The 143481-nt window shown below is 48.8% G+C and overlaps 2 protein-coding genes across 4 annotated transcripts; one reads left to right on the top strand and one right to left on the bottom strand.

Annotated features, from left to right (window-relative positions):
- The first annotated feature begins 37262 nt into the window (after positions 1-37262).
- LFNG (LFNG O-fucosylpeptide 3-beta-N-acetylglucosaminyltransferase) lies at positions 37263-48924 on the top strand. Its single transcript, XM_055709917.1, is given in 9 exon segments — positions 37263-37420; positions 37422-37691; positions 44854-44902; positions 45821-45920; positions 46064-46217; positions 46321-46406; positions 46694-46859; positions 47082-47167; positions 47255-48924. Coding segments are annotated over 9 exon segments (1110 nt in total). The 5' UTR covers positions 37263-37288; the 3' UTR covers positions 47322-48924.
- Positions 48925-60402: 11478 nt separating this feature from the next.
- Positions 60403-135097, bottom strand: TTYH3 (tweety family member 3). 3 transcript variants are annotated; one of them, XM_055709911.1, is made up of 15 exons: positions 134845-135096; positions 94807-94976; positions 86642-86753; positions 85794-86014; positions 84939-85034; positions 82338-82410; positions 81915-81990; positions 74287-74342; positions 72939-73031; positions 72731-72823; positions 71868-72004; positions 69699-69875; positions 68693-68768; positions 66469-66570; positions 60403-61109 (listed from the first exon to the last, which is right to left on the bottom strand). In XM_055709911.1, exons 1-14 carry the CDS (start codon positions 134965-134967, stop codon positions 66490-66492), a joined length of 1584 nt encoding a protein of 527 aa, XP_055565886.1. In that variant the 5' UTR covers positions 134968-135096; the 3' UTR covers positions 60403-61109; positions 66469-66489. The 3 variants fall into 3 exon arrangements, with proteins under 3 accessions (XP_055565886.1, XP_055565887.1, XP_055565888.1); XM_055709912.1 differs by lacking the exon at positions 66469-66570 and having other exon boundaries at positions 134845-135094; XM_055709913.1 differs by lacking the exons at positions 66469-66570; positions 68693-68768; positions 69699-69875 and having other exon boundaries at positions 134845-135097.
- Positions 135098-143481: the final 8384 nt, after the last annotated feature.

The following is a 143481-nucleotide window of genomic DNA, read 5'->3' as shown; positions in this document are numbered from 1 at the left end:
GTGTCCCTTGACCATCCTGGCCCAGAGCCGGCCGAGCCGCTGGGACCTGCTCTGCTTGTGATTGCGCTCACCCTGTCTCTTATCGCTCTGCTGGGAAAAGAGCTGGCGGAAAAGTGAGCCAAACCCGCGTGCGCTGTCACTCCCTTTGGCATGCTTGAGCCAAAGGCTGGTTTCTTTCTTCCTTTCTTTTTCCTTTCTTTCTTCTTTCTTTCCCAGGCATGGTTTTCAGGCTGATAGCATGATGGAGAGGGCGATAACGTGGTGGGGCTTTGGCCAGGAGTCGTGGTGCTTGGCAGCACAGGCTCTGCCGTTGGACCAGCCGGGTGCCAGGCAGGAAAGGGCGTCCCCAGCCCTGCGTGGAGTGGGACGGGGAGGAAAGGAAAGGGATGGGGGCAGGAAGGGCAGAGTGGCGCCTGGGGGGGGGGTCACGCCAGGTGGGGAGGGCGTCTGGCTCCCCCTGGGCAGGTTGTGCCCTTCAGCCTCTCCACGGGCCAGGGCTCAGGGCAGGGGTGAGGACACAATATGTTGTTGAATCTGACCCAGAATAAACAGCTTTCTGCCACTGGAGAAAACAGCTGGCCTGTGTTCCAGGCGGACGGGGAAGCGGTGGAGCCTTTTTCCTTTGGCCCTGTTCCAGAGGGGAGACACAGCAGCATTAACCCGCTCAGCCAGGGTGGGAGCAGGGAGCTTGTCCCAGGGCTGTTGCTGGCTCACCTGGGAATGCGGCTTCTGCCATTTGGCTTGTGCCTGGCAGAGCAGAAAGGTTTGGCGTTGCCACTGGGTTTCTTGCTCTTTTGCTCTATTGACCGTGGGTCTCTTTGGATGCTATGGATTAGAGACCCACAGCCTTGAGTCCTGCTGCTCTCCTGATGGTGGTGGTGACCTGCCCAGAGGATGGAGGCAGTTGGAGCTGAGTCAGGCTGGATGTTTTCACCCAGCTTCTTGCACACCAGGGACAAGGTGGCATTGCAAAATGTGGGGGGAAGGACAGCAAAGAGCAACCCACAATTTCTGAAATACTTGATCTTTAAGGAAGACACCCAAAGAACCATGAAGCCAGTCACCTAATAGTATTATTAGTGCCAAAAAACCAGAGACTTCCCCTCCCTACGGGACATGGCAGCCCCATGAAGTCCTCCTGTGTTTGCATTCTGGAGTAGAGCTGAGCTGAGCACAGGCACATGAGCGAGTTGGCTGCAGACCCCCGGGAGCCAGCAATAGGATGCCTCCCCACGGGAGGAGCAGCTTAGCATAAATATTTAATAGCTCCAGTAAATATTTAACTTCTCCACCATGAGTGAGGATGGAAAAAATAGACCCTGGCGGGCAACCTCACAAAGCCCCTGGGTGAGACACTTCTGAGTGCTCTTCCCAACCCTCAGCCCATTGTATGGGCTTCTGGGCAGGACCTGGTTTTCATTAGATGTATGTGCAGAGCCTAACATAAGGAGGCTGTGATCTGAAATCAGCTCATTATAAAAATAGCATGCCCTTTGCATGAGTCAAAAAAACACCCGCTCCCAATTAAACAGGAACATCATCCATCTGAAATTTAGATCGGCACTTCAGCTGGCTCATGCTCGGCATTAAAATCCTCTCTTTGGGCATTTCTAACCTGAAAGAGTGCACCTCAGAGGGTAAGTTTCTTAGAAGATCAGCACAAACTGCAACAGAGGAAATTCTGCTGCTCTTTGCTCTTGAGGCTACTTAATGCCGATATTACTGTTAACAGAGGGGTTTTGCTCCCCCCCTCCCCCCAGCTAAGGACAGCACGTGGCAGATTGTGGTCAACACAAAACACCTCTTCTCTGCTGAGGGATCAGGTATGACGGGAGCAAGGGGACACTTGCACATCTATGCTGCGAATGCACGCGAGCCAGCCCTCTCATCTGACACACCGAACCTCAACATTTGATTGTCAGCACCATTTCCTCTCTTTTTAGATGAAACACCGCTTGCTGAGGGATGTCCCACACGTGCAAGATGCTAGAAAGCTGTTGTCCCATGTGTCCCGCTGCCTTGATGCAATGGTCTGGGATCTCAGAGAGCGGCGGGTGATCCTGGAGCTCTGTCCCAGCCTGTTTTATTCTGAAGAGCCAGTTTTGCACAGCAAGACCTAGAAACGTTGCCATCTGGTTGGATGTTCCTGCGCTAATAATAGTGTGGCTAAATATTTGCATGTGGGCCTCTTAGCACTGGGGCTCCCAGAGGAATATGGGCCACTTCTCTGGGGTTTTTAATAGAAAGCGAGTGAGGCCATGAAGCCAGAGGAAGAAAAGGTGTCAGAAAACACCGGGTCAATGGGACGGGGCAGTGGGGTGACTCCAGCATGAAGAAGAGTCCTCCAAAGGCTCTGTGTGACTAGCTCCGTGTGGTGGTTTGGGACTGTTGTGGTGCCACGTGGGTCCGGGCTTGGGTGAAGCTCTGCCTCGTGCGAGGGAGGAAGCCTGACAGGTCAGCAAGCTCAAACCACTCAGGCTCACCCTTTCCGAGACACATCGCCCGATACTGGTTCTCTGAACTGTGGTTTCCTGATGCAGCTGTTTGATAAATATTTATCTCTGCTCTATTGCAAAGCAATTAGGACAGACTCAGAAGTGGGCTTAGTCAAGAGGCACCACAAAAATAAGACAATTTGGATAATGAATGTATCTATTTATTTTCCACTCATAAGGACTCTCCTGAAAGCTCCTGCGGAAGCAGGCATTTCCCAAAGCTTCATCTAGATGTCCGGTGCCGCACGAAGGTTAAAATTCACATCGCTGTTCTCACTCACCTCATACTGGTTTTACCCAGTGTCCACCCACTGAAGCTGCCAGCTTGCATCACTGTAAGGGAGAACTGGATGGACTTTAATCAGGTCACTGGCTGCACTTTGGGCGGCTTATCCTTCAGTGTCCACATATGCTCCCATCTTCACCCTGAGAAGGGAGGACCAGCTCCCAGTGCAGGCTGTTGGGTGTCACTGTAAGTAAACACCCAGTAACAGCAATTAGGCTGTGAGGGCTTGATTTTCATTGCAGAATAGAGATGTGGTGTTGTCCCAGGGTAAGGGCTGGGGGTCTCATTAGAGTTGTTTGGTCATGGTGAAGACAGTGGAGAGATTCAGTCTTCTATTCAAGCAGTGAGCTCATGAGAGAGACAGTTTTTAGCTTTCGACTTTTAGATTTGCCCAGGATAGATAAGGTTCTGGGGACGTTCCCAGGCTGCAAACCCATCTGGTACGGGGTGAATGCAGGCAGGTTATGGTAACTGCTGCAGGGTTAGCTCAGGGGTCAAGCCCCAATTTCCTGCTCATGCCTATGAGGGGCCTGATCTCATTCCAGCTCCAGGTCACCACCGCTGGGTTGTACCACCATGTTCGTCACGTCCTGGTGTCAAATGAGGCTGTATTGCACCTGTTCCTGAGGATCAGCCTCAGTGTCCCCGTCCTGGAGGAGGTGTGGAGGGCCCAAGGGGTTTGCACACCCTCCATGGAGGACTCAAGGATGCTGCCTGTAGGAAAAAAGAGCTCTTTTAATGGACTTGTAGCACAAACCAAGAGAATCCTTCACGTGTCATGGCCGGAAGATTAACTGGGATCCATCCCTGCGTGGGTGACAAGGGGAAAGAAGAAGCTTCTTTGCTGGACTTGGGAAGAGGCAGCCCCTGCACTCTCCTTTATGGCACCGCTGCTTCTTGCATTGCTTTCTTCCCCTCTCCCTTCAACCAGTTGCTCCACACAAGCCTCCCTGGCATTCGGGTCCATCCCACCCCCTCCCCAGCACCCATCACCATCTGCTCGCCACAACCCCACACAGCCCAGCCCCGATCCCTTGTCCACCGTGGCTTTGCAACCCTTTGTACCATTTTATCCCCTCGGTCATAACTCCGTTGCTTGCCCCTCGCTCCCTCCTCCTCACCCGGAAAGGCGAGAGGTGGGGAAGGGAAAGGTTTCCCCAGCTCTGTGCAGAAATGTTCAAGTGTGTCAAAAGACAAAGCCTGTCCCCTTTGCAACCCACCAGCTGCTGCTGTCACAAAAGCGGGGAGAGGAGGGGGGCCAGGAGCGTGGGGGGCACTTTGTGACCCGAAAGGAAAAACCTTGAGAAAAGAACAGAATAAATATCCCCTCCTTCCGCCCCTTCTTAACAAGAGGGGACAGAATTAAACACTTTTGTTAAGTGAGGGGCTGTCCCCCACACCAGTTAACACGGCTCCTGCACCCTGTCCTGGTGTCGGACTTTAACTCACTCTGTGTCGTGTCTTTCTCTTCACGGGCAGAAAATTCAATTAGTCTCGAGCAAATGCCTTCCTAAAGGACACAGAAAATGAAAATAAAGAGGAGAAATCTGCTTTCATCCTGTACAGAAAAAGGCTTGGGGGGGGGGGGAGGGAAATACAGATTAGGGAGATAAAGAGGCAGGTTTAAGGCTTTCAAAAGGGGTTTTCTTTCTCTTTTCTTTTCTTTTCTTTCTCTCTCTTCTCTTTTCTTTTCTTTTCTTTTTCTCCTTTCTTTTCTTTTTTCTTCTCTTCTCTTCTCTTCTTTTTCCTTTCTTTTCCTTTCTTTTCCTTTCTTTTCCTTTCTTTTCCTTTCTTTTCCTTTCTTTTCCTTTCTTTTCCTTTCTTTTCCTTTCTTCTCTTCTCTTCTCTTCTCTTCTCTTCTCTTCTCTTCTCTTCTCTTCTCTTCTCTTCTCTTCTTTTCTCTTCTCTTCTCTTCTCTTCTCTTCTCTTCTCTTCTCTTCTCTTCTCCTTTCTCTTATCTTCCTCTTTTATTTTGGTTTGCTTTCATTCTCTTTCTTTTTTCTTCTCCCCCTCCTCTCTTTCACTCTCCCTCTCTTGCTCTTTCCCTTTTTCTCACGCAGCCATTTGATGACTGAAGCCTGTTCCCACACACCCCACTGCTAAATCAGTCCAAACCCCTGCATGAGCCAAACAGTGTTTGCCTTGCTGTGAGTGGGACTCCAAACCAGCCCTGAGTTTTGCCTGTCTGTCCAGCTCCTCCGTGCAGGTACGACAATACCCCACTGCCAGGGAAGGGAAAGCCCTGATGCTGAGAACCCCTCCTGCCAGCCAAGAGGCTTGGGGATTTCTGTAGGAGCCCTGGCAATTACAAGCCACTAGGAACCAGGGGAAACGTTGCTGGCAGCTCAGCGGCGAAGACCTGCGTGCTCAGGGCTCGGGCACTGCCCACCGGGAGCTCTGCCAGGGGGGCACGGAAGGGCTGGGTGCCAGCTCCATGGGGCACTCGGCAGCTTATCATGCATGGTAAGAGAGGCGAGTATTTCCCGGCGATCGGGCTTCCTGCCTCTTGATTGCAGATGCTGGTGTCTAATCACCGCTTCCTCCCCTGCCTCTCACCCTGCACCGAGGCTCGGGGCTCCCTTGCAGCCCAGGGCAGGTTGGCATCATCCCATCCTCCAGCTTCACCACCCACAACTGTTTTTCCCCATGTCTTTTACCTCCTCCTCTTCCAACAAGTTCATTGTCGTGTGCTGGGCTGGTCTTTGGCTGCCAAGGCTCTGTAGTGAGGGCTGGTGCCTGATATTGCTGCCTGCCAGAGATAAGAGCTAATCTCTGTTTTATGGTCACAAATACAACTTGCAGATCAGAGTCTCTGTGCGGAAATCAGGACCATACAAACACTCGTGGGCGAAGGGAGGGAGGTTGGCAGCACATCCCATTTATTGAAGCTGTTTGTTGTTTTCTTGTGGGCCTGCCCTTACAAAGTATTGGGCTTTATTAGCAAGGAGGTGCAGCTCCAGCAAGCACTGGGTGAGAGGGACCAAATATGTTGGTGGGACAGAAACTTCATTTTTCGACTCATCAAAGGCTGGGCGTAGGGAGATCACCCTCACCCATGAGCTTCCCCTCAGCACAGCCTTCTCGAAGGCACGAGGGGAAGAAGGGGACAGAGGCACTGTACCAAACAATAACCTGATTGAATGCCAAAATAGCTCGCAACAGTCCTGCACGGAGATTTTGAGGCATTTGTAGTCTCTCTGAAGGTCAAGCCTTGGAAAGGTAAGAGACTCCACAAACAGTGTAGAAATTGCCTGGAAGGGAGAAAAGCTGGCTGCCCCTCCTTCCAATATCAGCCACTGCCATCTCTTTAGGTGCAGAGCTGGGTTTTTAGCTTGCATCCTTCTCCCCCAGTGCCTCTCCTTCAAAAGCTCCCTGCCACACAAGCAATGGATACACTTGGCTCTCTCTGCTGGCACCGACTCCATTGCCTGGACCACAGAGGATGACGGACTGGACCATTTTCAGGTTGCTTTTGGAGACAAATGCGTAGCTGTGGCCTCCCAACATTTGCCAGTCGGCAGGAGGATGAGCCAAGTCTCTGAAGTGCCAAAGGACAAGACCACGTGGGATGGAGTGCGGAGATGGCGGAGTCCCAAGGCAAAAGGGTGGAAGAAGAGGAAAAAGCGGAAGAAACAGACTGCAGAATCAGAGAGAGAAAATCAGCTTGGAGACAGGGCTTTGTGTCTTGGCTTTTCCCTGCATGCAGGTCCGCCAGTCCCATCTCAGTCTGACCAAAAGCTGGAGAGGGACCCGTGAAAGAGCTGCGCAGGAGCAGGCTTTCGCAGCGGCTGCAGAGCCCAGCGGCTGCAGTGCTGGTTAATCAGCTACTCGCTCATAGCCCTGAGCTCCTGTGAACTGCTTTCATCTCCGAGCCAAAGGAAAGGATGGATCATTCTTCAGCAGCTTCCTCTGCAACATCTGAGCTCTGCAAGAGCTGGCTCTGCCTCTCTGGAAGCAGCGTGGTGGCCACAGCCCCCCTGGGCATGGGATGCTCCTGCTGTCCAGTGCCATGGATGCATCCAAGGGGCTGCTTGTCCCGGGAATAGTCTTGGTGCCACCAACAGCTGTTGTTCTGGCCCTGATTCAAGCTGGGAGTCTCTCCAGCATGGACAACCAACCCAGTGCACGCCAGTCCCCTGCCACCCCCTGCTGAGGTCTCAGGCCATGCACTACCCATGGCTTAAATAGTCTAAAGAGAGTGGATGGCAGGCACTACCTCATACCAAATCTCTTGTGGCCATCCATGAGGTCATCGTGGCCTCCTTGACCATTGTCCTGGACTCTTGTTCTCTTGAGGTCCTTGTCTTCCCTCTCTTCAAACAGCACTTACTTTTCCTGCTCTCCCTCCCTTAAGTAGGGCTACCAGGCTCCACACTCCCAGGAAAAAATTCCCACTCCTGTTCCCCTCACGGTCTGATGAGACAAAGTAGAAAAAATGGTCAGAGGGGAGAAGAAAGGAGCTAGTTTTGAAATGAATAGAAGCTGCTGGTCAGGCTGCCACCGAACAGACAAAGGCTTTGTAGCGTGTAACTGCTTGTCTATGCAGGGAAATTAATTGGAACAGCTTTTCCAAATTAGCTGCATCTGATGATGATAAAAATAATAAAAACAAATAGTGGATTAAGTTAAATTAGGAAAAAGCAGCTTTATTCTGGAATAGGCGTGTCCACATTCCAGCATATTTTATGCCACAATAGCAGCTTTGCTATGCTCCTCTGTGCTGACAAGCCCTGACACCAGCCCCGTGCACGCTCCTGCTCCTCCTCTGCAGGGCAATCCTGCCTGCCTGCTCTCCCCTCCTGCTGCCACAGGCTTCTCCAGACTTCTTCCTTCAGGCTGCCATTTTCCAGCACTTCTCCCTGCCTGAAAGTCCTCCAGGACCTGGCCCAGACTGTCTTGCAGACTTTGGGGTTTCTCACCCCAGCAAAAGCTGTCCCTTAGCCCTTTCCAAGCCTGTGTATGACCCTGCTCTCCTGCTGCCGCTGCTCCCTGCAACAGCCTCCCGGCCAAATTCGGCATTATTCCCACTTTGAAGATCCATTTGGGTACTTTGCTTAGCACCCAGTCCTTTCTGCTTTGCCTGCACCCCTGAAAGCTGGCTCCACTATTGCACAGGCAGCTTGTCTGCCTTCAGTTTTCCTCCTAAATGACACTTGCACACACATACAAAAATCCTGGATTTTGGATGGGGGAAGATGAGAATTTGGCACATACAACCGAACAGCAACCTCTCTGACCATGCTGCATTTGCCTGGTTACTGGATCCCATTTCATTGCTGCCAAATCCGTGGGCTCGTTCTCCAGTGGGGTGAGTGGGACTGACTCCACTGACCATACAGAGCTACAACAGCTCGCATCAGATGAGGATCTTGCCCTTTTCGTTAGAAGAAAGACATAATTTTAATTATCTTGACATGTTTATCACTGTGAGCCTGGGCCTGTTATCTCCACGAGTTCGTTCTCAAATGTGCAGAGCTGTAAGAACATGATTGTCTTTTATTAAAATCCCACTTGAGGTATTCCTGCAGCTGCACTTTGTGTCAAAGGATAAAAAATGTGCAGAGTGACTTTCCTCGCATTGTTAACAGGGAGTAGCTGTTGTGTGCTTCCAGCCATTGCCTACACAATGGGGCTTCAGCTAGTACAGCTAATTTATGGGTCTGCATGTGTTTGCCCTGTCTTGCAGGGAGGGTTTAAAGCCATTACAAAAATGGTTTGTGTTAGTTTCCCTAAAATTTGCTTTGCTGCAAGGACTGAAATCTAAGAGCTACTGGTTTGCTGTGCATCATGTTGACTCTAAAACCTTCCTGACCCTGCGCAGCAAAGCTGGGACATGTCCTGGGGGGTTGGCTGTGCCCTGCGAGAAGGATAGCATCACTGTTGCTCTCTGTCCGTTCATGGGAACATGCATGGTTTAATGAGTTGCCATCATCACTTAAACTCGGCTACCCCATCTCCCTCTCCAGTGTGGCCATAGCAAGACATTATTGCCTCCTCTTCTTATTCTTTGACCCTCATTTCTTTTCCACTAAGGTGGGGTTTTATTGTATTGACATTGTACATGCATATTTGGAAAAGACTTTAAACATCTGCCTTCTTTTCTGATGAGTTACCTGCCGGATTCTGTACCCACCTCACTCTTAGACTAACCAAAGCCATCCCTGCAGATTTCCTTCTCCCCATCTGAGCAATGGGATAGTTTGTATCAGACATAGTAAATTCTTGGTGAATCAGTATTTGTATTTATTATTTGCCACACCAAAGGGCTCAGGCATCCTAGGCATGGGGTCATTGACCAACACACAGAAATGATTCTTTCTCTCCCACCAAGTTTTATGATCGAAGAACAAAACACAAGATAACTGAGGCTCATGGAAGAGCCCCAGATCCCAGTGTCAGCCAGCCTCTAAATAATCCCAGCAGCAGCAGCAGGGCTAAAAATAAGTCTAGTGAGGCTTATTTTCATTATCATTCTGCCAGAATATGCCTTCTCCCGCTCATAGCCGCAAGCCAACCCTGCTCCCAAAGCTGCCGGGGCAGCCTTCCCTCCTCTTCCTCCTTGTCCTGCCACCCCCATCGCCTTGGGGACCCCCCCATGCAGCCTCCTGCCAGCCCTGGGGACCTGCAGGTTACAGTTGCAGATGGCAGCGGCGGTGGACAGGTGACCTGTTAAACTGCCACCGGTCACTGCCTGTGAGCCCCTGCCAGCCTGGGGCTTGGTGTGTGTCTACCATGACCAAAAGGGCTGGTGCCCACCAGCCCACTCACCTGGCATCCTTCGTCCTGGTGATGCTTGTGCTTTCCCACCTGGATTACACTGTTGATCCACAGGGCCAGGAGCATGTTTTCCCCAGATAGCAGCTTTCTCCACATTTTTCTGCTGCCAAGGAAGAGCCCAGTCAAACCCAGCTCCAGCAACATGGGAAGGAATAAAGCAACAGTAACCCATCCAGGATGATAGCTCTGCTCCTCAGCAAGCCCAGGAGAACATCACATGGAAGTGGCTCTGTCCTCTCCATACCTATGCTTGGTTATTTAGGGCAATGTGAACATCCATCACTGCCCTGTGTTGGTCCATGGGGACCCATCTTGGCCTCCCAGCCCAGTGCTGAGGGATGAGGGACCCTCGCTCAGGCAGGTGGGCTAAGTGCTACCAGCAAGTGGCAGAGTGAAAGGGAGGGGGCAATGAGAAAGAGCCCAGGGTCACAGGGTATGTACAGGACTGTAAAAACATGCTGCGCTGTGTAATTACCAGGAGGAGGTTGGGGAATCAAATACAGCAAGTGGGTTATGAGAAGGTGAAAAGGAACAATGTGGCCAACAATTTTTAATTATTCCAACAACAATAAGGGGAAACTAATCTCCAGGCTCAGGGTACAAATTTAATTTTCCCCTTCACTCCCCTTCCCATCATCCAGCTGAGCACAACGGCACAGATGCAGCCTGGGATGTTTCTCCTTTCCCTGAGGGATGCCTGCCTGCTCCTCTGTGGCAGAGCCTGTATCCTGGGACAAATGTCCTAATCCCAGGGCTAGAAGAGGAGATTTCCTTGGTGGGCTCCTGTCTCATGTGACTTTGAATTCACTGTTCAAAGTTTGAGGGGGAGTGTTGCAAGTCTCACTAGCACACTATGGTGCAAGGTGCTGTACAGAGCTGTTCTGCCAAAAAACTTTTAATAGTTTATATGCAGTAGGCAAAAGGCAGAGAGAAAACCAAGGCATGAAGCGGGGACATGGGCTTGGTATCAGCTATAACTCACTCTTTGCTGTGGTGACAAACTCTACGGCAGTGCTGAAGCTGAGGTTGGCTCTGCTCACGTCATCAGGGATGATCATCAGAGGCAGTCTGGGGGATGTCATGGGGGGCACAGAGCAATACTGCCAGCCTCAGGGCTCATCCCATGGCCAATGCAAAGCATGATGCCGTGCAAGGGGAAACCTTCAAGAAGCAAAACCCTTTTCCCATTGGAGCAGAATTGCTTTCATAGCTGCACCGCAGCACATCCCAGCCTCTCTGTCCTTTGCTTAATTAACTCCAGAGCTTGTATGGTTTTCTTTTCTTTTCTTTCTTTTTTTTTTTTTTTTTTGGGGGGGGGGGGAGAAGAATGAAAAGCAGAGAAGAATGCAATTTTTGAGAACACTCCCCACCTCCACGGGTAGCATGGTCTGCAGCCCCGTGGCTGGCTTCCTTCACCGCCCGCCCCCGCAGGACACCGGCGCTGGCCCAGCTCCCCCGCACACAGATGTGGGCTTCCCCCGGGCCCCCAGCGCTGCGCTGGGAAAGGCCAGATCTGCCACGGGCTTTTCGCAGCTCTGCCGAGAACGTCACCCCCACCGCCGGGGCATCCCTCACACCCAGCGCTGCTCCTGGCATGGCAGCTCCACCAGGGTGGGAAGTGCTTCGTTCCCTGCTCTATCTTTCCTGGGTAGGAAGGATCCCAGGTAAATAAACAGCAGCTGCTGGTGAACTGGATCCGACAGCTTTTTCCCATTCTCCATCCGGCTCTGTGATTGCGTCCAGGTGCAGGCAGCCGAGGCCGGAGGCTGAGACGCTGAGATGCTGGGACAGATTTGGCATCGTTCTGCTTGAGCAGCATTGGCTATGGTGGGATGACTCCAGGCTGACCCTCGATACACATGTTGAAAGACAAGACCCCGTGGGGTGACAGTGACCGTGCCCTGAGCCCACGGGCTGTCTGTAGTAGGGAGGCAGTTTTGGGGAGCTCACGAGGCTGGTCCCCATCCTCAGTGTCCTCTCCTCTCACTGACCCAACTTTCACGCCCCACTCCACAGAGGCGGTCCCCATCACATCAGGCTGTGCCAAAGCCAGTGGTGGCCCTCAAGCTTGGTGGAAAGTTCCTTTGTTTGAGACACAGGAAACGAAGCTCAGTTTCACTTTGGGTTGTTATTATTTTTTAAATGCTGAGCTAGACCTACAGATCTGAGAGCAACCCAAGTTCAAGGGTCTTTGCCACCTGGTCTCCATCCCTGCCCGAGGAGCCCGAGGGGGAGTCTCGGTGTTGCCCCTCAGTGTGGGTGGCAGCCCCTGGGCCCCCAGAGCTGTGGGGATGCTGATTAAAATGAGGAACAAAAAGGCTCATTATAACTCGCCCTGAGCGTAGTATCTTTGGGCTGTCCCGTGGGCACCCAACAGCACCCATGGGTGAAAGTGAAGTTTCATTTTCACTCACCAGGACAGGAGCTCAGTCAAAGGTGAAAGGAGTCTGGGTGGCACAGGAGACAGATGTCCCATGGCTGTGCTCAATGATACCTCCTCTCCCAACACCCACAAACTGCCTGCCTTGCTCATGCTGACTCCTCCAGCAGGGACTTTCCCATGCTGGGGTACAAAACAAAGCTGTTTTCCTTCAGCAATGCCAGCATCCTCGCCAGACCCTGACAAAACCCAACGTGTCCCCATGCCCACTGTCCTCCAGCCATCCAGGGGACACTTTGTTGCCTGCACTCTGCATCCTCCAATTCCTGGCAATGGCCCGGCGCCGCTTGGCTGGGCAATGAATCACCGTCTGGCGCAGACAGCATCCCTCTCCATACCACACCTGCCACGCTTTGGTTTGCCCTTCCCCGGACAAGTTTTTCCCCCTCCCTTTGAGAGTGGCTCTTTTCAGCTTCCCATGGAAGGAGCCTGTTCGCCCTGTGATGGATTGCACCTGATTTCAATATCAATGAAGGCATCGGCTCTGCCTGCACAGCCCAAGCAGCCTGTTTAGCCGAGGTTTGTTAACAGGGTCGCCCTCCTCCTCACTTCCCTCCCTGCCGCCTCCTCTGCACCGAGGAGCCAAGGCAGTGCTGATCCTGTCCTTGGGAACGGATTCTCCTGCCAGCCAGGGAGGCAGTGCTGGCGATGGGTACCTGATGCATGGGGCAGCAGAGGCAGGGATGGGCTCACAGCAGGGTTTGCTGAGGGCTGTGCGATCTGAAAAGGGTGGTTAGCATGGGGCCTCCACCACGAGCATCCCACCCGAGAAGCTTGGTGTTGCCATGGCGCCTCCTCTCCCTCTGCTAATTTAAAAAAAAAAAATGAAAGAGGAGAAAAAAGATGATCCTTTCTTTTCTCCCAGCCTTTTATCTACCCCTCTAAGGCTGTTGTTTTGAGTCCTATGTCGAAAGCATCCATTGCTAAAGGAGCCAGAGGGTGCCATAAATTCAGGCAGCCCTGAGCGATGCCTCTTGCCCCCCACCCCATCCAACAAGGCGGCTTTGTTCTTCCCGCTGGCTGTGATTTATGGCCCTCAAGACAGGGCTGTTCCCAAGAGTACTGTTCCCCTTGTCCCCAGGCTGGCGGATGAGCCACCAAAGAGGCACTGAGTGTATTTTGATAGTGCAATACCTGCCCCGAAAACAGCAGCCTTGCTATGCACCAAACCCAGCCTGGAAGGATGCCCGCTGCTCTGCATGTTGCATGTCCCATGGGGGTCAGTCATGATGACTATCCCTGCTAACCAGATTTTTAAAGCTATCCTGTGTTTTGGAGATCCTTGGCTCAATTCCCATCACACTGACTAAAGGGGTGTCAGCTTCCCATTGCGGCGCAGCGTAGCAGGCAGCCTGGTGAGGTTGTGACGGGCTTCCTAGCCACCAAGCTGCAGTTCACTGAGAGCATCTTATGGGTTTCTTCAGCAAGAAAAATCCCCTGCTATACTAATATCTTACCTGAGAGAGCAGAAAGGGCAGAAACTCTACTGGTAGCAACCTCCTGCACTGAGAAAGTGCAAGTGAAACCATCCTGGAGAAACACATCCTTCCAAGCCATCCTGGCTGCGTGCACAATCAGATCAGAGCCCAGATGAAGAGACTGGAAAGTCCCTTGGAAAAGGTGAAGAAGGGTGATGTGAATTACTCAGCCAGCTCTGGCTGGCTCTAAGGACAATCCCCCGGCTCTCCCTCTGCCTGCACCCTGCAGGGCACTTAAAACCACGCATGTATCGCTGGCGGTCTTACAGAAATGCTGAGCCAGAGTTAGCATCTTGTTCCCCCATCTCCTTTCCCTTCCCCAGAGTTTAGTTAAGCTTCATGTCATGGAGAAGAGGAAAAGCAAAACAGAAGAGCGAGGGGAAGCAACGCAAACTGTCAAAACAGTGAAGGACTCCTCCAGCACTCCAGGGAGCTCGGAAATGGGAATGAGGGTCTAAATTTTCCAACAGGAAAAATAAACCCTTCCAATGAGCCGGAGAGGTGAGTCCCTCTTGATGAGGGCAAGATGATCTGAAAGTCTGGAGCAACCAGATGGTCCGTCCTCCTCTGCAGTCCCCCAGCTTTGTTCCTCCGGGGCCTGGGCTTGTGTCTCCCATGTCTTTGGCTGAATTTTGGGTTTCTGCAGTTCTCTCTGTGCTAACACTGCTTCCAGGGATGTGGGCGAGACCCTGTGGTAATGCCAGTGTAAACCATGTGGATTCTACTGCTGGGATAACAGCAGAGCTATCCTGCAACAGATCTCACCAGAACCTGGCTGGTTAAATTTGACCCTGTAAGCACCCTGCCTGTTGCCCTTCTTTTATTTATTAACTGGCATATGTTGCCACACAGAACACAACATGCAGCACAGCTGATGGCATTGCCACCAAGCCCTGCAGTTACACCCCATGACAGCACCCTAAGGGGCAAGGGCAGAGCTTGACCTCCCACCATGGTGCACCTTCACTGGGGTCTCTGTGACAGCAGCTAGGGTGGCCTTCCAGGCTTGGATCTCACCCTGCTGACAGAAGCTGAGAATTTTCCTATTCTCCCTGGCTCGCATGGTGACAGCAGCTGTGAGGCTGTGGGGACAGGTCTTTCATATCGCTCATCGCTCTTCCTCTCAACTGACCGAGTCAAGCCTTTACCCCGGGACTTCTCTCCCCGGAGCAGGAGAAGGCTTTTGCCAACTTTTGTTGAGATTCACCTTCAAGACCGGGGCTGAGCAAACAGCTGGGGGGGTGCCAAAGCTCCTACTTTGGAGACTCTCCGGCGGAGCCGTGGGGGCTGTTGGCAGCGAGGTGAGCAGCTGCGCAGCAAGACGTTGCATCACGAAGGTGGATATAGGTGTGGCCCCTATGGCGGGCTGTTCGTGCCTTGGGGCTACTCTTTACTGCGGTGTCTGACAGATGCTGGCAGGTAAGGGCTGGCCGGCAGGATCAGCGCTGTCTGAAACACAAATGCACACCAGAAATAGGTGCCGGGAGGCAGGGATGGGTAAGCACGCTGGAGTCTTCTTGACAGCTGGGTTTCCTGTGCCTGTGCCAGCTCCCTGCCGCAGGTCTCTCCCCAGTCCCCACGCAGATCCTGGGGCTGCTGCTCCCCTGGAGATGAGCATCTGGAGAAATCTGGGGTGCAGAGAGGGGTCTGCAAAGCTCCTGCCACACAGGCGGCTTTCCCAATGGATTCATACCCGTGCTGCCTGATGGGGAGGGACTGCAGGGGAATAGGGGCTTGGGGCAGAGCAGAGCAGCTTCAGCCCTCAACTAGAGATTGGGTGTGATGGAAACAACACTCCAGCAGGTCTCCGGTAGGAAGGTAAAACCCCTTCCAAGCCCAGCCTCTTGCAAAGGTTTCCCGAGAGCCCAGCTGGAGGCTGTCTCGGGAGCTAACCCTGCACGGTGAGATGTGCAGCTGCCTTCTGCACCCGCTCCACCGCCTCCCGACAAGCCGCAGTCCACAAGACAAAAGTAACTGGGATCACACTAGCTGTATATCCATGGATTTTCCAAGTGAAGTCCTGGGAAGACTAAACAGGGTTGATCTCTCCCCTTTCTTCTCCGGAAATTCCCTACATGTATGGGTTTTTCCAACGAGCCTGCGCGTCATAGCAAGGAATCCAGGTGCCCTCTCGGTCCAGCCCTTGTGGAAACTGTGAGCATGGCTTGTACAATGATGACGCCAGGTTGCACCACGCGCCCATCGAGTACTCTTGGCAAGCTCTGGAAGTGAGTAAAACTGAGAAATGAACATAGGACTGACACATATAGAGCCATCTGTAATATTTTCCCGAGCAGCTCTGTGGCATGCAGGGCATCAGCTTTGTGGCATGCAGGGCATCAGCATTGTGGTCAATTAAACTGTGGTCTCCACAGCAACCGGGCAGGAATAGGAGGAATTATATATTTACTTTCATTTATAGTGGCAGCCTTCATCCTGAGATTAAATGGGAACTAGCCCCTCTCCCCACACACAGAGCAGCTCTGGGGCAGCTTCTGCAGCGGCAGAGGGAAGAAAAGGCTGCTTGTTTCTCAAGATGCCCTTTACTATTCAAGCTCCTTCTACATGGTTTTATTCAGCTGCATCTTACACCAGGCATCAAACAAGCCCCAGACTATTATGTGCTGAAAGCTTTCCCCGTGGAGAAAGCTGCTTGGATCTGCCTTGTGTTTTCCAGTCCATCTCCCCAGTGAGCCGTACAGACAAGTTAAAGCAGGCAGATTTCGACAGGGCCCAGAAAGAGGACGGTGGAGGATCTGCCAGGCATGGAAGGGCTGCCTCCCCTCACTCCCCGCCCTTCCCAGTGGAAATCGGGAAGGTCGCTGCTTTCCCAGCTTCTGGTGTGGGGGTTTTTCTTCCCCACTGGCACCCACTAGCCCTGATGCGAAGGAGCTGGTCCCCAGCAAGGAGGAGGAAACTCGTCACGCTGGTGACACGGTGGGGATGTGATGGGGGCTGCACGACAGGGCTCCAAGTGAGGGTGGGGACTTTGCTGCTAATGTGAGCTGAAGGGTGATTAGGCGATGCAGCCCTGGCATCCCTGTGTGTGCCAGTGCGCCTGCTCGATGCTGCCTCACACCCAGCCCCGAGGCATCCCCAGGGCTCAGGAGGAGGGGGGGGGGGCAAGGCTAGGGCACCTCTTCACAGTGGCAAATTTTCCTTTATCAAGGGCTGGAGAGTTTCTCCAGTAGCCAAGAGCAGTCCCTAAAAGGAGATTACCCCATCCCGGAGTTGGGCTTTACGGTTTTCTGGGCTCTCCAGGGCTCCAAGAATTTGCATCCAAGCCTGGCAGCAGCAATTATTTACCCCCAGAAAAGGGAGGCTGTGGAAGAAAGAGGTTTAGGTGAGAGGTTGGTCTGAGCATGGAGGCAAAAAGAGAAGAGGCAGTGCAGGAAAAAGGGGAAGAGGAAAGGGGAACTTTGTGAAGAGGTGCTTTTTAAGGTCCTTTGGAAAAAAGGATCTTCACCTTTATCCAGACCAACCACTTAGTCCATCATTTTGAAAATTTCTGCTTACACAAGCTTGGCCCCAGAGCTCTGCTGCTTCTTGGTGAACGGGATTGAGTTCACTGAAAAATGTGCCCTTTTGTGGGGAACCAACAATGTGCAAATCCAGGTCAAATGCAAATGCAGGGCTTCAGCCAAAACAAGTGAGGGAGATCATTTGGAAGATGTCGAAACATCTTGTTTCAACATTTTTTCCAAACAAAACGGGTTTTCTGGCTTCTTTATTTCAAAACAGCTTTTCCTATTTGAACAGTGCTACAAGCCAAAAGGAGAAGAAGGGTTAAAAAGGTACAAAAAAGACCCCAAAAGGGAAGAAAACCTTGCAGATTTGGTTGGAGGGATGTCTCAGGTTGAGCTGAACTGACTTTTTTTTGACGTCTTGCCAACATTTTTTTCCTTGGTATTTTTTTGTTGCAGAGAGTGAGCAGAGAAACCCCATCCCACGCAGCACCCCTGCAAACCAGGGGTGGAGTCTGCCATGCAGTCACCCCCAAAAAAACCTCTGCTGCTTAGAAAATCCCATTTTTCCCTTCTGTCTGCCAAATTTTCAGAGCTGCAAATGCAGCATCACGCAGTCCTGCCTGTCTGGTGGGGACACGCATCTGGCAAAGAGCAAAACCTCCCCAGGGACAGAAATCCCCCCGCGTCCCCGAGGGGAGCCAGCTGCTCCATCTCAACGGTCTCCCCTCTTCCCTCACCCCCAGCACCGCTCTGTTTTTCCACTCGAGCATGCCGGAGCTGGGCGAGGAAGAATACGGCCCTTTGTGTGAGCTGAACGCGGGCCATGTGTTGCACTAATGCTGCCGGTGAGCCCACCCTGAGCTGCGCATTCAGCCCTAGATTAGCGCAGCTATCAGGACACATTTAGATATGGACGATTTCCTCCGCCGTCGCCGGCGAGGGGGGACAGAGTGTGGGAAAGCTCTTCTCCGGGCGCGGGGCCCTTCTCTCGCCCATCGTTGCCCAATCCCAGAGCCAGGGGTCGGTTGTTAATCGGATTCCCACCGCGCCGGGCGAGATACAGCAGCGGCGTGTGACCTTCCCGGAGGTGCGGGGCGGCTGAGGAGCCCTGTGGGAACCAGGGCAAGGAAGGTTCTGGTAGAAAGGAGGAGATTTTTCAGGGTTCAATAGTCAAGGTCTTTTCCAGCAGGCCACCGTGCCTTGCAAGCTCGCATCCCACCTGTGATGTCCCCAATTCCCACCACTCCAGCCCCCCCCCCCGCCCCCCCCCCCCCGCAAGACAGCCCACCGGAGCAGGGCAGCATTAACCCTTGATGGCCTGGGTGACTGGAAGTGAATTTAGAGGGGCAGAAAACATGTGGGGAAGAGAGGGGAGAGGCAGATGCAGCATTGCAGTAGAAGCTGCATCACCCTATATCTGTTAATAGGTTGAAAGCCTCCCTGTCCAGGGAGGAGGGTTGGATCCAGCCCAGATCAGTAGTTGCTCACCTGCTATGCCATGGGCTTTGTAGCACTGAGCAGTATGCAGGTGGCATGTCCTCACAGCCCAGATGTTTATCAGCCCTGCCCAAAACTGGGCTGCTGTGTGGGAGCACCCTGCCAGGTGGGACCGATACCTGCTTTCTGTCACTGGGAGGAATAGGGGCAGTATAGAGGTTATGTGGCTTCTTCCCAGTTAGCAGCATGACAGGGACTACCAGGCAGGACTTCTGGGTCCCTCTGCCCCCTCAAACCATCCTGTTTGGTGCAAATGTATGTCATGTGCTATTGCAAATGTGTGCTATTGCTAGCAACACTGTGCAGACAGGACATCAGCTGTGACCGGCCAGGCAGACCCAGCCCTGGACCGCAGCACCCAGCTCCTCACGCCAGGCTGTGTGTCTCCCCCTCCCAGCAGCTGACTGGTGCAGGGACGGGCTGCACTGCAGACCACATCCACAGAGACCCGTGGGTAGCCACGGTCCCTCCTGTCTTTTCCACCACAGCCAGAGCACCTGGAGCAGGTACTGTGTGCCTTCATTGCTGCCCTAAGGATGGGGACCATCAGGAGGGTTCATGGAAACCTTGGGACAGGCTCTGGGGGATGGGGCTCAGTCGGCTCGTGGGAATCGGCTGCAATGGAGAGCAAACCCCCGCAGTGACACTTCCAAAGCAAGTGCCAATCCTGCCACCTCCACCTCCCACCCCTGTGGTGCCTCCGCACCCACTCCCGTGCTGCCTGCAGCCTCCCACCGGCAAGCGGCTCTGGGGAGGAAGGATGGCAAACTTCACACCCCCGTGTCAGGCAAGCTCCCAGCGCACCTCCGCAGCATCCTGCCCCTCCACCCCCGTGCCTTCTCACCCACCACCTTCTCCTCTCTCAGATGTTGCCATAAAGACATCAGTGGCAGTAAAGAGGTTAATGCGTGTGGGAGGAGGAGGCGGGGGAGAGCAAAGCAGTTCCCATGAACCGGGTCCAAGGCGTTTACAGCCTCCTTAGCAAAGCAGAGCATCTGGCCATGGGGTTCATTTGCTTTGGAGCAGATGGTCCTGTCCTCCATCCATGCGGCCAGGCAGGCGGGCGATGGGTTGTGGCTGATGCTGAGACCCAAAGAGCCTTTTGTCACTTGGAGATTTCACAGGAGAGAGGGCTGAGCTGCACAGGGGGAGGGAGAGGGGCAGGAAAGAGGGGCCTGGGAGAGCTCTGAAACTGCTCAGTCTGAGCAGGCTCCTGTAGCTGTTTTTTTAATATAAAACCCCTCCAGACCTCAGTGCTGGGCTCTTAACTCAGAGCCCCAGTCTTTAGTGGTGCCTCGCACCAGCTCACTTCTCTCCCAGGGGACCGGCACTGGGACCTCCTGGCTCTCATGCCGTTGAGTGCGTGGGCTTTGGTGTGGGGAGCACAGACTGCTCGGGCTTTGGCCAGCCTGCCTGGGCACGTCATCTCACTGGAAGGAGGGTTGGCACGTTCAGAGCCACACGTCCGGTGCTGTCTGCCTCGTCACTGCTGCCTGGGGAGGCTCAGCTGGGAAGGGCTGGGGGGTCCTGCTAGGAGAGTCCTTGGGGAGGCTAGAAAAGTCACATCTTCTGTCACCTCCCTGGGGCCACAATGCTGGGCTCCCAACACTGAAACGTGCCCTGAAGGCTGCTTCGGGACTGCCCTTCCCATAGCAGAGATACACCCCCAAAACCAGCAGCCACATTTGCCATGCTGCTGAGCAAGGCACTTGGTGGGGAACACCCTTGCCAAGGATGCCGCAGAGAAGATTTATGGTGTGATGGTTTAAGGCTGTAACCAGAGCTGAACTTAGCAGGTTCCTGGTTTCCTAAGAGGAGTCTTCTTCCAGTACACAGGAGGTTTCCCTGCCTGGGGCTGCTGGGCAAGGCTGAAGCACAGTTCTGGAGGGGGACCTCAGCACCACATCCAATATACCATGAATCATGCCTCTGGTTTGTTTTCTTTCACATGTGACATCTGTCTGTGGTGCCTGGAGGGAACACAGGGCTTCACGTCCATCTCCACTGGAGAACAACCTCCTTGCTTATCCCCCTCTGAAGAGAGCTGAGCTTCCTGATTTACCCATATCTGGGCTTACAATCTCTAACAAAATAGCTCTGGGCCATCTCCTCAGCAGCTGTGACATAATTATTGTTACCAGAGATTTAAGCAAACCCTCCCTTTGCTCTCCAGGCACTGTAACACTTTCTCACCACTTCTCCCTGCACTGAAGCAGGACCCCTGAAATAGCCCCTTCCAAATTTCTGCTCCAGGGCTGAGGACCTAGGGTCCTTCTCTTGGCTCCTTCCCCTTCCTTGGAGGACTACATACCATGACACCCCTTCTTTTCTCTTTTCACCAGCTTCTTAAACCAATAACCCATTCTCAGTGATGCCGGCTGTTCAGCAATGATTTTTAAAGATACTACATCACTGAGGGTTCCTGAGACCTCCTCTGCTCAGGAGGAGGAGGACCAGCTGTGCTGGCTCCTCTAGGCTTTCTCTTGAGCCTAACCCAGAGACTCCCCTGTGCTGCAGCTCCTCTGGGTCTGTGGAGGTGGAAGAAAAGGCTGAGCTCAACAAGGACCTCCATCATCCCTGTCATCCTGCAGAAACCATGTCTTCCCCAGGCCCCTTGCCAAGAATAAAGAAAATTGATGAAATCCATGACTTTGCCCACATGCTCCTCAGCCCTCCAGGTCTCTAAGCTTCCAGGACAGCTGTAAGTTATTCTAGGAGAGCCTATATCCTCCCATCCCGCTGGATTTTCCTACCTTGGCTCCACTACGTCCCAAAGGGAGGACAACACTAGCACAGATCTTCCTCTGGAAGTCTGTTTACCAGAGGATGGGAGCAATTTTCCAGATGTGCTGGAGGGAAGTGGCTTCATCCAGGGACCTGCCCATCGTGCACTTTGTATCCCTTGCTAAGACATCTTTTCCTTGCACGGAGGATGCGTGTGTTCGGCAGCCAGCCTGGCTCACATAAACCTGGACCTGCTCCCAGACACCCAGGTCAGGGCCACGTCCGATGGGCTGCACGCTCGTGCAGGCTGCAGCAGCTGCGGGCAGCCAGTCCCACGCGGCGTCGGGGAGAGACCAGCCTCGTGCTGGCCTCGCCACCACACTGCCCAGCTGCTGCATGGACATTTCTCCCCATCCAAGAATGTTTCTCCCCATCCAGGGACATGGCAGCAGGTCACGTCCCCTCCCCAGCCAGCTCTTCTGGCTGGCAGCCACACTAGCAGCATCTCCCACCTGCCTGTCCCAGCATCCCCAGAAATCCTAATGATTTCCCACCAAATTCAACATGCTCAATCACACCAAGCTGCTGAGGGCTGCCTCACAGTCTGGTGGAGGATTGCTCTTCCCAGAAGACAGAGCAAGGAGCCAGCTCCATTTAAAGAACTGAGAATAACAAAAGGAAACGCAATGAGCTGAAGTGCAGTAGGAAGCCAGTGGCTGGGTGCTAAAGACAACAGGGGAAAGTCAATGGCAAACAGCTGGAGTGCAGATGCTGAGCAGAACTGAAAGCGTCGGCTCTGAGGGTGGACTGTGACCAACCAGCAGATGCAGTTTGGGATGAGTAAATCAGTTTATCACTAAGGGAGGAGGTCATTTGTCACCTTAGGCAAAACCAGCGTGTCACAAATGGGAAACTGCAAATTCTCCGTGACATTGCACCGTAGCAGAGAGAAACCACAGATGATGCTGAGAAGAGCAGCCAGGACACTAGAGGAGGAAGCACTGGGAAGGAAAGGAAAGGTCTTGATCCAACCACATCCCATGTTTAGGTTTAAGCAAGTAAACAGTCCCATTCATGTTCAAGTGCTTTAATGTTTTATTGGGCCAGGATTTTAAAAGTGATGAAAAGTCTGTACGGATCCAGACCAGAGGCTCAGCTGAGAGAAGGAGGAACCAATCAGTCAGCACGAGAAGGCTGGAGATAAGGGATCAGTCAGTGACTGGTTTATATCAGCGAGGCTTCACCAGGGTTACTCAGCTCCTCAGCAGAGACAAGCCAGAAGTGGCTTTACATGGACTAAATGCAGTTAGTATCTGTACTAAATCAGGCATTTTAATGGGATTGGGAAGGGGTGAGTGCTGATTTCTTTGAGAAGAAGAGACACTGCAGTCTCCTTGGACTTGTCAGTGCTCTAGATGTCATCCCATCCTGGGACAGGCAGGGTCATGCAACAGCCAGGCTCATCTGTGCTGGCTAGGGCTGGACATCCTCAGCTGGGACACCTGGCAGCACCAGCTTGTGCTGCAGCAGAAACTGAGGACTGATACCTCTTCTTTACAGGGAATACAGGGAAGCATTTAGCATCCCTGCAAATCCCAAAGTGCAAAAGATAGTCAGAGACAGTCAGGCAAGTGTCTCCCACTTTTTGCAAGAGATTGTAGGTGCTTTGCACCCAGGACTAGCTCTGCCTGGCCACACCAAGGGGTGTGTGGAGGAAACGGAGACCGCCCTGGCCGTTCCTCTGCATTTTCCCAGTCATCGCTGAGTTTTTGAGGTTGTTGCTGCTCCCCCAGCACAGAGTCAGAGGTGAAAAAATGGTTTCCTTGTGTTGCCTCCTCCTCGCACATCCAAAGCACAGACCCAGATGTGTACGTGGTGTACCAGTCAACGTCCACTCCCCAGTTGTGCGTGTGTGTGCGTGTGACTCAGCCTTTCCATCTCCATGCATGGGCTCAGGGATGTTTGCCAAGGGCACAGGGCTTCCATCCATACCTGCTCTTTTGTGGACATCTGAGTACAGAAGAGAAAGCGCCGGGAAGCAGATGTCGACACAACCTCCTCGTTAGCGATCAGTCCCTCTGGACCGCAGGAAGAGCCGCCCATTGGATAGGTCAGGAGCACCGGTGCCTTTCGGCATTGTCCTACCAGTCCGGTGCCGAGCCGTGCCGCGGGTTCCCACAGCTGCGCCACAATGGAGGCACAACAGGCTCCCCTGGGGACAAAACCCAATCTGAGAGATACCGAGGCTGAGAAAGCTCTTCCTAAAAAAGACGCAGTCAAAAGCTCTTGGATGCCCTGCGTCCACGGATACCCGATACGGCTGCCTGCAGTATGATTACCTCCAGGCAGGCTTTGTCCGCTCCAGCTCCCCTGAATGTCACACTTGTTCCCAAATACCAGCAGAGAACAATGTAGGGGTAACGCAAGGAAAGGCCTCTTCTGTCCCTCCCAGCCTGAAAGTAAATATCAAATGCTGGTGCTGGAGGGGAGGGAGGGGAATGGCGAATGAGGAGATGAAAAGGAAAAAGCCTGGGGTTGAGAAATGCCTCAGTGAAACTGGGTCATGGCTATAGGGTGACAGGCAGAAAAGGGTCCCTGTTCTTGGGGAGGGTGAGCAGACGCCTCTGCCCAGCAGCTCCTTGCTGCTGGTGGCCCCGTAAGCAGACGTGGCTGGAGGGTGCCCAAGGAGAAGGGGAAAGGCGCAGTCATTCCTGCGTGTCTCTCCAGCTGCCCTGTATGGTATTTTGTATGGGCTGAGGTAGTCTGATGCTCCCCATAAAATCCCTTCCAGGCTCTAAGAAGGACAACTGTGGCAAGATTGTGGAAGGCAGTGGGGGATGGTGGGGTTGGCTTCACTCTGCCATGCTCAGATCCTCCTCGTGCCACTGCCACTGTGGCAAGAGACGTCACCTTCCCGGGGATGAAGAGGCTTCACAAGGTCCCCTGGAGGCTCTCCCAAATCCCCCCAGCTTCCGGGCCCTTCACACCACACATGGATCCAATAGCCTCTTCCCCATGGAATGCCCGGACGTGAGCTGGAAACAATCTGATTTTCCATCCTTATCTTCCCTCCCTGCTGCCGATGAAGTCAAGTCCTCTTCAGCCCCCTCCTTCCTGTAGGCCACACATGATTTCTTCCTTTCAACGAGCCCCTTTGTCCCTTGAAGGGGATGTGTGTCCAGCTGAATGTGCCGCTGGGCCAGTGGGCTGGTCACTGGCTCTCCTGTGTCCTCTCCCAGATGGGCAGATGGTCCTCCCGGCATTCCCATGGTCCCTAGAGCTTGGGCAGCGCAGGCAGGAGCCATGCTTTGTCAAAGGCTTGCTGGAAATGCAAATAAACATTGTCACAAATGCGGTCACTATCAGCTGTGCATCCTCTTCAAGCAGCCACAGAATGTCCCCATCCTCTTCCCTGCCTGAGGGTGGAGGAGAAAATGGGCCAAACACACACACGTGTGTGTGTGTGTCAGCATGGCTGCCCTTGCCCCTGGCACCCCAGGGCCACCGGCCCCAGCAGCAGGTCCATGCCTGGGCCAGGGCAATGGGGCAGGGAAACAGGCTTTTCTGTGAGTTCAGGCTCAAGGTCTGACCCAGACTCGTTGATGTTAGAGCCAGTTTGAGTCAGGCTTTGGTGCGATCTTGTAACAAATCACTGGCAACATGGGAGGAGGCAGAGCAGCAGGAGCAGAAGGCAAATGAGCTTGAGAAACCAATTCAACTGAGCACAAGGGACTGTAACGCGTGGCCTCATCCTGAAAGAGACCCCTTGTTCTATAGGTAACGGAAAAAAAAACAGTCATATTTCAAAGAAATGAGAGAAATTACTCAATACTGCATAGGATCCTAATGGGAGATCCTGGGGGCAAGGCTGGAAGCATGCCATATTGTCTCCTGGATTGCTAGGGTGGACCGTAATGGCAAGTCCTCTGCCTTGAGCGGTGTGACCCGCTGAACAAGTCACAGCACGGACAACTGCTGAAACTGCGTTTTGGAGACATATAGAAGTTCATACAGTGCAAGAGTTGATAGAAGACTTCCTGCAAAGAGAAGACAACCCAAGGAGCCGCCACATCTGTTGCCAGAGGGCCACACAGGGAGTGTGACCTTGTCTCACAAGATAACGAGATTTATTCTGCTCCTTTTGATGGGACATCGATTAAGAGTTCCATGCTTGTAAGGGCACTGGGGGTTCAAAGGACTGAGGGAACAGCACGGAGCAATGAAAGACAAGACTCTCTTGGCTTCAGTCAGAGATTTATAGACGCTGTTTGTCTTAGAGCAAGATCGGTATGAACATCCAACTGCTGGTGACCAGACCAGAAAGGCAGAATCCATCAAAACTGCCAAACTGAGATGAAATCAAAATAAGCCTCAAGACCCCTGGCATATCAGGAACCCAAACAAACCGTGCTGCCAGTGCTTGCAGGGCCACAGGTCACTTGGCTGCTCTCCCAGCAGTGTGCCTTGCAGTCTAGGAGAGATGAGCTCACCACGCAATGGAGCTGGAGATCAGACCCAAGCCAGGAGGGCAGTCTGTCTGTCTTGTGCTCGCCTTGACAGCAAGCCGGGGCCAGTTTTATACTCATCCCAGAAAAATGGCTGTTTTGAGTGGATGCAGCCGCTCATTCCTCATGCTTTTTGGGTGATGACCTCAGCTAGGGCAACTCAACAGGACTTTGCTGACGGAGCTCTGTCAGTCTGGAAGCACTCCCTTGGAAACAAAGCTCAGCTGCAGGTGCTGGGATGTGGGATTTAGCAGCTTAGGAGCCTTTGATGGGCTGAAATCACCACCACTGAGTGATTTTAACCCAATATTGGGCTCCTAAGCCCTTGCCACCTGCGCATGTGAGGCAGGAGGAGTCGCGGGGCACGTGCGCCCTGCCAGCTCACTGCCTCCAGGAAGCCTTCCCGCACTATTTTGGCAGTGTTGACCTCATCGCTTATATCAGCCTGCCCTTTCCCAGCTTCCTCTCTCTGATATCTGGCTTTTGCCCCATATTTCCTCACGCGGTGAGCAATCACCTTAAGCCTCTCTCCACATTTCTAAGATTCTTGTTTATCTCCCTGTGCGGTGCGGGGCTCTGACGGAGCCCTGCCTTCCTGTCCTGCCTGGCCAGTTCCTCTGTTTACCTATAACAAAATATATTTGTTTGCTTTTCTTTTTTTTTTTTTTTTTTTTAAATGCAGAGCAACAAGTCGGTACTAGGAGAGATGTTTTCTTCTTTCCTTCCTACTTATTTCTCCATGGTCTCAGCCATTTTCCCTAGTTCTTAGCACCTGCAAAGAGCTTTTCTTCTGCCCTCACCATGGACAATGTCTAAAATTTCTGCTGCAAACAGAAAGTCCCAGCTCAGGGGAGCCTGGATTCCCCCAGAGCCTCTAACTGGTCCCATACTGGCCAGTATTGTTTGCAGAGAGGTAAAAACTTCAATCCTAATGGGACACAGAGGGGAAATGAAAATCTCTTTGCCACCCCCACCTCCCTGCGCTCCCCCACTGACCCCTCTCCCCTCCGTGATCCCACACTCTTCCCTCACAAAGCAAATTCTTCCTGGATTATATTTTAATATCTGCAAAGCCTCAAGTCTGAAAGAAAAACAAATGTGAAACCAGCTCATGAATTTTCTCAATGTGAAAACCAGAGAAATTGGCTCCATCGCTCCCGAGAGCCTCTGCAGGAGCCGGATGAATGGGTGAGGGTGGGCAGCGCTGACAGCCAGGCGCTCCGTTACACCCGGGGATTGAGACATCAGGAGCTTAAACTGTCGTGCAAGGAGAGAGCACGTTGACAACCATCTCGGGAACTTAGTCCCTCTTTCCCCACATGTTTCTGATTCATATGCTTGGTCATTTATGCTACTGGTGAAAAGTGATTAGGTGGCACCACAGGGTCTCCAGGCTGGGGGCAGCCCACCAGCAGGAACATGGTCCTGCCTCCTGGAGCAAACGTGTCAGCAACAGCATCCCACCCTGCAGAGACTGAATCTGACCTGGGAAACAAAGTCTTGCTGTTCCCTGAGCTTTTCTCTTTTGCTTTTGATCCACTTTCGGGAAATGACAGCTTGGCTGTGCACGGCCCTCGATTAGGGAAGCTCCAGCCCTGGCTGCCCTCAGCTCAGCACATGGGCTCCAGCAGCCCCTGCAAAGCCCTGGTGTGTTTTTCTGTTTTGCAAAGGGATGGGGTTGTTACGAAAGGGAAGCAAGGTGAGCGATAACGATAGAATATGGTTTCCTCTTCCCTCTCAGCTGCCAGTTTGAAACCAGCCCAGGTCGGTAGTGGAGGACGTTGTTGCTGCTGGGTGCCTGTCCAGCGGTGTGTGCAAACCCTGTGCCTGGCTGCCGTCCCACTTCCTACGGGGCAGGTGGCTGCATCCCCTCCATGGGCTTGGCACGCTCCCTGCACCCTGTTCCAGAGGAGCAGCCAGCAACCAGCTTATTCCAGAATAAAAGTCACGTTATTCTGACTGTAAAAACCAGGATAATGATTCTTGAAGAATGTCCTTTCTCCACCAGAGTGGACGACCCACACCCAGGATGCTATTCCTAAATGGAGATTGCAGTTAATTCTCTATTTGGGCAACACTTGAAATAAACCCTAAAGAAATGCCCCTTGTCATCCTTGGATGTGGTCTAAGGTCAGGGAATGGGGGACAAAGGAGACCCTCATGGGACAAAGGACAGACTCTGTTCTGCAGCAACAAGAGGAGCAATCACTTTGTCGAGGACGCCTAGTCCCTTCCAAGAGTACAAAACCCGTTGCCTCCACCCTTCCTGACACAAACCTTTCTGAGCCATGGGGAACAGGAATAAGGAGTTTCCTCATTTTTTGCTACCAGGTTTTGATGATCACTGACCTAAGGTTTTCCCAGGTGGTATGGAGAAATACTGCACAGTTCTCCGCTACATCTTGGTTTCCCAGCCTACATTACACCTGCTGACTTCTTGGCTCATCTCCTTACAGCAGGATAACAGGGAACACAGGCCCTTCATGAGTCCCAGGGCACCTCACAGGCTGGGACAGCTGCTCCCAGAGCAGCCGGTGTGGTGACAAGGCTGGGTTATTTTCTCCCCTCACAGATAGGAAAATTAAATTACCAGTGTCTTGACTATGTTTCTTCTTTGTGGTAAATAAATCCAGGTCTGAAAAAAGGTTCTTAGCCTCCCTGGGTGTTGGGAGCATCTTTCCACATCCCTTACCTGGGAACTTCCCTACTGTGTGTGTGTGGGACAGGCATAGGGGGCTGAGGCAGGGACATTGGCTTGCAGTATCCATGGGCTGTGCCTGGCCAGCAGGTCCTGATGTCACCTGGGCTTCCCAGGCACCCTGCTCTGGCAGTAACTGCAAGGGCACTGCTCCAAACATCACATGAGTGACCAGTGTTGAGCATCTTGGTGTGAGGTTCCAGCACATGGAGGGAAATGGAAATACGTGTGGGGTGGGGGGCTAGTCCCAGACTAAGTATCATCTGAGAGTTTGTGACTGACTGATCTGGGAAGAAATGTTCTCAGCTCTCCTAATGCCACATGGATTTGTTCTGACTTGTCTATGTTTGGGGGTTTTAAATATTCTCTTCCCAAAAGGATCATCTGTTCTTGGTTAGCTACCATGAGGCCACCCCATAGTGCTCGTGGATTTCAATGGCTAGAAGGACTTGTCATAAAAGACTCTTAGCTCCCCAAAGGCTTTAAAAAAGCCCATTTTTAATGAAGTTTAAGAAGTGGATCTGAATGCTTCTGAACAACACAATCCTGAAGCAGCTGGGCTGAAACCTATTCATGTTGGAAAACCGTTTCTGTGTGCGCCAATATTGCAAGAGCAAATACTGACTTACAAGTATTACATTTGCATCTATGAAAAATTCTTTCTCTCTTGTTTAAGTATCAGTTCTTTTCACCTGGAGCCTTTTCTTCTGAATAAATTGCTGTTGTAAATTCCAGTGTTTGTTAACATCCTTGTCCTCAGGGTGTGGGTGTGCTCTTATGGGCTTTCATGGAAACACAAAGAGAAGATCACCCTCGGTTATACTGGGACAGAGAACTGCAGATTTTCTGGGCAATGTTTGAAGTTTGGGTTCCCCATTTCCAGTGCTTTCCATAACTGTTCATGGCTGAGCTCTGTGTGGCTAATTCCTCCTTCATCTGCAGTTGGGCAAAATGCTTCCTATTTTCAAGAGACTGAAAGCCAAGAGCCTTGGGTCTGGAACAATGCAGAGTCTGAGCACATCCCTCACCTCCAGAAAATGCCTCCAGCCACAGATGTCACAGCTCCTCTGCTCACAGGGTGTGACAGCCCATCAGCAATGCTCCTGGGGCTGTTCTGCAGCACTAGTGGAGGCTGGCGCCAGGTTCACTTTGAGATTTGCATTTTGAACTGTGCTACAATCTTTTCACACTAATCTGAAACGATTATGCTGAGTGCCCAAACCCACCAGCAGGATTGCTTAGAAGGCCAAGAGCTGTTCTGACACAGAGGCCACTGAGTACACCGAGCTTGCCAAGTGTAAATTGTATTGCCGTGATCCTAAGTGCTGGGAGCACTCGTGGGGACGTGAGGGATGGTACAGACTTGCATGAGACCAGTGAATCAAATAAGCAAGGCTGGTGGCTTCTTGGTGGTTGCTCTCACCAGAAGATGTGTGGATGGGCAGTGGAGGAATCCCCTGCTGTTTACATTGACAGGGAGACAAAATGCCTCCAGGAGTCATAGATAGCTCCATCAGGGTCCACCCCCGAAGATGCTGCACTTCAGTGTCAGACTGTATCTGTTAAGTGGCTTTCCCTGCCTATGAAACAGTGCAGCCTGGATGAAGGCTTCCCAGAGGATGCTGCAGAGCAAGTGGCGCTCAGTAAGACGGATGGGGAGAAAGGGAAGGAAGTGCTGGCATTAAACCCTGTGCACCCAGCCCTGTTTACAACATGGGGAGTGACATCCCCTGCAGCACAACAGCAGGGTGAGAGGCAGCAGAGATGCTGTGCCTCGGAGGAGACGTAAGCAAACCCTTCTCCCCCGGAGGGAACGTGCTGAGGCCCTGCAGTGTTTCTGGGTCACCGCAGTCTCAGAGGAGCTATTCAAGGGGAAAACCACATGCACATTCCTCAGCACAATAGAGCCCAGCACCAGATGATGCTGTGGTCCAGGCGCATCCTCCGAGGATGAAGCTGTTCAGGAATACCTGAAAGAGGAAGACTATAGTTAAACTTCCAGTTCCCCCAGAAGGTGGAAGACAATAAGCAGCCATCAAAAAGCATTTCCTCCCCATCTATTGTTTCCCTGCCTGAGTCCTGCTCAAGCTTTACACATGGTCTGCAAACAGACAGGCCTTCTAATTCTGGCACCTGGTGAAGAAGCCATGCACACCCTTGTTTTGTCCATAGCCTTGAAGCAGTCACCAAGCAGCTGGACGAAGGTGTTTCTTGTAAACATTTGCTGCTGGCTGCATTTCTCCATCTCACAGTTGGTCTCATCAGCCTCAAGAGCAATCCCATTCTCCCACTCCTATCCCTGGTGCCTGCGCAGCTTCAATCCTGCCAGAGGCTGGTGTGGAGCAGGGGCTGTTCCCTGCCCACTCGCCTGCCGGAGCGTACATAGTGTGTCTTCTCTCCAGGTTAAGGCACCCGACCTGTCCTCCATCTCTGCCTGCCTTTATCTCATCCCATTTCCTGGCCCCAGATTTTCTCTCCTAATTAAATGGTAAAAACACGTGGGATCCAGGCCAGGCACGAATGGTTTCAGCGAAGCAATTAGCCGACGTGAGCGAGGAACAATTAGCGCTGCTCTCTGGAATTCGGCCATTGTGCAGCTCATTGTATATTTTTGCCTTAAAAGGGGGCCAGCATGTTGGGAGGGGAGCGCGGGCCCCCATTCGCAGAGCTGGGCTGACATTTGCACTATGTTAGTCATGCTACATGTCAACATTTTTGTGAGCTTTCCAAAAACAGAAATTCTAATGGGATGTTTTAATCCCGTCTTCACCCCCGCATGTCCCCCCCCCCCCCCCGCCTTTCCGCCTTTCAACTCCCACCTCCCTCCTTCTCCCTGCCTCGCACAGCACTAATACCACCCTCTCTCAGCTTTGGCTCCCGGAAACCAGGCGAAGCCAGAGCAGCGAAATTCCTATTTAAACTAACATCACATGAAAAATGAACTGTTGCTTTTAATCCCTTTTGCAGGGGGAGTGGGAAGGGAGTGAGCGATTTCCCAGGGGTGCAGTGGGGAACGGGCTTTTGAAGACCAGTAAGACAAGGCAGGGGAAGCGGTGGGGGAACATTGACTCGCTGATGCACCTTTGATTCATCAGGACACCCCAGGGGCAAGGAAGAAGCCAGCACTTGGCAATAGCCTTGGCAGGAGCGCATCAGGGCTGGGGTGGCACGTGGATCTGAGCTGGGTGGGATGCAAAGGGTGCGTGCAGGTGGTGCGGGAGCTACCGCTGCTGCTGCTCCGGGGCGAGCTGTGGGCACTGAGATGCTCAGGTCCTGGCAGGGAGCTAATACATGCCCTTGATCCTCTCGCTGGCTCCCTTTCCCCAGGAGGTTTTGGAGACCTGGAGCCCTAGGTAGCTGTGGGCAGGAACAGAGTGTTCTTGTCTCTGCTCCCCTCACACAGGACCCACTGCAGTGGCTGCCGAGCGCAGCGCAGGGCTTGCTTGGGATGGGGTCTGGGAGCAGCCTACCTTTATTTGCTGTTCCTTATACTTCGGTTCTGCTGTTGCTGGAGACTGGACGCTGGGTTCACTGGGCCTTCCTCCAGTCCAGTCCAGCCCAGCCCAGTACGAGACTTGATTCCTGCCGCCTCCTTGGGGTAATCTCTAAATGCTTTCCCTGACATCAGCTTCTGGCTCATCTTCAGAAAGGCAGCGGGAAGAGGCTGTCACTCAGAACAGGAATGTGAAAAAACTTGGGGCCAGAAAGAATGAGAGAGGCCAGAAATTAAAGGCCAGGAGCTGCAGGCTCCTCTGACCCCACCTCTGAAAGTGCTTGGGACAGGCTGGCCGTCATCTGCAGCAAACCATGATCTCAGCTTGTGCTCTGGCCCTCCCTGTACAGGCGGACACGTATGGGCTCTGTGGTCAGCCCATAAGGGAATCTCCAAAACAGGCAGCTGCCCAGGGGACAGGGACCATGGGATCTCTGCCGGAGGCATGTCAGCTCTTGGGAAACTGAGGCACAGTGAGCTGGGCACAGTCAGTGGGAGCTTGCTGCCCCAGTCACCTCTGTCTGGCTGTCTGTCTGCCCACCCAACTGAATACTGCTGAAGTCTCTGGCTCTGCAATAGCTCATGCAGTGCCACCAGTCACTTAAACTCTTATTTAATTATTATTTTTACCCCCTGCAAAACCCACACTGCCAGTTAAATCTGAGCAGTGTGCAACAGCAAGGCTTCAGCCCAGGACAGGTCTAAAGCTCCCTAGTTTGCTGTCGGGGTCGATATCAACTGAGACACCTGCAGCAAGAGACAGCCTGCATCCAGCCCAGCATCCCTGGTGGGCAGCAGGGTCCCCTCTGCCATGGCCCTGTGGGTATATCCATGAAAAGGGGGTGCCTCTGCCCACCAGCTCCGGGATTTTGGGGTGAGAGAGCCAGGTCTGCATGGACAGTCCTCAGCTGCCCCAGGAGCTGCTGTTGGGAGAATAGAGATGCACAGGCTGTGGGAAAGCGGGGTCGGATCCAGCTGGTTTCACTAGTTCAGGTTCCCTTTCCTTCCTGTTTTTACCTTGGTTCCACGGTCTTAACATTAAAAATTCACACTCCAGAGGAAGGAGAGGAAAGCTCCCCTCACATAGCTCACACTGCCAAACCTCCCCTGAGATCCACCTTGACAGTGAAGCCCCAAGAGAGGCATTAAATCAGCGGCAGCCGCCCCTCCAGCCTCCCCGCTCCCCGCATCTACCTCCCCTCCCCTGGGCTGAATAGGGAGCATGAGAAACCAGGCTGGGCAGGGATGGCCCTGTGCCCCTCGCTTTCTTTCAGGATCAGAGCGTCTATGGGGCCACTTGTGTTCCCCCAGCCCCTCTCCCCCCGCAACACCGGGGGCTGTAATCTGGGGGCAGCAGGCTTGGAGATGGAGAAGAATGCGGGAGCGGGGAGGGGGGGACGGGGACCATCCCCTCCTGCCACTGCCACTGCCAAAGCTCCAGATTCTTAGACCTGGAGGAGTCACCACCAAATTCCATTCAAGTGACAGAAAAGAAATCAAATCCTTTTAAAGAGAGCCCACTTTCCCCGCAAGAATGCTCCCTCGGCCTTTTGTTGCAGGGCTTTGCTTGCTCCCAGCAGCTCGGAGGAAGCTGCTCCAATACATTAACCAGTTTAACTTGCTCGTGACCCCCTCTGCCCAGTGCACAATGAAGCTCTTCGCCCGCTTTTTTCCCCGGCTCCTTTTCAGGAGCTAAATCCCCCGCTGTTCCCTGCTCGCTGCCTCTCTCACTCAACCTTTCTCAGGCCTCTGCTTCAGCCCCGAGAAAATAATAACGTTTTGCATTTGTATAGCCCCCTGGCCCCGTGGGATCTCAGAGTGCCCCTCACGGATCGCATCATGTCCCCCCCTCCCTGCCGAGGGGACCTGCAGTCCCCCGAGGTGGAGGGGGGAAAACGATGTAGGGTCTGAGGCCACGGAGGGTGGACGGGGTTTGCAGCAGGTCCCGGCGTAGAGCGGTGCCAGAGCTGGAGCATGTCGAGGGACGATGAGGACAATGGGGACAAGGACAGTCCAGCATCAGGAGATGCATCACGAGCACCTGCTGCAGGGGCTTTAGGTGCTGGGCAGAGAGGCACCAGCGTGCTTCACTCTCTGTAGCCACCCCGATGGCACTGCCAGACCCTCTGCTACGAGGGCAGGAAGGTTTTTTGTAACCAGGGTGGTTAAAAAAACCCAGCAGATGAAAAAACTGAGCCCTCGTGCTGGCCCTGAATAGCAGAGCCCATCAGACAATGGGAAGTTAACCAAACCCGGGCTGGGGCGCACAGAAGTCTGCCGCGGGGCGCTGCCGTTTTCCTACCAGTAATTGATGCAAAGTCTCTTTTGTGCTCTCAGAAAATCCCAGAAAGAAAAAGCGGGGGGTGAGAGGGGGACTGCGGGCAGGATCTGGCTCCCGGGCCGCCCTCCTCCAGCCATCCCTCTTGCACATCTCGAAGCAGCAGCTGCCTGGCTGCACGTCGGGCCGAACCCCGTTAAATACTCCCCACAACCCCGTAAAATACCCCCCACAACCCCCTGGCGGGGAAGTCGGCGCCTGACAGAGCTTTTAACCCCTGTCTGACGAAGCGCATAAATTGTTCCAGGCGGACAATGCAGCTTTGCAGCCCCAGCATGGCGTTTCTTTCGGATGACCTGAACACTTTATTACTGGGGATTTATTAACCATTTTTAGCCATCCTGAGAACCTGGGAGCCTCTTAGGGACCACCTGTTGAGTGCCGGGGTCACGCCGCGAGCGGGGGTGATGTGGAGGGTTTAAACCAATTTAAACCGACCTAATACCATGGTAAGGCTGAGAGGGAGATGCCCCACATGCGGCCTCAGCCCTGGATTGGTGTGGGGCTGAATCTGGCCAGGTCCAGTGGAAAACCAGTACGGGGTTTTGATGAGATTAATTTGCAGTGGGAATGAGCTGGTGGGGTTCCTCTGCGAAGAGCATATCCCTGAGATTTGGGGGACTTGGGCAGTGGGTTCTGGCTCAGACCCATCCCTGCAGAGCTGGACGGAGCAGGGAGCACACCACCACGCCACAGCCACAGCCGGGCTCACCCTGAGACATGCCAGTGGGATGAGTTATGGGCCATATCCAAAATGAGATCCTTTCCAGGGGAGGAAGTGAGATGCCCCTCCTGGTCCAGCCACAGCATCTCTCCTGCAGAGCAGCTGTGACACCATCCCTCTCTCCTGGCCCTTGTACTTATGGGGCACCTAAATTTGTTTGGTGCTAGGGCCACCCCGGGTACGGCTAGGTTCTTTGTACCCAGAACAGCGGCTGAATGCCAACAAAACTGGGTACAGGGTGTTCCTGAGAGCATCCTCCCCATGGCAGCCTCCTGCTCCCTGCCCCTTGGGTACCATCCTGTGCCCACTGAGGGGTAAGCAGGGCAACTGCTTACCCCATCACCATTACCCCAAGGGGGGCAGTGCCTCGCTGGGGACATCCACGTGGCAGGCGAGGCCCGAGCCAGGAGGCCAGGCGCCTGGAGAGGAAGCCTGTGGGGATGCAGCCAGCAGCCGGACAATCCCGGGGGAGTCTCACTAGTGGGACAATGTTGCTGAAAGAACCGCTTCCCCTTGCTGCTGCGGCTTGCTGACCCCGGGCGGCCGGGTTGAGCCGAGTGCCAGCCCTGGGATGGGGGTTACAGGCAGCACCGAGGGGACTGGGAGAGCCCTTGTGCCGGCACTGGCGGCAGCTCAGCAGCTCGGCAGACCCCACCGCATCGCTCGGGGGCTGGTGGCACACAGAGCCCGTATTGTCACTTGCCCCGCGGTGCCAGCCCGGACCCCAACATCTGGCCACGGCGCGTGTCCTCAGCCAGCTCCCGGGCTGCGGGAGTGGGAGAGCAGCTGGTCGGGGGAAAAGTGCCTTTCCTTCCCTTTTGGCTCCTGGAGAAAGGCGTTCTTTCTTCATTCAGGGTTTTGCCGATCGTGCTTTTCAGCTGCCTCTTGAGCCGCGGTTGCTGTGCCATCGGGTTGGAGACAAAGGGCGCCTGAAAAAAAGAAGCAAATTGAGACTGGAAGGCTGGGCTCTGGAGCAATAGCGGGAAGCAGGGAGTGTGGGATTCTGTTCCTGTGTTTGTACGCTCTAACTGCCTTCTTTTTTTTCCTTTTATTATGGGAGGCTTCTTTGGCAGCACAGGTCTCTCCCCAGACGTAGGCAGTACCATGCAAAAAACAAAACCCACAGCCTCCCTGAGCATTTCTAACTTGGAGCCATGGTTCAAGGGCTGACCCAGGGGAATGTATGGCCGAAAACCAGGAGAAGGCAAATGCTGGGACTTGCCTGAGGAAGCAGCTTCCCTGCTCTGTCCTGCCTGGTATTACGGTATTGTTTATCCAGTGCCACAGATGAATGGAGCACGTGACAGCAGGAAAAATGCAAGTTGGACTAGGTCCCTGCCCAAAAATGCAGCAGCCCCTGATTATGGCATTACATTGTAGCCCAGGCCCAAACCCCAACCCACCTCCCTGTAGCTGTGCACATGCTGGGAGAGAAAACCCCAAGACCTCTGCGCCTCCAGAGACAGAGCTAAAGGGGGGAAGAGGCCCCAGGGTTTGGCATCAGCAAAACAGCAGGTTGGTGGCACATCCCAGACCAGATTTCAACCCAGTTTTCCCCTGCAGCCGCCTCTTCTTCCACCGCCTGGCTGGAAAAACGGTGTCTCATTTAACAGGACATCGCTATCATGGTTAGCAATCACTTGGAGGGGTTTGCTTGGCATCTGGGTAGCATTTATTTTTAGACACCGCTGTACCTTGGGGCTGCCCATCAGTCCAAAGCACAGCGCTGCACTGGGGTTAGCCAGGTCTGGGAGCGTCTCTGGGTGTCCCAGAGCAGGGATGGGAACAGACCACCCAGCACCCCGCTCCCAGTTTTACCCACCGAACTGGAGCTTGGTGGAGGCGAGAGGAGTGCTGTGGTTTCTCGGGAGTTTGGGTTGGGGTTTTGGAATCACGCTTGGCCTCGACCGATGGGAAAGTGCCTGGAGTTTGGTCAGGCTGGTCAGCTTTCCTGGCAACCTCTGGGACACGGCTGGGAGCAAGCCTCGGTGCAGGGCTCTGGGAAATGACAGCTCGGGGTGAGCGGGAGGGGAACGAGCCCGTTGCTGCGGCTGGAGCAGGGAGCGATGCTCCCGGCGCGGCGGGGGCGGCAGGGAGCCGCGTTACCCCCCCCCGCACGCTGCCCCACGGCCCCCCCCGGGGCCTGGACGGGAGGGAGGGCGGCCGGGCACCGGCGGGGGGGAGCGGGGCCGGGCAGGGGCCGGGGGCGGGCAGGACGCGTGTGGGGGGCTGGCGGGGGGGCCGGGCTCGGGCTGCCCACGCCCCGCGTGGGGGCGGCCCCGGGCTCGTCCCTCCCCGGGCGGGGCGGGGGCCGTTTAAAGGCGGCGGCGCGGCGGGGGCCGGCGGCGGCGCGGCGAGGAGTGAGGATGCTGAAGAGCTGCGGGAGGAAGCTGCTCCTGTCCCTCGTGGGCTCCATGTTCACCTGCCTCCTGGTGCTCATGGTGGAGCCGCCGGGGAGGCCGGGGCTGGCACGGGGGGAGGCCGGCGGGGCGCAGCGGGGCGCTGCAGAGCCTGGGGGCGGCGGCGGGCGGCGAGCGGGCCCCCCCGGAGGCGCAGGGTCCCCCCGGCCTCCGCAGCTTCGCCGACTACTTCGGGCGGCTGAGCCGAGCCCGGCGGGAGGTGCCCGCCGCCCCGCCGAGCCCCCCGCGGCCGCCGGCCGAGGACATCTCCCCCCGCGATGTCTTCATCGCCGTCAAGACCACCAAGAAGTTCCACAAGGCGCGGCTGGAGCTGCTGCTGGACACCTGGATCTCCCGCAATCGCGACATGGTAAGAGGGCCGGGGCCGCCCGCGGGTGCCAGCCGGCCCGTCGCGGGGGGCCCGCGGGGGTGCGTGACCCGGCACGTGCCGCCGCCTCTTACCGCCGCCGCCCCCCTCCCTCCTGTGTCGCCGGTGTTCCGACGGTGGCCGAGCTGTTGTGGCGCTTTCGGGGCAGAGGTGTGTGTGAAATGCAGCGTTGGCAGGGTGAGGGGGGGGGGGCTGGATGATGGGGGGGAGCCTGAGCCGGGCTTCTCGCACGCAGCATCCCCCGGAGCCTTTGGGTCCCACCAGGAGCGCCCCCCGCTGCAGGGCTTGCCCCGAGTTGCTTCCCGCGGGGGAAACTGAGGCACGGTGCAGGGATGCTTCCCGGCCCGCTGGGGCGGCAGCCTTGCGGGTGCTCTCCGGGGCTGCGGGTGAGGTTTAGCAGGGCCCCGCGAGGTGCCCCCCACGGGGTTGCCCGGAGGACATCCAGTTTTAGTAGCCCAGGGCTGGGGAGAGCATTGGGATGTGCTGAGGCTCCTGGTCCCTTTGCCAGGAACTGGGCAGGACTGAAGTGGCTGGGGGCTCTTGCAGGTCTGCTCTGGCTCACCCTTGCCAGGGCAGTTCCAGCCAGTCCCAATTCCTGACCTTCCTGATGTCCTGCCCAGAGCCCTGGCAGTCTATTACTCTGTCCTTCAAGTACTGAGGCAAAATTGAAAAGGAGAAAAAAAAAAAAAAGCTGCTTCCTTAGGAAAATTTGCCTTGCCATCTGCTCCTAAGATGCTTTTTTCTATCCTTAGACAGCTTCCCAAGTAAGTTATGCCTGGTCCTAACCTTTTCATCCTACTGTCTTCACGTGTTTCCTCCTGGTCTGGAATCGTGTTTCTCGCTTGCAAACTTTTTTTTTTAAATCTGGCGTGGCAGAGGAGGGAGGTGAAGGGGGTGGGTGGGTGTCAACCTGCCCCTGCCTCCTTCACCTGCGTCTGCAGGACCCTGTGGGGTCTTGGGTCCTGCAACTTACCCCAGGCATTATCTGGCTATTTTTTTTTTCTGCTGTGAATCTTGTCTTTTTTTTTTTTTTTTTTTTTTCTCAGGTCTGCTGGGCTTGGCAGTGGCTCTGCTGTTTCTCCCTGGTACAGTTGTTTAATGGAAACCTCTTTTATGCTCTGCTGTCACTGCGAGGGGGGTGGCGAGTGGTGGTGGGGAAAACGCTCTTTGAGCACCTACAGATGATCCTGGGAATGGCTGCTCTTTTTTTTTTTCCCTCCCTCTTGTGAGCTCCGGCTTTCTTCTAGGTTTTTTTTTTGTTGTGCTTCGTTTGTCCGTTTGGATTCCCAGAGACCCGAGGCTCGGCTCTCACGCTGTCCCCCTGGGCAAGCTAACAAAGCCCCTTTTCTCCTGGCGCAGAGAAAAGGCTTCGCAGCCTCTTGTGTGGCACTTTCCATGGGAACGGGGGAGCCGGAGCTGGCTGTGTCCAGGTCAGGTTGCCTAGAGATGGGGGCCATGAAGCCAGGGGGGCTGCAGCCCAGCGAGGTGCCCGCCTGACAAGCCAAGGGCGCTGAGTGACGGCTCTTGTACAGCACTTGAGGACAAGGAGCTGCCGAGAGAGCTGGATGCGGCACAGACTCCTGCGGAGCAAAGCGAGGGCTGTGGAGGGACACGTGGAGGCAGAGGGGGATGAAGCCACGCTGCTGGTGGCCATCGGCTTTGGTCTTCCCATGCTGACCTGCCCACTGTCTCTGGGAAGCTTTGGGGCACCCTGGGCTTCCCTGGATTTGGCACCAAGTTGGGTCGCTTGCCTGCGGAGTGCAGGGTTGGTGCTGTGGGGCTCCTTTCCCTTGCTTCCCTGTCCTAGGGGGCTGTGCAGTTCCTGCATCCTCTTCTTGCCTGGCCCCATGGTTTCTGCCCCGGGAGGGTGGTTTGGTGACTGCGGGGTGCTCGCTGCCTCTGCTCAAACGCCTCTCTTGGTCTGAGTCAGGCCTGACTGCTCATCCCTGCCTCTCTTGCTCCTGTTTCACTACCGTGCTCAGGCACGTGTGCTGCCTCGCAGACAAGGGGGAGTTCCTGCCCAAGGGGTGGGAGTCCCCCATGCCATGTCTCTCCTTCCTCTGATCCTCTTCTCACATCAAACCCCAACAACCCTCTTGGCTGTTCCTTAGCCAGGCAGCTCTCTGGGCAAGAGGGATGCAGACCCTGGTGAGAAGGGGTTAAATTCAGCAGGTAACTCCAGGCTGGACCCTGGCTGATAGGGGGGATAGCCATTGTGTCCTTCCTTGGCTGCTCTTTGTTCTGCCCACTATAGTCCCCTGTTTCCTGCCCTCTGTCCCCTCCGAGACACTGCAAAGGGCACCCCCTTCTCCTTCCTGCTTCTCCCTGCACGGGGAGGGCAGATCCTTGCTCCCTTCTAAATCAGCAGCTCCTTGGGTTGCACAATCCAGGCCAGACAAGCTGCTGTTAGAGGAGAGTTGTGAGTTTTCCCCTCCTTGCTTTGGGGAGAGTTTCCAGCTGTCTCGGTATCCTTAGGATGCTGGAGTGCAGTCTGGGGAAACTTTGTACTGGGGGAAAAAAAAAAGGGGGGGGGGGGCGGGCGGAGGAAAATGGCCATTAGGCAGAAATCCCGGACAGGAGCAAGTCCAAACCCACTGCTTTCCTGCTGAGTAGGGTGATTTGCAGTGGCAGAGTTGCATAAGAAACATCCCTGTCCCGGGGCACCCCGGGGGCGGCTGGGCACGGGGGCCTGGGCTGGGATCCTGGGCTGGGATCCGGTGCGGTAATTGCAGGCTTTGAAAAATTCCTTCTCTGGGGGCAGAGGGAATAGGGTTGCCTTCTGGAGAGCGTGCTCTGGTGATGGTGGCTCCCAGATTTCTCTAGCACCTTGGCCAGGGTCCCCAGCCCCGGGGTGGCTGTGATGGAGTGTGGCAGCACAGTGTCCCACCTGGGCTCCCACTGGAGTGGCTGGGACTGGGGGGGCTGCTCATCCCAAACCAGCTCTGCAGTGCGGCCGGCTCCCCCCGGCCCTGGGCTGTGCACCAGGGCCTGCTGAGCACTGCTGAACTCACCTCATGTGTGAAAGGTCCCTCCCTGCTGCCCCCTGGGCAGCCTGTGGGGTTTGGTTTGGGGGTGGGCACCCATTAATTGCCTGCCCCCAATGGTGTCACTGTCCTGGTCCATAAAAGCTGCAGAGCTGGTGAGCGGCGTGCGTGGAGCACCAGGCGGGAGGGTGGGGGGACCCTACCCACACAATAAGCTCATTGTTTGCGAGGAGGTTATTAAAAAATTATAGCATTTAAAATTACAGTGGAAGATTCTTCCTCTTGCCGAAAGGAATGGGGGGAGGAAAGGCCTGCGGCCTTGCAAGCCCCTTCCCCGCCTCTGCGGGTCCCAGCACAGACTCACACACACGCAACCCCCAGCATCACCCCCAGCCTGGGGAGAGCCACAGCTGCGTGGGCGCGGGGATGCTGCCATTGAGGGGATGCTGCTATCACTCTGCTCCCAACCTGTTGAAGCAGGGTGGGGATTTCCCCTCCTACCCCCAAAGGCTGGAGGGAAAACTGCTGCAGGGGACACAAAGCCCTGCTCCAGCAGCACCCTTGCCTCCCCCTGAAGCCCCTTGCACAGATGGAGGTCCAGCCCACCCCACCCCCTCCCAGCACCTCTTTGCTGCCTCCTTCCCCCTGTACCCAACCAAGGTGACTGCTTCCCCCTTGTCCGTGGGGTGGAAGGGGGTACAGCCCCCCCGGGTGCTGGTAGGTGGGTGCTGGGGTGCTCCATCCTCTCCTGACACTGGGAAGTGAGACTTGGCATGGGGGCAGGATTTGTCCTCCTTGGAGCCATGGGGGTGCCTGCCTGGGGTTCCTCTTTTTGGCAGGTGAAGGTGGGGATGACAGCAGGGTCTGCTGAAGGTGTGTCACCCTGGGAAGCTGGCTGGGCCAGGCTGTGGCAGGGTGACCCCGGCGTGGCCCCAGCTGGTGGGATGCCTTGCGCAGCACCCAGCCATGAGCACCCCACGAGCTCTGTCGGTGGAGGGGGAAATGAGTCACCGCAAAAGGAGAAATGAAGGGGAGGGCAGAAAACAAAATAAGAAAAAAAGAAATGGGCCCTGCCCAAGGGTGAGGAGGAGGTGGGGGGCTGCCGGCGGCTGGCTGGCTCCTTGCAGGCAGCTGGGGGGGCTGACCCCATTCCGGCTGTAGGGACCCTGGGTGCCTCTCGGTCCCTGCATGTGGAGGCCGCGCATTGTGCAGGCTGTGTGGAGCGGTGGCAGCTATTGTTCGGGAGGGATTTGGCATCCTGTGTTTCTTGAAGCTGCAGTTTTGAGAACAATGAGGTTTCCTGCAGGGGCTGGGGGGGGCAGTGGGCCCTTCCTCTCCTGCACCCCGCAGGAAAAGTTACTGCAGGGGTGGCCAAGAGGTCCTGGCACCCCTCAGTGCCACAGCTGGCATGGGGGCCAAGTGGGAGAGAGGTGGAGAGGGGAGGGTGTAAGGGATTTGGGTGCTTTCTGCCTGGGAGAAGCTGGGAGGGGTGGTGGGGTGGTGGCTGGCCCTGCTGCTGGTGGGTTTGGAGATGATGGTGGCTTAGTAGGTCACAGCTCAGGGATGTTGGCTGCAGGGCCCCATCCCTCTTGCACCGCTGTAACCTGGGCACTGCCCTGATGGCCGCTGCCCCACACTGGGGATGCTGAAGGCTGATCTATGGTTTTTCCTTGTCAAACGGACACTGTTTTCTTGTCCCCTTCCTTCCTTGGCCTTGTACCTCCTCCCAGGCTTGGCTGGTACCTCTGTTCCTCTCCCCTGCAGCCCTGGGTGAGGGAGCCATGCAGGAAGGGTGCAGCTCCCCTTCTAAGAAATGCAGATGAATTGATTAAAAAATAAAGGCTTTAATTTTTTTGTCCTAATTGAACATCGTAGTGGAGCTGGGAGGGAGGTGGAGAACCTGTGGGCCACTGGTAGCCCCTATCAGGTGACTTGCAAGGCTGTGTGCCCCTGTCTTGGTCACCAAGGTGCCACCTGGTCCACCTGTACCAGGAGAATTACTGGGAAGTATGTGGGGAGAGGCTGAGGGGAAGATGCCTCGTTAGGATGAAGCCTTTTGGTGCAGGCGAGTAATAAACAATTGTCCCTGTGGTCTATTTATAGCAGCTGTGCTGGAGGATTAGTTGCGGGGTTATTTTTGGAGCTGCTGAAGGCAGTTGCTGGACGGCGTTTCTGAGCTAATCAAGCAAACATTTTCTGTCTCGCCCGTGCAGGGGCTGTGTCCCCAGCTCCGGCAGGGCTGGAGCCTGGCAGGGATGTGCTGAGGCATCGTGTGTCTTGGGGTGGATGAGAAAGGACTTGTGATGGGGTTGTCTTGGGCATCCCTGGATGGTCTGCTGCCCTGGTTCAGCTGTACCACAACAGCTACCTGACCCCTGAGCACCTGGGGAAATGGGGACCAGCCCCAAGGTGCTGGCTGGACCCTGTGTTGGTTGGGGGTGACATCCTCCTCCTCCACGCACAGCACTGACCTGCTCCCACCCCAGCAGTGATGTGTCCCTGGGGCCGTGATGATGATCACGGGCATCCTTGGCCCTGCAGCTGATGGCCTTAGTCCCTGTCCCCCAGCTGTCCCCTCCTCATCGGCAGGTCCCCCATCCCCTGAGCCTTTGCTCAAGGCATTCCTGACTCCTCCAGGGGCTGAACTCTGTTGGTCCCCAAAAGCTGGGCTGCACGGCAGGCTGTGCATTTGCGATAACTTGCCTTCCCACCTCCTCCATCCTTATATTTTTTCTTCCCCCCCCCCCCCCCCCGCCCTTTTCTCCTTTTCAAGCCCCAAAGGTCACTTGTAGCCCTGTCCCCAGGAACGTGCCCTCCTCCCCTCCCATTCAGCCTTCCCACAGATCTGGGCTCTCTCCACCAGCCTCCCAGCTCAGGATGGAGCAAACACGGAGCAAACACACGGGCCGGCCGGGTTAACCAGCGCAGCTGTATGCTAATGACCACTGCTGCCCGCTTAACTCTCCTCTGCTGAGTAAAGTCAACCCCCTTATTGTACCCACCTCCACAAACAAACCACAAACCCCCAGCGTGTTCCCGGGGCTGGCGGGCTGTGGGGTGGCACCCAATTTCCAGCTCACTTGTAATTCATCATCCCCAGCACTCAGGCTCCATCGTCCCCCCTCTGCTGCCTCCTGTCTTCCCCCAGCCTTTTTGTCTTTCTTCCTTTGCCCTTTTGTACACGTCTGGTTTTTAATAGGGCTTGGCAGCTGGTTGTGGTTTCTCTCCTCCAGCTTTGTTTGCTGCCCGCTGATTGATGGCAATGCCTTTCCCACCCCCTGCTCTCTCCGGCTTCTCGCCCTTCCCCAAATCCCAGGCCAACAGCAGCCCCCCCCCCCCCCCCCCAGCCCCAAATATTCCTTCCCGGGTGGCATATGCCAGGAATTAGCTGTGTAAATAGAGACGTGCAGCCGGGTGGCAGTGCGGGTGCCCCGGGGAGGAGGCAGGGTGCCCTGCTGGGGTGGGCAGGGAGGGACCGTCCCCTCCTCAGGGCTGGCGAGAGAGAGGCACCCACCGGCACCGGCTCAGCCACGCTGCGGGGGGACAGGGAGCAGAGAGGAGTTGTGGGGGTGTTGTGCAAGTGGCTGGGGATGGCCACGTGCTGTTGACACAGGTGGGGATGTGGTTGGCAGCCAGCACGGCGGGCAAACACACCTGCCTGAGCAGGGAGAGCTGCCAGGCGGCTGCTCTGGCATCCCCGGCCACGCGTGCTGGCCGTGCCAGCTAAAGTCTGAAGTCCCTGCTCAGATCGAGCCAGGCTCTGAACCTGCTCCCTGTCACCTCTCCGTGCACCTGCCTCGTGCTGGGGAATGGCCCTTACATCGCTCAGAATCTCCCTGCCTGCTGCAGCCCCGTGGGAAAGGCGAGAGGGTGGTGCTCAGTGTGGGTGCTGAGAGGGGCTGGTTGCACCCTGGTGAGGCACAGCGTTGCATGCTGTGTCCAGCTGGGATGGCTCAGCACCCATCTTGGTCTGAAGCCGAGTATGTCACAGGGATGCCTGGCTCTCTGGTACCCGCTTTGGGTTTTGGTGAGGGGGAAGAAATCACCACCAGCATCCCAGAGGGACTAGTCCCTAGTGCTGCCCAGGCATGTCGTGTCACATTAAGAGCCACGTGGCCTTGGCTCCTTGGCCCTTAGAGGTGCCTCGTCTTCTCTTTCAGACCTTCATCTTCACAGACGGGGAGGATGAGGAGCTGAAGAAGCAAGCACGTGAGTCTGTGGCCCTTGTCCCTTTGCATGTGTGACCTGGCCAGGTCCCCTGAGGAGCCCCCGCCTGGGGACCGTGGGTGGCTTGGAGCTTGGCCCTGGAACTCTGACAAAATGGCCAAAACGGCACTGGTTAGACACTGATCTCGGGAGCCCTTGCCATAGGGGCTTGGGCTGAGAATGAGGCAGCTTGTTTCACTGTGCCTAAAGCACCCTCTGCGCAGGAGCCCCACCTGGGGAGGGGTTTGCTTTCCCCTGGTCAGCTCAGTCCACCTCCTGCATGATGCTGCTGGGGAGTGCAGGGGTGAGGGCCTTTGTGTCCCTGGGGCGAGCTGAGCTGGGATTGATGGGCAAGGCAGCCAGGGTTTGATGGGAGCATTTCCCTTGCAGCCCTTCCCCGGGGCCAGGGTCAGCGTGGTCTATTCTCCCGATGCAAATGACTCCTTTTCAGGCTGGGACATGATTGCCTTTGAGCTGGAAAGCAAATAACAGGTGGCCGCTGGAGGGAAAAGGCAGCAGGAGTAGGGCAGGATTTTGGCTATCATGTCCTGGAGCAGCAGCCAGCTGACAGACACCCCCTCGCTCCCAGGGTGGCTGGTGCATGGTCCCGGGCTGGGCAAGGTGATGTACGGATGTATTGTGTAGCACATGGGATACGATTCAACCCTGGTGCATCTGCTGCATCTGCATCCCTTGCTCATCGCTTCCCTTATCTCACATGGACCCAAAAACCATTCCCCCAAAAATTCATTCTTTCCCCAAAATGATGTGGCGTGGAGGCCACCGATCATCAGGGACATTTGTGGGGTTTCCACCCCCCTGGCATACCTGGGGTGTGTGTAGTGAAATGCCACCATTCTAGTGCACGGGGAGGCACGGGATGCCCTGATGCCAGGCTTTGACCCCCGTCTCTTCCTGCAGGAAACGTCATCAACACCAACTGCTCAGCTGCCCACAGCCGCCAGGCCCTGTCCTGCAAGATGGCGGTGGAGTACGACAAGTTCATTGAGTCTGGCAGAAAGTAAGCAGTGCCCGGGGCTGCTGTGGGGGGTGGCAGGGCTGCGAGGGGGGGCACTGCAAGCATTTTTGCATTTTTGGGGCTGTATCTTCAGTGTGGGGTCTGGGCAGCTGCCCTGGCTCGGTGTGACATAGCTGCCACCGCAGGTGGTTCTGCCATGTGGATGATGACAACTACGTGAACGTGCGGACGCTGGTGAAGCTGCTCTCCAGCTACCCCCACACGCAGGACATCTATATTGGGAAGCCCAGCTTGGACCGGCCCATCCAGGCTACGGAGAGGATCAGCGAGAACAAGATGGTGAGGTGGGGGCGAGAGGTTGGGGCTGGCTTAACTTGGGCTGGGGTTTGCTCCCCAGTGGGCAGGAGGAGGTCTCACTGCCGCTGCTTCCCCTCTCTCGCAGCACCCTGTGCATTTCTGGTTTGCCACGGGCGGAGCAGGGTTTTGTATCAGCCGGGGGCTGGCACTGAAGATGAGCCCGTGGGCCAGGTAAGAGTGTTGGCGTTGCTCAACCGTGGGGACTCGTCACGGTCCCAGTGGGGCACAGAGCGGCGACACCTTTGGGGATGGACGTTGGACCGTGTCCCACCACTTTGCTCTTTTTGTCTTGCTGGGGGTGTCTGCAGGGGGCTTGGAAACAAGCTGGGAAGGACTTCAGTTCCTCCTAATTGACTTTTAATTAGAGCTGGGCACAGACTGGGCCCAGCCCTGACCCTGCAGGGTATGCACGTCCCCTGGGCTTTGCTCCTCTGCAGCCCCTTTCTGTCTCCCCGCAGCGGGGGCCACTTCATGAGCACCGCGGAGAAGATCCGCCTGCCCGACGACTGCACCATCGGCTACATCATCGAGTCTGTGCTGGGGGTGAAGCTCATCCGGAGCAACCTCTTCCACTCACACCTGGAGAACCTCCACCAGGTGCCCAAGACAGAGATCCACAAACAGGTATCCCATGTTGTCACCTAAATATCTGGCATCGCAGCTAAGATACCGACTGACATGCGGCCAAACGTCAGCGGAGGGGGAAGGTCCCATCAGCCCGTCCCTGCGGGGTGATGCAGAGTGTGACTGGAGCCTTTGGGAAACGGGGTGAATGTTGCAGCCCCCCGGGCTTGCTCCTGGTGGCCACATCGGCTGCTTGACCCCTTCTGTGCTTCCCCCCCTCAGGTGACACTAAGCTACGGCATGTTTGAAAACAAGCGCAACTCCATCCACATGAAGGGAGCCTTCTCTGTCGAGGAGGACCCATCCAGGTGAGATGGGTGCACCCTGTCCCTCCCGTGCCGGGGTGCCACGGGGCGCCGCTGCCCTGTGCTCAGCCTAGCTCCTCTCCTCCGCAGGTTTCGCTCCGTGCACTGCCTGCTGTACCCCGACACGCCGTGGTGCCCCGCCAACATGGTTTACTAGGAGGCGCGTGTCCCCTTAACCTCGTCCCGAATTTCCCCGGTATCCGACGGGCGTGCGGGACCTGTGTGCGGGTGTGTCAGTCCGGCGGATGGACGGACAGACGTCGTTGCTGTGGTATTGCACAGTGTGTGTGTACTGAAGGCTGCTGTGCGGCCCCGTGTCCCTGCCCGGCTGCCCGCGCCCGCTGCCCGCTCCGGCCAGGGCGGTGCAGAGGGTCGGGTCCTGAGCACTTAATCCTTGGGCACCCCGCGGCGCTGGTGAGCCCCACGCCATGCGTGGGGAGCGACCGCAGTGCGGGGCTCTGCCTCCCCTGGGCTTGCTTCTCCGCCTCCCCTGGGCTTGCTTCTCCGTTTTTGTTTTATTGTTCCCTTTCAAATGTTAAGTTTTTTGGTATGTGTGCTCCGCCCCCCCCCCCCCCCCCCCCCCCCCGGCCTCTACCCACCCACCCCGCGGCTCCTGTAAGCCCCATCCTCTCTCCCAGCCCCAAAATCTCAGCAGCAAAGCTCCGGCTCCCGATTCACGTGAAGGGTCATCGATGAGTTTTGCTCCCCGGCTCAGGGGGCAGGCAGGGGAGCCCCCCGGCCATGGTGAGCGCTGCTGCAGGGTGCTGCAAGGCTGCTGGCTGCCCGGCGGCTGCACTGGAAGGAGATGGTGGGGTGGGCTGCGAGCCAGCATTGGCGTTGGCTCTGTTTCCCAGAGCTCCTCCTGCCTGGCTGAACTGTTGCAGGCAGCATTGATCTATGCACTATTTATAGACTTAATGTAAAGCCTTTCTATAAATACGGGGGGCAGGAGGAGGGCTTTCCCGGCACTGTGTACTGGGTCTCCCTTCAGTGCCGCCTCGTGCCTGCTCGCCAGCCGGCAGTGGGTGCGGGCAGGCTGGACACGGGCAGCCCAGCACCTTTGCAAAGCAGCACCTCAAGGTCTGGCCGGGGGCTGTGGGGGTGATGCTCCCCGCTGCCCGCCGTGGGGCCAGAGCATCCTCCAGCCCTGGCCTGGCTGTGGGTGCTGCTGGGGTGGCCAGAGCACCCAAGAAGTGCCTGGCTGTTGCTCTCGCCCTGCTGGGGAGGATTTAGCTGGAGAGGGAGAAGGACCCTGCATCCCCCTGCGGCCGCCCTGTCTGCTGCCACCAGCCCTGTGCCCTGGGGTAAGCGGGCTGAGCTGGAGCTGAACGTTTCCAACCCGAAGCTGAGTGAAAATAGCCCATAATGGGTGCATTGTAAATATGTTATTGAGCCAGTATTTTTTTTACTGTGCCTTTTTTTTAAGAAAAAAAAACACATTGAGAAATATGTAGATTTTAAAATGCTTTTTATACATTTTCTGTGGATCAGAAAAAAAAAATCCCCGGTCTTTGATAATCTGTTTAAGAAAGAAAAAAAAAATTGCGATGTCTTGTAACTATCACTTACCTTAATTTATATGTTCCAGTATCTGGAACGTCACTCTGTGCTTTTTGTAACTAGGATGTGTTTAAGGCAATAGATGTGGGATGGGGAACCAGCATGGACAGTGTGTTCTCAGGGACTTGAACCCGATTGCTGCCACGGGGTTCCCGTGGGAGCCGTCACCAATAAACCAGCTTTTTTGCTGACCACAGTCACCTGGTCCTGGGCTCTGGCGTGTTGTTATGGATGAGCTGTGCTGAACACCCCTTATTCACCCTGCGGATGTTATCACCTCTAATGAAGTTCTCAGGGATGCATCGAGGAGGGGTTGCGCCTGCATCCCTCACTTTTTCCCACGGGTACCGGGATCCCCTGGCCATTTGCATCCCGGGGGTGAGGGTCCTCTCCTCCTTTCCCTCTCCAAAAGGCTGGGGCATGGCTTGGCGCCTCGGGGCTGGTTTTTCCCAGGCTCCGGGTGGGAGCGGAGGTGGCGGGACGAGGTGCCAGCCGGTTGTTAGCAGGGTGTTGTTAACAGCCAGCCGGCAGGCGTGTGCGTGGGAAGGTTGGGGGCTGTGGGGGGCCGAGCCCCTTCCCTCCCAGCCCTCCTTTGGCCCTCTCCGCCACCATTTCGGCTGACACCCAGCACCCACCTGCCAGTAACAAGCTCCAGCTTCCACGGGCTGTGGCAACTGCGTGAGATCTGCTCCCTCACACTCCTAAAACCAGCCCTGTTTGTGCTGCACTGGTACTAGCTTTCACCTGCATCCTCCTCCCCTCGCCTTCCTCCACACCCAGCATCTATGGGTTTTTTTCTTTTTGAGGCACACTTATTTAATTCACAGTTTTGCTTGAACCTCTGGGTTATCAGGGGTTGGCCTTGCTAAAAATACAACCCAGCAGGAAGTCGGCGTGTGCTAAAGCAGCAACCCCCCCTCCCAACACCCGCACACCTTTCAGACAGCCCCCCAAAATCAAAAATCCCCCGAACTCTGCAGCACTTGGGGTGCTGCCAGCAGTGGGTCCTCTGGCTTTGGCCCCAGGAAAATGAATATTGCTCTGACCTGCCCCCCTCCCCCCAAAAAAACAAAAAACAACAATCCATAGGTGGCCAAAAAGCTCCTCAAGGGAGAAAGGGGAGGGCGAGTGGCCATGTTGCCTCCCCCAGCACATGGCTGGGACCAAGGATGGGGTGGTGGGTGGAGGGTTTGGTGCCCCACCGCCCCAGGCGCAGGGTCAGCCAAGGGAAGGGGGTCAGGAAGCTGTGCCACCCACCGCTCGCCCACGCCTTTTCCTATTGCTCACGGGGCTGCGGGTTTGGCAGCGTGGGCACTTCCCGGCAGCGGGGGCCGTCGCTCTGCCTTGCCCCCCCCCCGGTGAAGGATGGGGTGATGCAGCCAGGACAGGGCAGCACCCGTCTCACCCCAGGCAGGGCTGGGTGCAGGGATGCTGTTTGCAGCAGACCAACTCAAATCTTGCGTGAAGTGCCCACCAAGCTAGTGGGGAGCCAGGGACTGTGGTGTGGGGCTGGGATGCTGCTGCAAGGAGCAGGAGCCCCTTGGCACGGGTGAAGGCTGGGAGGGTGCTGGGCACGGTGCAACACCTGGACAGGCTTATAAAATAAAACCAAATAAAATAAAATCCACCCACTGAGCCTTTGGGAGCAGGGGCAGGCAGAACACTAGCTCTCCAGTTTGTCCCCCACCAGGGTCCTAGCCTCTCCCTCCTCCCTCCCTACTCGTGGGCCGAAAAGTAAATAAATACACACATTAATAAACACAAGGAAAACAAAAGCAAAGCCTGCTGCTCTCCCACACTTGGCAGGCTCGTCAGGCCAGCCTGCTTTCATCTGCACCCTGGTGCTCTTGTGGGACGTCCTGTTTACTCCCGCCAGCTCGCGGCAGATGATAAGGCAGCTGTACCTTTTGGAGAGTGCTGGTGTCTGGCAGTGGCGTGGGGACAAGCCTGGCTTGATGGGGACACTGCTGTTATGCAGGGACCGCTGCTGTTGACACCATTGTGCCAAGGGATGCTCCAGCATCGTGCCCAACCAAAGGCGTTCCCAGTCCCTGGGTGGTTGCAGCATCGAGGGCAGAGAGTAACACACTGTTTTAGTCCTTTTTGTGGCTACCCCACTTCCTTCTTCTTCTTTTTTTTTTTTAATTTGCATTTGGGTCATTCGCCATCCTGGACTTTGTGTGAATCTCTGTGTTCCCAGCCCAGCTGCAGCACGGGAGCTTTGTAGCGTGGGGACATCCCACTGGAGAGCTGCTGTCTGCAGTGATGGGATGAACACCCCTCCTGGCACTGACAGCGGCGAGAAATAGTTGAGAGTTGGGGCGGGAGGGGGTGTTGGGAGATGACAAAACTTGTGTGAATCAGCTCCAAGCACCACTTCCAGCCTCTCTGGCCCAGCAAATTGGAATATTTGTGGGAAATGGACATAAAAGCAGCCGAATCACAGGGCCTGAGCAAAGCACACAACATTCCAGCTGCAGCTTTGGTTGTTGCCTGTCCCAGTGCTGGAATGGGAGAGCACTGGGTCCCTGTTGGGGCAGGCACGAGCTACACCCACCACCTCTGTGCAGCTGGAGGCCACTGAATACCCCACTAGCAGCATCTGCCTTGGAGCGAGGGGCTGTGACTTGGTGCTGAGGCGTGCAGGGTAGCCCCTTCAAATGCAGCTCCCAGCCATCACCCACAGCCTCTTTATTTTTTTTCACCTTTCTACTATTTCCCACCCCTGCATCACCCACAGGTGGTTAAAAGAAATACTCCCCAAGTTCTCCAAAGTTTATTTTTCTCTCCTGACTTTTAAGACCAGCCTTGCATTTATCATAAACCAATTCCCTCCCTCCAGCTGCCCCAGAGCTCCCAGCACCCGCTGCTTCTGGTGTGCCTCAGCTGCCCAGCAGGGCCAGCTCTGCTGCAGCCATTTTGCAAGACAAGAGTGGAAGGAGATGAACTGAGCATCTTAAAAGCAGCTGGAAACACTTCCCACGGCACTGCCAGATGAGCGTAGCTGTGGCATCACCCAACAGCCCCATTCCCAACCCCTTCTTCCTCCGTGGTGGATGTGTGCCCTCTCCATCCCCCCCAACCCAGGCTGTCGAGGGCAGGGGACTGAAAGCAGCAGTGACACCGCACAGCAAAGCAGTGGCACTGCGGTGGTGAGCACCGGCTGATGCTCCAGCTATGTTCACATCAGCCTGGTGAGCCCCCCTGTTATTTAGGGGGGCACAGGATTGGCTGTTTAGTTTGAAACCCCTTGGGGAGCCAGGGGCCATGCTGGCTCCCCGCCTGAGCAGCCCATCCAGTGACCCAGAGCAGCCACGTTTGGTGCAGATCATGAGTGACCGAGTGATTTATGGGGTGCAAACGTCAGGTCCCATGGCGTTTTGCTGGTGGGAAGAGGAAGCGGGTGGGAGAAGGGCTCCAGCACCAGCATCTGCAACACCTCACAGTGAGAAAGGAGCTGTACTTCCACCCACTCCCCTCCAAGGACCGGGGAGGGATTTAAAAAATTCCCTGAGCAGGGATTTTTGCTGAGATCATGGTGAGAAACAGTGCCTGCTCCAGGCAAAGTCGTTCTTGCCTGCAGAGCCAAGGCAAACAGCCCTGCGGTCCTGCCTGCAGCAACAGAAGCATCAGCCACAGAAGGAAAAGTCCTTCTGCTCCTGCCACCATCCATACCCTCTCCACCGCGCAATGGCACAAGCGCACAGCAGTGTGACCCGCTATTCCTATACAGGACTTGGGGCTGCAGCTGGACTGGAGCATCTCTCCCCTCGAGCCTCCTGTGGCTGCCTCCATTTGCAAACCCTTCCGACTGCCAAGAGCAGGACTTCAGCATCCCCATGCGGTCAGACAGATCAGAGTCTCCCTGTTCAAGCCTTTTTTCCGAGCTGGTGGGCCAGCGGATGCTCGCCCTGCATGGGATGGCCATGGCCTCCTGAAAGCAGAGGTGGTTTGGCAAAGCGGGAGGGGGAGATGGGGTCATTCCTTGGGGGCAAGGGTGCTTCAGAAGGGGCTAGACAAGATGAGATGCAATTTCAGCTGCCTGCTGCCTTCCCAGACACATGGGGAGTCCGAGTCCCGACAGGACCCTCCCCAAGGACAGCCATGAATCCAGCTCTCAAGTGCACCCGATGGCAGAAGCTGGGCACATCCAGCCTCAGCAGGCACAGCAGATGCTGCATGCACAGTACCACGTTCAGCAGAAAACACTGCCTGCAGCACGGGCCCTTTCCCACCCCAAGGGGCGACAGGAGATGGGGCACGTAGCCAGTAACTGCATCCCAGCGAGCACGCCGCGGCCACCAGCTCTGCCTGCCGGTTTTCCATCTGCCAGCCCCCGACAGCTCCCAGAGGCAACGCTCCTGTTCGCACAGCTCAGCGCACAGCTCAGCACACGCAGGAACAAATACGTTTGAAAGCATCTCCCCAGGGCATCCCTCCCTGCCTTATCTTCTAGGACAGAGATCTAACAGACCACTACTGAAGGCTGATCAGAAGGCAAGGTTTCTTCAAACACATACTTTGCCCTCCCCTCTCTTTCCCCCCAGCTCTGCATTGCTCAGGAGAGCCCTGCCCTGCTGCTGCTGCTGGAAAAGGGAGCGGTGCAGCAGGCTGAGCGAAGCCTGCGGCTGCTGGGCATGGCTGGCCAGAAAGCACTGGGAACGGGCACTGGGCAGGTGGCCTTTGCATGTTCCCATCCTTGGTGGGAACCCATAAACCTGGTAAAATATTTACGTGCTATCTCTGATGGTGGCTTTATTTTCTTTCATGCCATCAGATTCCCTTGACTGCTCCAAGCCCTTTGCACCAGAGAGCAGGTTTAATCATCTCACATCAGGGTTCCTCCTTTAAGTGGACAAAAAAATAGAGGGGAGGCAAATCGGTCAGTTATTAGTGAAGGGAGGAAAACTGGTGTCTGTTGAGATGCACAGCCATGAGGGTGAAAGGCACAGCAAGCAGTCCTCTGTGGTCCGGCACTGCACTGATGGGCAAGACTCAAGAGCATGGGTGTGGGTTCCAGCCATACAAACACCACACAGCACTTAAAAAAAATTTAGAGCATTAACAAAGACAGTTAAATCATTGCTTAGACTACTCCGTCCTTCCAAGGGGACAGGACATACCTGGGCACATATACTCTGATGGGGAGCAGGGCAGGACCAGCGGCACCGAGGAGGTGCCAAGGAGCCCAGCTCAGGTCGCAGGGCTGCAAGATGTGGTCTCCTCTCAGTGGTCTTCAGGCTGGCTCTGCCACTATAGCAGTGACATCCAGGACCGTCAGCCTGGTCCTTACAGCACCGCTGGGTAGTACAGGAGCTTTCTGTTTTAACCTGCAATCGGATCAAGAGCAATCAGCACAGCTGGAGCTATCTGCTGTCACCAAACCCCTTCCCACCCCCCAGTTCTTTCCTCTTCCCCCAGAAGACCCATCCACCTGCACGAGGAGCTGCTCTGCTCCTCCCAGCCCTCGTTCTAGGGGTCAAGTTCACATGCATGGTTATCCAGCAGCAGGAGATGCTGTTTGGCTTTACTGGGGTTTGGTGGTGGTGAGCTTCCCAAAGACCCACAGCTGGCCCAGGATGGAATGAGGTCAGGGCCAAGAACAGCGCAGGAGTGGGGCAGGAGACCAGCCCCTCGGTTTGACTGGCAGGATCGGGCAGAAAAGAGATTGAGAGGATTACAGGGAGGTAACGGCTTTAGTTCACTGCTTGACAGAGATGCGGTAGAGCGGGCCCGTGATCAGAGAACAGCACAATCAAAGAAGTAAAAAGGAAGCCACGACAGCCTGGGGCTGAGCCAAGAAAGATGAGCCCACGCCGAGCTGCACCGGCTCCCCCGGCTCCCCATGCGATGCTACCGAAGGCACGTACATACGTTTCATCACGTACATACGTTCCATCACCTCCCGAAGAGGGACACCCTCGCAGCGGCTCAGCGGGTGTACCCTCCTGCACCGGTCTTCCACACTCGTACTTCTGCTGGTGAAAATGAACCGCTTGCGTGTGCTGCTGCTCCAGTGCAGCATAAGCAGAGGGGGCCTGGGGGGTACCACCGGCATAGTGTGTGGGGTGGCCATCTCCACGGGCTGATGGATGCATCCCTCTGCTGCTCCAGCATCTTCTGCAGCAGTGCCTGTAGCCCCCCGAGGCCGCCGGTACGAGGACAGCCCTGCAGCAGGTACCAGTCTGGCTCTGTGCCCCCATCCAGGCTCGCCCCTGCCAACCCTCCCAGGCCCCCAGCTCCAGACCTTGTTGGGGAGGGGGGAAGGGGGATAAGCCACGTTTCTAAAGCATGATGAGCACAGCTTCCCCTGGCGGAAACATCCACATCAATCCTTTTTCTTCAGAGGTTCTTTTGAAGCTGTCCAATTCAATTACAACAGCCCAGTCTTCAAATGGGATTAGAAATCCCCAAGCCTGATTTTGAGCAGCCACCAGATCAGGCAGAGACCTACACGCCAAGGAAGAAAGCAGCCCTGCCGCTACCTGCGCACACCTCACCGCACATAGCAGCACTGACACCAATAATTTGATTTCTGTAGTACTGGGCACTCACCTTCCTACTCCTTCCACCCTCTACTAGCTGTTAGACTTCACGGCTCCAGCACCCATCCTCACTTCACAGACCTACCACAAGGTATGAAAGGTAACAAAAATTCAGGCAGGTTTATGAGCAAGGAGAGGGCAAGAGAGAAAATAACAATCAATAAATAGGAAGAGTGGTTTTAAATCATTTATTTTTAAAACATGAAACCCAAGCTGAATAGAAACCACAGAAATTACATTTAGGTTTTTTGTTTAGTATTTGCAAACCAAAAAGTTACAGTAAAAAATAGCTACATTACAATCAATAGAACTACAGAATTAAAAGTAAAGATACAAAAATGGGCTCAATCCTCTTTAATCCTCACAATTTAAAAACATTTTGGGTAAGTGCAGGAACACTTGACAGAAACTAGCAGGTCTGAAGTTTTAAAAAAAAATTATATATATTTATATATTATATATGTATATAAAGTGGTATGATATACAACCATTATGGTTAAGAAGAAAAAACAGAAAAGTTACAGAAAGGCCAGGTACATGTTCACCATTAGGTTTCTGTGCACAGTGTCCAAGAAAATAAACTTCCCTCTGAATGATGTGAATAAAAGTCATGGGGCCTCCCGTTAACAAGGGACCTGAGGCACACGACGTAACGGCTGGGCAGCTGGACCTAATGCGGAGGACAATGAAAGAAATGAAGCTTTTCTGGGACTTCAGTGGCCTGTGGGCAGAGGCCACCGGAGAAGTCTTGGTGTGAGATTAGAGGAGGAACTGGAAGGAAGGAGCTGGGAATTGCATAGTGAGGAGCATTGTGGTATCAAATATGCAGAGCACCTAAGAGCTTCATGCTACAGTTATCCTCTTTAGGAAAGAAGTATTTTGAACTTTCTGGTTGTACATCAATTTATGTTCCACTTTGTTCATGCACGCAGCCACAGGGGCTGGGTGAGCACCCGGGAGCTTCAGGCCACCAGTAACGCATCCCTTCTCTCCCCTAGCTGGGCATCACTCACCATCACGGCTGGGCAGGAGATCCCACTCCCCACCCAGAAAGCACAGACCACTTGCTAGCCATCTAGGAACTGCTCTCAAAACACCCCACGCTTCTGCTGGGCCTCCTGGAATGACTAGGGAAGCCATCCATAGCATGCACACAAAGAATTTCTAGAAAAGGGGCTGTGACGAAAGAAGCCACCTGGTTAAAGGTACTGATTAAGTGTTTTCAGGTCTCCTCTCTCAAGGCATTAGATCTACTCCTTAGTATCTCCCTGGAGGGCTTTCCCCCTCCCACCCAGAGGTGGTCCCAGAGTTATGCTAACAGACTTGTCAAGTTGGGGAAGACCCTGGCTTCTCCTTAGTCCCCAGGTAGGAAGTACTTCAAAGACAGCTCCTCGCCCTAGCTAGAGGAAAACCCACGCACCTCACCTACTCCTGAATCAGGTGGGGTGGCTAGAATCAACAAGCCAAGACACTTCTCTCTTCTTCAAAGGGTTCAGCATGGTATCTCAGTTGCTGCTAGAAGGAAGAGAAGGCAGGACCACAAGTGAAGCATGGGTTTATCCACACAGGAACCTTTACCTTGCTCCTATAGGTACCCACCCACTCCTGTCTGCTATCACCCTGCAGCACCCAAGGCTCTCATGAGTGATGGCTAAGCAGCCCCCGAGAAACAGTTTACTCTCAGAAAGGCCAAACTTCCCATGTATTTTCAGGGAACTGCTATGGAAGTCCTAACTTAGGATCACTTCAAACCCCATGCACTGTGTCCCCCTCAAAGCACTCAAATGAACATCCTTGCATCTTGGCTGAGATGACTGTACACTGAAAATTAACACCTATCAAATGGAGAAAACTTAAAAAAGGACAGGAGGGGAAGGGAGCACTCCATCCTTCACATTCGGAAACATGGATGTACGCTAAAAATCTTAGCTTGAACCCTTTTATCAGCACATAAAATGAACTCAGTTTAATAATACATACAGGATACAAACACTACAGTTATATTCCCAAGACAGCACAAGAAATTCACAGCCAAGTCTTGATTCGATTTCCTTTACAATTACAATGCAGTCTTGAACACTGGACACGAGAGTCCAACATGCTATTTACATTTCACATTGTGGAGATGTTTGTGTGCTTGGAAGAGTCCTCAGTTCCAAAAGAAAGTGTCATTCACACATGATGATGCAGTGGAAATAAACCAAGCCAACCAGACAAGCCAATGACCACATTTGTGCTTCTGAAAAAGTAACATGAAGTGTCTTCACCGATGCAGTCACCTTCAACCAGGCAAGCTGCCTTCTGTTTTGCAGTCAATGAGGTTGTCCAGAGGCCAATCTCATCTCCCCTGAATTCTGGACCCTTTTGTTAGCAACCAGTAACACGAGTAACATTCCAATAAGGTCAGCTGGGACACACCAAGTGATATGGCCTTGGCATTTTGTCACGTTAAAAAGAGACACACTGGAAGAGAGAGCAGTCTCTACAGCTTTACCTCCTTCAGCTTGAAGAGTTTGGACTCCTTCAACCATGAATGCCATCTAGAACAGATGAGTCTTCGCCAGATAGCACCTGCTGTTCACCCGAGAGGGAGGCACAGAGTCTGGGAGATTTTGGCTTTTGAAAGTCCGCTCCTCAGACAAAATGTGACCATATGGATGAGACTGATTATGTCTCAGCCATAAGAATAGGCAAAGGCCATCTGTTCTTCAGCAGATCCGTTCAGACCAGCCTGCGGAAATGCCACGCTGTTGCTCAAGGTTCCAGTAAAAAAGAAAAGAAAAGAAAAAAAAAAAAGACTAATAATAATAATAAACCAAAAGAAACCCATTTGTCTGTGTTTCCTATCCAGCGCTCTGCACAGCATGCAGCGGGGCAGCAGAGTTCCAGGATGCTTTACAAAAGTGCAATATCCATGTCAAGTAAAGGAAGTGCTGGCTGGACAAAGGTACACAGCTCACACTGCAGTCACGTTATGCTGGCCTCCAGAGAGCAAAATGTTATCTCCGTAACGTTCTTTCCAGTTATATTTTGAAGTCACAGAGCACATACCTCCACATTTGTGCCTTGCTGCAAGCCCCGAACATTGTCAGAAGTTGTTCTGGGTGTTAGGAGTGGCACTGCCAGACCTGGGAAGGAAGCAGGTCAAGGTGGCTGCTCCATTAGATGCTGCAAACAAAAAGGCAGAGGCTCGCTCCCCCCGTTATCCATGGTGGCACAGACAGTACCACTGTGACAATTCAGAGCCAACCCAAAGCGCAGCCGCACGCAGGCTCAGGATGCGGTCTGTATACAGAGGAGTCGATCTACAGAAGCACTTGTTCTCACAGGGTTCCCCGCACCCTCCAGCCTTCAAAACACTTGCCTTCAATGAGTAGGACCAGGCCACAGATTTTAGGGCAGCTCCCCTAAAACTGATAACGTAAGTAGCAACCCGAGAACATCCTTGCAAGGAGAGATGATGGCAGAACAACTTAGTCTTAATAAGGATAATATGGCTCTTGCTTCTTTCTTCAAAGCCAGGGGAAGGCTCCCCCCCAGACAGCAGTTGCGTGCTTCAGGCCCTGCCACATGCTCGCACACCCGGCTCTCGCGGTAGGATTTAAGACAGGGTGGAAAACCTGGTGCTCATGAGCCACAGTGTCCCTCCATACCACCTGTGACTACATTTCCCTGCCCTTTTTTATTTGATAACACAGAGGTATGTTTCAGTGTGAAGCCCATCAAACATGTCTGAAAGGGCATACTCAAGTCCTGAGCAAGAAAATCCTGCTTCCAGAGATTTATGGTGAAGTGTGACGTTTTCTCCAAAACCTTCTCCTCCTGTCTGCCTGGTGGTGCCTCCTCCCTGTTTCCCTTGCTCCTTTGAACAGCAATAGCTGGCCTCCAGCTTTTGCAGTCTATTAGTGGTTTCTATCTTAAGAGGGGTCTCAACGCTTGCTCTTCCACAGGGCTGGTACCATTTTACAGCAGATACCATCATCCTAGTTAGCTGCCTGCTAGGAGCAATTCCCACCTCACTGAAAGAAGGCAACCAACTTGAGTAAAGGCAGATTGGTAGATTCTGTGCCCCGTACAGCAAACGTGGGGTAAACAGACACAGAGTCTGAACATCACTGAGGTGAAGACTAACTGCCTCTGCCAATGGCTCAACTCCAGTTTGAGAGACGTTTCCCACTTTTATTTCCTCTGCCAGTTATTTAATGTAAAGCTCAGCAGCTACACTAAGACGCCCCTGCTCAGGGGTAAAAAGACAAAAAGGAACATCAAAGTTACCCTACTGAAAGGGCAGTACTCTACAGTACCTCCCAAGAGGCAGTCTCCTCTTCCAGTAGGAAGCCGTCGGTGCCCTTTGCAGCACCGCTCTTCAGTGGAAAGTACAGCACCAATGGAGGATGTTGCCCTTTGCAGGCATCCAGCTGCCCCTTTGCAAGCCTTGTTCTGCCTCATGTCTAGAAAAATACCTTACATGTGCCTTAATGTGGTCAGATAGTGGTTAGCAATGTGCCTTGAAAAACAAAACAAATTAAAAGAGAATACAATAAAAACCTGTTCTGACAGTCACAATGTTCTCCAGATGTCATTTGGCTTTCTGACTCTGGAACACGGAAGGTAGACTGACAATCTCGTGAGTTTGTTAGGACAGGCTTCAAAAACCTCCTCCAATGCCATTTCAGCAACCCTGTGCTGTAAGTTATAATTATTTAAAAAAATAAAATAAAAAGTCCAGCAGAGTTCACAGGTCACTCCTGCAGGGAGAGCTTGCATTTGCTATAAATTCATTGGTGCTTCCAGTCCCTCTTGCTTTTGCAAGCTGACTGTCCCCTAAGATCTAGCATCAGAGAGCTGAAACTCTTTAGTGCAAAAATACACCCCATAAAGTCTTACAAGTTTTTTCCTGGAAAAATTTGGCACGAAGTGGGTGGCTGGCTCCTGTCTGATCTGCGTGTCAGCCTTGTAAAGGCAGCACCCAGACTGCCATCTGCCAGTACCTGAGCTTCCCTGATGGAGCAGAGAGGTCAGGTTCAGAGCAATGGACAGGGCAGGTGACTGGTACTTGGACCTCCTGCTCCTCCTCAAGAATTCACATCCTAGATTGAGTGGCAACTGTCAATTTTTTTTTTTTTTTAAAAAAAAGTTAATCAGGGTAGTAGAATGGTTTGCTCTAGAAAAGCCCCAGGCTCCCAAATTACAGTGGATATGCAGTGACACCATGAGGCAGGAGTTTCCCTACTCCCTCACACAGGGCACTGGACCAGGGGACCCCCACCAAAACGGTGCATCGACTCAGCGTTCCCTTGTTGTACACTAGTCATCAGCACTGAGCCCCTGCTTCTTCAGTGTTTGACAGACTGCTGATCCCACTGGAGAAGTGAAGATCTACTACCATCTTTCACCAAGCCCCTCCGGGGAACAGAAGGGGGGAAAAAGGGAGCAGAAGATATTCACCAACTTTTTCTGATAGGCTACTCCAGTAAGTTGCTCCCCAAACAGGTGGACCCAGTTTCTTGCCTGCACATACTTGCTCTCTCTGGCACATCAGGTACAACAAGGTGAAGGCTTAAATTCAAAAGGGGCTTCCACTCCAGTGGGCAGGTAGTGGGTTTGGAAGGGTGGTCTGGACTGGAGAAACAGGAGGAGCTGCACTGGATTTTGGGCAGAACAGCAGGATTGTTCTACGAGGACAGCACAGGGGCACAGCAGTTGGCACACTGTTTAGTCTGACTGCACATGTGGGTTTTGTGGTTTTTTGCTTTTGCTTTTTCATTTTAATGCACACTGCCAGCATCTGGACGAGGTTGGTTGGTGGCGAGGTATTTGGCTCTCATGCTGGAGGTGTACTGGAGGAAGACAAGACAAACAACAAACAAACAGAACAGAAGATTAAGTCAAAATGACTCACGTAAACGCTATCCGTATTTACAGCAAGCATATCAAGAAGATGCTGGCTCAGTCTGACAAGGAAAGATTCACAAGTCACTGCACAGCCTGCCGAGTAACATACTCGGCCTAATGCGAGGATGCTGGCCAGGTCAGTGCAGATGGGCTAACGATTCATCCAAGTTCTCTACCGAGAAGGAAATCCAATAGCCACAGAGTCAAAATATGCCATACTTCGCTTGGGAGAAGAGAGGGAAATGGAAATGATGCAGATGTAAAAACCCACCTCACACCTTCATCCTCTCTTAGTCATGTTATTGCTTTCAACCATGCCAGAAAAGGAGGTTGAGAAGAAAATGGATGTGCGCTGCATTTTTGCATTGCGTTTTATGGCAATGAGGGCATCAGAAGACTGCATGCATCACAGATGGGCGGTTTGAAAGAAAAAAGTGTGGAAGAATGAATCTCTGAACAATTCAATGCCCAGGGAAGAACAGACCCTGCCAGGCTGGAAACAGGGCACCAATCCAACAAGACGATATTAGCTAACAGTTATCTGATGGGTAATCTACTGTGGCTTGGGATCCAACCTGCGTACTTGCAGTAGTAGACAAGACTCCAGCTTGGGGGTGAGATGAGCAAGTCAGAAAGATGGAAGGTTACTTTGGGTTGGGGGGGGTTTGTTTTTTCTTATTTTCTTTTTTTATTCTAAGCAGCTCCCAAAAGCTACTAAGGTAACATATGCCATTCAGCTGTGCATAACGAGCCGAAAAGCATGTAAATAACACCCAGAAGCAAGAACAAAAGACTTTGCCTCTTTACACCAATGTGTTCAATGCCTTCATTGGGACCATATTACTGCTTCTGGGATTCTGCTGCCATGATAGTAACAACCAAGCAATGACGACAGACATTTTATTCCTCTTTTTATACCCGCTGGAGCTTGAATAATTCTGTAATACCCGCATCTTACTTCCCAAGAGTGCTCTGCAGCATACTGACTTTTTACCACCTTTAAAACCAAACCACATAAAATAGCCGGTTAAGCTAGCAAAGAGACAACTGAACGGCAGTTCCACACCAGGAGGTATGATGTATCCTGCCCACTGGGAAAGAACATTATGAGGCATCTTTAGGCTGTCAAAAGTTCAGCTGTCCAAAGGGGTTTTCAGAGAATTAACAGTATTTTATCAGTTTTCCTCCACAGACTGACCCAGGCTGAACCTCTGCACAACAGAAGAGAGAATTGCTCCTTCAGCAGAGCTGACTCCATAGGCACAAGATTAAGACACCTGTGGCTCATTTGCACACTCATCTTTTAGTGTCTTCCATAATTGGAAAACTTTCTGCAGAACACTGATCTTAATATAAAACTCTGGCCCAGAAATGGCATCTATATTTAGAAGACAAAGGGTACATCTGTTCTTTCTCTTTAAGATCTATTTTTTGTCAGTAAGAAGGGAAAAGGTAGAAAATACCAAGCTGAGCCAGTTTAAGGACTATATTCTATACAGTTTATTAAATGTGATTACTATTTCAGAAATCAAGTTTAGTCTCATGTATTTTAATAATGCCCTAACCCAACAGGCTCAGAGAGGCTTAGAAGTCAGAGAACTTTATGAGAAAGTAGGGCACGTTTCAGGTAGTGCAATGCTGAAATTACCAGACAACCATCATGCTAAGACAAGGGTCTTAGAAGGAAAAATGCATTTGATCGCTCATTTTCCATTTCTGTTCTGTATGGTGACATGTGATAGGAGATGATTATGAATAGAGAAATTCCAGGTGTTAAGGTTTTGTAAGAAGTACTTAGGGAAAATAAAATCTCAGCTCATGGAAGGTTATTGTGCATCTTCCTTGACAAGTCATATAGGTTCAGCACACAACATGCAACACCAACTTTCTTTAGAGCATTAAAATCAAGAAGGGCCACTTGATGAACTGTATTTCAAGGATGTACAAAGTACACCCATCATGGAGGGAGAAGCTGAGAAGACTTCGCTCCTTCCTCCACCAAGAAAACACTCCACAGTTGTTTAAGTGTCACTAAAACAGAGTGGTCAGGAACATGAGATTTGGACAGTCAGAGGGCATTTTACATTCAAACCTACCTGCAATCCACCACAAGGAACCAATTAAGAGTAGTCAGAGTTAGGGCTGATGTTCTCTCCTTAACTCAGGATTTTTGCACCTTTGTACCTTCTCCTGTTACAGTTTGAACCAGATATTCCTTCTGTTGAAGTGTACTTCTAATGACCATGATAAGTACGATTGAAACCTAGAAGTAGAGAGCTAACGCTTCACTGCGCGCCCTTCATAACCCGCACAGCTCTAGCAGCGTGCGCGGGATCTTCAGTCACTGTATTAGACTCCAGGTACGAATGCTTTGCTCCACATGCTGTTGACAGCAGTCCCTCATCCAAGTCCTTCAGTACATCCTCTGCTGGGAAGCAGAGGAAAGATGCTGTGGTATACACAGATCCCAACATCTGGACAGGCCAGCAGATGAAGATGTATCAGCAGACACTTGCCAGTCACATGGATATGAAACCAAACTCTATTACCCATAGTTAAAATAACCAAGTCTTTAGCTCCTTCAAAAAATAATTCCAAGTACTTAAAGCCTGAGCATAATTCAGAGCTAAGGGGGTTTTGGACTCTGTTGTGAGGTAACCTGCATACAGTGCCTGACACGGCTATAAGGTACACAGTTGCATTTAGTTTCCTTTAAAGAGGAGCTTTCATAGAACGTTAAAGAACATGCACAATGCAGTCATTCATCCCATACTCTCGCTGGAAGTACCTATGTGCCTATTCACCCTTTCACAAACAGCACGGAGGACAAGTTTCAACCCATACCTTCCCCACACTGCTAACTACCCTAAAAAGAATACCTAGAATTCTTGTTACCATTTCTCCTGGCGGCTTGTGCTATTCGACACAGCACGCCTCTCAGTCACTTACCAGTCAGCTAGGACAAACACAGCTGATGCACACAAGTTCATTTTTGCATTTCTTCAGAGAAAATAAAAAAAGTCTCTCCTTCACATTCAGCCTTGTTGAAGGTATAAACCCTCATAGGTATGGCTTGCCAGCACATACCAGTTAGGTGCTTAAAACTTATAGCCTGTGTATAAAGGAATCACTGGTTGCAAAAAAAAAAGTTAATGGGAATAATCAGTTAATTTTAGAGACCATAAGTTCTACTGACTCCTGTGAACTGTGCAAACCAGGAGTACTTCACAGCTAATTGAGCTATGCTGGAAGATCACTTACCATATGAAACCATGACTGCGAGTATAAACCATTTACTATTTGTGGTTAAAACCCCCACATATCTCTCTCTTCAGCTACCCTGACTTTGATTCCCTGCCAGAGCTATTCAGTTAATCCAATAAAGACCAAAGCTTCTGGATTCAAGTCCTTAAAGGTTGATCCACCTCTCAAATAGCTAGAGCACAGTAAACACACAGGGTTTGGTACCATTATGCATGGGAGGTACAAGATGCACAGGACCAGGCAATTGCAGCCAGTGGGTTCTGAATTCAAAGGAACTTCAGTTTTCCAAGTCAAGAGAACAGAGCTTCTGTTTGTTTGTTTTTAGTGTCTTGGAAAGAATGCTATGCCTTTTTCTTAGCCTTGCAGACAGCCACATTAAACTGCGGGTGTGAGCTTAGGTAACAGAAGACAGCGCAGACTGAGATCAGGTCTTGTTTCAGCCCAGAGGAGATTCCAAGTCCAGAATGAAGACACTAGAACTCTCCCACGCCTCCCCCAGCAATATTTTATTTCCTGGAATAGACTCACCTAACATCTCTACAATACCACCTGCAGGAACCAAAAAGCAGAAAACCCACCATAAAGCTGACGCCCCAGAGCAGTCTTTGCAAGACTTAAGACTGAAGAAGGTTGTAACCCTTTCGAGGGTGCCAGCACCATGCTTCAAGACAAGTTTTGTTTGCGTTCATGCACCACGGCAGAGGGCATCAAGACACCCAATTCAGACAGCACCCTTCCCAGCATGTCACAAGGCAGGCAGACAAACGGCAAGAGGCAGCAAGAATGCAGACCAAGCAGCAACATGACAGAAAGGAATCCAATGCAAGGCTGACAAAAAGTCCCAACAAGGATGGCAGAAAAAGAAGGAACAGCAGCTTTATGGACATGTGTTTCTGGGAACAGAATGCAAGATACAGGTCATTGACTGCATGAGCTAAAGCAATGGGCCCTCTGTTCCAACTGGAACCAGCACCTTCCAGTTACTGCGTGACTGTCGTTCCCTTGAAGGAGCACTGTCCTTCATACCAGGGGGGTTTGCCTGGGAGCTCTAATTATACCCTGCGCTCAACCAAGCTAGAAAACCCGACGACCTAATGCAGACCACCTACTTTCTGTAGGCACGTGGCTTTGTCATGGACCACTGCAAGGGACAAAACACTGGCTATCTTGTAGATCATCGGCAACTACAGCCCATTAGGAATTCAGACAGTGAAATGGTACTAGGAGAGCCCTGTGGGACATGGATGGGATCATTTGGACACACACAGAACAAACAAAACAGTAAAAAGGTTTTTAGACAGAGTGAAACAGAGCTTAGTGCTTATGTCTGGACCCTTAGGGAAGCTTGGTTTTTTAACTTGCTCCTTTCTGACTTTAAATGCAAAGATAAAAGGAGAAGCTGCACACAGAACTAATAGGCTATGAAGTAACTCTTCAGGACAGGCCACCATTACCAGCTAGGATCTTTCAACAGATTAAAAATCCTACTGAAGAGCTAAAAGCTTGTGGCAGGTAAGTCTCTGAGGTTTTGGGCACATGCTGTTATGACCAGCCAAGATAAACAGAACAGCAGTAGGGCTCAAGGGAAGCCAAAAGCTGCAATAAGACAGCCAGTCCTGACTGATAAGCTGCTAGATTGGTTCTCTTCTAGAAAACGGCTTCTTGCGATGACAGAACTTCTATTCTGCATTTGAAGTGCAATGTTAGTTCCACATTTGAGCAGCACTCAGTACTAAGTGGTCAAGCTGTTTTCAAGTGCGGACTTTGAGCTGAAGCTGCTGCTTTTATGAGGCACGGGCACCTGCAACCCTCACAACGTGCACCAGAAGCCTTTACAAGGTTGATACTGCTTCTTGAGTCTGCACCAGAGCAAAAACTGGTTTCAATTTCAACCCTTGGCAGGAGGGAATGGGGTGGGAGGTGCAGAGGGAAGGCATGTGAAGAAATAAAAGGCACTGGCCTGGGATAAACAGTGCAGGGATGAAGGGAGTGGTTGGGAGTGGAGAAGGGGTTGAGCAAGAAGGACCTTTTTTCCAGTACCTGTTCCATTTGCGGGCGCTGTTACCAGTATGTCCGTGCACTGTCCGAGGGTTTAAGCTGCCAGCTCATATGGCTGCTACTGTCCATGGCAGCCAAATACAACTGTGATGACGCAAGAAAGAGAGAAAAAGAGAGTGCAGCCTCAACGTGCATGAAAAACACAGTGCAAGCAAGTGAAACGCTGTGGTGTGTGTCAGCAACAAGGTGGGCTCTACAACCCTAAGGGAATAGCCCTGTGGCAAGAAGGAGAAAACAGAAGGAATGAGAGAAGGAAAAAAACAAACAAACAAAAAGCCAGGAAAAGTAACGGACAAACAATGCAGCAGGATCATCACATCTTAGTTTTCACCATCTGTTCACAGAAAGCTAAATGGAATACATCAGCTCTGTCCATCCACTGGACATAACCTATCTAGATTGTCATCCCCTTCTCCACCCTCCCAAAAGAGAGACACAGACACGTGCATTGGTATTCCCTTTTCATCTTTCTCTTCCCACAGATGATGTGCTATGAAAAGTTACAGTGTCTTCTGCCTCAGTATGGTCTCAGCCACCTGCTATGGAGAGCTGCGAATACAAAAATCCTACAAAAGCCCCCTTCCCTGCTGCTGCCAATATGAGAGTAGAGAGTATTTTTCTTCTCTTCGCTGCCCATGTACCATGTCCCTCCAGAAAACACATTCCTCCTGTTCCTTGCCCCATCTAGGGGGATGCTCCCCTTGTCTATCGGTACAGCACTGCACTCTCCTCCTGCTCTTCCCTGTAGCTTGTATCGATGTCTGCCAAGTAAAGTCACTGTAGAAAAAAACCCCAACAAACTCATCTTTATCTACTCTCAGAAACCAGCCTAAGGCAGCAGGACTCAGATCCCCTCTCAGGGTAGTAATGAGAACAGCTACCGAAGAACTAGGAAACTTCTTGCATAACTAAAACCCCTGAGGAAAGGAGTGTGCTTTTTTTCTCTGAAGCAGAAGAGCTGTAGGGCAAGGGGAAGCAGGACCTTGGTCTACAGCCATCGAATGAACATATGCCTTGGCAGTACCAGAGGGACAGTGCCCTTCCTACAACGGGAAACGCCAGCAGTAAGGCATTTGTCACACGGTGCTGTGTGCAGCACATCAGCTCTAATCCTGAGGACCATCTCACTGCCAAGAGCGGATGATGCTCCCAGAGCTCACAATCAGAGTACCACCAGGGATCAGGCTAAACTCTTTGTGAAGGCTGAAAGAGGTCTGGCCAAGTACAGAGACAAGAAGCAACTCTCCACTTTTCCACTTTCTCTACAGCAAGATGAACAGGTCCTTTTGAAGTGAAAACATGAATGTGATGTCCTCTTTTCCACCAGAATTCCTACTCCTTCATCCAACCTCCTCTTCCTCCCCTTCCCATGAATTTGAACCATGCACCACAAAGTGTATTTTCTTTACCTATACCTGAAGACTGGTTGATTATTAAGCATGCTATTACTCATCCTCTGTAATCACACCACCAAGTTAGTGAGCACTGCGATGGCATGTTCTCCAAGTTCTGGTGTAAGTAAGGCTTACAGGATCCAGTGCAGGAGGGCAAGATCCATCTAGTTCTTACACAGACATTAAGGCAAGTCCATGTTTTATCCAGCACACAGAAAGGCTGTCAGGACACTCCAAATACCAAAACCTTCCATGAAAGTTTTTTTTTTTTTCCTCCATAGGAAATTAAATACAAAAATAGATTCTAAAGAAAGTAAAACAGTTGTAAAAGAAAGATTTAAAAGAAAAATCTCAACAAAAAAATAATACAGGTTTCATCCCACTATTTCTTTAGGGCAGATTAAGGAGAGAGGTTCAGCGATAACTCTGAATGTACTGTTTTAACAAGTTTCTTTTTAAACTTGAGGAATCAATGCCACAGACAGCAAGTACACTGCATGCAAGTGAGTCATCCTGCTGAAGTCATGCACCAAGATACTCATGCACTTCAGCAGTGCTAGGACTGGGCCCATAGGATTACCAGTGTTAACAGAATGAGTTTTAGTCTTTTTATGTGCAATGTCCAAAGTAGCATAGCAGGGTTTTATTCTCCATGGCAGGTGAGACATGGCTTGTCTATTCAAATTGCTGCCATTTATGGGCCAGATCCTGTGTTTGGCTGCACAATCAGCTCCCTTGAGAGTATACAGGAACGGTAAATGTGTATTCCCCAAAGCTGCTGAAGCAGAGAGGAGCAGTAAAGACAGACTTACTGAGGGAGGTGGGGACTCCCGGCCAATGAGCGGGGTATTCTCGCAACGGGGGTTCTGGAAATTTGCATTCTGGCTCCTAGGAAAGGAAGACACACATGGTAACAGGGGACACGTGCCACACTTCTCTATGGAAGGTCTCTGATGGTGAGATGGGACTGAGCATATGCACCCCCACAACTACCGTATCAAGTCAGTCTCCCTCAAAGCTTTTCTTACAGGCCAGGTGGATCCCCCCTTTTCAGACAAGGGCACAAAACTAGCATTATTTTCCTCACATTGAGCACTATCTTTACACTCTTACTCAGAAGGGCCCACACTGAACCATGTCAAGTGATTTAAAAATAGGTCCATGTGAAAATCTGCCTCCCTGCAGAATCAGAACTGCCAAGCTGCAGGAACAGAGATAAAATGAGGACAAAGTCTAAGGGGAAGAACAAAATGATGTGCCAGCCCAAAAGAGATAGGTCCTGAAGGCAGTCCAAGTGTGATCAGATTTAGGGACTTTTAGAGAAAGCTCTGAAGATCACACCTGGACTAGGTAGCTCCAGACTGCAACAGATATCAGAGCTGACTGCAAATACTGTGGAAGGACAGAGCGTGCAGATTTTGTCTTGGCTCTCAGTCTCTCAGGAAGCTTAAAATCCTCTGGCAAGACAGTTCTGTCTGAGGAATTACATCTTCTGGTGATCAGAATCATTGTGTAATAAAGATCCCAGACAATACGTTCCTACTTCTTTTCCCTAGACAGATTTCTAAATCCTGCAGGAGAAAGCTGTTCACATTTTGGAGCATGCTCTCTAACACAACTCTTTCTACTGCAGCACTTTCAAGCTATTCCCTTCTCCCAGTACATGCCAAAGACACTCCTTTTGACACTTTGGACAAAGTCCTTTGTCACTTTCTGCTGCTTGGTTGAAAGTGCCAGTCTCGCAGCACTTAGCAACAACAGAAGTGAGAGTGAAGCAACCTGGACAAGCCACAACAGCCTTCTTGTCGGGATACTCACATGTACTCTGTGACAGGAGCATTGCTGACTGTGTGTGCTGCTGCTGGAATGCTGGTCTCACTGCCATAACTACTCCCACAGCTATAGAGGCTGGGCATGTGCACTCTGTAAAGATTATCGTGTGTTTGTCTACTCCCTTGAGCAGCTGATTCTTCTTCCCCATCATCATCTGAGCTTCTGCAAGAAGGAGAAAAAGTTCCTCCTAGAACCCTACAATCACCCCACATGTGGGGTTTGCAGGAAACCATGGTAATCCTAGGAACCTCCCAACCATCTTCCACACCTCCACATTTATACCCATTTGGGATGCCTCAGGGCGGCAGTGTCAAACACAGCCTACACCACAGTGACTCAGACCTCCCACTGATACCATCTGGACTTTTACACTGCGTGATCCCCTACAGTCTTCTCTCAGGGCTTGGCAGACAGCGCAGTTCTGCAACTGCCCAGTCACACAACCAAAGGATGGACACATCCTGAAATACACAGCACAAACAACAACAACAAAAAAGGCAGCAGGAATATAGTGCCACGCACTCTACAAAAAGCATCCTTCAAAACTGCAGTCTGTGTCCTTCCACTTCTTGTGGCCGTGTCCAAACAGCTTTTAAGGATAAGTCTCTGTAGACTCCTCTGAACTCCTATTCTGGTTACAGAGGGTCTGCTTCAGCTTCTAGCAAAATCTCCAAAGTCTTTACAGAGACTAAGTTGCAATATTTGTGTCTAAAGGCTTTATTCTCTCAAACATGCCAGGATTTTAAGTCAATTTTAATGCAGAGCAGAGCTCTTTGCCAGCTGGTTCCTTCCCCCCTTCCCATAGTACTCTCTTGTCCCTCCTGTATAACATACACTGCTATTCTCTCTCCCCTCGACTATTCTCTCTAGTAAATTTTTTTTTTTTTTTTCTATTCTCTCTAGTAAAAGGCTCTACGGGAAGCACTTTGCTGCTGGGGGAGACAGCATGGCCATGGCTGGAACATCCCAAACGTCACCTGCAGCTCCGGTACCACAAGGTGGCACTGAAGAATTATTCAGTGAATTGCAGCCTGCAGTGTCTCCTGCGGGCAGGACAGTGTGACAGCCTCCACCTCCCGGCGGGAGGCACGGGACGAAATGGTGCTCCAGGGAATGGAGAGGGAATCCTTCAGCTGACAGCAGCAGCCCCAGCCTGCTGGTGCTGGCAGGGCAGGCAGCAGCCCACCGTGGATGGCAGCACAAGACACACCACCGTGTAAAACTTTCCTTCATACAGGCAGACCACCACCCTCGGTAAGGTCTCTGCAGCTGCATGAGGAAGAGGTAAGGCAGCCAGCCGTTTTCTTAAGTGCTATTCTGACGCATCTGCTGGCAACGCAGGCCTGGCAGGCTCTGGCTTCCTGCTATTGTTCAGGACATTCCATCTTACTCCGAACCTTTAGCATGGGCTTAGGCCACGAAAGTCATGTTTCAGGAGCACAGAAGAGGATTTGCTGCACAGTCTACTGCTCTTCTGCAAAAACAGAAAACTCAAAACTATTTTAATAGCTGCATGTGGTGTAGCAGACAGTCAGTGAAGCGAAGGTTTGCTCAAGACTTATTGATCAGCCTGGTTACCATCATTAATGCTAGTTCCAAAGTACTCTGCTGTTAGGTGACTGCCACCAATTTGCAAGTATCTCATCTGCCCGTGCTATTGCCAACAAGATAGTTCCTGGTTTCTATTAGCTATGCAAGTCGGTCACCCCAGTGCAAACAAAGCCAAAAAGGCAAGTGTGAACTGCTTCTCGTTCCAGTTCTCTTCTCCGTACTACAACAAATGCCTCAAAGCAATGCAAAAGAATAGGTATTTTGCAGAGATGGCACATAATTCAAGCATTACCCCTCTCTACAGCTGTAATCGTCCAACTCTGACTTGACTTGTAGTCCTACAGTGTACTGAATACTTTGCACACATAATGTTCCACTGCAATAATACTCCACTGCAATAAGTTTCAGATGTAAGTATTAACTACAGCCAAAGCAAAAGCCAACAGTTTTTTTTCTGTTGGACCTGTGCTTATAAAGCCTCATCCCTCACACTCCTGGGATCATATGGGAAAGAGCTGCATATGCTCGCAGGCACAAATCCAATAGCCAGTCTTCATTAGGAAAGAGCTCTATAGCGCTACAGGATCTAAACCCTCTCTATACCTCTTCTGCTGCCAAGTGTGTGGGACGCTGCACACAATGGAACTGAACATGAGGGCTGTGACAAAGGAGAAGAGAACCAGGTAGATGAGGCCTTCCACTCCATCATAGCAAAAGCCCGTCAAAGCCTGGACATAATCCTGGAGAGAGAAATGAGCAAAATTTCCTGATCACCATAGAGTTAACATTGAGCTCTAATTCAAAAGCCCTTCCCCTAGACTACATTCTCTGAAACAACTTAAGATAGTAGTCTCTTTTCCAGAGCATAATTCCCTTTTAATTTCAGGGACCTCAAGCGTTTTTCATAACTGGTCTAACCCTTATTTCCCCTCACAAAGCCCAGCTCGGACTTAAACATGGTAGTAGTTTCAACCCCATACAGTAAGACCCGAGAGAAAAGAAAAAATGAAAAAAAACCACCTTACTTCATTAAGCCTCTCAGCTCCCTCCCTATGTCCCACTGCCCAAGAACACAAGCATGGACTATCCGTTTCTCTGCCTTCAGAGATACAGCTAGGGCAACATGGCCCTCATAGGCCATGCTATACCACAGCTATAAGGCATTCCACCCCATGGGAAAGGCAACAAGCTATGTGCTATAGAAAAAAATCAAAATCTGAAGGCCCCTGAAACCTTAGGGCTGCAGCTTGTAACGTATAAAGGCGTGTTATCATTTCTTATATTGATCTTTAAACAGAAAGCTAACTTGATCCAAATTCCCATTTTCCTTTCTGCTGGAATCAATCAGCAAAACCTGTTGTAAACTGTTCTGGCACACTAGAGATTTGAAACTCCAAAATAATCAGTATACTACAGGCTCTACACTCGCTCTGTTCTCAGCTGAAGCCCAGTTACGGAGTACTCACCAAATGCAGACTCCGACAGTCTACTAAAGCTGTCAGTTGCTGCAAGTTGATCTCTGTTGAATTTAAAACCTCCTGGATCCGAGTAAGATACTCCTGTAAGAAACAAACTAGTGATTACTGCAAGGAAATAGCTTAGCAGAAGCTGATCTTAGGTTCTGTACAAAGGTAAACCTGAAAGCACAGGGAGATCAAACTTCAGTAGAGTTACCTTGGAGGTGGGATGCTCTCTGCTTGCTGACCTCATGAGTTCCATAACATCATCCTGCATTTCTACCAGAGCCTTGTGACTTCCCGACAGCTTCTGCTCAACACAAAACATGCAATGTTTTAGCAATTCAGGCTACATGCACCAGCAGAACTCCTGGGAAAAAGACTTCAATCCTAATTCCCCAAATACTGAAGCATCATCTGTACGAATGCACAAGTTAATGTCTCAACTGCCATGGGTACAGCTGCAATAGGGTGAAGTTTTTACTTTTACCAACCTGGAAGAAGTACAGACAGAATGAAAAGGGGAAAGGAGGAACCAGAAGAAAAAACCAAATCAACAAAATGCATACACATAGACAAAAACCATACACACAGCTGGGGCTGGCTCCAGGACAGAGGGGAATGAGAAAGAAAAGACACAAAGCACTCATGTTCTCACCACAGAGCACAGCTGGATTTTCCTACTAAATCAGATGGCTGAGAAAGACTTAATGTTAACACTAGAAGTTCTTTGTATTTGGGTGCAGCCTTCACATCCCACTAAAGTATCCATGGGAATTTCACATGCAATAGCATGTCAGAGTATACTGAGCAACCAGAAATGCAACAGATGGCAACGGTGCATCATACCACAGTTTGAAGTGTTCTTACCCACCCTTTAAAACAGAGGAAGACAAGACTTAAAAAATCCTAAATATAAATAGTGAAGCAGCTGGTGTCTGCCAAATGGTGGGTGGTGTGGGCTCATTCTGGCCTCTGATACACAGGACAAAGTTTGGGATGGGCCCAGGTGCTGTTCTTCAGCCCCCACACAAAAGAATAATGACTCACATTTATACTGCAGGATACAAACCCTTCAACATCCAAGGGATTTAAGAGACATATGTGAGAATCACTCCCTCACTCACAGAAGTGGCTGCATATCTGGAGTGGAGCATTGCCACTGCTTAACCCAAAAGAACCTGCAAGATGAGATTCAAAGCAGGAAGTAGGCAGTCTCCCACCCCGGCATTAATTGCAGGTGCTCCATCTCCATGTCGCTGCTCTTAAGAGTGCGATGTAAACAGAGGTACCACAAAGCCACGGTCCTCACCGCATTGCATGTGGGCCCTTCTAAGAGGGCACCCTGGACCTGAAGCTATGCAGGTAGTGATGAAATTGGAAAAAACTGCTTACTAAATCACAGTGCCACCCCTTGCACAGCTGGAAAGTAGCTACCAAAGCTTTACCAACAGGTGGAGTGCTCCCTAAAGCTAACACCTTGCTGCATGCTGGTATTGAGCATTTAACCTATACTCTGCAGGATGCTGAGAAGGGGTGAAGGAAGCTAGGATGCTTACACTCACCTGCTGGAAGGGGTTGGGGTATCCAGCACTACAGGTAATGTAATAGCGGAGAATATCTACAAAGACAAAAGAAAAGAAAGTCACGTTAGATACACTGTTCCAGCTTTGTAGTATTTTACAACTGCCACAAGGGAGGCGTTAAGTTCTGAAAGCAGTACACAAAATGAAAATGCAATATAAATGGAATCACTTCCCGCTCTCTGTGTAGGATTACAGTGCATGGATGGCACTAGAGAAAGTGATGTAAGTTGCCTCTGGGGAGGAAAGAAAGATCTTAACTTTTTTTTCCCCAACAGTAAAAGGCAATGGGGCTGATCCACTTAAACACTTAGATGAAACATCCAAAAAGTTTCATTCAGAAGTCAGCACCATTCACTGTATAAACATCAGACAAGTACTCAGTCTAGGATAAATTCAATTGGATGTTTAATTTCTGCAACTTCCAAGTGTCAAAATAACACTCTACAGTCACTGAAAGCAACCACAGACTGCTGCCTAGGGCACAGAGACAACTCAACTTCCAGCCAGTTCAGTTCACCAGCTAGGTCACTACACAGCCACAAAGTATTAGCACAGAAGAGTTAGCAGCAGTGTTATAAATACAGGCTGCTATCAAAAATAGCAGTGGAAGCATGCTGTTGGGCCAAAGGAGGTACATACACACATCCTTGCGCTACTGCATGATGCTGAATATACTGCTTCCTAAATACACAAGTTCAAACATTGAAAATAAAAAGGGGAAGAAAAAAAGAAAAAAAACCAAAACAAGACATCTTCACAACTGGAGATTCTTCTGTCATGTTCAAGGAAAGGCTGGGTTTAGGCAGTGTTCTGTAGAAGAATGTAAGTCAGTCCTAATTCAAGAAAATCATAACTTTCAGCAATATAATTTCCTAAAAATGGTATCACTTTGAAAACAAGTGAGGAAATGGATGGATGACAAGTTTTTGTCTTTCTGACATGTATTAGGGTTGAACAAGTAACTAGTAGCCTATTTTCTGATGGGTGTCACTTGCACACTATTCAACTTTGATGACAAGGGTTTAATTAACTAAAAGAGTGCCATTATTTGTTTCGCATCCTTTAAATTTAGACTTACACAAAAAAGGTATTTTTGGTATTGAGTCAATACCATAGACTTGATCAGGCAAGAAAGCTCTTACCGTGTATTAGGATAAGAGCGACGCGTTATCTGTTCAAGGGACCTCGGATCATTGCTGGTAACATCCCAAAAGTTAGTCTTAATACTGAGTAGCTGGTAGAGTGAAGACTTACTTGTAAACTTCCAGATAAGTCTGTGACATTGCTCTGCTAGCATCATCAGTTATTTTCAGCTCGAAAACAGTTTTATTCTTCCTCATTCAGATGTTTATGAAAACAGCCTGGTGCCCTCATGCATCTTCCATAACACCACACCAACTGCAGCACGCACGAATTACAAATACCAGGCTTTCCCCTGCCGTTCTCAATAATACTACTGAGGGAGGGAGCTCTAAAATACTTGATTATCCAAACACCTTTAGATTATTTCTCAAACATTTACAGTTCCTCTTCAGATGAAGAGGAGCGCGCCAGCTCAGAAAAATCAAGGGTGACATTGGCTCAGTAAAGACTACAAGAGCCCCCAAACACACATACTCTGCATTTCCCACCCCCACTAGCATCCTTTTCTCCATTCTTTTTGATCTTCTCTTTGTGACTTTCAGTGATGCATATTCCAGGCTGCAAAAGCTATTCTAATCAGTCCCAACTTGCAAATCAGTAAGAGGCACAACGACAAGTGAGCAGACCTGACTGTATCCTGACTCTGCCGTGCTTCCCATAAATATTGAACGCACCTTTCGGCAAGCCAACACACTGGAGACCAAGTGGTACAACACAGACTCTCAGCTCCTGCACACTGGCAATGCAACCTGACAGCTGTTATTTATAATTCATTAGCCTACTTTGGGGCAGCTTCTGCCAGCTGCTCCATCTCTCTCCCACTGACTCTTTCTCCGGGATGACTTACATCTTCCCAGCCAAGGCTCTAAACAGCAATTAGCAAAGTCTGGGCAGACAGGAGGGCATCAAGAGCTGCTCTGTGCGTCTCACTTTGGGCAGACCACACAAATGACCATCCACAAGTACTGAGCCAAGGAAAGAACTGCTTCTCCCAGGCTCATACATCACACTCGATGGCTACAGAAATATGGATTAAAACGCACCTGCGCTGAGAGAACAACATAGTAACAGCAATCCACAGCATCACACAGGGTGACCTAAAGGAGCTGTGTGATCCTGTCACCTATTTATTTTAAACCCACAAGCCACTAAAGTTTCTCTTAGGCTCTCACAGCAGTATCAAGTTTACATCACCTTTATAAGTGCATTAAGTTGCATGACATACTGCTAATACGCAGCTCTAGAAATGTTTCTTGAGGGCCTTCAGGATCATCCCTGGTGGGCAGATTACAGATGAGAGTTCCCAATATCATCATAGTTGGCAGCTCGTAAGCCCAGGATAAAGATTGCTGGTTACAAGTGAAGCAAAAAGCAGTACAGCGAAATAAGTGCTTCCCTTGCTTCACCCTGGAAGGCAGGATCAACAAGGCTTCACTGTGGTAGCACTGGCTTTGCAGCTGACAAGTATGACAATCTGTACATAAAAAGTGCTTTCCAAAATGGCAAAGCCAGCAGGAGCAGCTTTCCCCTGCACTGAACCCAGCGTGCTAATAGCTGTGGTGCTTGAAAGCTAAACCTACAATAGGCAACAAAGCTGCCTTAAAGTGATCCTGTGCTGCAAAGCCTGGAAATTAAGAGGAGCGTGACCCCTGCCTCCCTATCACCAGGCTGGGAAAAAGAGGAAGGAGCAGGAGGCACCTTCAGCAGTTTTAAACCTAGTGGAAGCTATCCTGTACAACACCAAACCTCCAAAAAATAGCTATGCAAACCCATCATTTGCACTCCACTAACAGCTCCAGGCAATTTCCTTCTATAATTATCTTACCAATGCTTTTTCCTCTCAAGGAAAATTCCTCAAGGCTGGATCTGGTTTTTGAAGCCAGCCTTTAGGCAGTCTAGTTTGCAGGAGAAGGGTTAGGCAGGGTCACATTTGCAGCTGCCTATGCCTGCTGTTGCTAGCAGCAATCCTCCTGACCCACTCTCTTGGTACACAGGCAGTGTAGGAGCAGAAGGCAAGGAAGGGAACTACCCAAAATGCTCTATTTTCGCAAAATCTGTTTTCCTAGAAAGGAAAGTAGAACTGACTACCAAAGAGAGCTTCAGCTGCTAGAACTACTTACTGCTTCTGCAACCATGGAGACTTACTATTCATTTCAAAGCCCAGCCGAAATGCAAAAACGGCATTCTGCACCCTCCAAAAGGTGGTGAACAAGGTCTGTAAAGCGCCATCAGAAAAAAGATCCTACTTTTAAAAAAAAATTCCTCATACCTAGAACAGCTTTTCCCAGCCCTTCTTCATCTCTATTTGAGCATTCTCTAAGCAGCATGGATTTTACATATACAGCCAGATGAGACTGTCTCTGTGGGTCCAATCATCACAGAAAGTTGAAGTGTATCACCTGTGGTGTCAAAGGAAAATGAATCTTTTGGCTGGCTTTTCTTGCCCAGGTAAGATGTCCTCCCACCAGGAGCTTTGTTTCCCTAAGGCAACAGTCTGACAGCAAAGTGAGGTACCTGCAATAACATCTGTATTTCTCATATATGCTGCTCTTGTACTGGTGAAATCGGTCATTGTGAGCGTTCAGCAAAGAGCTTGTAGCCATCCCACATGCCCTTCATTCAAAGCTTTCGGGTAATCAGGAGCCCAACAAAACCACACAGGAAAACACAGCTTCTCAACACCAACCTCAGCAGGATTCTCGAGCGTGCTTCTCTGAGCAAACTCTTCTGCAGCACCTGATAAGCTCAAGTAATAACTGTGCAACCACCACATGTGGTTTTGTCCTGACCTTACTTCTAGAAAGGAAAGGGAGGTGGTGGCAGTGTCAGTTCTCCAGTTCATTCAGCTCTGGGCTTCCGAGATGAGAAGGAATCAGCGAGAGGCCAATTAGGAGGCTGGGGGCGACAAGAACACTTGCTGCCTGTATCTGAGTTAAGTCTCAGCACCCAACCTGATCACCCTGGCTGGACCCAAAGTAAAAGGCTCCATTATCCATCCCCTGAGGTTTGCAGTTCCTTCAGATGAAGTGAGTAGCTGGTCACCACGCAGATTTCTAGTAAGAGAATCTGGAGAGAGCTCTTCCTGTTGTTTAGACAGATTGTGCCTTTTTATTTAATTTTATGCAGTAAGTCATCTGATAATAACATAATATCAATGAAAATGAATGAGACTAGAAGACAGCCTCCTGCTTGGAAAATAAACATCTTGGCTGCACCAAGTCTTTTTACTAGCAGCAGGAGACGATTATACAGCCACTGTTCAACTCCGTTGGCTTTATCTCAATTAATGAATACCGGGTGAGTTAGGCACATGCATCAGCCTCTTCTACAAAATGATTTAAGTCTCTCTTCCTCCATGAAACCTGCATTAAGGCTCTTTGCCCTGCCTTCTCCCCCCTGCCCTTTTTATAATGCAGCACAATATCTACAAAACAAGGACATCTCTCCAGCTAAAAACCTGACAACAATAATGCACTTAATCAGATTATTCTCAGCTCCATTAATTCTATTTAAATTTGCAAACAAATTAATACACAAACAGGAATATTAACATACTAGTTGCCCAGTATCCAACACAGCTATTTTTCTGCGAAAACTACTATAACCACCAAGAACAAAAAAGCATTGCAAATATGCAAATCCAGATGACTCAGTCCTAGTTTGAATGCCAGAGCACAGGGCTGGGAATACTACATCACATTGCATTTAAAAACAACAACTAAAAATAGTGATTAAAGCGGAAAATTGACCCAGCACTACAAAGCTTCTTGAGATTACTCATTGGCTCTTATTTCCTTAAAAAAAAGATGGCAGCACCCAGCCCAGTATGCCATACCCCAGCACTGGCCAAAAGCAGATACCTAAGCAAGACTGAAACCACGAGTGCCCTCTCAGCTCAACTTCAGCTGATTTCCCAAAGAAGTGAGATTCCTACATATAGGGTAACTCCCAATGGATTCTTCTTCCATGGACTAGCTGAGCCCCTCCATCCACTGACACTTGCTCTTAGTTACCTCTTTTCTGAGCCGAAAAAATGCATAGTTGGGTACACTGTGGTGAAACCAGCTGGAGCAATCTTAAAGTAGCAAATCAGAGAACATGAAGAGTCTATGCACCAGAACCAGAAGCCTCCAAACAGGGCATCTTCCTCCAAGACGACTGCATCAATGTTGGCTCCCAGCTGCCTGCCTTGTCTCCGTGAGCTCATTACTCTTGTTGTATATATGGCTCAATGGATCACAAAGCAGCTGCTACAATTTACAGCCAAGCATATTAAGGGATACCAACACTTATTTCAGACTTTTAAAGATGTTGCCGAGGAGCCATTATTGGGATTAAAGAGTCATTGAGCAATCCTCATTTTATAATTTTCCTCCCTGCTCAGGTGCACAGAAGGGTCCCAACATCAGGGACCAAGAGCTATTTCTGTAGTTTCCTGATCATAAACTATGACACAGCAGTGAAAATCCACATGGGAAGGCAGAACATTCCATCATCTCCCAACCAGCTGCCTAGTACTATGGCAGACTCAGAAGTGAAGACTGATTTCCTTCCGAAAAACAAGAAAAGATGCTCAGGAACACTCAACGGCTGGGAGCTGACACACCAGCAACCCACGGAAGGGGCCACCCTTCCAACTCGAGCCTGTGACAACACCTGCTCTTCCTCCTCTTCAGCATTTCGCTTAGACCCATTCACTGTTATTTATGGAGCCGTAACAACTGTTATAGCTGGCGGTGCTGCCAGAACAGAGCCCGATTTCACTTGGGGGAGCTGACTGTCCCTGCTGGGGGAAGCAGGAGGAGGGACAGAATGTCAGTCCCACACTCCCTGTTAGCCTCTAAACGAACGATACTGATTAACGAAGAACTGCAGGAGCCAAGCAGACAAGGACAACTGGAACGGAAAAGCAGCACAAAGGGGCCTTCCTTCAGTTTCCCAGGGTCAATCTAATTGTTACCAAGCATGCTCCAGAGCTGATTTGGGTTACCAAATTATTACAGCACGCAGCTGGCATTAGCATCAGATATTTCCCCTTGGCCTCACTGACCCATTTGCTGCCTTGAACAACTAGGAGGCTAGCTTGGTACTTGAAGCTACATCTTTGTCACTTTCACAGCCAAGCGAGGATTTATCTCGTGAGACACTAAGCACTCATTCTCTTCCCTTATTGCATTTCTTTGTTACAAAGATAGCTGCCTGGCTCTACCCTCTCCTTCCTAGGAAATCAATAAATAAGGCATTCCAAAAATAAGCTGTAGAGTGGTAATATCAACCTGTACATACTCTTTTATACTACATGCTGCCTCCAGACATAAACAATTCTCATTGCTTCCAAACCTTGCATCCTCAGCCATAGTTACACACCCGACTTCCTATCAGTTGCACAGTAAGAGGCAGCATTTGGCTAAGCACACAGCCATACACTAGACCTGTACACAACGCAAAGATTCTCTGATTCCACTAAGTAAGAACCAGGAAAAACACAAGTGGCTCCTTTTGCAAATCAGTGTAATTGCTTATTTGCATTTTATCACACACAGAAATATAGAGAGGAAGTACCAGCAGGAGGGGAGGTAGGAGAAAAGAAAAGTTAATTTTGTTATCTAAGCAGCCAACTCAGTCCTGAAAAATCCTTTTCCTTTTTAGCACTTGTGTTACCTCTGCTGGCAGGCACCCAACCACTTTGTTAACCCACAGTTCTGAATGCCACTTTTGCCCCCCTGAGGTCCAAATCGGAGGCTCCCCTCATCTCACTAACCACTTCAGTCTAAATTAGGAGCAACAAACCCAAAAATCCATCAGTGCTTCAGCTGGATGCCACTGTGATGCAAGCATATTGCTTTAAATGGAACAGGATAAACAAAGCAGTCAAAATCCTGCATTTATGATGGAAAGGGAAATTCATACTTCTTTTCGGCAGCTTCCATGTATTTAGCCTCTAAATGAGCTTTAAAGAGACTACTACTTATAGCCACCATTAAGAGAAAAAGTTAAATATATTTGTTGTTAACAGATATACAAATAAGTATTCCAGATTCAGGAATACAGACTCAAGAGCGAGTTTTAAAAGTGACAACCAACTACACGCTGCTGTTGCCACATTTCTGTTGCTTAGAGAGGACAACAAGATTCAAGAGTGCATCATTTAAAGCAAAATAATCCAGGAACTTCTGTTGTTCCATCTTATCAGTTATTTCCACCTAAGGACCAAGAGAGAAGAAAGGTTCTAAAGGTTCTTCTGACAAAAAAACCAAACAAGTGTACATGTACACTTCTGACCAAGGTATAAATACTGCTTAGGGAAAAACATCGGGTTTCCAGAGCTCCACACACATATGCTTTTCCCACTGTATGCAAGCTCATCTGTTTCAAACGCAGCCTTAAATTCTCAGCCACTGCCATGCTCCTGTATGACAGCTGGAGCCACAGTACCGCATGCCAAAGCCAGTCCCGGCACTTACCAGCACCAAGCACTGCATTCTCTTCTACCACTTTGGAGACATAAGCATCTGGGTTAATACAGAAGTCACTGGAGCCCTAGACAGATGCAAGACAAAAAAGAAAAGGAGTATCAAAGAACACCGGTATTAAAGAGCAGTTGAGCCAGGCTAACATCAGGGAACCCTTTACTGTAGGGGCGTTTCAGATGCTGAAGTGTCTCATTGTCACCCCCACTAGCACTGCTTTACACAACCGCAGCAGTGCTGGAGTGCCAGCTAACACACCACAGAGGAAGGAGGAGCTCTGTACTTTTCATAGACGGAAATTGCTGGGACAGCTACTTAGAACAAGATGTGCTATCAAAACAGGCACAGTGTAACACTAATTTCATGTCTGACAAACCTGCAGCAAGGGGCACTGGGACTTGGATTAGAGCCACTTACCACAGCAACAGCCAACTCCAGACCCAGGGATCCCCAGCTGACAATGAGGGCAAACACCCCAAGTAAGCACACCCTGTGGGAGACAGACAGATGGCAGACGTAAAAGCTCTGATTTCAAGCAGATCCTTTCACATGTTGTATTATTTGGAGTCCAAAGCAATTACCAATCTCAAGAAATTATCAACCACTGTTTCTTCAGATAAACCATCTCATTTTATGTGTCCTGGACTGCAGCAACAGAAGTTTATGTCCAGCTGTTAGTTTCCACAGTACCTGGCGTGGGGTTGCAGGGGAAGGAAAAAGTTGAAGCAAAGTCTTACCCTGATTCTAGCAGGAGATCCAAAGGCACAAAGACACAGGGGGGCGATAGGGAAGGCAGATGGATGACTACAGTCCCCTCGCTTTCCCTATTCCCATTCTGAACTTCACTTTCTGTGTCCAAAGATACCCAAGAAAAACATGCCGTATCAAAAACGCCTACAAAAACATACTGATCCAAAATTGGACAAATCCCTCCTGTTCCTAGCTTAAGTGAGGGCGTCAGGTGTAAGCACTGCACAGCTACAGACAGTGGGAGGGAACACTCAGCCCCTGTCAGGACACCTGACTGGTTCCAAGCTGTGTGCATCTATCTGAACAGCATCTAAGCATCCCACACAGCCCAGGAGAGAGACAGTCACCTGCAGGCAAACAGTTCAGAGCAACACTTTAGGTGCCCACCACTACCACGCAAGTCCATCTCTGCACAGATTTTAACGTTTTGTTCTGACAACTGGACCTCATTACCAGTAGAAATAGGGGGAAGTGTCTGCTATCAAGCAGCTACAAGGCAGATGGATGACAGAACAGTGGTCTCAGTGACGTTCAGCTAGCACACACGAGTGGGAAAGGCTTCTGCAGTTCTCCAACCAGCACATTAGCTATTCACCTCTGCTGTCAGTATAAATGCTAGAGATATTTAGGCAAAAGTGCTCCCCAACTCCCTCAGGTACGGGGATGCAGACTAATAGGCATTTTCGTTTTATGTATCCTTATCTTCAAAGTAAAGGAAGCTGGGCTTGCTCTCTCAGGGATGCTTTTTCCTTCAGGCTTTGAAACACAAGTAGGTTCCCTCCCACCCACACCCTGAACAAAAAAACCACCTGCTTATAACAAAGATATTCTTTATTCAAACATAGTGCAAGCATCTCTGTAAGAAAGGGACATACCTCTTCTGCCACATTTGTCTCATTGAGGACTAGAGCTTTAAAGAAATTGAATCTATGCGTCTCCATTTAAAAAAAAAGTATCTATCCCTCGGTTTACCAACTTTAATTCTGAGTAATCCCTATTCTATGAAAGGATCTATGGCTCACCTTGCAGAAGTAATGGAGCTTCACAAGACTGACCTCTGTGCAACACTTGAGTAAGACACTAAAGACTTCACTATGCTTTTTCCAAATGGACATAAAAATTATCAGCCATAGATCAGCAAGGTTCTGTGGTTGTGACATAAGGATAACATGGCTTGGTGCCTCCAGCTGAGCACGGTAATCAATAAGACACATTTGCTGTTCTACTTTAAATAGAGATGACTGGGTCAGTAACTGACTGTTTGGCTAGAAGATCTAAAATTGGCATTTCACCATCTTGCTTGGCTGTGATACACTTGCTTCTTTATGCCACGTGCTCCCTTTGGGGAATGCCTTAATATGAACTTCTGGCTAACAGGGAATGAAATTCTAATTTAAACCCTGGGTTTACCATCTGTGCACACACTTGGACTTTTGTCTCTATAACCTGCCAGGTATGAAGTCATCTGGCAAATAATAAATCTGAATATGCATTCCAATTATTAATGGCATCACCATGTACCAGGATAAACTCTTGGCCATGTCAGTTGTCAAACTGTCACTATGTTTATGATACCAGTATCTTTGCCAAATATGCCAAGCTACACCAAACTACAGGACAGGGAGAGCAGTATTTTTTTTCTTGTAATGAGGCCCAAGCATGGTAGCATCTGTAGTGCTTTTTCAAAATAGACATGTGTTAGTATTGCAGTACCATGGCAACGAGAATCCTCCTCATAACTGTACAAATTATTGCCTGTTCTGTTTAACATTTCTTCAGGTGTGACAGCCAAAGGTAAACAAGAGCAGATCGTGACACAAAAGGCAAAAAGGCATGCTACCAGGTTGTGCAGACACATGCAACGCTTATCGTCAACCAACAAATGCCTTCACAGCTGTAGAGAACTAAAGCAAGATTTTTAAACCCTGTAAATTTAAGGGTGGATGTTCACATTTGGAGGCTACCGACGCTAACCTAGTGGAAAGCAAACTACCGACATGAGTTCTTCACCTTTGGAGAGAAAGCAATGGACACCAGTACCATTGCATTTTATAGCCCAAGAACCTTCCTGTGAACATCTCTCATACATAGCCCTAATCCTACCCACAGAGCTACACTCTACAAAGTCTTTCTACGTGGAGAGGCAAATTTAATATGTTCAGTTCTGTAAGTCCTTGATATCAACTGACAACAGTCCAGAGGTTTAAACTAGCAGGGACCTGCATTCAGTTGGCCGCCTTTAGGCACTGTGCCTGGGTCAGGACTTACCCCATAAGAATGGCCCTGGAGTTTCTAATGAGCCCAAAGAGCACCAGCAAACATATCAGGACATGGAACAGGAGCAGGCCCAAGTACCCCAGCCACCTGCAGCAAACAAAAACATAGTCTGCAAAGGAAAACTGGTGTATAAATGGTGCAGGTCAAGAAGCTAGTGGGACTCATGGGAAAAATATAGCCATATTCTCCAAGTAAAAGGCACCAGTAGCAACTCATCTTCAGAGAACCCTGGATATTTGCTGGCTCTAGAGTCAAGGCAGGTAAAATCATTTACACAGTGCACCCAGCATACACAGTTGTTGAGAAATGAGACTACTAGTATTGTTCTAGTGTAAAGTTACATGCAACTGGACACCATCAGGTGGAGAAGAGGCATTGCAGCTTCTTGAACTTCCTAGACATTTATTAGAAAATGCTTCAGTTATTTATTCCACATGTATGAATAAACGTTTTCTTTTGTGGAGTACAGCTGATGCAAACTTTTATTATATATGTTTAACAAAAATAATGTGTCATGCAACTACAACACACTTACTAGGACCCAACAGTACCTATCTTTGTGGCTAGTTTTTCCCCCCTTAGTGTTAGAACACAAGCCACAGATTTTGTACATTAAGAATAAGTTTCCCTTCAGCCGGTAATAAACACAGTTAAGAAAATAGTTGTTATGCAATTGGATTTAAACCAAATGCAGTTTTGTTGTAACAAACAAATCAGCTGGGTGGGCCAAGAGCACCTGCAGTAATATAGAGAGCCTTTGGCTCAGCCACTCAGAACACACACATAATTGTTGCAAAACAGGCAAGAACAGATGCTACAACCACTACACTACAGCATGCTACACACCTGTACCAGTCATAGAGGTCAATCTGAATTGCGAGCTCCTCCAGAGACAGCTCTTCATTCTTCCAGAAGGGGATCTCAGTTGTTTGCCTGACTAGATCATCCAAGAGACCCTGCAGTTTCTGGATAACATGCAGGTAGTCTGTCTGCTTCGTGAACATCTCCTCCAGGACAAGCAAGTTTGGTTCCACTGTTTGGTTCAGAGCCACTGCAGTATCTAGTACCTATGGTATGGGAAAGAACAAAGAAAAAAGAGAAAAATAATTGAAGGACAAGGAAGTGAAGATAGTAGAAGAGGATTCACTCTTACTAGCGAGTCATGGACAGCTTCCAGATTACCAGTCCTCTGTCTTAAGAGGCTCAGACTACTTACCTTTCAAAAGCAACTTATAAGCATCTATAACAGATTGTTTGCAAGTAGTCCAATGATGGCACCTCAGCTGAGCCCTTAACACATGTACACATTTTGCAGCCATCAGGGTTGCAGTATGATACCACGAAATGAGAGGTAGCACACGAACAACTGATTGTACTAAAATGATACAATTTACTAAGATTTGTCTGCTTTGGCCTGCCTCTTCTTCTGGGTGTGGAAAAGAGATGATCGGAAGCTGTTTTTAAACCTAGCAAAGAGAAGACTTCATTTAACAAGCTGTGTTTGCTTCAATATTTTTAGAAGAGTTGAAGAAATCACCATTCTGTTAGCGGAAATTTTAGCACATCTTTAAGCCCAGAGACTAACAAAAAATAGGAAGAGATACCAGCACAGCCAGATCCAAGAGAAAAGGTGCTGAGCAAGTCTGCTTATTCCCACACTTCCTATTTTCTAGCGTGCCTCTACTAGTGCTTACCCGGTCTTGGACACCCGCCACAGTGCGGTTCGCATGGCGTAGCGAGTACGTCAGCCGGTGAATGCCGTCACTGGTCTCTCCATTGCCATAGAAGCCAACAGCAATTCCAGCACTGCAGGGAAAGAAAGCAAGAAAGGGTAGAGTTAAAGCTAAAAGGCAAGCTATTTAATGCATGGTTTACCACTGCAGCACCCTTGGTAGTCACACCAGCACTTTCCACAGAAAGGGAAGCCACATGCCTCCCAAAGGGTAGCTGGGGTAGTTGTGCTCCTCAGCAACCACTAAAAAAATTCACCTGTAAGTGTACACCCGTGTTCTCCACACAGCCACCGATTCTCTGTATAGCATCCATAAAATGAACAGCAAAATACCACCCCTCCTCAATACGTATGTTTCATTTATGGTACAATAACGAAAATGTGTTAAGAGAACTGTTAAGAGTTCAGATCTAGCCATGGGTACCAGAAATCCAGCCAGCCAAGCCACTCTCCAGTGGCTCCTGCAAGAGGCTCCTCATTGCTGTGTCAGGAGACACATGCCTTCTCCAGACATGAAATACAGATTGTTTCCTTACATTTTTTAAAAGCAGGACACAAAGAGTGCACTGACTACTTGCCCACGGTGGTGGTTCCTCTAGATAGATATTTCACAGTGTAGAGGAGACGGCATGGAAAATGTATGAACATCATCTACACACCAATTAGAGTACTGAGAAAGAAGGCTTAATAACTTACTGGGACAAAAAGCTTACTTATTTTTAAAGCAAGTAAATTTCAGGCTTATAGACACAATTCAACTCCAGCTGCTTAGCAAATTACCACCTATCAGCTGATTTGCCCTAACTGTCCACACATATCAGCCTGCCCCAATTATGAAGTAAACCATATTAGCTTAAACCTCACTTAAAGGAGGAAGATCCTGTAAATGAGTTGTAAGTAGGAGGTTCTCATGCACATCAGTGATACCTCTTCTACTAACACATCACTGCAGAACTCACAGTTCTTCTTCCCAAGTCCATTTTCCCTAATAATAGAAGGGAAAGAACTTGTGAAGGGGTCACACAACTAAACTCAGGGCAAACAAACATCACCAAGGTACAAATTCCCTATTCTCATGTCACATTTATTAGCTTCAGAGCACCCAGGATCTTTTCCAGGAGGATTCTCAAGACACCAAGGTTGTGTTTGTGGTAGTGGAAAGTGGTGGTGGTTTTGGTGTAAATCTAGAGTTATTCTGGATAAAACATTTAATTTCTTCCCAACAACTTCGTGCTTGGGTTATAGCACTGCCCTCACAGAGTCGGTTTGAAGGAAGAGAGGAAGGAAACAAGCCAAACAGCTTTCAGAACAAGTAAGCATAGTGCCTTTGTTTAACAGGAAGGGTCACTAAAGGACATGAGGCATTCTTCATCACCATCACCACCCGGCTGGGAAATCAACCCAAGCAGACAGGCCAGAGCAGGCTTTGTCTAGATAACAGACCCTTGCACAGATTTGCCCTGGCATATATATCAACCTGCAGTCCGAAGGACTGTTTCGGCTCTCACTTCCCTCCTGCAGGAAGACACCAGTCGTCCTTTCCCCCTTTCCTGGGCTCATCTACTTCAGGAAGAATAAGCACAACAGGATAGTTCACCTGGTTGCATTTCTACTTTCTCCTCATGCATACAAGAAGCAGAGACCATGCACTGGAAATGAATCCATTATGAAAATCTGTGTCAGATTTTTCCAACAACTGAATCCCCATAAATTATAGACAGCTTGGCCCATAAAAGCTTCAGCTGAAGAGTTTCTTCCAGAGACAGTAAGCAGCCTACATCATTAACAGGAAGAGAGGCAGCAGATATGTAACTCTTAATATTTAGTGTTAATACTAAATCAGCCGCTTTCTTCATGAACGCCATTTCTCAAACATTTTCCTAATGCAAATGATACTGATAATTAAAAGGAGAAAAGCCCTCTGCATTCTTCCCTGGTTGCAGCTATTACCAGAGCCTGGTAACGCATGCCTAGGATGCACAGGGGTGGAGGAGATTAAAAAAAAAGCCACACATATACATATACACACACACACCCCAAACTAGAGAGATTACAGATCCAGAGCTATGCCCAGCATAAAGCAACTCAGCCTCCCATGGTGGCAACTACAAACCTGTGGCTTGAATCTCCCCTTGGCTTAGAGCAAACAAATTCAGAGACCCTTTCACTCTCCTGAGCAACAGAACACTAGCAGTTGTTTCTACTATAGACACCAAATAAATTCCAGAACATTCCTGACATTGAATAGCGAGCAATTTTTATTCAGCCTGTTACAGCTACTAGAAGCCCATTCTTTCAGCAAAGACTTGGTTAGCGCCCAAAACCTGCTGCCCGGCTCTCAGTATTCCAAGCACAGCAGCACTGTTTTGGTGGAAAAGTCTCAGAAACTGCACTCTGAAGCAGCAGCAGTCATCTTGTCCTTAAAGCTGCAGCACAGCTAGGCAAATTAGCCAGTTTACTCAAAGGTAGGGTTTATGAAGTAGTAGCAATGACAGAAAAGTGACTTGAAACTCGTTACCCTATTCAAGGCAGAACTACTCCAGTAGGCTTCCTATCCAGCCCCAGAGGAACCACAGCTTCGACTGCCCTTAAGCCTCCAGGCATAGTCCCTACTCCAGAAAGAAAACACTAGAGCAACAGGAATTGAGATAAAAGCCATTTAATTCAAGTCATAAATTCCTCTAGACACGGGTATCACACATTCACTGGAAACTACGCGTAAAGCATTAATTATTCCATTACTGCCCAGCAAAAGCCAGCTCTGCTTGCCCTGTGCTAGCAAGGGCCACTTGCACAGCCATTCCTGCTCCTAGGAGCAAGCTGTACATTTGTGTGGCAGTTCCCCCCCTTTCTATCACACTAGAGGGGGAAGGAAACCATCCCTGAAGCCCAGGCTGGGGGCAGCTGCCCAGACCCACAGTGTGACTTGGGGGGACAGAGCTGAAGGGCAGGCAGCAGGGGAACTGCGGCTGGGGGAAGAGAACTGTTGCTGTTCAGTTGTCTGCTTGCATTTGGCTTCACCTAAAACCAACAGTTGTTTCAAATCCCTGCCTACACACACCGGTGTAAGTCGCTATTGTTTAAAGCAGATTTAAGGATTTACACTGGTTTTCAGCCACCTTTTATTTGATTAAAGGGAAACAGAGGGGCTCCTCCTACTTAAGCACGTTCTTTTAAAGTAAAAATAGATCAACTCATCTTAACCCAACAGTGTAAGTCCTTGAGGTCAGGACAAATCACGTGGCTTCTTGCACAAACCACGGGAGGTTCAGCAGCCCAAGATACAAGAGATCCATCTCCCAGTATGGGATAACAAAATCACCACCCAATGGGGAAGGCTGCATTTCTGTCCTGCAGCATGGATACAAGAACAGCAATCCTGAATGACACAGCTTTTTTTCCACCCTAGCACCCTCTGGAAGATACTCCAATGCATTCTCAATGTTTCTATAGGAAAGTCATCTCCACTTCTGCTATTCTTGCTTCTGTCACACTCCCCTCCCTAGCACTCACACACGCCTCTCCTGAATCCACAGCATCCCATCCTCAATTACTCCTCCAAAATCGACCTTTGTCAGCCTCCTGTTGCTTCCACTACCCCCGCCTCTCCCCTGTCTTCCTTCTCACTCATGTTTTTGAATAAGAATATTTTAAAAAAAATTTAAATCATCCATCAAGGTAATTTAAAAAGTTGCCCCTGCTGTTCAACACTGCATTTCAAAAGTCACTTGGCTACCCAGTCATTTTGATAAGTTTTAGAAAACCCACTTCTGTTAAGTCAAGAAAACACTGCACACCTGAACTTAACACTATCACCACCAGTGTACACCCACAGAAACACCCTAGAAAGAGACAGTGTGCTATACCAGCTCTTCAAAAAGTTGCATGATGCAAGACGGAGGAGCAGCATGCTATGATTTCTGTGTACTCCTACAGGTACAACAGTAGGATTTAAAGTACTGCAGGCTCCAGGAATTCAAGTCTGGAGAACAGCTTCCCTGCTGTTTGCATGCAAGAGTCACATGGGCTTAAGACGTCCCTTGATAAGGAACCAGAAAAAAAAAAAAAAAGTGTAATTCCAAATTAGCTTGCAACATGACCTACAAAAAAAAGTTTTCTGGGTGACAAGGTATACATGAACAGCAGAGCATTCATCTGATACAGAGAGCATATACATCCCTTCTGGTGGCAAGATGCTCCCATTGTAATACACATGCACACAGTAAAAACCCCTCTGGGTACCCAGTCACCAGTCTGAAATGGTGAACACTAGCCATTCACATCACATCCTTAGAAATGAGTAATCTAACTACACCAAGTCATCTTTAATTACAGGAACTTCATAAGGAGAGCCCTTTTTAGACTTCATGCTCTCCGGAGGAATGTTAATTTGTCTGACTAATTACTACCTTGCACTTTCGCACGAGGGAAAGCGCTATTACTGGCACTTGAGAAAGCAAGTTCTCACCATCTATTTGTACCCATTTCTTTTAGCTATCCTCTACCACAAAGCTTCCTACCCACCTCCAGAGCTGAGCTCCATCCTGAGAGAGTTAGGGACATCTAGTTGCTGGATAAGATGATTTATAAGACAAGCCCCCACACAGAAACCTATCAAAATTGGACTAGAAATTAAATGAACTAAGTATTGAAGGAATAATCTGGGCAAGTAATTCCTGAAGCTTTGTGGCTAGAGAAACTGGGAAGACCCATTGGAGAAATATTTTGTTGGAGAGCTCCTGATAACCAGTTTTGTCTTCCTGCTGAGCCAGCAGGAAACATCAAGTCATTAGGAAGCAGTGATCCACAGTACAAACAGCCCTCTGGGATTAAGTACTACCTAGTTAAGCATGTACAAGGCACAGCTGGACTTAACCAGAGTTAACTAGTTCTCAGCTACGAAGACACCAGTCCAAGCTGTGCGGTGTGGTCAGTACGCTGGACGGAAGCGAGGGAATCCAGAGGGACCCTGACTGGCTTGGGAGGTGGGCCCATGTGAACCTCATGAAGTTCAACAAGTGCAAGGTCCTGCACCTGGGTCAGGGCAACCCCCAACATCAGTACAGGCTGGGCAGGGAATGGATGGAGAGCAGCCCTGAGGAGAAGGACTTGGGGGTGTTGGTTGATGAGAAGCTCAACATGACCTGGCAATGTGCGCTTGCATCCCAGCAAGCCATCCGCATCCTGGGCTGTATCAAAAGCAGCGTGGCCAGCAGGTCGCGGGAGATGATTCTGCCCCTCTGCTCTGCTCTGGTGAGACCCCCCCCTGCAGTGCTGCATCCAGCTGTGGGCCCACCAGCACAGGAAGGACACGGACCTGCTGGAGTGAGCCCAGAGGAGGCCACGGAGATGCTCAGAGGGCTGGGGCACCTCTCCTATGGACACAGGCTGACAGAGTCGGGGCTGTTCAGCCTGGAGAAGAGCAGGCTCCGGAGAGACCTCACAGCAGCTTCCAGGGCCTGAAGGGGCCCACAGGAAAGCTGGGGAGGGGCTTTGGACAGGGGCATTTACTGCTAGGACAAGGGGTGACGGCTTTAAACAGAGAGGGCAGATTTAGATGAGGTATCAGGAAGAAATTCTTTACCGTGAGGGTGGTGAGGCACTGGCCCAGGCTGCCCAGAGCAGCTGTGGGTGCCCCATCCCTGGCAGTGCTCAAGGCCAGGCTGGATGGGGCTGGGGGCACCCTGGGCTGGTGGAAGGTGTCCCTGCCCATGGCAGGGAGTTGGAACTCGATGGTCTTTAAGGTCTCTTCCAACCCAAATCATTTCGTGATTCTATGATTCACAGTACTCTTGACAGATAGGACCAGCTGCTGTTTGGAAACTCTTGCTGCTTCAGCATCCAAGCTACCTCTCTCCTCCTGCATATGATGCTACAAACTGCTTCCCAGGTCATCCTGCTGTCAGGCAGACATTCAGAACAGCCTTATGCCCCATCACTCTGAAACATAACAGCATCTACTGGTCTGGCACTTCTGTTATATGTAGTGCACAGCTAGGATAGTATATATACTGTGGACTAATCTTTACCTGTTGGCATCTAACTGGGACTTCCTGCTAGCACAGATTACATTCCTTACTTGTCAGAAGCCTTATCTGCATTCCCAGCCAGATGCTGAGCACAGAACACCAAGAGGCACCAGTCAGAGTGCACTGTCACATCCAGCTGCTGTTAAGAAGGGCAGAAAATAGACCTCAGCTTTGCAGGAGAGCAGCAGCACTAGGGCAGCACTTTCACTCACAACGGACGGCAACCACCTGCTATTGCTCAAGCACGCTGACTTCAGAGTGGAAATTTAAAACTTAAAAATCCCACAAACATTCATCCGGTATCACTGTAGATTCAGGTAGAATATTAGTTTTAAGGATACTCCTGCATTTAATACTTGCAAAAACAATCAGTACACCAAGGATGAGAACCAGTGGCTCCCATTTTGAGGGAGCCTGATAGGTTTTCCAGCTTGCAGACTTGACTGGGAGTCGCATCAAGTTTACCAGAATTTATATGCTGACCTTCCAACTTTAAATTGTCTCTCACATGCTCTGAGAAATGTGCGAAATACCTCCTTCTCACCCTTTCTACAATTAAAACCAAACACGGCTACCACATCCTGCAGCAGCTGTCGTGGACACATATGCTGCATAACAATAGCTAACAAGAGCCTGCAGAAGCAGCACCTATAAATAGCATCAGCTAGAGCTTCTGTAAGAAAGGGTTAGGACCACAGCACTATCAGTGAATTGGAAGGGATGCAGCTGAAGCTCTTAAGATCACTTAAAAAAAAAAAAATAAAAATGAAGGAGGCTGAGATTTCTTCCTTGCAAGTTGTTCTCTGGTTTGCTTTCCCATGCCAGGCACCTACTTCCAGTCAGCAAAGCAGAAGAGCTCCCTGCCAAGATGTCAATACTGGCTAGTGCACTAGCTCTCCTCAACACTGAGCCCCTGCCTCTACAGGCAGTTCCATCCCCAGCTGCTAAACTCACAGCACAATGTGTGCTCTGCAACGTTTGTTCCAGTACGTCAGGGGTTTTCTATTCTCTTAAGTATGTGCCACGAAAGAGCAAACACACAAACGCATTAGTAGCACGATCCAGCCCTTGAACAGCTCAGCCTTGCCGGCACAAAACATGCTTCCAAACAGATCACACACCAGATCCACCACCTACCATCCGTTGATATGAAAAGTGAACCACAAGATGCTGCAAAACCACAGCTGTCTCATTGTTTTCTCCTCTCTGAATAGGGGACTGCTCCCAGCCCTGCAGAGAGGCAACTAATACCCATCTGGAGTCTTGGGCAAGAGTAGACAATGCTTGGAATCGTAAGACACACAGTGCTCAACCTCTGGGCACACATCTGTAGAGTACAGAGTATTCATTCTGCCCAAGTCAAACCAAACTAAGTCTAAGGCTCCTTCCAGAAGTCTGCAAACATGTCACTGCTTTCAGATGCCCCATCGTTAACTTTCTAGGAAAGATGATCCTCATTTGTGTTGACAACAAAAACCAAACCAAACCCAAACGCCAGAAAAACAAAATGTAAATTTTTCTTGGTTTTCAGCAACCCTTTTCACCTCACCTCCAAAAGCTTCTATTGCTCAGTCAAAACATGAAGTGTTGCCAACACTAGCACCATTACTAGCACACTTTGGTGATGGCATATTAATACAGATAATGAAACGCAGCAGTGACTCCACAGAGTGCAAAATCTCAATACCCACTCCCGTCAAATACCAATACTTCCAAACCCCAAAGAATCATCTGTGCCTCTTTCTTCCTAATCTACCCTCCCACGTATTCATTCTTTTTGGACACCACATTTTATGAAAACTGTCTAAACCTGATAAATATTTCAACTGTATCCATCCTATTTCAGCGATAAGCTCCCAAGTGTCCTTGATTTACCACTTGCAAAGTACCAAAGGGGAGGACAGTAACTCTTCACATGGATCAAACCATGAGGCAGTTCAGCAAGTTGTAGGAAGTAAGAAAATCCATTACAGATGTTTAAAACATACCAACTGGAAAGAGGGATTACTGCCAACATTCATTAACTACAGACACAGCATACCAGGTACGAAAACACCATCCCAAACAAGAAGGAAGATCTTTCAGGCATTGACCATACCTGCACACCAGGGTTGCGATGATGACACACCATGCTGTACAGCAGCAGTCAGCATTTAGATGCTCTTCACTCTTCCGATGGCGGCAACACAGCCAAAATGAGTAGAACAAGAGAAAAAGCAGGTCCAGAGCAAGGCAGGAGAGTGCGACGCCACCCAACAGCAACAGGGCCTGTGGAAAACAGAGATGGGCATCACATCTGGCCACGGCACAGCCACAGCAGGGGATGGGAATCGGGGCCCAGATGTTTGAGGGCTCTGCAGTAAGACAGCACTTCTGAAAGCACACCTTGAAAGCAAGTTGTTTTGTATATTTTTAAAATGCAATCAGGAGATTTTTAGCCCCATTTTCTCCCCTCTGGATCACACTCTATGAAACCATGTTCTGCACCTAAGCAATAAACAGCCAAGCCATTTTGTTGATCCCAGTCTGCAAATAGCCTAAGTGAATCAGAAAGGGCTTCCTCTTTACTCCTGAGCGGAGGTCAGCAGATTTAAAGGGAAAAAAAAAAAAGTTCAGCCAGCTGCCTCTATCTGTACAGTTCTTTAATCTTCATGAATAAATATGCAGGCTTATTCATTAGAAATCCAAGTGCATGAGTGGGTTTGAAAGGGGGTGGAATTTATTATACGTGCGTGAGATTGATTTTAAAAAACCAAATCCCCATGCAATGCTTCTGTTCAAGGTAGACCTAGAATAAATTCTAAACCCCTCCATATACCATCCACATATATAGGTACAACAAACGTGGATGCTACAGACATACTGGCTTTAAGCTGAATTACTGTGTTGTACTTATTTCTACTCAGATTTTCCCAGGAGGAAAGGAAGCAGTGTTTAATTCCATTCCAATTTTTTTTTTTATTCAGATAATCCTAGGTGAAATAAAAAAAACCCATGCAAAACAATTTTGTTAAAGTAAAAAAATAATTTAAATCCACTCTAACACCAAACCCAGCCACACTTTCCCATGTGAATAGAACAAGGACATTATTTCATCCATAAGCTTTTTTTCATAAATCCTTGGTAGCGGTGACAAATGTCAACTTATTAGAAATTACTCAATTACCTGGAAAGCACCTAAGGCACCTACTGCTGCCCCAATATTGGGAAGACAGACATAGATCTGTATCACCAAACCTAAACCAAAGGTTTGGGTTTTTTAAAATCAGTATCTCTTCTTTCCCCACACAGAAATTTCTTACAGAACATTTATACACTTCCTCCCGATTGAAACAACCACCTCCTCCTGGTCAAAGAAATAAAACAAAGAACGCTGCAATTAAAGCAAAATTCTACACAAAACTCTAACTGTTAGACTGTTTCTAACAGGGTCTGGTAGTAACTTGCTCTTCATAGGCTCTCCTTCCCCTTCTTTGCCCCAGCTCTGCTCCACAGGTACTCCCTGCTGAGTTATTATCCTGGCAAACCATACGAGCCGTACAACATACTTTCCGGCCAAGAACCGTCAGTGCGTGCAGGCTGTAGGTCCCATCAGCCATACATAACGAGATCCACACCAGTTAAACCTAACTGCTGCATCAGAGATACTCCACGTAGCCACGTACTGTTTGCTTTCCCAGCCTTAAGAAACCCACCCAAAGCCCATCAAGCCCACTGGGATGGGGGGAGCTTACAGGTGCCACTTTCCCAAACTAACCAGCAGAAACTCTGTCCCACTGTAGAACGCAAACTGTGGGATCTTGAACAGAAAAGAGTGGAGGTGGAAGGGAAAAAGCCCTATCCCCCTTTCCCATGATTACGCCAGATGGTGTGCACACTATTCGAGTTCCTGAGCAAAAAGGGGCCATCGAGAGGGAAGCTGCGTTTGCAGCCCCACGTTCTCCCACTTCTGAAGCCTTGCCATGTATGAGCACTCAATGCTAATTTAACACATTGGCATACCAAAGCTCCTCGGGGATATTCTTTATTTTTTAAACATGTCAGGCTGCTGTAATGCAAAGCTTTCCTGCACTTCTTTTTTCACACCCTCAAACCTTCCTGCACAAGCTAAAAGGCATTACTGCTGGAAAGACGAACTCAGCTGAAAACATCCTCCCAGCAACTCTTCATCAGCAAAAATTCACACTGCAGCTCCAGATGTAAGGGAACAGCCTCCATTAAAAGGAAAAAAAAAGAAATACTAAAAAGAAAAAAAAATAATTAAAAGACTGCCACGCAGCAAGCAACCTGAAGTTCTCATTTTGAAGGGACACTTCATTTATGCTTTAATTTATGCATCTGGCCAAAGGGACTTGGCTGGCCACTACACCATGATCTGTGTTTCATTTTCCAGAGAATATTTGTTTTCCATTAATGGATACGTGCCATGACAACAAGTGAAATCATCCAGCAGAGCAGTTATTAATCTTGCTGACTGATGAGTCAGTTTAGGACCCAGAGACTGGCTGGCAGTGAAAGCCTGGTCACAACCAAAGATATGCCGGTGCCTGCTTGTCAGGATTAAACGACAGTATTTAGGAAAAAAGGGGGCTGAGGTTGGATAAATCCTCAGACACTCCATTCTGCAACAGTAAATCTGAGACTCTGTTATCCAAGCCCACGTTATCCCAAGTAAATGTAAAACTATGCACTGGGCCTTTTGCCACAGAAGAGCATCACTTCATCTTTGAACATTTGCTGAGCTATCAGAACCTTTATAGCAAATGATGCATGAACTGCCCTTACAGGAAAATGGGGACAACTTGGAGGAGCAACATTTTACCATCATGCTGACGCTAATGGCAGAAGTAGAGACAGACCAGTCCCTGAAAATGAGTGTAAATCCAAGTGGTATCAGCCAGACTGGCAGGAGACAAAGCTACAGTGTTAGGAAGCACTTTCAAAATAAAAGTTAATAGCAGTACACAATGAAGTAACCACACGCAACATTGCTAGCTTGGAAAGGCTCCATGAAACCTGAATACATTCAGTCTTGTACAGGGACGGTGTTCGACAGCCTGCTACAGTGTTAATAGACTTTCTCAACTCTAGCATGGTTGCCAGAATTCATGGTATTTACTCTCTTGCTGGGAATAAGGCAGCAAAAAAGGGGCAGAAAACACAGAGGTCCCCATGCACAGAGAGAGGCACCACCACAGTAAGAAACACTGTGAATGGCAAAAGCATCCCCTGGAAAAATACCCAGGGGCTGGTTAGTGCTTCCACATAGTATGAGGGCACCCATAGGTGCTGATACTATACCTAATGATACACCCATAGATCAGCCTACAGTTAGCAAAACCCCTTGGTCTCTGAGACCACACCTTACATTACTGTGGATCAATTAAACCAACATACAGCCTTGTCTACTGGATGAAAAATGTCTATACAAAGGATACAGCCACTTTCAGCTTGCAAGTTCCAAACTGTGATCCACATCATTAGTTCACTGAATGCATCTGTGGACCGCGGTCCTGGAAGGCTAATTTTAGGTGCTGAAACTGCACTTAAGGGATGTGTGTATACTCCATTCCATCCCAGCAGCCACAAAGAGAAGCTATCTACATAAGAACATGAAAAAAAAGGGATATGTAAGATACATTTGAGTCTATTTCCTTAGAAGGGAAAGCCTAAAAAAAAAAAAAGCCATGACACAGTAATGCAGGAGGTAAACAACCAGCCACAACACTCATGTGGAAGGTAAACACCAGGTTGCATTCACAGTAAGTGTCAAGGCTTAGCACTGCCTTAAGTGCTCTTTGTTTGTCACTCAGCTGTAGAGAGGAGTGTTGGCTTGGGGACCCTTCCTCACACTACCGTGCCCCCTCTACCACAAAGGTTACTTGGTACAAGAAGTCCTGGCAGCAGAAGAATTTTATGAAGTTCATTCCGAATACACATGGGCTCAAAATAATCCATGTATTTATGAAGTACAAGTTTTACCCAGCTCAACCTATCCAACTTCCAATTACCACATTCTTTAGACCTTAACTGTACTAACAGCAGCATGGCATAGTGAGCAGCTCTTTGCATGGAATAGATGATAGCGATTTCTGGACAGTACTGCTATTTTACTATAGTTAGAAAATCTACTAAAACCTCATTAAGAAATTTGAGAGCAAAGCTGAGGCACTCAGGTGGTTCCTGAAAAGCATCAGTTTTGCTTTTAATCTTCCACCAATAGTTTTATAAGGTATTTCACCTTAAAACTTTGTAATTCTAACCCACAGGACAAAATAGCTACAGCTTTTGAGCATTGCAACAACACAGCTGCCTTAATCTTTGCCAGACTGAGAACTGTATGTAGTTTTACCTCAAAGTTAACTTTTGCCAAAAGTTAAGCTTTCCACTGAATCTGCAACTAGTGTTCCTTCTGGATTTCCATGCAGCGACTTGAGATTGTGATAATAAAACAGAGAGAAGAGGTTAAAGGAGTGTGGGAAGAGAAAAACGTTCACCCAGAAGAACAAATGAAGCAAACTGGGCTGCTGCCAAAGGAGCACTCATCTATTTATTCCATGAAGGACGGAAGTCATCTTAGCAAGAAGAGAAACTGCTGTGGGATAGCATCATGCCTACACTACTTCCTACACCATTTTTTTTTTCCCCCCAGACTTCACGACATCTTTAGGAAGCCTACATACTTATAGATGATGCGTAACTATGTCCTACCAAACTGATTTTTTTTTTTTTTTAAACATTGGTGACATGACCCCCTCAACTTGTTCTGAACTTACTGTGTGTTCAGAGACTTGATTTTCAATTCTGAAAAATGCTGTACTTGGTGGCTGTTGAGATGCTCAAGTGTCTCAGGATGCCTTCCATCCCACAGACTCCACAGAAGGATGCAGGCTTTGGTAGGGAATGAAGCCAACTGCGTATTGGCAAACATAACGTGGGGGAAGGATGTGGAAACCGCTGCTGATCTCAGCACTAAATCATCCATATCTCCTCCGCCCGGGGGACAGGCCTTCCCAGGCCAATTACTGCACTCAACACAGTAGAGGAGCAAGGCTAGGCAGGAAACATGCTGTGGAAGAGGTTTTCCCACGGTACGGAGATGTATTCTCCTTCATGAGGGATCCCTCAACAGCATGGAAGAGCACCATGGAAACAGGGACAAGGTTCTACCATTTCTTCTCCTTGTACAGACATCTCCCAGAGAAAGCACACCGTTGCAGTAGATATATATATATATTTAGGGCAAGTCCACACTAGAGCAAGCAACATAGGCCAACATTTTGCCTTTAGCTTGTTTTTTTTAGCTATTGGTTTTCCTTTCTGGAAAAAGAGAAAATGCCAGATATTATGCCATGCTTTTTTTTTTTTTTTTTTTAAGTCACCTTAAAACAATACAGCAGACATAAAAATAAAACAGATCTACAGTTGAAACATATCCTAGCATCACTAGACAGCTCAAATCCATTTAGCCAAGTTGGTTAAACCAACAGGCTAGCCTCCTCAACACTGAGAAGCTATCTACACAGGTAAAGGCATCCCACAGTTAATTAGTATTAGAGCTGTGAACTAAAGCCACTTTAATTACAAATGAGTGTTCACACAGGGTTTTAGTGTAGTTTAACTAGAATGGCCTTAATTCAGTGTAGTTCAATTCACTTTAGTGCATTTAAAGTGGTTTAACTAATCTGTTTTGAATTTATTGTTCCAGTTAATTCAGATTAATTTCTCAAGTGCCCTTGTGCAGGCAATGACTGAGAAGGAGGCTAGGATGATTAAAGATTCATCGTTTCCTCCATACTAACATTCTGACCCTTATTTTGTAATTAAGTACTTTCAACACTGCTTTTATATTTGGTCCAATTCAGAGAAGCCAGCAATGCAGTGGCCAAAAAGACACAATGTTGCTGATACTCACTTTATTGCAGTGACCAACATGCCATACAATCACCACCAGTTTGGAGAGCTGTGGTTAAATGGTGTGTAGCACAGGTACGTCTGCATACTTCAACTTCCACAGGTTACATGGGGGCAGGTGCTAGAATTCATCAGAGCATCTCACATCACAAACCAAAGAGAGATGGCACACACTGAGCAGAAAGGATTTGCTTAACAATTGGGTTGGATTTTTTTTTTCCTGCCCACGAATGCAGATCTAAGCCGTGCTAATCAGCAGTGAACACTGAAGTCCTATTGGGTTGAAGTCAAATAACAATCCATTTATTCCCTTAGCTGTTACCAACTCAGCAATCTCCATCTTACACAGCAAGGAAACGTTCCCAGAGGTAAGGGGTCCTCTAAATTGGATGTTCTTATCCCTAGTTTCTCCATAATGCTGGCTGAAAGCCTCTATGCACTACAGTGATTAAAAGAATGAGACACTCTCACCAAATTCAGTTTCCACTGACAGGTCCCCACAGACTAAATCTTTATTAAATGAGGCTTAGCTCAGAACTGGCAGCTTGTCAAATGAGCATTCTCACTGAAAAGGCGGATTTCCTTTCTGGGGATTCTGCAAATTCTCTTGCAGGGCTCCATTAAAAAAAAAGAAAGAAAGAAAGAAAGAAAAAAAAAGGCGGCCATCACAGATGCATCAGTGTTCATGCAGGTCTTTGCCCCAAATCCCAGAACAGCCAAATGTGTAAGGAATCCTTCTGGGAACAAGCCTTCAGCTTTAGAACTTTACTCCTTCTAGTATTGCCAGTTGGACAAATTTAAGACCATTAGTTAACTTTGTTTAAAGGCAAGAAGCAGATAAATATTTGGAACACTGAGGTGAAGGGCACCGAAAGGATAGCTGGAAAAATTCAGTGGGTCTCCTGCACTGCTTGTGTCCACGCTTAGCTTGCCCAGCTCACCTGTGGCAGATCTGCAGAGTTTCACCAAGACATTCCTTTCCCACAACAGATTAGCTCACACATTCCCCCTCAGCAGTAGCTCCTCTTCCTGAGGTCTTTTAGAAGCAGCTTTATTTCCTTGGTTAGAAAGCTGTATCATCCATTAAAGTCTTAAAACACAATCTCCTTGCAAGGCAATTTTCCAGCAAACTGGATAATGGAAAGAAACCCCGTGCTATAAGGGAAGTATGAATTTAGTGCTCCTACAACTCAAGAATAAGCAAGCCCTGCCTGCGTTACCTGGCTCAAGCCCAAGTGCTGAACAAATTCCCATGCCACGACAGTTCCCCATCCCCGGCTCTGTGGTGGGAGTTCAGCTATGCTCCTGCTGGCCTGGAACTCCCTGAAGGCAAGACGTGGCACTGCCAAGCTGCCTGTTGCACACAGACAGGGACCAGGGCACGTTTGCACAGCCCAGCATGTGAGCTAGGCAGTACTGGTGTATTAAAAAAAAAAAAAAAAAAAAGGCAGGAAATGCTTAGGCCTGAAGCCCAGTGACTTAATCCAATTTCCATCCTTTTTCCCTTCCCCCTCCTACAAACATGGGCTCTCGGAGACAATACACTTCATTTAGAGGGGACACCCCCACACACTCTCCTCTGTGCCTATCCTTACACACTATCAGGCGAAGTGCTGGGATGCTGCATATTTATCTTTTATTAAAACTACCTATGCTGACCGTGCATACTCTGTGGACGCCAGCCTCAAGGATTTTCTTTCAGGACTCCAGCTGTAAGAACCCTGTGCTTTATTGCAGGCTAGATGCTCTTTAGCTGTTGCTGGTTCTTATTAGATATGGTTTGAAACCCAAATATTCGTACTGCTCTTGTGCATTTCAAGAGTTCTCCACAAAGATAGGGTCTTTCAGTAGAGATGATTACATGCATCATCTACAAGTCTACCGTTCCCTGGCAGGACCTAAACCTTATTTCCAGGGCTGGATAGGTAAGGACATGGCACTGGTTAAGATTAAATGCCTATTTAGGCTCACAGCAGCTTCTTAATCATGTCCTCTTAAACCAGCCAACCAAGCTGGAAGAGATCAGCCACTACAAGGTCTGAAGACACTGAGCTCAACCCTCAGCTCTGATGTGCAGAGCAGGAAAAGTCTGGCAGGGAAGGCACTACAAACTGCATACACCATGCAGTACCCCCTTAGCAGGCAGCCAGGCTGCTTCCACACATCATTTTTATTTGGAAGGGGATAAAGGTGAGACTGAGAAGAGAGGGGAAGGTTGCAGCGGATATAAGCAGAGCCACCCCAAAGTGGAACAGAAAATTAAAACTTGTCCCAGTTGTGGAAACTCTTCCCAAAGGTACATCAATCCATCAAAAGGGTTAGCCCATCCCATCCCGTCATCAGGGATGGCAGTATTTCCATAAGCATGGCTGCTGTAGATAATGCAGTTCTGCTTGCTTCTACCATTATTTTGAACTTGCTGTTTGTCTTCAGTGATACAGTATCATACCACTTATATTAGTTAAGAAGTTTTGCTGGGCAAAGATTTATTTGGATTTTTTAGCAGCATATGCATTTAGTTGAACAGGATGCAAGCACAAGCATTCTTCCTCTCACTATGTTTTTCTGGCATCTTCTCTATGCAGCTTGTGACTTGCAGGCATATCAAAGCAGCTCAGAGAAAACAGTTTCAGCAGGGCCGCCCCTCGTCTACACCAATGTTAGGGCTTAACCCAAGCCAGCAACTTGGCCCCACACTGCCACTCACTCGCTCCCCTCCACTGGGGTGGGGAAGAGAATCAGAAGAATAAGAGTGAGAAAACTCATGGGCTGAGATACAGACAGTTTGGTAGTAAGGCAGAAGCCACACACACACACAAGCAAACCAAGGAATTAATTCATCACTTCCCATGGGCAGGCAGGTGTTCAGCCATCCCCAGGAAAGCCAGGCTCCATCACGTGTAACGGTGACTTGGGAAGGCAAACGCCATCACTCCAAACATCCACCCCTTCCTTCTTCTTCCCCCAGCTTTATATGCAGAGCACGGTGCCGTATGGTCTGGGACATCCCTCGGGTCAGCTGGGGTCAGCTGTACCGGCCGTGTCCCCCAGCCTGCTCGCTGGTGGGGTGAGGAGCAGAAATGCCCTTGGCTCCGTGTAAGCCCTGCTCAGCAGGAACTGAAACATCCCTCTGTTATCAACACTGCTTCCAGCACAAATCCAGAACACAGCCCCACGCTCGCTACTGTGAAGAAAACTAACTCTAACCCAGGCAAAACCAGTCCACCCAAGTGATAAAAAACCCACACTGAGTTTCCAGATTTGTCTCCAAAAAATTAATTTCATGTGGAAATTTAAGAGAAGATATTTTTAACCATCACACTTGGACTGGAGTGATTCTGGAAAGCTAGGGCATGCTGCCTTTCATGGGTTTTCACTACAGGACTGTGCATGGCACCCCATTCCCTTCGTGACTCACTGCAACCTTCTGCCGCCAAGTAATTCTGACGGGACCGTAACCAGGATCTGCTTAGGCATGCCCAAACAGGTAGGGAAGCTCATTCACTTTGGGGAGAAATACAACAACAAGACTAACAGAAGCAGCAACTTTACCTTTGTTCCCAAGCCCTACGTGTAAATAACGTACTCCAATGTCTACTCATACTGACCAAGCTCATTTTTAAGGAGACTGTTCAGGGTAGAACAATAATTTATGGCAAGACCCTGATCTGCAAAGAACATTAAACACTTAGTTTAAGTCAGCTATACCCAGAAACAAGGAATTAGTACTATCAGAAGGACTACAAGAGCATCCTGAACTGTACCACAGAGGAACACAGACAGTATGAGGAAACCCAAGAGATAAGACAAACACAGAAAACATGATCATCACTGGGCCAGTGGGGTTGTACCCAATTCGTTTGCAGAATGACATCTTGCCCAGAAAATTCTCAATGGCAACATCTCTGCAGGCACCATTTTAACCACATTTATGTCTTAGGAGTTTTCTGTGCCATGCATCTAGTGCTGCACACTAAGAACTCAAGGATAACATTTGCTGCACTGAACCACAAGCAATGCAGAATGACTTGAGAGAGAGTCCAAATTGGCATGGAAACTCCAACATTAAATTGTTACTAAGATTAGCCTTGAAAGGGACCTTAAGGTGCCTGCTAACATTTGTAACTTGTTGCATATTATCAGCACTATGAAGAGGTCTTTTCCTAAACAGCAGCTAATTAGGAAAAGGTTTAAGCTACAGCAAGAAGCTCTAGCATACACTTTAACTCAGATGCCTTCAAATGCCAAAAAAAAAAATTAATTAGGAAGAGATACTTTCTGGCCAAGATAACAAACCCACCACAAATGGCTTCATAACCTGCTTCTATTATCACTGAATGGACAGGAAAGTAAGTTGCTGTAATTGGGCTTCTGGTTTTATACAGTAGTGATGGGAATAGGCTAGGCTGGTGCTTTAACATGGAGATCATGTCCAGTTTGTGCTCAGTGTGCAACCTGAAGTCAATCTTCTGACTCAAGAGCGAGAAGTTTGGAAAAACAAGAAAATGACAACAATAAATGGGACACTGCTTTTCCATTGATACTTACCCCATTCAGCTTCATTGGCATTTGTCTACACAACTGAAGCAGGCCAAAATGCTGTTTACACAGCAAAAACTTGGTGTAGTTCACAACACATGTTAAGTCTATGGCAGGGCAAGAGAAACAGCACTCTTGATGACATTAGCAAATTACACTGTTCTAGCTGCCCTGACAGCTGACCTCTGGAAGGGATAAAGAGCAAAACCAAAGGCAAACAGCCCTACATCTTTAAAAAGTCACAGCCCATTGTGCTACAGCTAGCAGTCCATATGACAACTTCCTTAAAATAATTTGTTATTTGAAGTCAGCTTTAATGCAGTATGTCAGTCATGCGGAGAGGCTGCAAAGAACTAGAAAGGGGCAATATCCCATAGGGATACCTCCCGTAAGCTGGGAAAGGGGGAAACACAGACCTCTGACCCATCTATTGACTGTGGACCTGAGCTGACCTCCTTGCACAAACAATGCAAACATGCCATTTAACTGTCAGAGGCAAACAAGTGCCACACTTCTCACCATAAATTCACTCAACTTCCTCTTTGAAGACTGCTGCAGTCAGGGTTAAAAAACCCCACAAACCCAAAATAAAAAAGCAACCAAACACAAAAAGAAGGAGAAAATCTCTTCCTTCAATTTAAAGCTGTACATTTTCCTCACCCTAAAAGAGGCTCATTCATGTGCAGGAAGCATTTCCACATTGAGTCTTCCTTGGTTTTATTTTGGGGTCTTTCCTTTTCTTTCTTTAAAGAAAAAAAAAAAAAAAAGCTCAAAAAACTTCAGGGACAAAGACAACCAATATTCACTATTGAGAACCTTCAAACCCAGGGGAAAAAAAAAATATACCATAGAGAGCCTAACAGAGGAAGCAGATCAAAAAGCTATCCAAGTTAGCCAAGACCCACCACAGTCACAGCTGGAGCCTGTGTTTCTGCACCACTGACAAGGCTGGGAGCGTCATTAACCACTTCTCCGCTCGGTGCTGCAGCCCGCGCGAGGGAAGCAAAGAAAGGCCTCACGCAGGCTCCTTGCCAAATGCCGAGAAGGGATCAGGGCCTCCGGCAGCTATACTGAAGGGAAATAGAATTTGAAGAGAGATGCTTTCTTTACAGCTCTCTCCCTATTAAGCAGTGCCGAGCTGCAGATGGCCCTCTCAGCAGCCAGGGTAAAGTCAGATGCTTCCCCCTCAAGAGCAGCGTTCTGGCAAGCAGTCGCAGCCTTCCCCCTCCACTTCTGCTGCCCAGTTGTCACGCTGATAAAAAGGGGAGCATACACTTTTTAAATTCACCTCCTGAAGGCCATTTATGAGAATAGGGAAACAGCTAACAGCAGATGTGCGTGTAGACTAAAACACCTGCAGTTACAAGTCAACTATGGTGCCACAACGTCCATGTCCAGAGGGCATCCCACTTCGCAGCTTCAGGTCTGAGCAGCTCTTCTCACAGTTTCTCCATTTCTTGACTAGGTCAGGGGAAGACAGGCAACTGTCTTCTTTCAACGGAGCAAAGCTGTTCAAGTCTCTTGGGGCTTGTCTGCCTGCAAAGCTGGAAGTTGTCATGGACCATTGGCCTACAAAACTTTAAAGTACTGGGATTGTATCAGCTATTTAAGGACAAACACATCTCACTTTCAGCTTCCATTACCACCAAGTTTTGGGAATAAGGGGGATGCAGGGCTATTTTGCTGTAATAGCAGTTACATCAGTTAAGCAACAGGTATTTGCCCCACTGTGTCCATTTTTTTTTTTATTAGCTGCTCTGCTTTTCCCAAAACAGTCACATCATTTCCACTAGAAATCAATGCACTTTATAGGTAAACTAATACACACACAGCCCTCCTTCAGAGATTCTTCTATCCAGCTCACGAGATCAGTGCTGGTGGGATTCCTCAAGCTCCTGCATAGGTATCCATTCATTCACCAATTCTTCTGAATTGCATCTTGAGCCTGATTTTTCAAGAAAGTTCCCAGAGTTCTCTTAGAGGTTCTGCCTACACTAATGTCACTGCTATATTTAAGAAGGAATCACACTAAAGTGGTTTATAACATGCTCTGGCAGGGCAGTGTAGACATAGCTAAATCCTATTAAGCTACTTAAGTTGCTTTCCCCCTCTAAAGTCATCTGTCAAGTGCTGGCACTACACACAGCAGCCAACTATCAAACTAGCTTATCAAGAGTCATGCTTAACACACCAAACAAAACAAAACAAATCAATCATCACATACATAAGGAGGAGAAACTGGGGCAGTGTGCCGCTCCAGTAACCTCCTGGGATCCCAGAGGGTGGAGAAGGCTGATGATTAGCTTTTCATTACAGTTAGATTGTAACCCACTTGCACACCACTGGACTTTATTAAAGATGAAATAGGAATAACTGTTTCTTTATGTGTTTGCATTGACTATTTTGAAAGAACTATATGAAGAATATGGGAAGGTAAGGCATACTGTTTAAACAGAGATCACACTAGTGGTGGGGGGTAAGTCAGAAAACACAGCACCGTTCAGCCTTAACTCAGCAACCCACAGAAAAGGGGGAAAGGGAAAGCAGTATTCAGTTGTCTAGTCATCTCATCTCTTTTCCCAGTAACTTGAAAATAGGCACCACAAAGTCCTGAAAGATTAATTCCCATAAATGTTAAATGCCCACATTTAAAGCTGCAGTTTTATAGCATTTGCTCCGCTAAGACAACATGTTACTGCTATGAGATCTCAGAGACAAACCTCAATTTCATAGATGCCATAAAATAGAAAACAATAGGCTAGAAGAGACCTCTGGAGGTCACTATAGCACAACCTGCTGCTAAAAGTAGGGCTAATTTAATAGATGGGGTTGCTCAAAGCTTTGCCCAGGCAAGTTTCAAGTGTCTCTAAGGCTAGAGTTTCCAAAGCTTGTCTCAGCCTCTGCTCCAGCACTACAAATAAAAAGCGTTCATAAGTGACTGCATGAGTGCCATTTCCCATTGCAACTTCTGTGGTTGTCACTTGTCCTTTTGCAGGACACCTCTGAGAAGAGCCTGGTGCTGCCTTCTCCAAGTCCCTCCTTCAAGTGTACGAAGGTTGCTCACAGATCTGTCCTTTTGCCGCCTCCTCTCCAGGCTGAAAGGTCCCACCAAGCTTCCCTGCCTCTCTTTACATGCCAAGCTCTAGCCGTCTCAGTGGCCTTCCCCAGGCATGCTTGTTCATCCGCATCTCTCCTGCACGGGGGTCCCAAACAATTCTGCAGTTACACAGCATTCATGCTGCCACACATAACTAGAGAAGAGCCCATGCACACGAAATGGCTGATGACTCCATTTTAGGGCTATTTTCAGCTTGCTTAGAGGGCTAGGCAAAGCACAAGCCTTCAGAGCTCAGGTTTGCCTCCAGTTGCATGACCTACCCCGCCTGACAGAGTCACAAAGCACCAAAAGGTGACAGATCTTCCCCCACGCTGAACAGCACGGACAGTTGCTCTGTGGGCGTGAGAAATGCAGCAAGTACCATTTGAGACCAAGTGAGAGACAACAGCATGGATGTTATTCCTCAAAACAATAAAATGAGACAGCTGAGCTAGGAGGAAAGGAGAGGTAAGGAAAGGAGAAAAAAAAAAAGCAGCAGTAGAGAAGTTACATGCTTCAGACTGAAAACAAGGCATCTCGGGAATTATTCGGCAAGCCCAACTGCATCGATGCTCATGCATCCCATTGGCTGCTGCCTTCCAGAACTGCACAGCAACGAGCCCCGGAGGTGGGATGCTGCCAGCACGCATGAGAGCTCCCCGCTCAACCCCTCCTCTGCATCCCCACAGCCCAACCCGACGAGCACGGCTACTGCTCCCGTGCTCCGGCTAATCGCAATATTGATTGACCTCTCGTGGGGGAAGCGCAATCAGGGAGAGACAGCCAAAGGAGGCAGGACCTTGGTTAAATGAATGACAGGGTTGATGCAGAGCAGGCACACGGGGTTATTTCAACAAAAGCAGTATAGGACAATCCCATCTTCAATCTCAGTCCACAACTCAGGTTCTCCTTGGTGAGCGGGAAGATGGTACTGCAGAAATAGGGATGGAGTAGAAGGGAAAAGGCAAGATGTGCACTTGTGCTTGTGTCTGACACAGGTCAGAGAAGTGCTGACACCCAAGAGGTATTAATACTCCCCAAAAGGCAGCACTGCACAGCACAGGTGCTGCTCTTGTAGGTGTTTCACCCCATTAATTTAGGAAAGCGAGGGAGAAAGTGTCACAACAGAGAAAGCTACCCAGCCCCAGCTTTCCTACAAAAGGGGCTCCAATCCCAGGGTCCTAAACCATACCGACATTTACAAAAGAAGATCACAGCTTCTCACAGAAGGACAAGCAGGACAGTAAAGAAATTGGCATCATGTGGAAAAGCAGCTCATCCAGCTCTTGAGCTTACCACCGCTGCAGCCACAATCAGATCAAGCATGCTATGCATGTGGAGGTGTAAAGCTAGTTCTGGTGTCTGAGCACGACAGCTCACAGCAGGAAAGCTTGTTACAGCTTTCCTCTAGCACAACCACCTAAACCAAATCACCATTAGATGCAAGCAAAAAAATAATTTAAGACACACACAAAAAAAGTGGGCTCTAGCACAAGGAAAGTCTGAAATTCTTTCCATCCAGACCCAAAAATCATTATCTTCCAGAAGCACTCAGAGTTAGAGCCAAGCAAAGGATGTCCTGAACTCCTCTGCCCCACTTCCCAGCATGTACAGGAGAAGCTTGTCTTCTGAGCAGTCACTTCTGACCAGGTGTATCTTCACTGACAGCGCCTGGTTGCAGTGCTGACTCTCAGCTTGGAAAAGCAGAGCTAACAGAAGGAGAGCAGCTGAAAACTGAACAGCAAAACAGCCCAACTTCTACCACTTCTGAAAGAAAGCAAGTCAAAATTCTGTTGTCACATTCCAGAGTTGGCCACTGAAAACAAAATCAAAAACCACAGCAAGGTCTTAGGGCAGCATAGTGAACGTACAAAGAGTGTGACAAGTTGATGCTGGCTACTACTGAGGCCTGTACAAAATCCCAGGTAAGCTACAAGCATGTGGCAGGGGAAGATGATGGAATTTTTTGAAAGAGAGAAAGTATTTCAGAATATAGGCACATACAACTCCTAGATTTTTACAATGGTCCAGCTGCTACAAACCTCCGGAGTCCCACACACTGTCACCTTCACCTCTACCCTGGCAAAGAGAAGCGTGTTAGAGGGTGCAGAAGCACTAGCATCCCTCCCCTTTTGCCATCACACAACTGTAACTACAGCAATTGTTTATGCAGCCTACAACCACTGCCTGCTTCCCACTATTTATAAACCAGAAGTCAAACCACTGCAGAAACAGCTATGGTTTATGTCACTGCCTCCCCTGAACCGCCTGCCCCTCAGCTGATCACACTGCACTCAGGCAGATGAGAAGCACTAGCATGAAGGCAAACAGGTAAGCCTGGCTCCAGACGATCAACCTCTGCAGTGAAATGGGAGGCCCTTGAGGCAATCCATGCTGCCAGCTCTGTTGGGGATAGAGCAAAGAGCAGATTTAATATCTTAAAGATAAAAATCACAGATTCCCCGCATGCACACATACATAACCATAGCAGCAATGGTTTTGTGTCTCAGACAGAGAAAAATCTCCAAGAAATACAGCACCTTCCCCATATACTTTGTCAGAGAAGCAGTAGCTCCTGCCAGCATACCCAGTACAAAAACATTCTTAAACCTAAGGGACAAAAAGTACAAATTCATTTGAAAATCTGTCACATCTTTTGTTAGGTCCCTTGAATTACATACAGCAAAACTAGTTGTAAAGACATTTAATAAGCAGACAGCTAAGGATTAGATTTCTTTATTACTTGGCAGTAGTCAAAAAAGGTTTGTAATCATTTATATGGGCATAGTTCTCAAGCTTATAAGTTACTGTTTTTTTCTGAATCAACTTGCTTTTACTTCAACAACAAAAAAAAAAAAGATGTAAAAAGTATAGTTTTAACAAACAAGATCTTCCCAGTATTGACAAAGTACTACTTTCCCCATTAACAACTGCTGCTATATATGGTGTCAGATTTTTCTTTCTCTTCTCCAGCATCACAAATTGAACATTTACCAACAGAAAAAACCAAGAGGACCAACGTGAAAAGCTGTGACAATTCAGCACTGTGATGGGTAGGCTGGCTCTCACTGGGCTCAGACAATCACTCAACATGCCACTGGTAGGGTCTCCAAGCTGTAGGCAATGCCACACTTACTAAAACAGAGCCAGGAAAATAAGGGAACAGTAGGCAGCATTGCTGCTTCTAAAACTCATCATTTACCCCATCCACAGGAGGAAGACAAGGTTTTCCTCCATTTTCCTCCCATCTTACAAAAAGGCTATAAATCCCTATGTCCTCAAATGAGAGTCTGACTTTGATAGCCGCTACACAAATACTAAGACTTGTTGTTTAAGCAAGCTATCCAGAGGTCATCATCTATCCATTCTGGCCTGCTGGAGCAGCAAAACACTGCAGACACAACTCCACCCTAACAAGCAAGGCTATTTTTGCTTTTGTGCTTGAGGATCAAAGCTTTTCCCTAAAACACTATGATCCCAGGGGCTAAAACCACTTTGGTAACAGCTAAGACGGGAAGAAAATCCTCCAATTTCAGGATATTTAAGACTCAATCAAACACCAAGTTCAGGATAACAAGCACCATGCAAGTTATGCATTAAACTAGTATCATTGATAGCACAGCAGCAAGAATGCCCTATTAAAACCTGTAACCAAATCAAGGGATTCCAATATTCGTAAGAATTTAAAAGCACTACCCTCTAGGATACTAGAGAATTTCCCCTTAAAAGACTGCTCACCTCATTGACAGTCATGTTGCTTTTCATAATCTTGTCCACAAATTCAATCAGGCTCCAGATAAAAATCTAATCAAGTTGGACAGGCTGAATTGCAAGGGCTGTCTTTTAAAGTCCTTTAACAGGAGGTCAGCTCAAAGTAAGCCTCTGATGTCCCAGGACTCAAGCCGGCTTATTTCATGTAGTTCATTGCTGTAGGCACCAAAGACCACCTTGGCTCCCCAAACTATTTTTAATCCTCACTCTAGTGGAGCATGTGATTTCTAGAGAAGCTAGGTTTAGTCTTCTGTCCTTTTGGCCTTAGTGATTTCTCCAGGTACAAAAATGGCTCTCCTAGGTAGAGGAAAAGCCTACTAATTGCAGAACTCCTTTACTATAATCGTTCTTCAACTTAAAAAGTTTGTCCCTCTGGAAAAGACGGCCATCCCTGAGAACTACTGCCAGTCTGAAGATCACAACCACCCTAAAGCAAATATAAAAGCACCGACAGATTGCCAGGCAAATAATTTACATCTAGGAAGACCTCATAATTTATATTTAAGACATGTTGGTCACCTCAGCCTGTCCTTCGGAGACATCCTTTTTCTTTTCTTCTCCCCCCTGCCCCCACCCCCCAACTGAAAAGACAAACTTTAAGCCATAGCCAAGATATAAATCCTTTGCCTACTCCCTAGCAAATAGGCCTTAGGAAAAATTTACTCCCACAAAATTAAGATAAGTCCTTTTTATATTTATGCACTTCAGACTAAAGCATTCAAAAGTATCAACGTAACTAATGACCTTTAAAATAAAGCAATTCTTTTGAATATTGATTGTCCTGTATGCTGATATTTTAATGGAAAAAAAAACTATTCAAGATGTTCTTTGTCCTAAAGTTAACTGAAAATTTCATCCATGGAGCCCCAGGTATAACAGCATAACATTTAAATACTGTAAGTGACCAATGTGACATTGCAAGCCAATGTGACTGGGGTTAAAGCATGCCCAGCCATCTCCCATGCGTAGGATCATCCGAGTGCCGTTCTGTTCAGCAGACATGTAGAAATCATTGTTCAGACTAATATTCCTGATGCAGATGCAAGGCAACTCTATCAGTCATGTTGGGGGATAAAGTTTTATAACCATTGTAGCCACAACTTTTACTGTAACTGAAATCTTACAAAGACTACAGTTTTTTTCCCCAGCATCATACTTCCATGGATAGGAGAGAAAAATGCTCCCACTAGCCAAATTCCTAACATTTCAGAAGTAATTATTTCTGAGCTACTGAATAGATAAACAGAACTAACAAGTTTCCAGCCAGCAAGCCACTCCCCATCTTCCTCTTGTTCAGCATGTGGAGCTCAGGTCATTTCCTATTTCAATTCCAGCAGGAAGAGCTATTTCAACCAGAGCACAGAAATAAGATGCCTAAAAGCCCAGACTTACTGACTCTGCACTGTGTTAAAAAAGCACTTGGAAAAAAGGCTACTGATTAAAGGAAGGGTGCCGTTATCTTCAACACACCAAACATTTGAAAGGATGTTCCCTCCCAGACACTTCAGTTTATGAAGTTCGGTTCCCTTCCTTTTTTTTTTTGTTAAATAAAGTCTTCATAGAAGCAAAATAAACTGTTTGTTCATTTGACCGTTTATCCAGCCAGCTTCAAACTAAAATATTCCTGCCCTGTCTCCACTCCAGGTTGGTCCCTGGTGAGTATCTCCAATATTTTATTTCTCTCTAGAAAGTAAGCTCTAGGGAGAATGAAGAGGCTCAAGCATATTTATTAGACTTGACACTTTCTATTGGTATGCAGCACTAGAAAACAATTTCCCTGATAGATGGATGAGCCTGAACTAGTCACACAGCCCTGCACCTTGCTTTCAACCTCATTATTCTTTTAAAGAGGTACAACTCTGCAAAGGGCTCCAAAACAGAGATAGACTTGCAACAGAGGAACTTGCAGGGAAGGTGGGAACTGCAGCTACGTTACAGACACACAGCTGGACTCCAGGGGTCTAGCAAAGGCAGTCATTTCTGTTACTGCTTCTCCAGCTGTAAGGTGGCATTACACCACCACCTTAGACACTCAATGTCAACAGCATGGCTGCCTGTTATGACACAGGACATGTTCAAAGCTTTAACGCACTTTGAGGAGGAGATGCACGCACACCACACCACCCAATGAGAGCATCTCATTATACATGATCTACTGCTGTAGAAGTGAAAAATTGATCAGCTGCTCATGCAGCAACAAGAACAGCTCAAGACCCCTACAATGATCAAGAGATCTTTAGGTAGAGAAATGAAGAAAGAATAAGCTCTGGAAAGGATGGGTTGATGCTAGCATTTTAATAGTAATACTCCCTGTTCAGCTACAATTCTGCAGGTCACAAAGTAACCAGAAATAAAATGCTATTACAGACCCCTTTCGCTAGGGGTACAGTAGTTTGTTCTACCAGCTTTCAGCATTGTTTCTGGCTCCAAACCAGAAAGAAGCCATAAAGGGCAGGAAACAGGTAATTTGTAAGCCAAACCAAGAGGTGTGTTTTTTCAGTGATGGTTTAGAAAGAACTATAGGGTCACATGGAGACATAAGTCAGACAGGAACCTTTTATTTGGCTCCTGAATTCTGCTTGTTGACTCAACACCCCAAAATATTCCAAAAGGAAGATAATTCAACACAAGCCTTGCGTGTCCCACATTTTCCCATTCAACCCTTAGCACTGAAGTACTATGAGGCAGAGGTACTTTGTTCCTGCCCCAGGTTTATGCCAGACCAAGGTCACAACTTGTCTGACAAGAGGAAACATTGTTTTACACCTGGATCAGGTGCTCCATCTGGTTTACTGGGCAGCCATTCAAATACCCTGGCCACTAATTAGCAGGACTGCTTCTTCTTGCACCAGGGCTAGTTAAACTATAACTTGAATCAGACATACCTCAGCACTGGCGTTGAAACCTGTTTTCAGTCAGGTCAGTTCCTTGATTTAACCACTGAGCAGCTCCCGAGTGCAAAGTGTCCCAGCCACTCTCCTGGACCACAACCTCAAGAGCCACAAACTTCCACTTCAGACAGGTATGATTAAAGGGTCTGAAGCTGCAAACTTTACAAGGGATAGAACAATCACATCAGTTTTAGGATTCCCCAGGCTGAGGTCCCATTTACACAGAGGCATAACGCCGCAACTACGGTTTGCACTATGTCTCCACTGAGGTCTTGCCTGAAGAGGCTTAGTGCAGACAGACATCCATGTTCGCAGCTCAAATCTGATTTTAAATCATGCTCAGTGTTAGAATACAGTACTACCAAACTCTTTCTCCTGTACAGAAACATTGTGACACAAAGAATATGCATATATATATATATATATTCCAAATGGGTGCTGGAATCAGTTTCACCAATGCACTCAGGTCTTAGCGCTGCAACAGTGATACAGCTGCTGCCATTCCCCAGGTGTTCAGGAGAGAAAAAAAAAAAAAGTCTTTGATGCCATTAAGAAGAAAAAATAAAAATTCAGCTTTTCAAGGCTGCAGCTCAGGGCCAAGTTCTGTGCAAAAGACTTGAAAAAGCTAATTAGAAAAAGCTAGTAAGTAGACTTTAAGCACACAGCTATGGATAATGCCAGAAAGCACTAGTCAGAACCTTGCTCCTCATCAACCGCATCTGGCTGCAAACAGCTTCGCACTGCGGCTTGCGCACTCTTGGGCAGTGTTCACCACAACCTTCTTTGGAGATGGATACTAACTTCCATTTGCTTTTTGCTTTCCTTGTTTCACCAACAAATAACTGGGTGCGTACTACCTTTGACTTCTAGGCAGTTTAGGAAATGCCAGCAACAGCACACTCCACCCTTGCTGTTTGCTGCCGCCTTCCAGCACATTTGAACTGAACACAGTTACAGAACCAAGACGCTCAGTTCAACCACAAGCAGAGGTTACCTGTGTGCAGTGCATTATCACTTTCTCCTGTGCATTATGCAAGCACAATTTCCAACACAAATTTCAAAATCTGTCATTGCCTGCCTGGCAGAAGCAGTTTGTGGATGTTTAGAAGAGATCTGCCCCCCTTGTACAGAAATGAACTCATTTTGCAAACATTCAGATAACAAGTACAAACCATGCAGCAAAGTTTGGACTGCATATAACTATGGTATTTCCTGGGTTTTCCGTGTACAAATTGGCAAAGTCCATTTGTTTGCATGGACTTCCACAATATAAAGATAGCTTTTTTGGTGTTTTTAAACAGCTTCAAAACTTATGTCCAATTTGTGCGGAAAGTGGCAATAGTAAGTTTTCTCTTGGACTCTTTAAACATATCTAAGGACCATATTGCAAAAAAAGTGTCAATAAAAAAACAACACCACAAAAAAAAACCCCAACTGCACAGGGCTTCAGAACACCCTGTTTTTCTGGTTATTAGCAAGAACAGTCTTTCCAAACGCAGCACAAGGGAGGAAACATTGTGTAATGCTCCACAGTTCCCAGAACAAAGAGCGACCTCTTCTAGCACCAACCCCAGTCTGTGCACTGCAGGCTTGGATGCCACCAAACCCTTCTGCAATTTACAGATGCAAGAGAGGAAGTGGTGACACTTCAGGCAGCCAAAACTTTCCTATTAAGTCAACGATTGAAAAATGTGCAAGACAGCAGAATTCTAAGTCACTCGGTCATAATTTTAGCAGGAAACACTCCGCTCTTATCAGCATTGCTTCAAGCCACCCCTGTTATGCTAATTCAGTAACTTCTGAACACTGAAGCGCCCTTGATAGAGAGGGTCGTTGTGAAAAAATAAGTCCTTCAACACTTGTTTTCATAGCAGCTACATCTGGGGAAGAAATTACTGCAAAGCATCTACCTCCCAGCAGATCACTACTTGGATCGCTTTTAGAGGCAAAGGTACCAACACCATACGCTCTGCTGAAGCTTTACCTGCTTAGAGCTTCATAGATCCATGAAGCCTTGTCAGTATGTGCCATCCCAGCCCTCTGTGCGTGTGTCACTGGGACGCAGCCATCGAGTATGCTTCATTACCTGGGATTGCTGCTCCAAAGCCGACACCCCCCCCCCCCCAGTGTCAGCACTTGAGATAACAGCAAACAGCTCCCCTGTTGTTATTGTCACACCTGATAACTGCAGAGAGGCAAGCCATCATCTTGACATGCCTTCATCTGCCAACACTGTTCTTTTAAGACCATTCAAAGCATAATTTACATACTACTACTGATGCAGAGGTGCACTACATGCCAACTTTTGTCTAGTAAGAAAAGTGATCCCTGCAAGCTAAAAGCAAGATTTGTGCCTTTTATAGAAGGTGCTGACTGCAAATTTATTTCCCCACTTGTGATCAACCTACCCCTTACAACCTCTCACCTTGTAGTTCACTGGGAAATTGTTGCCACTTTGGACACTTGCTGTTGATATGGAGACTTTCTGCATTTCTCCACCCACCAGGCGGTTATTCATCTCACCACTGCAGATCTGCATTTTGAAAGCATCACATCCTCCCACCAATGGGCAGTCTGACTAGTCAGAAGCCCTGTGTCTTTGACCTCGAAAAACTTAAACACACTGAAACTTTCCTTCAGATAGCAACAGCAACACTACTCAGAGGACAAAATTACAAAGAAGTACGAAGTAGTACATTTTCTTTCACATCCTAGTTGATAGTTCCCTCCTCACAGCGCAGTCCTGAGCTATGCTTCCCACCAACCCCCGTTTCTTTGTTCTCTAGTTAGGTATACTGCAATTACTGTGCATTTCCATGTATATACTGCATTTTCCCTGTCTTCTCAGTGCTACCTTTAGCTTAATACCCAGTGCTTGAGATGAACCCTTTCTATCCATGAAGAACCGCGACAAGCCAGAAGCACTACAGCTGACTTAACAAGTCAAGTCCAAGGTGTTGCAGGGCCATCTGGCAGACCTCAAGGGAAAGGCTTCTTCACTCAAAACAGCTGCTGTGAACGCACCCCTGTCACAGTGTCTGCTTCTGGCACACGAGTAAGAGCAGACACCAGAGCAGGACTCTGAGTGGTGACACCAGCCCAGCTGAAGAACCAGGCTGCGGCGCTCCCTGCTCACCAGGTCCTCACGTGGCCACGTGAGTGACTATCGCCTAATCACAAACCAGGCTCTTTTCCTCCAGCAACTTAACTACTGACTGGCAGAAGAATGACAGATTTTTTTAATACAATATCTTTCAGGAAGAAAAGCCAGGAGCACACACTTTTCACTGCTGTTTTGTTTTTAACCACACATCTGGTGTTGGAAACACAGTCCCCGACATTCAAACTGGAAGTACAAGGAGGGATCCAGCAAAGGAAGAAGAAATACAGTGGACAACTAGCTGCTTCATCCACTTACTATTATGCATTTGTGTACTGCAGCATTTTGAAGCTAGAGAGTGAGGATAGATTGCTGGCCTGGAAACTCTTGGAAAGGACTATTTAATCTAGTTGCCAGCACAACATCCAGGCCACAGCCACTAGCAGCTGGGCAGTGGGCCATTCCCGCTATGAACCATCCTTGTGGCACCTCTGACCTTTGGTTCGGCAAGCCATCCAACATGCACCTTGTGGTGCTTTACGATGACTTCAGTATGTTTGCAACACCACCAAGGTGGGCCACTTCCACTAAACAACAAAAATAACATTTACCAATCCTCCAGGGAGTGCTCTCAGAAACTTTACAAAACCCCAACAACTGGGCTGTTTAAGAACAGCTGTTACGGCTGCCACCAGACCAGCACTCCCAAGTTAGAGGTTCCCCAATGCTGAATGATATCACCTTTTCTGACCGTTGCAGTTCCTGAAACATTTGCATCAGATCTACACCAGGAACCGGTGCTTAGTTACTTATTTGCTACTTGCCAACCATGTCCTGCTTAGTTTATTTTTAATTCAGTGTCTTTCAGTTCACTACTGCGGCTGGGTGGACTTTTAGCCAGCTATCTTGACTGGTGAATCACATTCCTTAGTTTTATAATAACCTTCAGCATTAGTACCTACATTTATCTTCACAGTTAACTTTGCATTTGAAAATGGCTCTTCCAAAACACCAAGCACCTTGTTACCTGCGCAGATCAGCAATTTGGCTGTTTGAAACATTGCCACAAAGAATGATTCACCAATATGTAAGCAGAAATTCCCCAGGCTGTTTATGAAATCTCCAATAAAAGATGCCACAGAAGGGAGCCAGGTGAATCTTTTTATAAATATTTTTAAGCCAGGTTGCACCAGACATTCAACTTGCACTTGAAAGATCTCAAACTTAAGATCCACCCTTCCCTACAAGGAATTTTTCTTTCTGTTCCTTGTAGACAAGTATTTTAAGCCTCATTTGTGAGCTTATTTTCAGAAAGCATCCTAATCAGGAACAAAGAGAATCAAAAACTGTAAGCTCCAGTGTAGGACTCCCAGTATCTCTTACCAAAGCTTATTCTCTAACCAGGTGGGGCTGGCAGACCTCACTAATTACAAAAACAGTAGTAAAAATACATCCACAGCAGATTCTCTGAAGTTATAAAGCAGACATGCCCTCCCTAGCTCCATCACCTCTTTTTTGTATCACCACCAGCTATCACTATTTCCTTGCCACAACGGCAACTCACAAAAGACACCAACAAGAAAAGTAGCTTGGGCCACAATACAGAGTTAGATCCGCTCCAGCCAATCACATTAGATTAGTGGGGAATGTTATCTGACTCCCAGCCTATACAGAAAACTGGATCTTGGACACGACTTTTTACAGCACTTTAGGACTGGCAGCAATTGCCAGGAATTCTTCACCCTTTTAGCAGGTGTTGAAGCTTCTGGGGAAGAGCCAGGCAGTACTTTTGACTCGCTGAAGCAATCAAACCATTCGTTACATCACCCAAAGATGGCAAAAAAAAGCAAGAGCAATTCACTAGAAAAGTTTTAAGCAGCCCCAAGATAAGATAACCTCAAGCCACAAAACAAATATCTGCAATAACTCTCATGTCTTCATATTGCTTTTTATTGAATGAAAGCAACTGGTGCATAAACTGCAGAGCAAAGTAGAGCAGAGCATCTGCTCAAACACTCTTACAAAGCATTCTGTAACTGTTCTCACTTAAATCTATGCAGCATAAACCCCACCACGATTCCTCGGGCAGTAACTGTGTGCAAGTAAAGTAGCTCTTTCCTTTATAGGTCTGCAGAAGAATGTCACTAGACATCATTAGTCTTCACTGCAGATGGAGCCAAGAGAGAAGCTTTCAATTTTGCTGGTTCTTCCCATCATCTTTAACAATAAAATAGCCAGCTCAAGTTTTTACTGAAAAGAGAAAGCAAGTTTAAATGTGTATTGAGAAAGCATTTTAAGTCTATAGACAGTACTAGTGGGGGAGAAAACACAGTACTCCGTAGCAGACAAACCTTACTCTTCCAGACTGGAGAAGGGGGTGTGGAAAGAAGGAAGATGGGTAGAAAGACAGCCAGAATATGTCCCTGGTGCCTTCAGGATTTTAATCACATTAGCTCAGACAAGGCAGCCTGCTGTACTTACACCTTGAGATCAGTAACAGCTCTCTGTAGGGTTTACCTTGGCTTGCTAACAGCCTTCTTAAGACCTTCTTACATTAGTTTAAACCTCATGCCACACACATGCATATGTGCCCTTCCTCCTTTCCTGGTTTCCCTGTGACAGCCCCGAGGTGCCACGCAGCACATGAAGCGGGATGCTCCTCTCTGCACGTCCCTGTATTTAGCCTCCTCTGCTCCACATTAATGAGGGTATTTACATGAGGGGATACTTCCTTCCTAAATTCTTTCTGCCCTTCGTCCTTACTAGGCACCATAATCCTGTTTACAATGCTCTGGTTGCTATGGAAGTGATTATATTGTCACTAGATTATACCTTCAGGTAGAAAACCTGTAAGTGAAGGAGCTTGAGCAGGTTTTTGCATATATTGGAAGACATGATAGTGCAGTCCCACACATAATGGCTAGGAGCTTTAACAGTAGCTTCTGGATGCAGAATATGACCACCAGGAATAGCATAGCATCTAGTTTTCAGTTTGTTTTCTCCTGTCATTTTCCCATCACTGGCTCCCACTATTTTACACAGTGCCCTTTCAGCTAAACAGTACGGTCCCAGCCACTTCCCTAGGACCCTGAAAACTCTTCTATATCAAAACACTATCTCTTTAGTCCAAAGATCAGGGTGAAAGAAGTGACAAGATCACATAACCAAGCTCCACAACTCTAACTGCCCTTTTGTTGATTACTGCCTTTTATAGAGCAAGGATTTAGAGAGCAGAAGCAAGAGAGACAGACAGTCTCAAATCTGCCACGCTCTGTGAGACGCATGACTAACCCAGCTTGAGCTAGCAGAACAGGACAGTGTACGTGCCTAAAATGTGTAACCCCACGTGGAAGCCTATTCACCAGGAGCACAAGCATAGGGGGTTATCTGGGTGCTGCCGGGAAGTTAAATACACAACAGCTAAGAGTGCAGCATAAATAGCTTAAAGACCCCATTCCTTGCAAGTAGCTGGGAATCAAACAAGACACTTCCCTACCTACTGAGACCCCACTCAGCAGCACTGGAGGAGCTTTAGATCTTCAAAGCCAGGATTGTACAAGGAGCCAGCACCCCAAGGACAGCATTGACGCTCACATGCAACAGCTAGCATCGTTCCCCCAACCGATGGTGTTATGTATGTACACATGCATGCCTCTGAACTCCTTCTCACTTGCAGCGCAGTTTCAGCCATCAGGACGCTTACCTAGATCAGGCAATACAGAAATACTGCAGTAGAACCCAAAGAGCCATTGTATAATCCAAACCACAGCTGCACCAAGAACAAGATTCTTATCCTAGTATATTTAATGTTTGGACTACAAGAAGAATATATAACTCGCAGTTAACGTCAAACCTTGCACCACATAATACTTCTTTATTGTAGGATTAGAACAATGTGACAGTTCTGTTAGAACAGGACGTGTGAAACAGGGGAATAAAAAAAATTCCTCACCAAGAATAAAGCCAAGGACTGTGCTGTAGTTTCCAGAAGCTCTCAGCCCTGCTTACAGTTAGCCTGTGTTCACAGCACATGGGAGAGACTGCTCACTGACCAACGTCCAAGTGCAGCTACACACAAAATACTCAGGATCTCTGTTTTCCCAGGAGAAGTGACCAGTGTCTCGTCAGAAGACAACATGTCAAAGGCTAGCTGAGTACAGTTCCAAGGATCAAAGTCTTGTAGGACTAGTTTTAGTATGAAAGAAGTGGTGGTGTATGTGTTTGCGAGTAGGAAGAAAAGAACTAATTCGCTGCTGGATCCCATCTGAGGGCATGGATGTTAGAAGGAAAGCTCAGCACTCACTACACCAGACATCAAATAGCAAATTTCAGCTTTGGAGGGGAAAACAAACAAACATGCCTGGTTTGAACTCAAACTTTGATGAGCATTCAAGGCCTATCCTTGAAACTGGTTCTTTCTTAGGAACCTTATATTTCATTTATTACACCAAATAATCCAGATCACTTACTGAAGCCAGCACAAGTAAACTAAGCCTGATACTTAAAGTCAGTGCTGGAAGTCCTGGTCATAGGTTATTCCTGCAGAACTACATTTCACCTATTGGAAATGCCCCTGCTATGGTCCAAGAGGAGTATCTTCTCCCAGGCTGCAGTGCAGCTGACAGCAGCAGAAGGTGATTCAGATCTACTCACCAAGCAAACTTGGATCTGCAGTCCTCTTCAGCACTGGGAACATATTAAGAGGTGGCTTAATCACAGGCAGAAGACACAATAGCTAGCAGATAACTATAAAAAGTCTTATTACTGCTCCCAAATACAAGAAGCAGCTTCTCAGAGCAACATTTTCTGGAGAACAAAATTAACAGCAATGAAACGCTATTGCAGCCAACTAACTTTTAAGAGTTGCAACAAATACACAAACACCAAAAAGGCTGAAAGGGCACTGGATTGAGACACACATGTGACCCAGCAAGCAGCTGCCCCTGGAAGAATTTCAGACTTAATTCTTCAGGTCCATGTATTTGTATCTTAACACACCAAAGGGGCATTAGGGTAACCAGATCCCCACATGTTCTCATCATCTTCTGCTGGGAGAGGAGGCAAGCTCAGTTTGTCCCTTCCTCCTTCTTCCATAACCTCCATGTCACCCGAGGCAAAAGCTAAGCTACACTAATAAAAACAGCAGAGCTAGCCTAAACTGTCCAATCTTGTTATTTACACCTCAGCAGAATGCTCCCAGCATCTACTATCACTCATATGGCTTCTCCAAGGGCTGCCTGTAATGCACAGGCATTGGAAGTACATCCCAGAATACCATTTGTTCACACAGAGAATTTTGTCAACAGCATTAGACACATTTCACATTCATCACCTTTAGTTTACCGTTTAATATTAAAGCATTTAAAATGCTGAAGAGATTTTAACTTGCAGCATGTCAATCCGAAAAAGGTCGAAAAACAACTCCTGCAGCGATCAAGAGGGTCACCCTTAGAGCACTCAAACTGCTCCAGAACATGGTCTCCAGGACCAGCCAAGAACTTTACCAGGATCTTTACCTGGTTGGTCCTTATGAGAATGAAAGGCTATTTTAACCATGTAAATTTGTTGCTTCCACTAATTTGTCTACTCAGGTTGATTCAACATCCGTTGTCTAGCCTATAGATGTATATATCCAAAATTCTTATAAAGAACAGCCAGTGATCCAGCATATTTGGCCTCACAAAGGATGAAACCCTGTCCTACCTAAGCTCTATGCACTACTCAGTCTCATAAGCTGGCAGTAGCTCAAAGTGCATGGGAAGAGGAAAAGAAGGACAAGCAGAAGACATCGGTCACCTTTTGAAATACTAAGGCACACAGGAAGCATTGTACAGTGCTTTGAAAATAGCACTCTCATCTAAAGACTTCTGTTTTGCTACAGGAAAAGTGTCAAGCAAATCATTCCATTCTCACTGGATGCGTTATCTGCGCTTTCCACTAAATTCAGATAGAAAAAGACCTAAAGCACAGCTGATCCATTTTTTTCCCCTGCCTCCTACTACAAGTGAAACGTTTTCCCTCTTAAGGGAGCATGAACATTAATACTTGCCATTGACTAGAAGCACCTCCAATCTAGTCCTGTGCAACAGCTCACATTTACTCAAGTCCAAGGCAGTCTGTCTAACCTTACTCAAGTTCAAATCCTAAGAAAAAAAGGCAAGCCTGTCTTTCTATTTGTATCCATGCAAGCCTACTGACAGCCAGCAGTCTCCATCCCTAGCCTTTCCCTAGGTCTGTGCCTTTTGATATTGCTTGCACCTGACAGTCTGTCAGTCCAAAGCTAAATGGAGATGATGTTTTCAGGGTCTACTATTGCATCTATGGGGATCGTAACAAGTGAGTTGCAATAGGGTAGAAATAACAAGTCCTTCCCTGAAGTCCTTTCAGCCTTCCCTCTACTTCTGGGGTGGCGGGAAGTCACACAACTATTCAAGTATTTCAAAGATACCAGAAGTAGCACAAACTTCTCTCAGAAGACCCCAGTCATCTGTTGCTGGGGTTTACCCACATAAATTAGTTCCGAAAATTACCTTCCTTTGTATTTCAGAAACAAGAAGAGATTACAGAATAATAGAAGTTTACTATTCATTTCCCCCCTGCCTCCCACCCCAGAAGACAAAAAAAAAAAAGTGTACCTGGTACTTTCATCTGTTCCCCAATTTCCCAACAGCAGAAGGGGCACTGTTTGCAGAGCCTGCAACTGCTCCTGTTACATTCTTACTCCAAAAGCACAATTCCCTCAGGTGCTAAAATTTTAAGAAAAGATGCTTGTGTAACTTTTCATTAGATTCTCCTTCCTCTTTTCTCTCCTTGAAAGTTACATTATTACACCTCCCTAGGAAAAGAAATATTTATAAGCAGGACAACTCCACCCTTTCCTCTTAGTTAACACCACAAGGCAAAATACAGCCAGAAGTCAGCCGCTACACACTCTCGGCTATTGCTTCATTTCTCTGCCTTTCCACGTTCCTCACCAAAAGCCAAACCGAGTAAAGGCTCGCCACATCTGCATTCGCCAAAAATCTACGATTTGTGCAACTGATGCAGCACAGCTTATTACAGCTGCATAATTATAAGTCCATGGCTGGGTATCTAATTAAAGGAGGAATGAATTAATGAGTTTTACCAAAGGCTTTTGAGTCACCATTATAATTCTCACCCTTAATCAGCAGCAGGACACTCAAAGGACAGCGTGAGCAGGATCAAGAGCAGAGAGGGGGGATAAACCACCCCCAGCTGATGCATCCCCCATCATGTTCCTGTCCAACGTGTCACTGTCATTCAGACCCTGACAGCCAGATCAAACCCAGCAGGAAAACGCCTAGGCCTTTTGGACAGCTGAATACAAAAACGCTTCCTGAAGCTGCCACAAAGCACACACCAGCCTTTGAACGCCGAGAAGCAGCGAGATGCCGGGCGAGAGGCTCTGCAGAGCGCTGACTCCACGGCTTTCATTCATCCACGGCCCCAGCCCCCACCCAGCGCCAACAATTACAGTTCAGTCTCAGGCTCCCAAGGAGGCAGAAATTGAAAACACGTTTTCATTGAAGCACAGCTTGAATTTCATGAATTCCATTACTCTCTACTTTCTCAGCATTTCCTGGAGTGAATACTGTAAAACAAGGGAGAAAGGGGGCAGGGGGCTGTATGCGAGGAAGCAATCATACGCCACCCCTCTGACCGTGCCAGTCTGAGAACAGAGTACAGAGGCACTTGCAGCAAGGAAGCAACATAAAGGAGGATTATTCCTAAACTGAAGAAAATAAGTATATACTAAACATCATTTTAGGGAGGAAGGAAAATAACAAACTGCCAGAGGCCTCAGAACAGTAACATCATCCGTTACAACCAGCACTTAAATAGCAAGGCAACAGCCACAGCCTTGATGCAAAGCACAACAATTTCAGCATTGCAACAGAAAGCATCTCTTTGGTACTACAGCAAGTATCAAAACTACCGGTTTATCAGCTACAGGAACTTGAGCACACAGTTAAACTGCAGGAAAGTCTACTCCAAGAGCATGAAGTACAGTGAGGTCATACTCTGCCCACCACATAATTCTGAAATCTACTATGTAACACTAAAGCAATTATAATTATCAAAGAAAACAGGCAGTACCAAGCAATGGGTCATTTTTTCCACATGTACAGTTGGAACCCAATCACCTTTGGAATTACTCGGGTTTGCTAATAACACCCTATGGATAGCTCTGACACCAGTACCAATACTCTTGGTTCCTTCACTGACACCCTCTTCTCTCTCTCCCCCCCAGCTTGGGCCTTATCTTCAGGAGCATTACATCATCTACTGCACTGAGCCCTCCTTGTAACAGACACTATTATGCAACTGAAGTGCCTCCATTTGGATTTTGGCATTATTTTGAATTTCGGTGTTGAATAGAAGGCTTGTTTAAATTCCCTGCATGAACAGCAGCATTTTACAGACTGAAAAGGGTGTCCATGCACAGACACCAACACTGGCACAACAACGTGTCTGAATGTGTTATACATTTGTGAAACATCCATTCCCCACATTCCCGTTTCCCCTCGTCCAGGAATAAATCCAGCATTGTTAGGACTGATTAGCAATATCTTTCATCCCTAATTTCACACTACAAAGGACTTTCATGCATATGCACGTGTGGCACCATTCTGAGAAGTCTGCCAGAAAAAGCATTTAGCACCTACTGAGGAAATCACAATCTGAGGGTGCAGCTCCAGTTTAAGTGAGGGTGAAGGGGACTGTCAGTTCTTTTCCCTGGATGATTTCAATGCTGCTCTTACTATTGGAAAAAAAAATGTTCATCTGTTAAAATAAAAACTTAAAAAGAAGTCTGGCACGTATTATATCTGCTGAAGCAAGCAACCCGATAACCACGTGAAAGCACACATTATTACAAATGTCACCCTCATATCCAAGTGTTTAGAGATGGAAATTGGTACAGGTAATACAACTGAGTTACACCAACTGCTGTGTCTGTGTACTGCACGCTAACCTACTTTTTTTTTTTTTGAAAGAGAACAGCCTTGCAGCTGTAAGCGCACAAATGACTACTTTGGAAGAAAACACACATTTGTGGCTTACCAAATGTTAGCTCTCACAATTACAAGATCAAACTCAAAAATGACAAGTGGCTCGTTATACAGAAACGTAAAGAAGTTTGAAATTAAAGGTTTGCAGTGTTTTGTTCTTACTATATTAAATTAACTAGGAAAAAGAAATAGCATCAGCATGGATTGCCCCACAGTGACAATCCACTAGGTACCTGCAGACCCCTTCACCACACAGCAGAAGTTATTTCTGGCTTGTGGATAAACATAACCAATTCCTGTTTTTTCACCACTGCAATACAACTACTGTCATCTGAAAGTGCATCTCCAGGGCAAAAAATCTTGTGTGAACTTGATCCTCCTTGATTTTGGCTCACCTGTCTTGTTAATTGTCATCATCAGCTAAAACAAAGAACTGGTAAGATGACATACCCAGAAAGTACAGACAAGCCTTGCTGAGAGAGGAGCAGGGTTACTGGGTTTTGATTTTCTTATTATTAGAGACAACTCTCCAGCATATATCAGCATGTTTGAGTCTTATCTATGTCTTAAAAGTGAGAATTAGAGTTCAGTACAGAAGGTAATCCTGATATATTCCAAGTCTCAAGTTACTCAAGTCTCATCTGAATCTTAGAGCAAATAAATTCCCAGACATCACGTCCCTTCCCCCAGCTATGGGAATTACATTCAGTTGAAAACAAGCCAAGTTCTCCTACCCACTCAAGGGGAATGGGAAATCTCAGCCTAACTGGTGGAAGGTTTATTACTGAAAGATAAAACAGAATCAAGAGGAGAAATGACAATCATCAAGAGCTTAGTTGCAAACAAGATGCTGACTCCCCTCCATCTCAAGACAATTACGAGTGAGCACCGTCTTACTCAGTGCTTGCCTGCAGCCACCCAAGCATATTCACTTGACATCAAAGAAAATAAAGAACAACCTCAGAAGAAGCATTAGCCATCACTGGTTAGTCTCCAGCGTGCTGATCCCTACAGGTACAGAAGTGTCCCCAGAAAGGAGCTGACCAGGCAAGCTCTGCCACAACAGTCTTGCCACATCAACACAAAGAGCATGATCACCGATTTTAGACTTCACCCTTTCCATCAGCAAGTGTGCTGATGGGGGGGGGGGGGGGGGGGGAAGGGCTGTAAAACTAGCCTTGCCCTAAAAGGAGAAAAAAAAAAACAAAACAAAAAAAACAAAAAAAGGAAAGAAATGCCAAGGGATTGGAGGGTGCTTGTCCTTCCAACTGTCCGTTCTGAAGACACTTAAGAAACCTGATGTGACAGGGGCACGTAACTTTTGTATCTCTCATTCTCAACAGACAGGTTTTTGTTTACAGGCTCAGAATTAAAACTAATACCAAAATACAAGTAAGCGATCAAGACTACTTGTGGCACAGCTCCCTAAATCCACATTCAAAGCTTTGGGATTGAATCAGAGGAAAGCACCTGACTTCCCATCCTTAATCCCCAGTCATGCCTAACGGGATATGTTTTTCTAGGTAAGAATTTCTCACTTTCCCTAATAATGAAAAATACGAAGCATTAAAACTCCACACCAACAGCTGCTTGAAGCACTGCTTGTTTTATTGAATCTGCATTTAAACAAAGGCTTTTTGTTAACCTGAAGAGCGAGGATTTTTCCTCTATTCAAAGAGGCATTAAGAATTGAGGGGAAGGGGGAAAACAAAAAATATAAAGGGATGAGATGGTAAGACTAAACTAATTTTGAATAGTCCTTTCTCCAGAACACTAGTGATCAGGCTTTGCAGCTAGACACCAAGATAAGCTTCTTAAGTACCTGCATCATTTTGGTGGCAAACTGAAGGTTACAAACCCTCATCTGCATTTTCAGTTCCTGTTTTGACTCCCTTTTTCCAAAGCAAATACAAAACATAAGGTTCTTTAATGTCAGCTCCTCCAAACTGATAAAAAACACTTGTGTACATACAGGGTAAGTGCAACATTCAGGTAGCGCACAGAGGAGGTACGCGCTTACCCCAAGATTTACCTGATAACCTCCACGCCAGGAGACATAAGCTGTTAAACTCTCATTAAAAAAAATAAAATAGGATTTAAGAGGACAAATGTCTTGGTGCAGATGCACCAAGGCGTCAGTGGCAGGCCACCACCTGACCAGACTAATGTTTTTAACTCTGATTCTGCTCTTCCAGCTAAGACCAGCACGATACCTTCAGAGCGCCATATGCCGCACAGAGGTCTCCCAAGACTGAGAAGCTCACCAGGCCTGGCAAAAGCACCTTCTCTGTGCAGGATTAACTTTAAGGATCCTACCCAGACAAAGCAAGCATGGTTTACATCTTTGCACACTCACTTGCATCTCCTTCTCTCCTCCCCCTACAACGTGTTTCACATTTCTCCAAGTCACCTTTTACCCCTCTGTGTGTACTTTGGTCTGCTAAAACCTTACACTGAGAACAGTTAACTTTTTTTGACCAGAGTAAGGTAATCTACAGTCAGGGTTTCCAGATACTGCCAGTTCTCAGGAGACCATCTGAAAACGTAGCAGCACAGCACGGGTCAGCAAAAAAGTAGGGCTGCAGACAGAAAGCTGGCAAAGGTTGATTTTCTGCCTGTCTGCATACCATATGCTGCTGCATGACTGGATGTATGGTCAACAGAAGCCATTGTATGCCCATCTTTGGTAAAAAAGAAATTGTCTTTATTCTAAATTTTTGGTTATCCATTATGCTGCAGTTCCCTGTTAAAGGCTCTTCCAGATCAAGGAAAAGGAATCAGACTACAGCACCAATTTGCTGATAAGAGGCATTACTGCGTGGTTACTCATACAACCGAGACCAATGAGTAAAGGGAAGAGGGGATTTACTCTCAGTTCTTAAAAACCTAAAAGCAACTTTAGTTTAATTAGAAAACATTGCATTCTACTAACCAGGGTCACCCAACCCTTCTGGAAACATGAGCAAACTAGTGCTACAGCAGGATAGCTGATCAGACCTTGGAAGTGGTCCACCTATTCTTGAAAGAGCCCTTCATTCTAACCCCTTTAAGAAAGGCACATTACCCTCTGACTTTAAGCCAACTAGACAAAAACACGTCATCCAACTTGACTTATACACATGTTTCCAATTTACAGAAAGACTCTGGGTTTCAAAATTGAAATAAGACGCCAGTACAGTAGAGGAAGTTCTAAAACAATCTCTATAATCCAAGTTTTTTGGCAGTTTAGGCTCCATCATGCTTCTCCAGCCAAGAAATACTTCCAAAGATGACATTAGTTGTTATGTGTAGGGAAACAGCCTCACAGAGCCAGAAAGTACCTGACAGAATCGATTCCTTGCTGAACCTTTGGCTACAGGTTCAAACACACATGCCTTGGATTAGAGTCTGCAAGCCAAAAAAAGGGAAGCATCATTGGGCTTACACAGCACCTTTCACTGCTAGGTCCCCCCCAACACATATATAGCAGTAGAAAAAAGAATGTTACAACACAAAAGCACTGACAGATGTATGATAGCAAAATAGCAAACTCCTGGGTGACAACACTGAAGAGACCATCTCAAAACCAAGGACTAGAACATACCCCTGTTCTTCTCAATGCTTCCTTTAGCTTGGTTCTGCATTTTAATTAGCATGAATCAATCATCCAGTCTTTTTCCAAAGCACATACAGTTGCCATTACACCGACTACCCATGCATTTGCAGTTCTGACTCACAGAAAAAGCATGAGTGTGGTGCAAGGAAACAATTTCACAGATGCTGGATAATTTTGCTTTATTCTAACCCGATTCACACATAACCCATGTGTTTACACAGATTCAGGTCAATGTTGCCATTTTCCAGCAATCAAGAAAAGCATAAATTAGAGTCAAGGTGCTCTGTAGCTTAGCTTTTACAGCCCCTTCTTCACTGTTTATAGTACACTTTCCAGCATACAGTGAGACTTAAGGGCTACAATAAAATGTTGTAGGCTCCTTTTCTTTTGGTACCAAAAACAGAGTCTCAAGCAGATATTCCATTACCTGTTGTTGTGCCGAATTAAAAAGCTATTCAGCTTTTCTATTTCTTTCCAGCATGTAGCCTCCACGCTACCTCAAGGCTCTTAAGCAACCCTACCCTGAGAAATGAAGTGCATTCAATGCCATGCAACTAAGTCACAAGTCGAAGTACTTGTATTACTAAACAGATTAAACTAGCACAGCAGCAGTCTCAGGGCCATCTTACTGTTTCAATTAACGAATTGGAAAGTAAGTGGACAGTACTGGTAAGATCATCATCATTTATTCAGCAGGAAAAGGCATGGAGACCAGAACTGGTATCAGCATGATGCCATCAGAAGGAGCACGAGCTTTGCTCCATTTTTACATTCCCTTCACTCCAGTTTGTGACTCACTATACAATGAAAAGGCTTTGCAGAGCACTGCAGTATGACTCAGATGAGAATACAGCCAGAACAAAACTGTTCATATCAAGATATCTTCAACCCAAATGATTCATGGGAGGATTAGGAAAAGAACTGGTCTGATAAGATCCTCTATAGGGATGACCCTATGAAGCAAGCCCTGCAAGAAGCACAAGGAAGCAGCTCTGACAGGACTCACCAGCATGCCAACCCCCCCGGTGAAGAAGGATCACAACCCCAGCTCATGCTACATTGAAGCTCACCTCCATTCTCCCAGAAAAAGGAAACAACTAGTTGTACTGCTGTCCACAGCTTGCCATGAGAGAAGTGAAGCATCTGAAGAACATACATATACATAGACATTTTTAAAGAATCTTGTCCAGAAGGGAATGATCTGTTCTGTTCCTCCACACTTGCACACACTGTTCCAACCTAACGTGAGAAGATAAGTAGTAAGTAATACCAAGAGAGCATTTTAGAGACCAATTCAGGTGAAAAAGGTATGCAGCCAAAGCCTGCAGCTGCATTGATCTCAGCCCCTGGCAGCAACATTGCCATAAGTTTTTCTCATGCTCTCAGACAAAAGAAGGAAGCCCCTGTAGGTTGGTACACAATGGACACAGCCACCTTGAGGCAGGCTTGTACACAGTGGGTGTCCCTCCTGCTCTGACATAAGAGACTACATGTGACAGAACATCATAACTAGCCACTAGATCTATATCCTTCTGATATTCCCCACCATCCAGGGTCCCAGAAGACAAAACAAAGACCTAGACTTCAAAGACCAGCAGCATGTGCTTATCTGTGAGCTACATGTGCTTGAGGCAGGTTTCAGGGGACAACAGCATGTCTGCTGCTTCAGTGGAATAGGGGCTTGCACATTACAGTAATCCTTGCTAGGTGGAGGTGGAAAGGCTGTTAAATCAGCAGCCTCTTCACCTGTGGGAGCAACAAGTGATATGACAACATTCAAATCCAAGCCACTGTATTTCACTTTTTGTTGAAATGGGATGTTCAGTTGATGCACGAGTTCAAACCCTATCATCAAAACATGAGTACAAGGAAAAAAAAAAAAAAAGTAGGTCTTCACGAAGATGTTACTAAAGAAAACAGTTTCCTAAGGAGAGAAATGTTTTCTCTTGGTCATGGGTTGGGAAATCTTTTCTAGAGGCAGTGAAGAATCAGAAAGGACACACTGCTTCCTTCCCCATAACAAATCAGAGTAAAAATGGACACTGAGCCCTGCCATATGCTTATTTATGACAACAGTCTAGCTACTCAATGACTTGAAGTCATGGAAACTTAAGAGGTATTTTCAGTTTAGTAAAGGTAATCCTTCCTTACTAGGGACACTCTGCCCTTTCCCATCCCCACAAGCTCCCAGCTAGCATCCCCCAATGACATCTCTTCAGCCACTGCAGAACCCAAACACAAGCATGCAGTTTAACAGTTTATACTTAAGAACCAAGGTATCAACCACTAATGGAACAGAAAACAGAAATACACACAATTTGTGCCAATAAGACCTACAAAGAAGAGAAAAAATAAGCATAATTTCAATTAAGAAATAGACTTTCTTATTTTCAGGACAGATACGATCTTGGCCACTAAATACAAAAGGTTCCCAAAGAAAAGGGGAGACTATGCCAGCATAGGCTGCAAACTAGAGCAAGAGATGAAAAATCATAACAAAGCTAATAGAAAATGCTAGAATTTAAACCAAAAGGCCTTCGGACCAATTTAAAGCATGAGAGAGCATTTAGCATTACAGTTCCCGCTCCTGGATTAAGTTTCCCTGTTTCACTGCATTAGAATTAATCTACGTGGCTACGAACTCCCAAGTCAACTTGCAGAGCCACAGCAGCTTCGTTATGTAACCGGCGACACCGATACCACGGCTGCGTTACTGGAGCTTGCCTGCTGTCCCTCACCGACGCCGAAACCAGCAAAGCTGCTGCTGCTCCAACAACCCTCCTGACAACAGACACTCCGGTAACCCAGACGTTCAGGGTTGGATTTGATAAGACATCCTCTTGCAAGCTGATGCTAAGACTTTAAAGGCCATCTACTGCTGTGCAAGAAGTCCTTAATATCATCAAGGGAGGGGAGGCAGCTACACAGAAGGACAGCAGAAGGCTTTAAGTCAGAAAGTTATAATTGTAGAAAAATTATCGGACAAACGAACACAGCCCCAGATTTCTGTGAGGAGCGCCTTTAAACAATTTAAGTGAAAAAAACGTACATCTGCTCTCTATTCAAAGGTCAATGAGTGTTTGTTTCACGATAACACGCTCCCAAGAACATCTTTCCATGACCTCTTAACTTGTGATCTTCAGCATCTCATATCCCTTGTTTTAAAGGCAGCTACCCTCTGAGGTCATGGAAATACGGTTAAACTGCTGTGCAGCGTTACATCTGCGTGTGGCCATCTTGAACTCTGCTGAGCCAAGGGAACTAGAAGACATTAACAAACTGAAGCCCCAAATACAAAAGTTAGGTCAAAAGCCTGTTTTGTTTACAGGTTTAAAGATATTTCTTTGCATCCCCCATTGGTCTTTAAACACACCGCTCATGTTTTGCTCTAGCTTCAGCTCAGAGCTCTGTTCACCTGCGTAAAGCTAAAAGGCAAACCATGCTGCTTCCTGAAGTATTTTCAACACCTTTTACTTGTAGGATAAATGAGAACTGTTCAGATGCCCTGGCGTTTCTGCCCACGTGCATGACAGCGGGCTGCGTATATAGGACACCGCAAATATGTTCAGAAAAGCAAAATGGTGTTTTCAAAACCAGAGACCGTGGCAAAACGAGGCAGCAGAGCCACTGCAGCTCTGTTCCAAGACGACAGCAGAGAACACAGATGTCAGAGCACACAGATTCACTCCACAATCATTTTAATTACAAGCCAAGCCAACCAAGCACAGGATACAGGCTAAGCAGCATTTAAAAAAAAAAAAAAAAAAAAGGCTGAGCGGCGGCACATAAGTGTTGTGCGAGCACCTTCCCGTGCACTTGATGCTAACGGCGCCCCCGGGCACCGAATCCCCCGCTGCCCGGCGGCAACAGCCGGTGCTGGCGCGGCGCTGCGGGCCGATGGCGGGAGCCGGTTACCGGCGGGGGGCTGCGCGGGGCCCGGCCCGGGGGTCCTTTCACCTTCTACTAAGAACCGGGGCTTCCAGCAAGCAGGGGGCAGCTCGGGGGGTCCCGCTCACCCCGCCTCCCGCCCGGCGGGGAGCCGGCCCCACACCTACCCCTCACGGGGCGGGCGACTGGGGGGGCCACGGCGCCCACAGACACCCACCCGAGGGGCCCCCTCCTCCTCCACTGCACCCCCTGCCCCAGGCGGCCCACGGTTGCGCCAATAGCCCCCCCAGCCCCCGCGCACGGACCCACCTGCTGGTACTCGGCGTCGTGCGGTCGGAAGTCGGCGGCGGTGAGCTCCCAGCGCAGGCTGAGGTGCGGCAGGCGGTGCAGCAGGCTCACCCACCAGGGCGGCGAGTAGCTGACGCCCGCCATGCCGCCTCGCCTCACCTCACCCCGACCCACCGGCCATGGAGCGCCGCCGCCCGCGCTGCTCGTTCGCCCGCCCGCTCGCCTCCCTGTTCAGCCGCGGCCCGGCCGGCGGCCCCGCATGGCCGGCACCCCCCGCCTCCTCCCGCCGCGCCGCTCGCTCCCTCTTTGTTCGCCGAGAGGCTCCACCGCCCCCGCGCCCGGCACCGCCCGCCCGCTCCCATTGGCGCCGCCGCGCCGCGCCCCGCCCCGCCCGCCGCCGGCCCTCAGCACCGCCCCGGCCCCGCCGCCCCCCGCGGCCGCTCGGTTCGGCCCGGGCCGCGCAGCCCGTGGTGCCGCCCGCTGCCCCGGCAGCCGCGCCTCGCTGCCACCGCCACCCGTGCTGCGACATGGCGGCGCGGGGCCGCGTGTGGCGGAGGGCGGGCGTCCCCCAGCCGGCGTCGGACGCTGCCCCCTGCCCTCACGGCAGCACCTTCCCGCCACGGTGGCCCGAGGGGGAGCCGGCCCCGGGCGCCTAGCGTGGCAGCGAAGCGCTGCTCCCGGGCCTCCGGTGCCAACACCTTGCGCCTCTTCCCCCGGCGCTGGCTCCCTCTGCGCTTCCCCAGACGGTCCTGGCTTTTCCAAAGGGCGAGGGGGAAATTTCTAGAAGTACTGAGGTGCCTAGAGATTCAGACGGGCGCCTCGGGGAAGGGGTGCAAGCGCACGGGGCCTTCCCTCGTGCCACAGAGCCGTCAGGCGTGCCGGGCCTGCCCCCAGAGCCTCGCCCAAGCCACTTGTAGCACTTGTCGGCTTCAAGGGACTTGGGACTGTCGGCTTGTTTTGACAGCTACTGCAAATTAAACCCCTCAATGCTGAAGCAGCGGCAGCCTATTGCCGCATCAGGCCCTGCCTGCCGTCATGGTGCGAGCACTGCTCCTCGCAGAGCCGCGTGGGAACAACTTTCCCAAGGATTACACTCCGACCTGAGGACAAAAACTTTTTGTTTCTTCTTAATCAGAACATAACCAAACTATTTTTAGACTTAAAGGTAAAAAATACAAGCATACCCTCTCAGGGGCATGTGTCAGAAACCAGTAAGCGGTACATAAATAGTTTGGATAACTTTAGGATAGCATTGTAAAATAGCAAAGGTAACAGTAAGCAGCAGCAATCCCAAATTCATTGGCTTCATTAGAAAGATTGTACTGTTTCTATTACAACTGAAATGTGTAAAAATACTTGCTGTTTTCTTTTAAAAGGAATACATCAAATACCTTCAGTCCAGCTCTACGTAGTATGGCCCAGCCCTAAGGCAGGAGTTCCAGCTTGGTCAGTCCGTTCATCCCTGGGCCTTTGCTCTCTCCACAGTCATACAAACCAAAGTCACTCCATCCCAGCGCTGCAGCCGCACACCTCACCCACTGCTGGTTTGACAAACTGAAAGCAATGTGTTTTAAACATCACTGAATGCAACTCGGAGTTGGAAGGGGGAAAAGGACCATCCGGCCTTCTAACAGACTTCAAGCAAATATCTGACAGGTCTTACAGGCTTGAGAAACCCCCATCTAATTAGCACTGTTTAGAATTAGAAGCCATATAGCCCATGAAAACACAAAAAATAGCGGAGCGCTATGTATCCCACTGGAAAAAAAACACGGTAATACCAGCTGCTTTTTCCTCCTAAATGGTGGCAGGTCAGCAGATACTGTAGAGACATCTCTTTTGCAAGTCTGATTTTCTTTTCCCAAATGCAGCTAGGACTTTATGCTGTCCTCACTGATACATTTTATAAATAAAGAGAGCAAAAATGCTAAAATGAGCTATTTAACACATTAGGACCAAATCAACGTATTTCTGCTTATGTTCTGAGATGTAACATCATCTTTAATAGCTTTTGGCTAGGACAGGATTCTTGTATGAGTATTATCAACATAGCTTAAAAGAAATCTTATCGTTCACAAATACCATTAAGACACAGAGATTTCACAGCCACGCACTATGTGCAAAAGTACAAGATATAAGACCTCAACTCCCTCCAGCCTTCTCCAAGGAAAGTTTTTATTTTTCTGCAGGAGGACAGCTAAATGACAGCCAATTTTGTTTTCTTCTTTTTCCTTTTCTTCTTTTTTTTCCCCACAGTGCCAGCAAGGATGAAGAAGGAATTATTTTAAAGCCCAATGACCTAACATATTTCACCTCCGGTTCAAACAACCCGAAGACAAGGAGCAGAGGCTTGGGGCAAGAGATCTCTCTGCATAAGCCACTGATGCCACAGAGTTCATGCGGTTTGGCACTAAAACACTCAAGGCTGGAATCCATCCTGCAGATGTTACGGCTGCCACAGGCCTCTGGATAGAAAAACCCACCAGGCTGCAAGTCCAAGTACCTTTGTCAGCAAAGTGATGGACACGGAATAGAAGCAGATGCAGCAAGCTCTCCGCACTGAGATCATGTTTGACAGCATTGATGTAAATCAAACCAAACAAAACATATTGGAATAAATGACAGAAAAAGCTGGATGCTATTAAATGGGGGTATAAGCACTGGAGTGTCAGCACGGCAGTTTGAGGTGCCATACAGGGGACAGGGGTAAGTGGGAAAGGGAGCAGGCTCAGCAGCACTGGTGTGCATGTCTCTCTCACAGCCATTTGCTGCGGAGGCAACTGGATTAAATTATAGTTGAATGAGGATTTGGGATTAGAGAGAAACAGAGGCATCAACAGTTTTAATTTCACCCCCACAATTACTTATAATGATATGTGAAAATATGAAAATAAAAAGTAAAATGAATTCAGTAAACTAGGCATAAGAGACAAACCGCAGGATCTAGCACTAGCCATACTTCCCATGGCAGGGCACTTCAGCCTGTTGCACCACAAAGCAGTGTTTGTATTTCTCAGATGCTTGGTATCTCTCATTTGATCCTTTGAAGAAGGACACGGACCTGCTGGAGCGAGCCCAGAGGAGGCCACGGAGATGCTCAGAGGGCTGGGGCACCTCTCCTATGGACACAGGCTGAGAGCATCGGGGCTGTTCAGCCTGGAGAAGAGCAGGCTCCAGAGAGACCTCACAGCAGCTTCCAGGGCCTGAAGGGGCCCACAGGAAAGCTGGGGAGGGGCTTTGGACAGGGGCATTTACTGCTAGGACAAGGGGTGACAGCTTTAAACTGAGAGAGGGCAGATTTAGATGAGGTATCAGGAAGAAATTCTTTACCATGAGGGTGGTGAGGCACTGGCCCAGGCTGCCCAGAGCGGCTGTGGGTGCCCCATCCCTGGCAGGGCTCAAGGCCAGGCTGGATGGGGCTGGGGGCACCCTGGGCTGGTGGGAGGTGTCCCTGCCCATGGCAGGGGGTTGGAATTTGATCGTCTTTAAGGTCCCTTCCAGCCCAAACCATCCTATGAGTCATATGATTCTATTCAGGTAGTTCTTGATTACATGACAAGACAGTTATTAAAGCTCTCGTGTTTAGGATAGTGTTTTTCCCTCCCCACACAAACAGGTACACTCTGTTTTGCCGAAGTAAAATGAACAGAGAAGCCACTGCTGTGACATCCCAGGAATAAAAACTAACAGTAAATCACCCTTGCATGGAAAACTGTTCTACAATCAACCAGAGCAAACTGCAAATGTCAGCTTGTTAGCTGGTAATCCTGCTGAAAAGTAACCCTAAGAGCCGTATTAGCATTTGTTAACTTGCTTTGACAGTGGCTTTGCTAAAGAATTGCTGGACAAAATGGGCAAATGAGAAATGTTCTGAATTAAAGACAATGAAGATAAAAAGTCTAGTTTAAACCTCCAAAATAAGGCAGGCAGTGCTGTCCCCTGTCCCCCTGACACAACCAGGCAGTCTGCAAAAGCACTCCTAGAAATGTACCATTTTTCACTCCTCACAAGCTTCTCTCTGACTCCAGACCATCCTTACTGCTGACACGATACTTGCAATGAGAGCACCTTTTAGAACAGCAGTCCCATACCCCTGGCATTTTTGATTCACTATGAAATGAAATAATTCAGCTTTTAAAATACTGTGAAGTGAGGAGTCTTCTCCTGACCGTCAGACCTAACATGCGTTATAAAAGGTTTTAGCCAACAATACAGGTTTTTTTTAAAAAAAGGCAAGTTTGAACTCCAGGTCCAGCAGATGGATGAGGTACCCTCTTGAGACTAGGGACTAAATTATGGACAGTCAGAGGGAGGTCAGCAAGACAACTGTGTCTCAGCACTCAGCTGCCACTGTTAGGCAACACCTCCGCCCTGCTCGCCTCTGCTGCTCCATAAACTCTGCCCTTACATCAAGCTGTGCCTGCTTCCCACTGAGCTGGACTGTGCCTCTGTTAAGCTTACCATTCCTCTCCTCCCAGGGCTTCCTCTGTATTTTTGTGCTAAAAGTCAAAGGAAATAACAAAGCCAGGGCTGCTCTCCAGCCTCACCCAGATTTTGCTGCTCCCTCCACGACAGCTCAGTCCCCTGCCTTTGCTCTTCCCAGCAAAGTCATGTTGCTGGGCATCTTCCCAGTTGAATTCTCCCAGCGTGAAGGATTTCCCCTGGGTGGAGGTGGCTGCAGACAGGAACATACATTTGGGTCTTCACTGCATTTCTCTGAAGTTCTCCTAGGGACTTTTGGGTTTAAACAAAGAATAGCCACAACCAGGACCAGCATAAAAAGCACTTTAAGCAAACTCAAACAAATCATAAGAAAAGGTTAATTCTGTCATTTCCAGTCCTGAGGCAACACACTCTCTCTCTCTCATGTTGTATCGATCTTTTTATACTTGGTGAGTTCCAGGGAAATGGGTGGAAGACGTGGAAATCCTATTGCAAAAGCACCTGCCCGCTCCTTTCCTTTCCCCAGAGAGCAACGCACTGAACATTCTATTATTTAGTTAATTGCAAAGAAACAATTACAAAGGAACTTGGCAAATTCTCTCTAATCACAGCAAGACCCATTGCAGTTCAGTAAGTTCAGCAAATTAGCAAATAAGTGAATAGAACAGGGAAAGAATAACACAGCTCAAATTGCACTTTGTTCATTTGTTTTGTCACTCATAGTTTCTACTTAATTATTTAAGATATTTCTTCATAACATTCTAGTACATTTTGTATAATAAAGGTTTACTAGCATAGAAATGCAATACGTGGCTATTAAATATCTGCCAAGAGGAGAAAGAAAACTGCCAATTCTGCATGTAAACTATAGACAGCCTGTTCAGGCAAAATTTCCAGGTCAGATAAATAGAAGGTTCTGCCACAATATGTGCAAGATACAAATAAGGATTCTTGCTAGATAATGCCAAGTGATGTTTGGACAGAACATCATAATTTGTATTACAGGCGTTCATGATCAATCACAGAATCACAAAATGGTTTGGGTTGGAAGGGACCTTAAAGGCCATCAAGTTCCAACCTCCTGCCATGGGCAGGGACACCTCCCACCAGCCAGGCTGCCCCCAGCCCCATCCAGCCTGGCCTTGAGCCCTGCCAGGGATGGGGCACCCACAGCCGCTCTGGGCAGCCTGGGCCAGTGCCTCACCACCCTCATGGTAAAGAATTTCTTCCTGATACCTCATCTAAATCTGCCCTCTCTCAGTTTAAAGCTGTCACCCCTTGTCCTAGCAGTAAATGCCCCTGTCCAAAGCCCCTCCCCAGCTTTCCTGTGGGCCCCTTCAGGCCCTGGAAGCTGCTGTGAGGTCTCTCTGGAGCCTGCTCTTCCCCAGGCTGAACAGCCCCGATGCTCTCAGCCTGTGTCCATAGGAGAGGTGCCCCAGCCCTCTGAGCATCTCCGTGGCCTCCTCTGGGCTCACTCCAGCAGGTCCGTGTCCTTCCTGTGCTGGTGGGCCCACAGCTGGATGCAGCACTGCAGGGGGGGGTCTCACCAGAGCAGAGCAGAGGGGCAGAATCATCTCCCGCAACCTGCTGGCCACGCTGCTTTTGATACAGCCCAGGATGCGGATGGCTTGCTGGGATGCAAGCGCACATTGCCAGGTCATGTTGAGCTTCTCATCAACCAACACCCCCAAGTCCTTCTCCTCAGGGCTGCGCTCCATCCATTCCCTGCCCAGCCTGTACTGATGTTGGGGGTTGCCCTGACCCAGGTGCAGGACCTTGCACTTGTTGAACTTCATGAGGTTCACATGGGCCCACCTCCCAAGCCAGTCAGGGTCCCTCTGGATTCCCTCGCTTCCGTCCAGCGTACTGACCACACCGCACAGCTTGGTGTCATCAGCAGACTTGCTGAGGATGCACTCAACCCCAGCATTCATGTCACCATCAAAGATGTTACAAAGCAGCAGTCCCAGCAACGACCCCTGTAGAATGCCACTTGTAAGTAGCCTCTACTTGGACATCAAGCCTTTTACCCCAACTCTGTGAGTGTGACCATCCAGCCAAATCCTTATCTGCCAAGTGGTCGATCTGTCAAATCCGTGCCTCTTCGATTTAGAGACAAGGATGTCACACTGGTGTCAAAAGCTTTACACAAGTCCGGGTAGATCACATCAGATGCTCTTCCTGTATCCACCAACACTGTAACCCAGTTGTAGAAGGCCACCAGATTTGTCAGGCATGACTTGCCCTCGGTGAAGCCATGTTGGCTGTCACCAATCACCTCCTTATTTTCCATGTTCATTAGCATGGTTTCCAAGAGGATCTGCTCCACAATCTTGCAGGGCACAGAAATAAGACTGACCAGCCTGTAGTTCCCCAGGTCTTCCCTTTTTTCCTTTTTAAAAATGGGGGTTACTTTTCCCCTTTTCCAGTCAATGGGAACTTCACCAGACTGCTATGACTTCTCAAACGTGAGTGGTTTAGCAGCTTCATCCACCAGTTCTCTCAGGACCTGTGGATGTATTCCATCAGGTCCCATGGACTTGTGCACCTTCCGGTTCCTTAGATGGTCTTGAACTTGATCTCCTACAGTGGGTGGTTCTTCATTCTCCCAGTCCCTACTTTTGCCTGCTGCAACTTGAGCGGTGTGGCTGCAGCACTTGCTGGTGAGGACTGAGGCAAAAAAAGTCATGGAGTACCCTCAGCCTTCTCCGTATCCCAGGAAACCAGATCTCCTGCTTCTTTCCAGAGAGGGCCCACATTTTCCCTTGCCTTCCTTTTATCACCAATGTCCCCATAAACACTTTTCTTGTTGCCCTTGATATCCTTGCCCAGATTTAATTCTATCAGGGCTTTAGTTTTGCTAACCTGATTCCTGGCTGCTTGGACAATTTCTCAGTGTTCCCCCCAGGCTACCTGTCCTTGCTTCTACCCTCTATAGGCTTCCTTTTTGAGTTTGTCCAGGAGCTCCTTGTTCATCCGTGCGGGCCTCCTGCTGTTTTTGCCAGACTCCCTCATTGTTGGGACACGTTGCTCCTGAGCTTGGAGGAGGTGATCCTTGAATATTAACCAGCTTTCTTGGGTCCCCCTTTCCTCCAGGCTTTTACTCCATGCTACTCTACCAAGCAGATCCCTGAAGAGGCCAAAGTCTGCTCTCGTGAAGTCCAGGGTAGCAAGCTTGCTGTGTGCCCTCCTTGCTGCCCTATGGATTTTGAACTCCACATTTTGTGGTCACTGCAGCCAACGTTGCCATTGAGCTTCACGTTCTCATGAGCCCCTCCTTGTTGGTGAGAACAAGGTCCAGCATAGCACCTCTCCTTGTTCGCTGGTTTTATTATCCCCCATTTATTAAAATCTATTCTAATTTTCCATGCATATAACTAAAGGCCATTTAAACATAGCCTTTTTTTTTTACAGCAGCACTGTAATCATATGACAGATTTTACAGTATTTAATTTCTAAATTGATTTAACAGGAAAGACTTTCAAGCTCCGTTATATTAGTGAAGCAGACCCTCATCTCTGCTGAGCTGACAGACTGAGGAGGGCCAGAGGAGCGAGACTGGGGTGTGGAATTAGCTGCCTGATATTGAGGGAGGTAAGACAGTCCTTTACTAACAGACATGATGCCCTCCTGGTCCTTCCCAGACCCTTTTGAGCATCAAGATTTTATGACACATCTGTTCACACTAGCAAGAGAAGCCCTGAAGGGGCTTATGGGGTACCCAGTGCAGAGTGTCTTTGAGGCATGTTGGCAAAACACCTACCAAATACAAGGGGAGCTGTTACAGTCTGAGCAAAATCTTGAGAGGGGAAGTTTTGTTTATACACAGCTCTGGTGAGAGGAACAACGTGAATGCTTTCCTGGAGACCAGCACAAATTCATATGCTGTCAGATTTGAAAAAGGTAATTAGGACAGCCAGCCAGCAAGGAGCAAGAGAAGCAGGGTGCAACTTAATCAGTAGACTACAACAGAGTACAGTTAATAAGAACACAGCAACACTCGCCGTTCAAGGCTATTCCTTTGAGCACAGCAAGGACAGAATGAGTGCTAAAAGCCACGTACAAGCAAAAGCCAACGTGCTTTACACACATCTGAAAATAGGGCAAACATTCAGAAACTGATGTCAGTGCTGTCTCTGCCAGGCAAAGAACCACATCAGCAAACATTAGAAGGAAACGTGAGAGAAACTGATGCAGAACCAGACCATCAACCAT

This window comes from Falco cherrug, chromosome 4, assembly GCF_023634085.1.
Source record: "Falco cherrug isolate bFalChe1 chromosome 4, bFalChe1.pri, whole genome shotgun sequence".
Taxonomy (NCBI): domain Eukaryota; kingdom Metazoa; phylum Chordata; class Aves; order Falconiformes; family Falconidae; genus Falco; species Falco cherrug.
The sequence above is the reverse complement of the archived record's forward strand: the minus strand, read 5'-3'. Positions and strand labels throughout refer to the sequence as shown.

Excerpts from the sequence above, each read along its gene's own strand:
- TTYH3 (XM_055709911.1), bottom strand. The coding sequence starts at position 134,967 with ATGGCGGGCGTCAGCTACTCGCCGCCCTGGTGGGTGAGCCTGCTGCAC. Across the intron at positions 94,977-134,844 it reads ACGACGCCGAGTACCAGCAG|GCCCTGTTGCTGTTGGGTGG; the intron begins GTGGGTCCGTGC and ends TGTTTTCCACAG. Across the intron at positions 82,411-84,938 it reads TCCAGGGCCATTCTTATGGG|GGTGTGCTTACTTGGGGTGT; the intron begins GTAAGTCCTGAC and ends TGTCTCCCACAG.